This window comes from Prionailurus bengalensis, chromosome B1 (assembly GCF_016509475.1).
Source record: "Prionailurus bengalensis isolate Pbe53 chromosome B1, Fcat_Pben_1.1_paternal_pri, whole genome shotgun sequence".
Taxonomy (NCBI): domain Eukaryota; kingdom Metazoa; phylum Chordata; class Mammalia; order Carnivora; family Felidae; genus Prionailurus; species Prionailurus bengalensis.
This window is the reverse complement of record NC_057344.1, coordinates 100,887-239,614: the sequence shown is the minus strand read 5'-3', so window position 1 is coordinate 239,614 and position 138,728 is coordinate 100,887. Positions and strand designations below refer to the sequence as shown.

Below are 138,728 nucleotides of genomic sequence, written 5' to 3'. Positions count from 1 at the left end.
GCTCAGTATTCTCCAGGTCAAGTTGAATGCCATATGTCATGAACACAGCCAGATAGATGGCCCCTCCACATGTCCAGATCACACATAATGTCCTACAAGGGGCCGTGAGTGAATGTTTGTGGCTGAGTGCATTAAAGCCTGCACTCAGATCCCTGGACTGCTTCCCAAGACCTCTGTCCCTTCTTGTTCTTCCTCTTGGTAGCTCTGGCTCTGCCTGTGAGACAAGGGACTTTGCCGATGTTTGTTGCCCTCTGAGGTGGGATGTCCCTGGCTAAGTTGTTGAGCCGGTAGATGTTTTGTTCAGGATGATCCTTTTCCATCTCCTCTCTGTATTTGGACTGGTGAATTAGGACTGCATGGGCGGGAAGAACAAATTCTGTTTTCCTGAGGTTGAATTCAGACTTGGGATGGTGGCTTTCTTGGAAGACTCTCCACTGGTCTAACGTGATTGGTTGCACTGGTGTCTCTTCCACGTGGTCTTCCAAGTCTGGAACTTTGATGCTGGGGTCCGTGTGAGCCCCCCCTCACCCCCCCCCCCTTGGGCCACAGCCACGTCTGCATGGTCAGCCTGGAGTGATGTGGTCTCCCCACTGGCTGGTTCACTCCCATGGTCTCTTTCCAATTCACTCGTCTGGGTGTCAAAGAAGACATAGGCATGTTCGCTCAGGGCAGAAGTCACATCACTGGTGTCATCCATTTTGTACCACTGGCCATTCCCAGCTTTGATGTAACAGAAGTGATGTCCGCTGTGACATTTCCTCCCCGGATGCACCCGCGCGGCATAGAGCAGGTAAATTATCAATCCCGCCTTCTGCTCAGACACGCACTGTCGCAGGTCAAGGCGCTCAGGATATTGCACTTGCTTAGCCAGTTTGCTGCCTGTGGAACCTGAGAATTATTTCAATACCAGCATTAGGTCCTTGGGGCAAGTGTACAAAGTTAACGTCTTGGAAGCAGATACCTTGTCTAGGCAAGTACTACAATGATAGGCATTTTCACCATCCAACTCTTCAGGCTTCACCAACTGGAGCAAAGCTTGGCTCACACTGTGAGCTGCCCTGCCATCCAGGTCAGGGTCCAAAGTGCTGGAAACACCAGGGCAGTGGAGACACTGGACCAGTGCCCTCCAAAGATTTGCCAGATGAGGGTGAGGTCCTCAGACAGAGAGGCTCTTGAAGTCCTGTCCTCACGCAAACGCGCTTGCTGCGTTGGATCCAGAGTGAATATCAGACACTCATGGGTATCTTCCTACTTATGTGTGTGTGTGTGAAGGCAGCCAGCAGTTCTGGCGGGGTCGGATCACATCTCCAGGGCGGCAGAGGGCCCGGGTCACGTGAGCCTGCAGAGCACACAGCACGCAGAATGGCTGCCTCCCACAGCTTGGGGAGTGCTCCTGGGACAGCATGTAGCTGGCGAGGGGTGGTGTGTACGTCAGACACTGCAGCGCCGCATTCGCATAGCACGTGTTCGTTCCCCAGGTTCTGCAGTCCAGCCCCAACCACAGAAGGTCTCCTCCAACTCACAGGTTTCTTTGCGGGGGGGGGGGAGACCTATTGACATGGGAGCCCAACCGTTAGGCAGGTTGCAGAGTGTCTGCGATGATGGTGATGGCTTCTGAGGTAGAGTGGGTCCCCTGTGGACTTCAGCACCACCTATATTTGACCAGCAAGATTTGAGTTTGGGAAAGACATTGAACTGAAACTCTTCTTGGCAGTAGGACAAAACAGCCCTCATGTCTCCAGAAAGAGCTTTCATAGGGTCTCCCATGTGGAGCCTCACGTTGCAGAGCGATGCTTGTCTCAGGAGACCTGTCTCAGAATGATAGCTGTGGCCCTCTCCCCAGCCCTTTTATTGCTCGCCCCACCCACACGACTAGGAACACGTCATCCAATCAGCCACAGGCTCGAGGTGGGACTAAGGGTTTTAGGGTGTGGTCCCTCTTCTGCAGAGAGACCACTCAGCCCAGCCTGTCACCTTCCCCTGCCTCCCTCAATGGATAGACACACATTTCAGCACTTTCTCCACCTCCCTCATTTCCACTGCTCCCTTTCTGGACAGACTGACTTGAGAGTTTCCAACTTCCCCGTGGAAATCCTTTTTGAGTGTCCACTTTGCTTTCAGAGTGAGTCAAGTGAGTCAAGCACTGATGGATATTATTTTTCCCAGGATGTGGACGATCATTTTGCAAATTGAGCTCGGATGTCATGTAGGAGGACTTCTTCCCCACCAGCCAGAATGCATGTGGCACCAGCAAATTATTTGGGGATGATTACTCTCCATGACTGTGCTTCTAAACTTCCTGAACTCTCTCCATATGGTCCGTATATGCAACTATCATGAAGGTTTTTGTAAACATATTTGTCTATCAAGGTGTGGCCTAGAAATGCTAACAAGAGACATTCTGTGGCTGGTTTCATGCTTTGTAAAATCTTTTTTTTTTTTTTTTAGCTCCCTTCCCAATATGAGTACATATCCTATATCCATCGTTTATTTGCCAAATTTTAACTGGTGCTACTGGGACATTACACTGCAAGGTAGTTTTAGGTTCACTTGTTTCAGGACACGTTTGTTGTGGATTTGTGACATCGATACACAGTTGGAGGTTGGAATTTGGAAATGCAGGGAACAGTGCACCCTCATTTAAGATGTGGCTTTAATGTGTCAGTTTCTCTCACTCAACCAGGTGTCAGAACGGCAGGGTCCACCGAAATTGTGTTTTCCCCCCTCTATTGTTTGTTTGTTTTTATTTTTGTACTGTTTATTGAGAGAGAGAGAGAGAGAGAGAGCCCACGTGGGCAAGCCGAGGAGGGGCAGAGAAGAAAGAGAGAGAATCCCAAGCAAGCTCCATGCTGTTAGTGCAGAGCCCAACGTGGGGTTCAAACTGATAAACTGTGAAAACATGACCTAAGCTGAAATCAAAAGAGTTGGATGCTTAATTGACTGGGCCCTCCAGGCTCCCCTTGTTTGTTGCTTTTTGACTTCAAGCTTTTATTTAAATTCTAGTTACTTAACGTGTAGGGTGAGATTGGTCTCAGGATTAGAATTTAGTGATTCATCACTTACATACAACAACCAGTGCTCATCACAAGCGCCCTCCATAATTTCCATCACCCATCTAGCCCACCGCCCCCCCCCCCCCCCGCTCACCTGCCCTCCATCAGTTAAGTTTGTTCCCTGTAGTTAAGAGCCTCTTAAGGTTTGCTTCTCTCTGTGTGTGTGTCTCTCTCTCTGTGTCTCTCTGTGTCTGTCTCTCTCTCTCTCTCTCATCCCTTCCCCTGTGTTCTTCTGTTTGGTTTATTAAATTCGATATATTTTTGAGTGGACAAGAGAATTCTTTCACACATGTTACGATGATCAGGTCCTTTTAGAAAATGAGTAATGCAGGGGCGCCTGGGTGGCACAGTTGGTTAAGCGTCCGACTTCAGCCAGGTCATGATCTCGCGGTCTGTGAGTTCGAGCCCGGCGTCAGGCTCTGGGCTGATGGGTCGGAGCCTGGAGCCTGTTTCCCATTCTGTGTCTCCCTCTCTCTCTGCCCCTCCCCTGTTCATGCTCTGTCTCTCTCTGTCCCCAAAATAAATAAACGTTGAGAAAAAAAAAAAAAAAAAGAAAAGAAAATGAGTAATGCTAGTGCACCATGTAATTTGCAATGACCAAAAAACAAAAAAAAATCATATCTGGAAGTCATAACACTTGGGAAGAGGAGCTACAGCTTAAGAAGAGAAGACACCAAAGTCTGTTTCTCCTCTTTGGTAAATAGAGGCCAAGAAATATAGGAGGACTTTGCCTGGCCCTTGTCACTGACTTGGCTTCAGAGGGAATGTGGCCTGAATAGCATCTTGATTTTGACTTCTCATCTCCAGACTGTGAGAGAATAATGTTCTCTCCTTTGAAGCCACCAAGTTTTTGGTAATTGCTTATACAACCTCTGGAGATCAATAAGATGTCTTAACCGGAATACCCTTCATGATATTTCATTTTTGTAATTGAAAGAGTTCAAATTGACTAAATGGATTTTGGATCTTGAAGACTTAATCAAAAGAAATTAGTTTTGCTTTTTATTTTATCTAAATTGAGGAGAATCTTAGGGAAAATGCCCACAGAGCAGTGCACATTAGCCATAAAGGAAATAGCTTCAGAAATATCCACAAATATAAGTCAACCTGTAGAAATATTGGTATCCAACCTTCTCTTCCTGAGTTGACATCGGCATCACACACACACACACACACACACACACACACACTTAAGTGAACTAAACCTCATGTTCCCAGATGGCGGAACAGCATGGAAGTTCTCGGCTTCTCTCATCCCTGAAATGCAGCTAGGTCAGCACCAAACCATTTTGGGCACATAGGTAATTGATCTGAGGATTAACACAATAATCTGCACAACTTGAGCCACACAACTTGGCGGGCACATGGTGTGAGAGGTGAACTGGGGGAGACAGAAGCCACGGAGGGTAGGGAGCTGTTTTTGTGGAGAGAGGACAGAGAAGGGGCGGGGGATGGGGGGAATGTAGAGGGAAAGCACTCCACCCAAAAGTAGCTAGAGAGAAAGAGTAGAAACACCCACCAGTGACTGAACAAGAAAAGGAGAAAGGAGAGGGTTTTAATACCATTACGACTCTATAAACAGGGGTGTGCAGAGTCTGAGGTTTCAGAGGTCAGTGCCTGGCCATGCTCTGGTGGGGAGGAGGGGCGAATCCCCAGGAACAGGCAGTTGGCTCCAAGGAGTCTGTGGGCCACAAGGGGAGAAGTAGTTCCCCTGCTTGGAGGGCATGTGGTAGAGGCCATATGGCTTCCCCACAGGCAAAGATCCCAGTGAGCCCCGGAGAACAGCCACGTTTGCTGGTATGAGAACAAAAATGCCAGAGTTCAGTAAAACCTGGTGCGTGCTGTGTGTTGTGAATTGCCATAATCTCTGAACCTCTGCTGCTGTGCAATTGCACGAACTTTTTCTGGGGCAAGCAGGCACCTGGCCACAGTCTCTGAACCTCTGCTGCAGCGGAATCACACGAATGTTGTCTGTGGCAAGGTGGCACCTGACCATTGCTCAGCAAGACCCTGCCCCAGAGAGTCAGAGTGGGTCCAAGCTGCAGCGGCCTCAGGAGTTAAGGGTTTGGAAACACAGCCTCATCTGAGGTAAAACTCAGGAGGGAGGTCCTGCCTGGCAGGCTGACAGCTTGGACACGGGCAGTATAGAAGCAGGGAGAGGACGGAAGCTGGAGACAGAGAAGGGGTGCTTGACTGAGGGTCGGTAAAAACGTAGAGTTCCTGTGCCAGAAACTAGGAGGCTGGGTGAAGCCATTTACACCTCTCCTGTGCATGTGCATACATGCGCACACGCACCACACGGATCCGCAGCAGTAAGCTAAGCAGCGCCTCCTAGTGGAGAACGGAGCAGTTGCACCGAGCCCCGCCAAACTGCACCAACCAAGCCCTGGAAGACCACCAGAAGTCACTCCTGCTGCTTAGTGTACGGACTATAGAGTGCTTCGTAGTTTGAGTGAGGAAACTAGGGGAAACGTGAGGTAACTTCATTCGGGTTTCATTCTGTTTACTGGTCCGTCTATTTGTGGGGTTTTTTTTCCTGCTTTTTTTTTAAAAAAATTTTTTTTCAACGTTTTTTATTTATTTTTGGGACAGAGAGAGACAGAGCATGAACGGGGGAGGGGCAGAGAGAGAGGGAGACACAGAATCGGAAACAGGCTCCAGGCTCTGAGCTGTCAGCCCAGAGCCCGAACGGGGCTCGAACTCACGGACCGCGAGATCGTGACCTGGCTGAAGTCGGACGCTCAACCGACTGTGCCACCCAGGCGCCCCTTCCTGCTTTTGTTTACTTGCTATTTTTTTTCTCCCTTTTCTTTTTCTTGGATAAAGCAAGAGAAAAGCTTCTTTTCATTTTTCTTTAAATTTTTCTTGAAATTCTTTTTACTATGCTTTTTCATTTTTTGGTAATTTTTTCTCTTTCTTCATTTCATTTTATTCTATTTTATATCCTTTTTGTAGTTTTTAAACTTTTTCTTACTTTTTTTTTCTTTCCCTTTTATCTCTATTTTGTCAAGCTTCTTTCAGCAACCAGACCAAACACACCTAGGGTCTAGATTCCTTTACTTGATTTTTTGTGTTGTTTTTAATTTTTAACTTTTCTTTTTATTAATTCTTTTTCTTCCTGCAAAATGACAAACGAAGGAATTCACCCCAAAAGAAAGAGGAAGAAATGACAGCCAGAGGCTTAATCAATACAGACATAAGCAAAATGTCTGAACTAGAATATAGAACCACGATAATAAGAATACTAGCTGGGCTGAAAAAAAGCATAGAATCCTTTTCTGCAGGGGTAAAAGAAGTAAAAGCTAGTAAGGACGATATTAAAAATGCTATAACCGTGGGGCACCTGGGTTGCTCAGTGGGCAGCTCAGGTCATGATCCCACGGTTCATGAGTTGGAGCCCCGCGTTGGGCTCTGTGCTGACAGCTCACAGCCTGGAGCATGCTTTGGATTCTCTATGTCCCTCTCTCTCTACCCGCCCCCACCCCTGCTCATGCTCTGTCTCTCTGTGTCTCTCAATAATAAATAAATTGTTTAAAAAATTTTTTTACAGGAGTAACACCCAAATCATAGGAGTCCCCGATGATGAAGAGAGAGAATAAGGGGTAGTAGGTTTTTGTGAGCAAATTATAGCAGAAAACATTCCTAATCTGGGGAAAGACCTATCAAAATCCAAGAAGCACAGAAACTCCCATTAGATTCAACAAAAACCGACCATGACCAAGGTGTATCATAGTCAAATTCACATAATATACAGACAAGGAAAGAGTGATGAAAGCAGCAAGGGGAAAAAAGTCCTTAACTGTGGGGAATAAGCTTAGGAATTCCCTGAGCTTACACCAGTGGGTTAACAAGGCATAAAGAAATAGAAAGCCACAGGATGAACGCCTCTGAGATTAGGTAAACAAGATTAGGTAAACAGGGCAAAGGCCCCCAGTATAGGACAAAGGTGTAGGAATAGGAAATCTCAAGATGAAAACATCCAAGATTAGGTAAATAAGATTAGGTATTCAGGGTGGAAGCGCCCCCTGATCTAGTACAATAGCAGAAAGCTGCTTTCACATGAAGGAAGGAAGGAAGGAGGGAAGGAGGAAGGAAGGAAGGAAGGAAGGAGGGAAGGAAGGAAGGAGGGAGGGAAGGAGGGAAGGAAAGCAAGGACAAAAAGAGGAAAACAGGACTTTAGACCACAGAAGGGCAAAATTGCCCAGAGCTGAGCTAATTAGCAAAAGAAAGACGCCTTGTTGACCCTGAGGTAGCATGCTCTGTCTTTCTTATCCCCTAGGCCAGTTTAGGTAAACAGAGGTGGTGCCTCACGTCTGCTGTAAACAACCTTCTGGCCAGTGCCAGGATTTTGTTTTGTATTGACCCAAACCCCTAACAGCACATATCTTCAAAATCCCCTTTCCCTCACACCCATGAGTTAATGTTCACGATTGCATTGTCCCTTTGTGCACATCCATCATGCTTGTAAGCCTCTGATCCTGACAACAATGGAGCAAGGACCCTTACTCGGGGCTCTTGTCTCCTCCCAGACATTAGCCTCTCTCTCATTGTAATCCTGCATCTGCTCTCTTTCTGGACAAGAGAGAACTCCAGACCCAGAGTCTATGACACTTAACCTCTATGGGAAGACAGATCAGGTTCTCAACAGACCTATTCACAGAAACTTGGCAGGCCAGAAAGGGGTGGCAGGACATATTCAACGTGCGGAATCAGAAAAATATGGAGCCAAGAATCCTTTATCCAGCAAGGCTGTCATCCAAAATAGAAGGGAGATAGAATTTCCTAAACAAAAAATAAAAGAGTTCATGACCACTAAACCAGCCCCGCAAGAAATTTTAAGGGGAACTTTCTGAGGGGAGAAAAGATGAAGCAAAACAAAATAGACCAAACGTAACAAAGACTGGAAAGGACCAGAGAACATCACCAGAAACTCCAAACTCTACAGGCAACACAATGGCAATAGATTCATATCTTTCAGTAGTCACTAAATGTCAATGAACTGAACGCTCCAATCAAAAGAAATAGGGTATCAGAATGGATAAGAAAACAAGATCCATCTATAGGCTGCTTACAAGAGATCCATTTTATTTTTTTTCAATTTTTTAAATGTTTATTTATTTTTGCCAGAGAGAGAGACAGAGAGACAGAGAGACAGGGCATGAGCGGGGGAGGGGCAGAGAGAGCGAGGGAGACACAGAATCCGAAGCAGGCTCCAAGCTCTGAGCTGTCAGCACACAGCCCGACACGGGGCTCGAACTCACAGACCGCGAGATCATGATCTGAGCCGAAGTCGGACGCTGACCTGACTGAGCCACCCAGGTGCCGCACAAGAGATCCATTTTAGACCTAAAGCCACCTTCAGATGGAAAGTAAGGGGATCGAGAATCATCTATCATGCTAATGGTCACCAAAGGAACCCAGAGTAGCCGTACTTATAGCAGACAAACTAGATTTTAAAATAAAGACTGTAACAAGACATGAAGAAGGGCATTATATCAAGGTGAAGGTGCCTATCCACCGAGAAGATCTCACAATTGTAAACATTTATACCACCAGTTTGGGAGCACCCAAGTATATAAATCAAATAATCACAAGCACGATGAAACTCACTGATAATAACGCCATAATAGTAGGGGACTTCAACACCCCACTTACAACAATGGACAGATCATCTAAGCAGAAAATCAACAAGGAAACAATATCTTTGAATGACACATGGGACCAGATGTACTTAACAGATATATGCAGAACATTTCATCCTAAAGCAGCAGAATATACGTTCTTCTCCAGTGCACATGGAACATTCTCCAGAAGACATCACATACTGGGACACAAATCAGCCCTCAACAAGTACAAAGAGATCGGGATCATATGGTACGTATTTTCAGACCACAATGATATGAAACTTGAAATCAACCACAAGAAAACATTTGGAAAGGCCACAAATACTCAGAGATTAATGAACATCCTACTGAAGAATGAATGGGTTAACCAAGAAATTAAAGAGGAGATTAAAAAGTACATGGAAGCCAGGGTGTCTGGGTGGCTCAGTCCATTATGTGACCGTCTCAGGTCCGTGAGTTTGAGCCCTGTGTCGGGCTTGGTGCTGATAGCTCAGAGCCTGGACCCTGCTTGGGATTCTGTCTCCCCCTCTGCCTCTGCCCCTCTCCCACTCGCACTCTCTCTCTCTCAAAAATAAGCAAACATTTTTAAAAAGTACATGGAAGCCAATGAAAATTATAACACGACAGCCCAAAACCTCTGGGATGCAGCAAAGGCAGTCATAAGAGGTAAGTATACAGCAATCCAGGCCTTCCTAAAGAAGGAAGAAAGGTCTCAGCTACACAATCTAATCTGCCACCTTAAAGAGCTGGAAAAAGAACAGCAAACAAAGCCCCAAACCAGCAGAAGATGGGAAAGAATACAGATTAGAGCAGAAATCAATGATATCGAGGAAAAAAAAAAAAACAAACGAAAACAAATAAAATAAAACCCAGCAGAACGGATCGATGAAACCAGGAGCTGGTTTTTTGAAAGAATTAACAAATTGACAAACCCGTAGCCAGATCGATCAAAAAGAATAAGGACCCAAATAAATAAAATCTCGAGTGAAAGAGGAGAGATCACAACCAACACTGCAGAAATACAAACAAAAGTAAGAGAATATCATGAGCAGTTATATGCCAGTAAATTGGGCAATCCAGAAGAAGTGGACAAATTCCTAGGAATATCTAAGTGACCAACACTGAAACAGAAAGAAATAGAAAGTTTGAACAGACCCATAACCAGTAATGAAATTGAATTAGTAATCAAAAATCTCCCAGAAATCGAGTCCAGGGCCAGATGGCTTTCCAAGGGAATTCTACCAAACATTTAAAGAAGAGTTAACCCTTATTCTTTTGAAGCTGTTCCAACAAATAGAAATGGAAGGAAAACTTCCAATCTCATTCTACAACACCAGCATTACCTTGTTTCCAAAACCAGACAAAGACCCCACTAAAAAGGAGAACTACAGCCCAATATCCATGATGGACATGGATACAAAAGTTCTCAACAAGATACTAGCCAACAGGATCCAACAGGCATGCAAAGAATTATTCACCAGGATCAAGTGGGATTTATACCTGGGATGAAGGGCTGGTTCAATGTCCACAAATCAATCAATGTGATACATCACATTAATAAAAGAAATAATAAGAACCACATGATCCTCTCAATAGATGCAGAGAAAGCATTTGACAAAGTACAGCATCCTTTCTTGACACACACAAAAAAAAAAACCCTCAAGAAAGTAGGGATAGAAGGATCATACCTCAAGATCATAAAAGCCATATACGAAAGGCCCACCACTAATATTACCCTCATGGGGGAAAAACTGACAGCTTTCCCCCTAAGGTCAGGAAGGCGACAGAAACGCTTTCTCCCTAAGGTCTCACCACTGTTATTCAACATAGAGTTGGAAGTCCTAGCCTCAGCAATCAGACAACACAAAGAAATAAAAGGCATCCAAATCAGCAAGGAGGAAGTCAAATTTTCACTCTTCACCGACAACAGGATACTCTATGTGGAAAACCCAAAAGACTGCACCAAAAACCTGCTACAACGGATCCATGAATTCAGCAAAGTCGCAGGATTTAAAATCTTGGGGAAACAGGTTCTATTTACGTAATGGGTTAGAAAAATGCTTAGGGAGGAAAGCCACCACCACGGGGCGAAAACGCCCGAGGTTAGCTAGTGAGATACTGTAATGGGATCATGAAGGAAACTTGTTATATCACCTGAAGGAAATTACTTTCCATCTGGTGCCAATGTACCTTGATCACAAACTCCACATGCCCCTAGACCCTTTGCTTCTTACTCACACAAGTTAATGATTACTATGTGACTGTTTGCTCTATGTTCACGTGTGTAAGATCTTGTTTTCTTCACGTTCATTACACGGGTAATATCTCGTGAGCTCAATAAATATGGAGACGAAACCCCTGTTTGGGGCTCTTGTCTCCTCCTGGACATTAGCCTCTCTTGTATTCACTTCTGTGTCCACTCTTCTGCTGCACAAGAGAGAACTCCAGACTCATAGTCTGTGACAAAAATCAATGCACAGAAATGGGTTGCACTTCTAGACACTAATAATGAAGCAGCAGAAAGAGAAACCAAGGAATCAATCCCATTTACAACTGCACCAAAACCCATAAAATACCTAGGAATAAACCTAACCAAACAGGTGAAAAATGTATACACAGAAAACTATAGAAAGCTTATGAAAGAAATAGAAGACACACACACACACACACGCACACACACACACACAGGAAGAACATTCCATGGACATGGATTGGAAGAACAAACATTGTTAAAATGTCGATACTACCCAAGGCAATCTACACATTCAGTGCAATCCCCATCAAAATAACACCAGCATTCTTCACAGAGCTAGAACAAGCAATTTGTATGGAAGCAGAAAAGACCTAATAGTCAAAAACAATCCTGAAAAAGAAAACCAAACCTGGAGGCATCATAATTCCAGACTTGAAGATGTATTGCAAAGCTGTAATCCTCAAGAAAATATGGTACTGGCACAAAAATAGACACTCAGATCAATGGAACAGAATAGAGGACCCTGAAATGGACCCGCAAACGTATGGCCAACTAATCTTTGACAAAGCAGGAAAGAACATCCAATGGAATAAAGACAGTCTCTTCAGCAAATGGTGTTGGGAAAACTGGACAGCGACATGCAGAAGAATGAACCTGGGCCACTTTCTTAACACCATACACAAAAATAAACTCAAAGTGGACACAAGATCTAAACGTAAGACAGGAAGTCATCAAAACCCTAGAGGAGAAAACAGTCAACAGCCTCTTTGACCTTGGCCGCACCGACTTCTTACTCAACTTGACTCCGGAGGCAAAGGAACCAAAAGCAAAAATGAGCTATTGGACCCTCATCAAGATCAAAAGCTTCTGCAAGGCAAAGGAAACAATCCGCAAAACTAGAAGACCACTGACGGAATGAGAGAAGATATTTGCAAATGACATTTCAGATAAAGGGTTCGTATCCAAAATCTATAAAGAACTTATCAAACTCAAGACCCAGAAAACAACTAATCCACTGAAGAGATGGGCAGAGGACATGAATAGGCACTTTTCCAAAGAAGACATCCACATGGGTAACAGACACACGAAAAAATGCTCAACGTCACTCATCATCAAGGAAATACAAATCAAAACCACAAGGAGATGCAACCTCACACCTGTCAGAATGGCTGAAATTAACAACTCACGAAACAACAGGTGCAGGTGCAGGTGCTGGCAGAGAGGTGGAGAAACGGGAACCCTTTTGCATCATTGGAAGGAATGCCAACTGTCAGCTACTGTGGAAAACCCTATGGAGGCTCCTCAAAAAAGTTAAAAAATAGAGCCACCCTACAACCCAGCAGTTGCACTACTAGGTATTTAAACACTACAAAAGTGCTGATTCTAAGGGGAACATGCACCCCAATGTTTATAGCCGCACTGTCAAGAATAGCCAAATTATGGAAAGAGCTCAAAGGTCCATCGACTGATGAGTGGAGAAAAGAGAAGTTGGTGTGTACACACACACACACACACACACACACACACACGTGCGCGCGCGCGCGCTGGAATACTACTCGGCAATCAAAAGGAATGAAATCTTGCCATTTGGAACAACGTGGATGGAACTAGAGTGTATTCTGCTAAGCGAAATAAGTCATCAGAGAAACACAAACATCATATAATTTCACTCATATGTGGAATTTATGAAGCCAAACAGGTATGCCTAGGGACAGGAAATAAAAGATAAAAACAGAGCGGGAAGCAAACCATAAGAGAATCTTTTTAAAGTTTATTTATTTTTGACAGGGAGAGAGAGATGGAGCATGGGTGGGGGGAGGGGCAGAGAGAGGGAGACACAGAATCTGAAGCAGGCTCCAGGCTCTGCTGACAGCACAGAGCCCGATGCGGGGCTCGAACTGACGGACCGTGAGATCATGACCTGAGCCGAAGTCAGACGCTCAACTGACTGAGCCACCCAGGCGCCCCTAGAGAATCTTAAATAAAGAGAACAAATTGAGGATGAATGGAGGGACGTGGGTGGGGGGTTGGGCTAGATGGGTGACAGGCATTCAGGAGGGCACTTGTGTTGAGCACTGGGTGTTCTATGTAAGTGATGAATCACTAAATTCTGTTCCTGAAACCTGTACTGCACTATACGTTAACTAACTTGAATCTAAATAATCATGTAAAAAAATCATCATCTCTTCTAGTGACAGGCTGTATACTGTTTGGCAAAACTCGTAGCGCAGAAAGAAGCTATGAAAATCTGATTTTTCTCAACAGCCATGAATCCCCAAATCACTAAATGGGAATGAGTCCCATATTAGTCCCTCCCATAAATACAAGTAGAAGTCTGAGATGAGAGAGAGAGAGAGGGCTTCTCCTCTTTCAGGAGGACAAGGCAGTAACTGGCTCCTACTGTTCATTTAGAAATGACTAATATCCCTCTTTCATATGTGGGAACACTGAGAATCTAATTATCCTGTGCTTTTTGAAGGGTATTACAATGCCTTTCTCAGTTCCCCCACTTTATCTCTTGGGGTTTTGTGTGAATATTTCATAGAAACATCCACGAGTTCACTAATTTGGTTTTCTATTTATGTTTTTTTAACTTTTTAAAAGTTATTTTGAGGGAGAGAGAGAGAGCATAAGCAGAGGAGGGGCAGAGAAAGGCAGAGAGACAGAGAAAGAGACAGACAGACAGAATCCCGAGCAGGTTCTGCGCCATCAGCCCGAACTGTGAGTCATGACCTGAGCCAAAACCGAGTTGGGCACTTAACTGACTGAGCCACCATGCGCCCCACTGATTTGGTTTTCTATGTAAAGTCTGTTAACCTCCTCCATTAATTTCACTTATAGACCAGAGTTTGCTAAAACCAGAGCCATTGCACTTGTCTCTATTCAAATATATTTTTATTACTTTACTCTATTTAACATAATTATTGTAAATTCCTTTCTTCATGACTCCAATCTAAAAATATGCATGGGGTTTTTGGTCTTGTCTATATTTGTCCTTTACCCCCACCCCCCATCACGTTTCCTTACTTTTTTTCTCATATACCTGAGATTTTCTTCTTCCTCTTCTTCTCCTCCTCCTCCTGCTCCTTTTTCTCCTTCTTTTTGAAGATTTTACTTTTCAGTAATCTTGATTTCCAACATGGGGCTTGAACTCACAACCCCGAGATCAAGAGTTGCATGCTCCACCGAGTGAGCCGGCAGGGCGCTGCTCTGAGATCTTCTAAAAGGGAGACGCTGGCACTGATGTTGTTTTACATAGAGATGGTGACTATCCCCTTCCTTAGGCAGATAGAATTGGGACACATCACATTTTCCCCATTCGGTAATCGGAATGCACTCTGCCTGTGTTGCCACTTTGATTGGAGTGAATCTGACCTTCATGCCTTCACGTTCATTCTTCTAAAATCACTGCAGATGTCTTCCTGCTGTTGGAAGTAATCTCCCAAAACCATGCGATTGTATTACACCACCTTTCTTGCCAGTCCCGACCTAATAGCCTGTAAAGAAAAGCAGCCCCGTTTGGGGGGACTCTTGCTGATTTCAAGCTGCCACGACAGTCTATGTGCCTATCAGCTTGTTTTTATTCCCTGGTGATGTCTTTCTCCCTGAGACTGTCAGTGTCCACACTAAGCAATTTCTTCAGGTGTGGAAATGTCTGGTGATCTCACCTCCACTAACGAAGGCTTTTTACCCGGGTGGAATCTCAGTTCAGGTAATCCTTTCTGGTTCCACAACGTTTTAGACTTTAACAAATACACCTTTTAAGTGAATATTTAATTTCTACTGTCATTCCACCTCTACTCACACCTTATCTGGAAGCAAAAGCCCCACTATTTTGCATGCACAAAATTCAAACTTATTTCGACCAAGCCCAGAAAGGCTCCATCTTTTTTCCTGGAATTTCATTCTCCCACCCCGCTAATTTTCAATTGCCTCAGCAGAAAATCCAGTGTGGATGTGCCAATCATCTCATTGGATTTCCCTAGTCTCATGGATTGTACCTCAAAAGCTCCTGTTTAAACAGGTAACATGACAAATCTTCAAAGATCTGTATATTTTAATCAGGTTTTGATGTTGCTTTTTATGGGTAAGACCAATAAAATCTACTCAGTCATGGCAGAAACTGAACTTCTTTTACTCCAAATATTTTTTATTTCTATTTAATTTTTTTTAACGTTTATTCATTTGTGAGAGACAGAGCACAAGCGGGGGTGGGGCAGAGAGAGAGGGAGACACAGAATTCAAAGCAGGCTGCAGGCTTCAGGCTCTGAGTTGTCAGTGGGGCTCGAACTCATGAACCCTGAGATCATGACCTGAGCCGAAGTCGGACGCTTAACCGACTTAGTCACCCAGGCACGCCAAGTATTTTATTTTTTTTAATTTATTTTTGGGAGAGAGAGCGAGCGAGCGAGCCTGCACAAGCAGGTGCGGGGTAGAGAGAGGGAGACACAGAATCCGAAGCAGATTCCAGGCTCCAAACTGCCAGTGCAGAGCCCAATGTGAGGCTCGAACCCACTGTGAGATCATGACCTGAGCCAAAGTTGGACACTTAACCGACTGAGCCATCCAGGTTACCCCTACTTGAAATATTTTAACGCAAAGAATGCTTCAGTATTTATATGTATACAACATTTATATGCAAGTTTTAAGAGCAATATGAATCTTCTGAGGAAAAATCCTCAGCTGACAGTTTGGACTCATACTGAATCCTTCATGCATTCTCACGGGACCCTGGCTAAATTTTCTGCATTTTTTTCACCAAAAAAATTTTTTTTGGCTGATATGTTTGTATCAAACACTTAGTATGCAGATCCTTAGGCTCCACCTGCCTCTTACACAATATACCAAGAACGAGCACTGCCAGGCTCTGATGGGCATCAGCACACATTCTGTGCCTTGAGCCTCTCCCCTCTAAGCCCTGGGTTGTCATGTTGATGGCAACATGTGAAACGCCTCAACACCAAAACACACATGCACAGCCAGATTCCCTTTATATGATGACTATATGTGTGTCACCAATTCTGTGTGGTCAGAAAGTATATAGTCATATGATCTGCATACAGTTGTGTGTCCCTGCGTTGTCTGACTGTGGGGGTGTTGGCCATTATTGTGTCTGTTGAGAGTGTGGTCAGGGTGGAAGGTCTACATGTGATTGTCAGAACATGTTATCAGATTGTGTGTGTGTGTCGAGGGCGTTTTGTTCACCGTGGGATCAGTGCATGCCGGAGGTGAAAAGCAAGGTCTGCCTGGCAACAGTTCAAACCCTGGAGCACCAGCGAGTCCACTACAGGCCCACAGGCCACTGGGGAGCCTGGGAGAAGGGAAAGTAGCATCGTGGCATCAGGCCTGTGAGACTTGTTAGGGCCGTGGTGAAGGAAAGGCCAGATCCTGACCAGTGTGAAACTGGAATCCAGGGTCTGAATGGTTCAGAGATGGGGAAATCTGTGTGCACCAGTGATGGGGGCTGTGAGTGGCAGAGTTGTTGAGTTCGAACACACCGTTGCGGGGCAGTCATCAAAACATGTAATGGAGGGGCGCCTGGGTGGCTCAGTCGAGTGAGCATCTGACTCTTGATTTTGGCTTAGGTCATGATCTCAGTTCGTGAGTTTGAGCCTCACATCGGGCTCTGCACTGACAGCGCAGAGCCTGCTTGGATTTTCTCTCTCCCCCTCTTGTCCCTCCCCTGCTCATGCTCTCTCTCCTTCTCCCTCTCCAAAATAAATAAATATTAACAATTTTTTTTAAACTATTATTTTTCTTCAATCGTTTGGTGGCCTATGATGGCACCTTTTGAGGCAGTGGCAGAGTGATCACACTCATTCTGGAGCTGCGGGTTGGATCCTGAAAACTGGGAGAGCCAGAATAGAGAGTTCCTTCCAAAGTCAGCTCTCCCAGGTCACGCTCTGTAGCGCCTGGCCAAGAAAGGAAAAGAAACATTACTTGTCCCCATTGCCACCTGAAAACAAGAGCTGCAACCAGAGGCAGATGAGTGTTTACTTGGGATTAAAGATTTGCAGTTTGGGGAGCACCGATTCCAGCAGTAACCAGAAAAGTGTCCTATCTGTGGGGTGAAAGCAAGGGCTTTATAGGAGAAAGAGGAAGAGGGGCAATTACATGGCTTGGGTAAAAGAGAAAAAAAATTACTCATTGCTACTAACAGGCAGTAACTATGACCAATTCTGGAGAATGTCTCATGGAAACTTGCCAAGAGTATGTTGTTCTGCTGCTTTGGGATGAAGTCTGCGGTGTACCTCTGTGAAGTCCATCTCATCTAACGTGTCACTTACGGTAGATGTTATCTGGTTTTTGTCCGAATGATTCGTTCGTTGATCAAAGTGTGTATTAACATCCCCCTTCTACTGCATAACTGTCTCTCCCTTGACTTCTGCTCGTATTTGTTTTATATATGTAGGTGCTCCTATGTTGAGCACATAAATATTTACAGATGTTATATCCTGTTGTTGAATGGACCCCCTTATTGTTAGGTAATACCCTTCTTTGTTTCAATAATGGCATTTTAAAATGAAAATTTATACAGGGTTCGGTCACAAACTATCTATATAAGAATCTTTAATTCATCATTACGACCTACATACGTGGTTAACAATATGTAGTAATGACGCATCATCTTGTGTTCTATGTTTTTCAGTTAATATTCAAAGACACTTTCTAGTTGAATCCAATCATCATAATTACTATTGCTGCATGAAAAATAGGACCCTAACCAACATAATGGCTTTTTCAGCAAAACTTTGCTTCATATGCAGTTCCAAGAACCAAAAAAAAAAAGTTACAAAATTCTGAATTTAGAATTCCCAGATGATGTCACAATGCTACCCTTCTTACATTTTTATAATAATAGGCTGTTAGGCAGAATTATAAATAAATGTCTAAATTGTGTGTTAAGACTTTCTTGATAAATGTTTTTCCTAGTCAGGGATTTCTAATGCAAAGTCTAACCTTTCATCTGATTTTAGTAATGCCACATATACAGTGTGAGAAACTACATGTTGACTAAGGAATTAAAAATCACTTAGGCTGCCATTCGTTTACTATAATACAGAGTGTGAAGCTTCACTTGCCTACAATAGATTTTCTACTAGTCAAGTTTTTTTCCATGCATGTAACAATGAATAACTTCTCCAGCATTAATTTTTCGGTTATTCTCCTACAGTGACTCCATCTAGAAAGATTTTCCTGTGTAAATTCCCACTTAAAGGAGATTAGATTAGTATTCATACTGGATTTTCTTGTGCACCCTATGACCAGAGACCAGCTAATGTGTCTTCCTCCTTGATTATAAATATAGGGTTCTTCCAAATGTAATTTACTCATGTTGTGTAAGGAGGAGTTAAAAATGAAGACATTTCTGTAATGAATATGACCATGGAACTTCCCCCACCTGAGTCCTCTGGCTGTTTTCACATTAGTAATGTGGCTGAAGGCACTTCCATGTTAATTCACTAGAATTAGAGTGAATTCCATTATGGTCTCTAAGATCAGAGCTTATATCAAAGACTTTTCCACATAGATGACATGTTTATGGTTTCTCTCTAGTGTGTTTTCTCATGTGTTCTAAACCAAGAGCTTTGAACAAAGGCTTTTTCACACAGATGACAATGATGTCTTCTCACCAGTGTGTTCTCTCATGTTTTCGAAGATTAGAGCCTTGAACAAAGGCTTTTCCACATAGATGACATGTATATGGTTTCTCGCCACTGTGAGTTTTCTCGTGTCTTCTAAGACAAGAGGTATGATCAAAGGCTTTTCCACATAGACGACATGTATATGGTTTCTGTCCAGTGTGAGTTTTCTTGTGTTTACTAAGATCAGAGTTTGTAACAAAGGCTTTTCCACACAGATGACATGTATATGGTTCCTCTCCAATGTGAATTCTCTCATGTCTTCTAAGACAAGAGCTTCGAACAAAGGCTTTCCCACATAGATGACATTGATATGGTTTCTCTCCAGTGTGAGTTCTCTCATGTTCTCGAAGATAAGAGTTTTGAACAAAGGATTTTCCACAAAGATGACATGTATATGGTTTCTCACCAGTGTGAGTTTTCTCATGTTTTCTAAGACAAGAGCTTTGAACAAAGGCTTTTCCACACAGATGACATTTATATGGTTTCTCGCCAGTGTGAGTCCTCTCGTGGTCTCGAAGATTAGAGCTTGTAACAAAGGCTTTTCCACATAGATGACATTTATATGGTTTCTCTCCACTGTGAGTTCTCTCATGTTTTCTAAGACAAGAGCTTTGAACAAAGGCTTTTCCACAATGATGACATGTATATGGTTTCTCTCCACTGTGAGTTCTCTCATGTTCTCGAAGATTAGACCTTGTAACGAAGCCTTTTCCACATAGAGGACATGTATATGGTTTCTCTCCAGTGTGTGTTCTCTGATGTTGTTTAAGGGAACTACGAACAAAGGCTTTCCCACATAGATGACATTCATAAGGCTTCTCTCCAGTATGAATTCGCTTATGTCTAGTTAAAGATGAAAAATACCTGAAGCGCCTCCCACACTGATTACAAACAAATGGATTCTCTCCTGTGTGACTTATTTTGTGAGTATGAAGGTTGGCGTTTCGGGTGAAGTGTTTTCCACATTCATTACACTTATAGGGTTTGTGTCCAGTGTCAGTTAAGATATGTTGCGTAAGTGTGTAGGTGTGAATGAAAACTTCATACCCACTATATACAGAGAGGTCTTCTCCTGCATGACGTTTCGGCTGTTGGGAAAGAGATGAGAGACTGTTATAGGACTTCTCCCAAACATGCATACACCCAGTTCTCTACCTATGAATTCCAGGCTGGCCATTCAGTGGTAATCTCCAACTAAAACCTTCCCCAGATCACTTACATGCACATGGGGTGTTCATCGCTGACATGCACAAACATTTTTACCCTTGGTAGCATCTTTATTGGAGGGCTGAGTGTTTTTGAAGATATCATTATGTGTCATCCCAATAAACCATGGTTATGCAATTATCCATTTCTCAGAACAATTATAGCTTAAATCCAGGCTAATTTCTTCCCCAGATTTATGTTGTCAATCACATTCTGTAAGAAGGTACTTATACTAATTGTTATGTGATTCTACAACTGATGACTTAGGCTCCACCCAGGTCTTTGAACATGAATAGGCAAGGTTCCTCCTCATGACACTTACTATTTTCAAGCAGTTAGGTGGGTCCTTCATGTAGATATCTTGCATAGATATTATTTCTTGCTTGTTATGGCTTTTTTTCATGCCTAAAATAATTGAGGAAAAAAAGAAATAAACCTGAGAAACACCATGAGTAGACCAGGGGAATTAAAGTGTTGACAAGCTCATAAGACCAGGCAAGCACACATGACCAAATAATGTGAAATTGAGGAAAATACTGGTGAATAGACATACATTTTAGAATAGTATCAATTAGAACAAAACTCAATGTTTAAGTTAAAGAAAAATAAAATAATGATGGGCTGTTGCAGAGAATATCAGAGTGGAAATCCTAAAAGAAAGACTAGAAATCATGACACAGACCACAGTGTGAAATTTTACCTCCAACGAGGACAGGAACATTTGCTTGCCTGAGGTGAAATGTAAGTACAGGTACATGAAGAGAAACTCATATGGAAGAAATAATGACACAGTCTGAGGAATGTTGTCTCATTGGCCACTCACAGTTTCTGAAGCTGTCGTTCACTCAAGGAAATCTGCACTGACATCAATAAGACCCTGCTTACTCACTAGCCTTCTCACACTGAGCGCATGTCTGCAGCTCACCTGGACTCCAGCCTTGGGGAGGTCCTCTTTCTTCCCTCCACAGCTCCCCTCTTTGCTCCCACGGGGAGATCACATCTGATCTGAAGAAATGACACCCTATATCAATGGAGAATGGTATGTGAATTTTCAGTTCTGTGCCAAGAACAGCGCCTGATATTCTACTGTACAGGCAACCAAGGAAGAACATGAGCGTGGAAGAACAGCCCAGAGAATAACACCTTGAACACTAAAAACATTGATAAAGGCTCTCAGCCTGACACTGCACCCAAAGACAGTATGATCTCTGGTTGCTGATGCTCCTGCCCAAGCTGAGAGAGAGCAGAAGGCTTAGTGTTTGCATCCAGAAGGAATTAAATGTTCTCACAAGGGGATTAACACTATTTTCAAAGGAATACAATACACATAAGCTCCACCAGAATATTCTGTGGAGTTTTATGTGGAAAGTGATACAAGATGTTATATTTTCTACCGTGCTCACCATTCCCACACTGCTTAGGACAGAAAAATATTTAGGATGTTTATTTATTCATTCAAAAAATATGCACTGTATTCCCAGCATTGTTCTGGGTCTTGGAGAAACTGCAGTAGATACACACTTGTGGCCAAGAAGTCTGTATTCAAATTATCATGTAACACACATGATGAAAGTAACGAAAGTTAAAAATTCCATCTAGTATTCAGAAATGCTACAAAAAAATATCAGTTAGAGCAGACAGCTATATTAGAATATGTGGAAGCTCTCCTGGATACAAGGTTAATAAACAAAAAGATGGATAGATATATGGAAGGATGGATGAATGAACAGATGTGACCGACTCACCCACAGAGACCAGATGACTAATGTTTTCCAGTGTCACATCTCTGTACAGCATTCTCTGGGATGTGTCCATCAGGGCCCACTCTTCCTGGGTAAAGTCTACAGCTACATCTTTGTAGGTCACAGATTCCTAAAATATCAGATATTGTTTCAGTAGGGCCAGGCTGAACAATCCCTAGGGGGCAGCTGTCACATGATAGTGATAGCAGATGGGGGAGCTGTATGTATAGAAAACTGACTCCATTTGTGGTTCAAATCAAATGTTCTACTGTGCCGATCTGCCTCCTGCCCTTCAGACACATTCAAACAGAAATACACACACAATTACTTTATCATAAAGGAATGTCAATAGGAAATAACCTGGAAATTTTCCAGTAAGCTGGCAATTTTGATGTCCTGGGTGGCGATTATAACCTAGGTTAAATAGTAAATAGTGATAAGCACATGGCTGGCTCAGTTGGAAGAGCATGTGACTCTTGGCCTCAGGGTTATGAGTTTGCGTCCCATGCTCACTGTAGAGATTACTAAAAAAAGAAAAAATATATTTGTATGTGTGTATATACATATATACACACATGCAGATATACATACACACACACCCACCTATATATATATATATGTACTGGGAGTTCCAATGAGGTAATGTGCAGATGCTTCTTTTACAGCAAACACTTCATACGTACAAATGTAGGTAAATAAACAATAAAGGTAGACACCTATGAAGCAATGCCCAGCATTCTGCAGGATGAACAACTCTCATGCAGAACTTGAGGTCAGCAAGTCGCACCTCTCATGTTACAAACTCACTTGTTCTTTATAAGGTATCAGGGCAGACAGGTCCTGCGGTCCGGTTAGGGGCTCCTGAGATGGCTCGTCCAAAGGATGGCCCCACAGTGATCTCTCCTGCAGTGAGCTCTCCATTCTTAACAACAATGATGACTGCATCAATAGTCCGTATGGTAATCCTGTTTTTTCTGTTGAAAGGCAATAGAATCCTCTCGATTACTTGTAGCCTCTCCAATCCTTCTAAAATTGCAACAGGATTCTAAATTTGACTCTAGTTTTACCCACATTCTGCCAAATACAGAGTTAATTTTTTGAAAAATACTCCCTAGGCACTGTTTTCAGATTTCCAATTTTAAAAAGTTTAATTATAACGAGGGAAAATGGGTGAAAAGGGATAAGGGTAGTAAAGAGGATTTAGTCATCTTTGGAAGTTTCCAGATTAGTCAAGTGTATGTTACCAAACCTTTAGTAAGCTTAAAACTGAGGGGAAAAGAAATGATGGCTGATTTCCTCTCTCACACAAAAGTTTCCTGTACTCTCTGGAAAACTGCAGAGCTGACCTGCTCAAAGGCCCGCCTCCTCAGTGGAGCGTAAACTGCTGGTCTTGCTCATCTCTAGCACCAGTCACCACGTGCCGAGGTCACTGCAGCCACTACCATGGCCCACGGGTAAATCACCCCCCAACCGAGCCCATACACTGCATGAGGAAGGAAAACTCTGCATATTTCTTTTCTGCAAGGACATCCTTAAGGAGCGGGAGATGCACTGGTGTAAATGCTGGAAAGGAGACTTCTTCCTGATCCATCCCTGACCAACAAAAAGTATCCGCGCGTCCTGGCAACAATGAACTAGAACCCAGACCCTTGAAAACTGCCTGGATGCACTTAGAAGACTTGGGCCAAGAGAAGCCTTCCCAGCCACAGGCAACAGAGGCATCATTCAGGAGAAGGATCGCATATCCACCCACCTGCAGTTGCATCATCAAGGGTTCGGCCACCACGTCTCTTCCTCCGGATTTCCACTCACAGAGAGTGCAAACCGTATGCAGGAAAAGCTGGGCAAGGGGAGAGAAGCCAAGAGACTCCAGTCTTACCCACAATTCCCAGACCCCCTGGTCATGAATCCCTGATGTGCCTGCATGCGACCCCCCAGCTCCCCCTACAAGAACTCGCCACATGCCCTGAGACAATTGCGGGAGCTCTCACTTCTGCTTGGATCAGAAGTGACAAGGCTTTGGCTACCGCTGCTCGTCAATAAGATAGGAATATTCTTTTTTATTTTCATACGAGGGAATGAAAATCATTATTTCTAAGTTAACTGCCAACTTTTTCATAGGGATATTTAATTCCCTCCCTGAACCCCAAACCTAAAAGTGCCCGACTTAGAAAATGTACAAGGCAGAGGTTTTGTTTTATGAGGGAATATATTTGTTCAATCTGACATTGTAGTAAAGTTGTAACTGGAATATTGTCGTATATTAGTCATCACCACAAATGACACCCCAGCATTTCATAAATCGTATATTTAAACATATTGGTAAAGACTGAATTCTTACCAAAATTTTGTTTGTACTTAAATGTATTTCACGGAAAAATGATATTGTATCACAAACAAAAGTAGACATAACTCACCTCCTTACACCTGGAGTCCAAAAAATAAGGAAGACAAATTCAAAGTTTAATAATAGGACTCTCTGCTTGGAAACTTAAGAACATTCACTTAACTAATCCTCAGAATAGATCCTGCTGTTTTCAGTACAGTCACTGTTATGGACCGGATGGCAGTGTCCCCTCCAGCCTCACCCAAGTCCGTATGTCAAAGCCCTAATTCCCCATGTGATGGTACCTGGAGGTGGGGCGTTTTGAGAGGTAATTAGGTTTAGATGAGGTCTTGAGAGGAGGTCCCCGATGAAGGGACTGGAGTAATTCTTAGAGGAACACACCACAGCTCTCTCTCTCTACCAAGTTAGGACCCAGTGAGAAGGCAGGCACATCAAGGATACTGAATCTGCTGACACCTTGGTCTTGGGAGTTCCCAGGCTCCAGAACTGTGAAAAACAAATGTCGGTTGTTTAAGCCACCGATGTGTGGTATTTTATTATTGCAGCCCAGAATGACATGGACACATGACACAGTTTCAGGAAACTTTAGCAAGATGAGGAAAGTACATGGCGAAGGAATGATACAGCTAGGATTTCAGTTGCGTTCTGTTTCCCAAACTCAGATTTCTAAACATGGTCCTCTTAAGTGGTATAGCCCCCTGCCAGGTCTTACCAGGAATGCCCTGTCAGATGAAGAACCGGAGATCCCTCCAGCAATCAGAGCCTCTCCCTTTCCAGCTCATCCACTGACACCACTTAAAGTCTATCAGCCCCTAATTCCATCCCTTTTACTGCCCACCTCAATCCCCATGCACTCTTTTCTGCATGCATGCAGGACCAAAAAAAAAAAAAAAAAAAAAAAGGAACTTTATTCCAACTGCATACACGGGACCTATCCCAATGCCTGGTTACATGGCTCATGCTCAATAACATCTGAGACCAAAAAAAAGCATATTTTGTTAGTTCTGCCTTCTTACCTCCCTTATACGTCCATTTCTTCCACCCACTTACCGACCAACACCCTGTGACAGACAACAGTCATGGATTTCTCAAAATCTAAAAATTCGTATAAATAGTTTTCTTCACCCCAACAACTAATGTTCTGACGTTGCCTGGGTGTCCAAGGATTCAGTTCATTCTGACACCATCTTCCTGGAGTCAGCATCAGATCCCACAAGTTCAAAGTCTTAGCCCCATGAGACTTCCTCTACTTCAGATAACCATAAATGTAGTGCCCAGAATGCCCACATTTTCTGCCGAGAGCATTGTGGATTCAAGGGTTCCCACAATCCCTCAAATTAGGCTTGGCATGTTCTAGAATGACTCCTAGAATTTAGGAAAACACTTTACTCAGTTTTACTGGTTTATTACAAGGATGAACAGTCAGATGAAGAGGTACACGGGGTGAGGTCCAGAAGGGTCCCCAGGGCAGGATCCATCAGTCCCCATGGAGGTGGGCAGGATTACCCTCCAGCAGATGGAAGCTCTCACCAGCCTAGAGATTGGTCTCCAGTGTTCAAGAGTGTTTCTAGAGCTCAACCTCCAGCAACCACTCCCCTCTCCAGAGGCTGCTGGGTGGGGCTAATACCACTTACAAGCACAAATGTCATTCCTAACACTCTCCAGCTTTAACTTCTTCCCTGCTTTCTCACTGGCCTTGCAAGTAGGACCTTTAGACCTGCCATCATCTTCAGAAATCCACTAGCCTGCCTCCCCGTCCAGTCCACCCAACTCACCTGACTGTAGTTTGCTCTCAGCCCCTGGGACACAAATGGTTTGGCTTCTCTCAGCAATTTTACACAAGTTCTGTTAGCAGGGGAGGGGGGGAAAGTCTCTAATAGTGCTCCTGCCTACCTCCATGGGGAGTCCTAAGGCTTTGCTCAAATAAGTTTTTAGGAACCTGACTAAAACATCTGTATTTTCTACAAGTTTTCCTAAAAGCTATATCCTTTGAGATTCTGTACACAAAGTTTTCTTGTTTTTTAAAAATTTCTTTAAATGGTCTCTTCTAAATGAGCCCTTAAATAACGCAGGATCTGACCACGTGTCCTTTTTACTCTCTAATAGAGCTCCACTCTCTGTGTGGCACAAGCCTGGTCCACAGTCTCCTACCGCAGACACTCCTTTCTGATGAGCAGAAGCCCTCACTGCCTCAAGGATGGTGCAGTGTGACGAGGCTGGCAAGACAGGAACGTGTCAGAGAACCAGGGAAACGAGAACCTGATTACCTTAAATTCCCGCTGTAAAAATTATGCTCCCTTTTGAGAGTTACTATAGGTTCACTTTTATATTTGATACAAACACATTAAGAAGAAAAAAGGGACAAACTGTTCTTTTGGGAACCAAATGCCTGTGCCTGACATGAAAATACATTGCCTGAGTTTTCTTCACAAGTAATTTATTCTTTTATATATGAAGACAGATCCTAAGACATATATACTTTTTTGTATTATTCAAAAATAGTTGAAACACATCGTATGTATGGGAAAACGAACATTGAAGGTATAATTTATTCATGGAACCTATCCTATTTTGTGCGTGTAGAGCATGGCAGTCGGTAGGATGTCAACTAAACCTGACTTGGAGAAGAGGAAGGGTCTGCTCTAGGATTTCATTTGCTTGCCTGGAGATGAAGAGGAGGGGGCTGCTGAAGGTGGTGGCCTGGGCCCAGAAGAATATAGAACCTCTTCTCCTCCAGGTCTTAACTACAGGCAGGCACACTTTGTTGTATTGTGCTTTACAGATACTGCTTTTTACGAAGGTGTGTGGCAACGCCATGTTGATCGGTGCCATTTTTCCAAGGGCAATTGCTCACATTATCTCTGTGTCACATTTTGGGAATTCTCACAATATTTAAAACATTTTCATTATCATATTTGTTACTGTGGTCTGTGCTCAGTGATCTTTGATGTTACTATTGCAATTGTTTTGGGGTGCCACGAGCTGTGCCCATAGGTGTGGGCTACCTTAATCAGTAAGTGTTGCGTGTATTGTGACTGCTCCACCCACCAGCTGTCCCCCTCCTCCTCTCCTTGGGCCTCTTTGCCATGAGACAGCCGTACACCGGCCTCCTAAGTGTTCAAGGTCTGTCACGTTAAATCAAGAGCTAGAAATGAATGAGCTTCGTGAGAAAGGCACGCTGAAAGCAGAGACAGGCTGAAAGCTAGGTGTCTTGTGCCAAAAGGTCAGCCGAGCTGTGAATGCAAAGGAAGAGTCCTTGAAGGAAATTAAAAGTGCAAGTCCAGTGGACACACGGGTGATAAGAATGTGAGGTGAGGGGAGCCTGGGTGGCTCAGTCGGTGAAGCGTCCGACTTCGGCTCAGGTCACGGTCTCACGGTTCATGGGATCCGGCCCCGTGTCGGGCTCTGTGCCGACAGCTCAGAGTCTGGAGCCTGCTTAGGATTTTGTGTGTGTGTCTCTCTCTCTGCCCCTCCTCTGCTCGTGCTCTGTCTCTATCTCAAAAATAAATACACATTAAAAAAAAGGAAGTGAACTGAAACAGACCTATTGTAGATATGGAGAAGGTTTGTGTGGTCTGTATAGAAGGTCACCATTCCCTTAAGCCAAAGCCCAATCCAGAGCAAGGCCCTGACTCTCTTCAGTTAATTCTCTGAAGGATGAGGGAGGTGAAGAAACTTCAGAAAAACATCTGATGCGAGCAGAGGATGGTTGGTGGGAGTAAGGAAAAGCAGTCGTCTCCATAACATAAAACTGCAAGGTGAGGCAGCGAGTGCTGATACAGAAGCTGCAGCCAGTTATCCAGAGGATCTGGCTGAGACAATTCATGCTGGGGGCTGCACCGACCAACAGCTTTTAAGTTGGAAAATCTACTGGAAGCCTTCTGTCGGAAGAAGATGCCATCCAGGACTTTCATAGCCAGAGAGAAGTCAGTGGCTGGCTTCAAACTGCAAAGGACAGACTGACTCTCTTGTTAGGAGCTAAGGCGGCTGGTGACTAAGTTGAAGCCAACGCCCATGTAACATCCTGAAAATCCTGGGGCCCTTAAGAATTATACTAAGTCTACCCTGGCTGAACTCCATCAACAGACAACAAAGGCTGGATGATAGTGCATCTTTTTAAAACGTAGTTTGCTGAGTATTTAAGCCCACTGTTGAGACCTACTGCTCAGAAAAAAAATCCTTTTCAAAATGTCACTGCTCGTTGACAATGCATTTGGTCACCCAAGAGCTCTGATGGAAATGGACACTAAGATTACTGTAGTTTTCATGCCTGCTAACACGACATCCATTCTGGCAGGGGCACTGGGGTCAGACATATGGATTCAAGACCCAGAATGTTGATAAATTATACAGGAATAAAAACTTACAAAGATCTCTATAAGAAAAAAAATCCAAAAACAGATAGAAGAGTTTCCCCTCTTTAACTTGTAGGCACACTTTTTTTTTTTAATGTGTATTTATTTGTGAAAGAGAGAGAAAGAGAGAGGGTGGGCAGGGAGAGAGGGAGACACAGAATTGGAAGAGGCTCCAGGCTCTGAGCGGTCAGCACACAGCCCAACATGGGGTTTGAACCCACAGATGTGAGATCATGACCTGAGCTGAAGTCAGACACTTAACTGACTTAGCCACCCAGGGGCCCCAAGGCACAGTTGTAAATATGGCATAGTTGAATAAATCCTGAAAATATTTGTTGTTAGAAAACAAAAGTTGTTTTAAAAACATGTGTTCAGAGAATGTGGTTCTGAGAAAGTAGAGAAATGATAGTGGCAATCATTCATGAGGAGATCAGAGGAAGAGTCATACAGAGAAAAACAGACAAGTGCAAATGCCCGAGGTGGGACAAGCCAAATAGGACTGTGAATTAGCAAGTGGGTGTTGGCACTGGGATAGAGAGTCATAGTAACACCCCTTGGGTGACAGGTAAAAGGTAAGTTTTAATATTTATTAAGTATCATTTGTTTTGTGCTGTTTTCATCACAGGCAAAAAGTATTAGAATCAGCTTGTTTAATTTTTAGGAAACAAAAGACAATATGGAAGCTTGTTTTGAAAGGAAAATGGATAGAAGCATTAATATACAATTACTGAGACAGAGCTCCTTATATGCCTGGTTGGCATTTATCCCAATACAATGATCCCTGAGGCAGAGTGGAGAAGGCAGGCACTAATCTTAAAGTTAAAAGACTGAGATACTTAAATTGGGTCTGATAGTTGGCTTCCTAGTGCTGGTTCCTTCTATCCCTTTTATTATCATTATTATTATTATTATTAATATTACTATTTAATGGTTTGTTTATTTTGAGAGAGAGAGAGTGGGACCAGGGTAAGGGCAGAGACAGAATCCAAAGCAGGCTCCAGGGTCCAAGCTGTCAGCACAGAGCCCAACATGGGGCTCATACTCACGAACCAGGAGATCTTGACCTGAGCTAAAGTGGCATGCTCAATTGACTGAGCCACCCAGGAGCCCGTGGTTCCTTCTGCCCTTTAACTTAGCAGTGCAAGATAATTAGTGTTTATCAGACAGAACATGAGGAGCGTTCAATCTGGAAAACAATAAGAGAATATCAAATACCTAGGCTCTGCCCTGTTGATATATAATTCCCAAAGATTCCCCAGGATATCCTAGTTCTTATGTTGCAATGTTTTATTCATCTTTGATACGTACAGGGCTTCTAATGGAAAAGGCAAGCTTCCTTGATGGAAGCTCAATATGACTGAGAGACAGCTGCTATGTCCAGGTGTCAGGAAGAGGCAGAGTGGCTCAAGGTTTCAATACAGGAGTGGTGGGTCATTTGAAGTTCTGATTTTTGTCTCAGTTATGCAGTCGAGTGTTAACATTCAGTCACAGGACAATAGTCATTCAGGTGAGAGAGGAGATGCTATCTTCAACCTATCAGGTTCAGTCATCCTTTTGAGTCTTTACAGATCACCAATGTGATTTGTCATGTGTTGAGTCAGCTGACATCACTCATCATTGTTCTCCATGCCATTAAAGCCTCAATAATCTCCAGGCCTGACCAGCTACTACATTTCAGCAAACGCTACCAGTGGTTTGTGTGTGTATGCTCTGTAGCCATGTGTTCAGAGCTCTTTCTTCAGAGAGTTTTGATAACATGCAGATTCACACATGAAAAAGCCAATGCAGAAGTCAAAATTCACATAGTTATGTGAAATAATTTTTTAAAAAGGTTGTAACATTTATTTTTGAGAGACAGAGTGAGAGTGGGGGAGGGGCAGAGAGAGAGGGAGACAGAATTGGAAGCAGGCTCCAGGCTCTGAGCTGTCAGCAGAGCCCGATGCCGGACTTGAACTTGTGAACCACGAGATCATGACCTGATCCAAAGTCACACACTCAACCAACTGAGCTACCCAGGTGCCCCGTGAAATAATTTGTAACCTTAATGAAAAGTGGTTTAAGAATATTTCCATTATAATAAACAATACTTATTCATGTAGGGTGGAATTTTCTCCTGGAAAAAAAAGGACACAAGATAACAGAGACTCAAAGACACTGTGTATACAGTTTGCTTTACTCAAGATACCTACCTTATGGGCTCAGCTTCTCATAGGGATATGTGTTCCACATAGACGCAAGAAAACTCACTCCATGTAATGTGGAGACTCTCAAGTACATATGTAAACACCTAAACATTGAAGATTTGACGGAGAAGGTGGTCTGCAGGCTGGATGGGTCACAGACAGAATTCTATCACTGGACTCCTAGGTAAGCAGAGAGGGATAAAGAAAAGCAAACAGAGAGTCCAACTGTGAAGGCCACTTAGCCACCAATGGTGTAAAGTCCTGGCTGCTTAATCAGAGTCCACTTCCCAGCAGGTCTGAGTGGAGTAAGCTGAGCTCAGGGGAATGGAGATTTGGAGACTTGGAGGAGCACTGGGTCCCCTTTTTTAAGGAACTCCATAGTGGTTACTGTTCTGTTACCTAAAAGAAATATATCTTCCAAATTCTGAATTGAGTTCAAATACTAATATTAAATCAACTTAAAATTGTTTTGAGGAAGAGGGCACCTGGGTGGCTCAGTTGGTTAAGCATCTGACTTCGGGTCAGGTCATGATCTCATGTTTCCTGAGGTTAAGCCCCACGTTGGGCTCTCTGATGTCAGCATGGAGCCTGCTTCGCATCCTGTCTGTCTTTCTCTCTGTCCCTCCCCTGTGGCTCACTCTCAAAAATAAACATTAAAACAATTTAAAAAAAAGTTTTAAGAAAGCCAGAAGAGTGTCTTCTCTTGTAAATAATCTTTGAGAAGTTATGCAGCATGAGTGGTTGGAATCAGGTATTGCCAAATTCCAACCAGGATCACATTTTCCAAAGGAAATATAAAAAAGAGATGTTAACGCTTTTATGTTAAGCTTTCATGTTAAAGTTTATGAAGTGTACATTGGGACATGTGGGGGGCTCAGTGGTTTGAGCATCCAAGTCCTGATTTCTTGGCTCAGATCATGATCTCACAGTTCATGATGAGTTCGAGACCCACATTGGGTTCTGTGCTGACATAGCAGAGCCTGCGTGGGATTCTGTTTCCCTCTCTCTGCTCATGCTCTCTCTCAAAATAAATAAATAAAAACTTTAAAAAGGTATAAATGAAGCTACTGAAATTTGAAAATGTAATTTCCTTACTGATTTTTAATGCTTATGGTGTGAAACCTAGTAATAGGAAACCTCCCTAAAATGGAGTGGCAGATGTGGCAGGGAAAACTTTCACACCCGAGAACACACAGTCAATTGCAGGCCCAACAGGAAGAGGGACTGGACCCTTTGGGGACTTGGCCTTGCACGTGGATACTACTCAACAAGTCCAGCAGGATGAAGAGACATTTTCCTCAGCCCCCAGAACAACAGTTCAGCCAGTGAGAAGCCACCACACTTCAAACTCTGTTTACTCCAATGGACTTTTTGTTCACAGCAACCTTCCCAAATTACCCTTTTTCTCCTTAAAAAAGCAAGCCTCCCCTTGGTTCCCATGCTTCCCTACAGTTTTTCTAAAGCCTGTTTGTCCAGGATTGCAATTCTCTTTTATTCATTCCCAAATAACCCCATCAGTTGCTGCTAAAATAACAGGCAGTTCTACTTTTTTTTTTTTTTAAGACAGAGGGAGAAAGAGAGCGACAGAGGGAGAAAGAGAGAAAGAGAGCGAGCATTCGCTCTCGCGCAGGGGAGGGTAGAGGGGCACAGGGAGAGAGAGAATCCAAGCAATCTCCACGCTCATCGTGGAGCCTGATCTGGGGCTAAATCCCATGACCCTAGTAGCATCAAGGCCTGAGCTGAAATCCAGGGGTCTGACACTCACTGACTGAGCCACCCAGGTGCCCCGTGGCAGTTTTGTTTTTAAGGTTAACAATGGCAAACAAGAAACATCCCTCAGATATCCAATGTCCTCACATACTGAAAAATTGCTTTTTCATTAATTGAAAGCAAAATACGCTTCCTAAATGGTACCAATTATACAAGCCTCATTCATTATCCCAACGACTTAAAACATTAAAATAAAAACCGTGATTAGAATATCTATACACCTCGGGGCGCCTGGGTGGTTCAGAGGCTTGAGCATCAGACTCTTGACTTTGACTTAGGTCATCATCCCAGGGTCTGGCATCCAGAGCTGCATAGTTGGGCGCTGGATGTGCAGCCTCCTTGGGATTCTGTCCCTCCCTCTGCCCCTCCCCCGCTTGCACTCTCTAAATACAACAAAAAGAAAAGAATATCGCATACTTCTCAAAAAAAAAAATCTTCAGATAATTCTGGAAGTCGCCCAAGAAAACGTGAAGCTGCAATACAACGAAGACTTAACGACCCAAGGCGATTCCCGGTGGCAACCACGCTTCTCCCCAAGTCCAGTACACTCAGCCTCCCGCTGAGCACCCTCTGCTCTGGGCCACGTCCAGCCTATCCCGCCGGATCTCCGCCACTAGCACAGACCCTGCCTGCCCTGCTCGGTCCATTATCCCGCGCCAAGTGAGGCCGCCGCGGCCGCCGAGGTCCCGCGAGACCCGCGCTCGCAGCCCGGTGTGTCCAGCCAACAGGGGATACACACACACTTGTCACCCTAACGGGGACACATCGGCGCGTTCAGTGCAAGAGGCTCCAGGGCTCGGAGTCTCACCTGGAACTGCTCGAAACAGTCATGGCAGTTAGGGAAATACCAGCCAGCTCCCTCGGACTGGAAACACCCCCAAACCGAGAGGAGCAACCCACCTACTGGCGCGTGGGATGGAAGGAGGGGCGGGTCCGGAGGGTTGGGCGGAGCGGGGGATGACCCCTCCCCAACAGCCCGGACGCTCCTCGCCTTCCAAGACCCCGCCCCAATGGGGCCACGTCCAGCACTGGCCTCACCCCTCAGATGACGTGCCTTTCCCGCTCTCGCACACCTTCCCTAAGCCCCGCCCCATGCTGGACACGTTTTATGCTGGCCCGGCCCCTTGGCAAACGCTTCTTCCCCGCTCTTTCTCCCTAGGCCCCGCCCCACGCTGGCTACGTCCTACACCCGCCGCCTAGTTCCCCTACGGTACCCTCCCTGCTTACCTTCCCTGCGACCCGCCCAACGCTGGCCACGTTGGTGGCCGGCGTCGCCCGGCTGCTGACGCCCCGTCCCCGCTCAACTTCACAAGGCCGCGCCCCACGCTGGACAGGTCCTAGACACGCCCCGCCCCTCCGCTGACGCCCGGGTTCCTCTAACCCTCCCTTAGGCCCCTCCTCGCTCTGCCCACCTCTTGCATTGGCTCCGCCCCTCCGCTTAGGTCCCCTTCTGGGCTCTGTTCAACCTCCTTAGTCCCCGCCTCACGCTGCTCACGTCCTCGCCGGCCCTACCCCTCGGCTTTTGTCCCGTTCCCGCTCACCCTCCCTATGCCCCGCCCCACGTTCGTCACGTCCTACAGCAGCCCCGCCCCTCAGTGGACGTCTCCGTCCCCTCCCTCTGCTCACCTCCTTAGGCCCTGTCCCGCGCTAGCCACGCCCCAAGATGGCCCCTTCCTTTAGCTGACGCCCATCCCTGTCTTTGCCCACCTTCCTAAGTCACGCCCCACGCTGGTTACGCCCTGACCGGCCCGCCCCTCCGCTGACGTCTCCTCCTGGTCTCTGCTCACCCTCCCTAGTCCCCGCCCACGCCATGTCCTCCCTCCGAACTGGGTTCTTGTTCTTCACGTTCCACCCACGCCCTGCTACCCCCGGGGCCGGCGCCTCCGCCCCTGGCCCTGATATTGGCCTGACCCCATTCCTCTCCCAGAACCACCTCCGAGCCATTCTCATCCTCCTGCAGTGAGGCCCTGCCGTCGCCAGGCCTTCCATTCGCGGTCACCTTGTGGGCGAGGCCCCTGGGCCCCGGGCTGGGGGAGGGGACCACCCCGTTGTGTGACACCTCGTGCTGTTCTGTCCCTAACCTGTTCCCCCGGCCGTACCTGCCAGAGTGTGCCTACATTCCCGATATCCCACTGGAAAGTGAGCTGCTAGGACGTAGACGGCATCCGTTCCGTCGCCGAGTGCCGAGTGGGCGGCGACTTGAGGGAAGAAAGCCCGGGAGGGAGACGCCGGGCGACCGCGAAGGGAGAGTGAGTAAAATGAGCAGCCTAGAGGATGCCACGTGGGGGGTCCTGTGCACTGGGGGAAACGGTCCTAGTGGACGGGAGTGCCCGGGCTCGACCCAGCGGGAACAGCGGAGGGCTGGCAGAGGGGCGGGGGGGGGGGGGGTGGGTAGCAGGGGGCACATCCCAAATGCATTCCCTTTTAACCGTATTGTGTGAGGGTCATGCTAGAGGTCTCCGTGCTTTCCCAGCCTTCGTGACATTTTGAAAATATTGTTGGGTCCTAAGCAATTTTACAGCAATTTCATGTGCACTCCGTGAGGATATTGATCATTTGTTATATTAACAGAACTAGTCTAGCAGCTCCCATCGTTCTTGTCATCTTTTGACTGAGCTGGCTGTGAGCTAAGGTTTCCAACTGTATTTTCAAGTTCCCTGTGTCCTTTTTGTACAAATGTTCAGGGATGGTACAAGTTGTTCCCGGCCCCTCCCCGCCCCCCAGGACTTATAAAATTTATTGTCGTTTTTCAGTGTGCGCATCACCTTCTCAGCGCCTTCTAGTCCTGCAGCAGCCTTTCCAGGCAGGCCTAGAAAGCTTCCCTTGAGATTCCCATTTGGGGCAGTGGCATTTCCCGTGCTCCTGAAGTAACCTGGCTCTTGGGTCCTCATGGCCACTTAGAATATTTCCAGAGTCAGGCAGAGCATAGGTGAAGTTCGCGGGGGTCCACGGTAACCACAGAGAGGGGTTCCTGGCATGACTTAGACTTTTTTCTTTTTTTTTTTTTTCCGGTGGCTCTGAAGGGTCAAAATGCCCTGGCTGCTGTTTTCCCTGTTCCCGTGGCCCACTGGAAAAAGAAGCTGAAATACAGGATGTAGGTTGTCTAATGGACCTGGAACGACGGAGTAAGTGAAAGGGAGTGAGTGAATATCCTATTTTGGTATTCAGTTTTTGCTATGGTACCATACATACAATATCCATTTTTTTCTTCAGATGTGTTTTTCATATGGTACGACTGCAGTGAGCTTGTTTCAGTATTTTTAGAATGGGAATATAAATACGAAATTTATGAGGCTTCTTTTCAAGAAGTAATATCTACTATGTGTGAGATATGATAGACCAATAGGCCAACAGTCAGGACAAAGTTTTTATGTTACACATAATGTGTCATGTGTCGTGGAAACCTTATTAGATAATATTTATACCTTATTTAGCATCATTCATTAGAAACAGTTACTTAGGGGCAGCAAGAACTCACTTTCATAGAGCTCGTGGTTTTTGTCATCACTAGGTCAAGTGATGCATGGAAACTATCAAACTTAATGTAAAAAAAATACTCATGGGTTTTATTTCCTTATGATGTGGTTTCCAAATGGCACATTATATGTTTACTACAAGTTTTGTTTATATCAAGAAGGATGTTTTAGAATGATGATCATACTTATTTCTTATGTAATCCAACTCATATCCTAGTGAGAGGGAAAGCCGGTAACAGCAGATAATAAAAAAAGGGCCAGCTCAATGTCTGAGCCTGGATAGTCCCCTTGTATGCTTTTGGCTTCTGCAGTCTTGCTTGTCTCTTGCATCAGCCAGCAGCCAGGAATCAGAAGCTTGACTATACTAGTCCCGTCCAGTCTGGAAGCAGATATGTCTAAAAGATCAGTAGGACCCAAGCCGGGTACTCAGCCTTTGGAGGTGGTACCACTGGGCCAGCACCGGTGTGAAATAAACAGTCTCCTCTGATTCCCTGAGTGCATGTCACTTGTCTCTTCCTGGGTGGCGAGTATTTGCTGTAACATTTTTGGTGCATTGGCCAGGAAGCCGACAGCCATACTGGCCCCTTCAGTCACCATTGTGGGAAGCCAGCGGAGAGGCCACTCATCGTGGACCCCTGTGATGGAAAGGAAGGCACACTGCTGGGGATTTCACTGGACCCCAACCCCTGCCGGGCCTGACAATAGTTGGCCATCACTTCGCTTGAATGGAATCCTGGAGGTATCAGAAAATTCTGCCAGGATGGGACATGGATTGGGTAAATGTCCCCAGGGACCCAGGACCACATTCAGCCCCACCCTAGAGGCAGAGGGGGAGCTTGATCACCTCCCAGGCCACACACTTGCCACATAGGACAGGGAAGTCCTGGGTGTAAGTCTGCGATCTGTCTGAATGTATGTGTGAGTGCCTGTGCTCCACGGTCTCAACTACGGAGCCTGAGTGGGTCCTACACTGCAATTCCATGATGACCTCATACGACTCAAGGCAGAATCAGGTCCGCAGAGGCCTGATCCGAGTCAGGGGTTTATATTGACCTGCCTGCCAATGCTAAGAAGTGTCTAAATCCCCGTGAGGGGAGCGGCCAGGTAGATGAAGCAACCTCTTCCCTCGTGTATGTCCTGTGACACCATACATTGGGAGTTACCCATCTAGGATACCAGGACAGATGGGGAGAAAATTTCAAAACCAACTGTTTTGGAGTGTATGATTAAGAATTTGTTTTCTTATCATTTTACTTGATTTATTTTTTAAATTTACATCCAAATTAGTATATAGTGCAACAATGATTTTAGGAGTAGATTCCTTAATGCCCCTTACCCATTTAGCTCATTCCCCTTCCCACAACCCCTCCAGTAACCCTCTGTTTGCTCTCTCTTTTTAAAAGTCTCTTATGTTTTGTGTCCCTCCCTGTTTTTATGTTATTTTTGCTTCCCTTTTCTTATGTTCATCTTGTTTTGTATCTTAAAGTTCTCATGAGTGAAGTCATATATATGTGTTTCTCTGACTAATTTCGCTTAGCATAACACCCTCTAGTTCCATCCATGTAGTAGCAAATGGCAAGATTTCATTCTTTTTGATTGCTGAGTAATACTTCACTGTATATATATACCACATCTTCTTTGTCCATTCATCCATCAATGGACATTTGGGCTCTTTCCATACTTTTGCTATTGTCGATAGTGCTGCTATAAACATTGGGGTGCATGTGCCCCTTCGAAACAACATACCTGTATCCCTTGGATAAATACCTAGTAGTGCAATTGCTAGGTCATAGGGTAGTTCTATTTTTAATTTTTTGAGGAACCTCCATACTGTTTTCCAGAGTGGCTGCACCAGTTTGCATTCCTACCAGCAGTGCAAAAGAGATCCTCTTTCTCCGCATCCTCACCAACATCTGTTGTTGCCTGAGTTGTTAATGTTAGTCATTCTGACAGGTGTAAGGTGGTATCTCCTTGTGGTTTTGATTTGTATTTCCCTGCTGATGAGTGATGTTGAGCATTTTTCATGTGTCAGTCGGCCATGTGGATGTCTTCTTTGGAGAAATGTCTATTCATGTCTTTTGCCCATTTCTTCCCGGATTATTTGTTTTTTTGGGTGTTGAGTTTGATAAGTTCTTTATAGATTTTGGATACTAACCCTTTATCTGATATGTCGTTTGCAAATATCTTCTCCCATTCCATTGGTTGCCTTTTAGTTTTGCTGATTGTTTCCTTCGCTGTGCAGAAGACTTTTATTTTGATGAGGTCCCAATAGTTCACTTTTCCTTTTGTTTCCCTTGCCTTTGGAGACATGTTGAGTAAGAAGTTGCTGCAGCCAAGGTCAAAGAGATTTTTTTGCCTGCTTTCTCCTTGAGGATTTTGATGGCTTCCTGTCTTACGTTTAGGTCTTTCATCCATTTTGAGTTTATTTTTGTGTATGGTGTAAGAAAGTGGTCCAGGTTCATTCTTCTGCATGTCGCTGTCCAGTTTTCCCTTCACCACTTGCTGAAGAGACTGTCTTTATTCCATTGGATATTCTTTCCTGCTTTGTCAAAGATTAGTTGGCTATATATTTATGGGTCCATTTCAGGGTTCTCTATTCTTTCCATTGACCTGAGTGTCTGTTTTTGTGCCAGTGGCTAAGAATTTTTAAAAGGTGGGGAACACCTGAGTGGCTCAGTCAGTTAAGCATCCGACTTCGGCTCAGGTCATGATGTCACGGTTCATGAATTCGAGCCCTGCATTGGGCTTTGTGCTGACAGCTCAGAGCCTGGAGCCTGCTTCAGATTCTGTCTCTTCCTTTCTCTTTGCTCCTCCCCTGCTTGTGCTCTCTTTCTCTCTCTCTCTCTCAAAAATGAACATGAAAAAAAAAAAGAATTTTTAAAAGGGATTTTCAGGGGACTATGGGGTCAGATTGACCCCTGGGAATTATGCACCTTCTCTGAATTAGAATGGCCTACGTTTGGTGTAGGCTGGCCTGCTGAGGACACCCTAGATGTCCCCACAGTCCGAGCTGTTTTTAAAGTAATTACTGGAGACCCCGGCCACCTGGATCAATTCTCATACATTGATCAGTGGTTGGAAATAGCCTAAGCCCAAGGAGGGTCCAGTTCTGCCTTAATAGTAATGGACAATGTAAAGTCTTGTGGCACAGCCTAAGAAGACCTCACAGCAGAAAAAACCACCCCCATCCTCCAAAAAAATTCAGAAGAAGTCCTTCCATTTCCACCACCAAATGCCCCAAGCGGCCCATCAATGGAGGGAGGGGACCCTTACCTGCCTGACAGTCCACCCCTGTCAGTCACACCTTCGCTAGCAGCCAGTCTGCCCTAACCAGGGACACTTGAACCAGTAGGAAGGTGCCTTAGATCTGCAGCTCAAGGTACAAGGCCCTCAAGGTCAGTGCAGATGCCATTGTGGGAGACTAGGGGTCTCCATAGAATAGGCCCCAGTGGGACCTTACAAGAGGGGGATTGGTTTTCTACTGCCAACTGTTCTCCACTACTGACCTCCTCAACTGGAAACACCACACCCGCCCTACTCTGCGCAGCTGCAGGCAATGATATATCTCTTAGAATCCATATTCCAGACTCACCGCCCTGCCTGGGTCGATTGTACGCAGCTTCTGTTCACCCTTTTCAATGCAGAAGAGCACTGATGAATTCTCACCAAAGTCAGAAAATGTATACAGACTCAGGCACCAGATGGGCAACTAGACATTGATGCTTGGACACGGGAGCCTATATGCCCAAAGAGGAGCCCCACTAGGACCCCAACACAGGAGCAGGAAGGGCCAGGTTAGAAAGATACCAACTCCCCTTCCTCCAAGGGGTAAAAAAAGCAGGGGCCAAAAAGCCACCGATATTGCAAAGGTATCTGAAGTCCTACAAAAGCCAGAAGAGAGCCCAGGTGACTTCTATGAAATATTATGTGAAGCCTTTAGAGTTTACACTCCATTCGACCCAGAAGCCCTGGAAAACCAGCACATGGGCAATGCTGCCTTCGTGGGACACACCCAAAGTGACATTAGACAGAAGCTCCAAAAATTGGAAGAATTCACTGGACAGAACGTGATGAAACTATTGGAAATCGCCAACAAGGTTTTTGTAAATTGGAATTGAGCTGCCAGAAAGGAGACAGACTGAAGAATGAAACAAAAGGCAGTTCTCCTGGCTGGGGCCTTGGAGCGACTGTCCCCTCCAGAAGGGCCCCCATGGAAACCACGTGGGATTCAAGAACAAAAAAGAAGGGTTCCAGGACAGGATCAGTGTTCCTACTGCAAAGAATTTAGACACTGGAAAAAATGAGTGCCCCAATCTCCAAATGAGAAAACCAAAAACTTCTGCTCCACCCAACTGCTACCAACCAGAACCACCTGAGGCTGACCTGATAGGACTGGCAGGTGTGGACTCTGATTAGGAAAGACTGGGCTCTATCCAACTGGGCCCTCATGAGCCCACGGTCAAAATGAAGGTAGGGGGCCAGGCAATAGACTTAATAGTCAACACTGGGGCCGAACACTCTGTGGTGACACACAAGGTGGCACCTCTATCAGGTCGAGAAGTCATCATTGCAGGAGCCACTGGGATGCAAACCCAAAGGCCATTTTGTGTTCCCAGACAATGCCAGCTGGTGGGGCTTACCAAGTAGTTAATGAATTCCTATATTTACCTGACTGCTCGGACTCACTGTTAGGTAGAGACCTCCTAGCCAAGCTGGGTGCAGAAATAGCCTTCACTTCGGATGGACAGATAAAATTGCGCCTAAATAAAAAGGCCCAACCCATGATTTTGTCCCTGACAATACCACGGGAAGAGGAATGGAGATTATATACTTCCCCTCCCGGTGAGCCAACTGTGGTCCCCAAGCTAGAAGCTGAATTCCCTTCAGCTTGGGCAGAAGGAAACCCCCCTGGTCTGGGAAAAAACCACCCCCCAATATTAATTGACCTAAAGCCTGGGGCTCAACCTGTTAAAATATGCCAATATATGATCCCATGAGAGGCATGCCTGGGGATCCAGATACACTTGGACAGACTACTCAAATGGGGACTTCTAAAACGATGCAAGTCCCCATGGAATACTCCTTGCTGCCTGTGAAAAACCCTGGGACAGATGATTACTGCCCTTACAGGACCTAAGAGCCATTAATGAAGCAGTCATCATGCAGCATTCAGCATTGCCTAACCTATACACTCTACTAGGACTCATACTCTCTGAAGCAAGATGGTTCACATGTCTGGATTTAAAGGATGCCTTCTTCTGTCTCCAGCTAGTGCCTAATAGCCAACCCTTATTTGCCTTTGAATGGGAAAACCCTACCACAGGGACCAGACTGCCGCAAGAACAATTCACTTGGACAATTCACTTGGACCAGACTGCCGCAAGAATTCAAAAATTCACCAACCTTATTCAATGAGGTGCTGGCATCTGACTTAGCCAGTTTTCTGGGACAGGACCTAAGATGTGTCCTTCTCCAATATGTGGATGATTTCCTGCTGGCCAGTCCCATGCAGACCCAATGCTGGGAGGGAACCAGAGCCCTACTCAGGCTACTAGCAGAGGTGGGATACTGGGTGTCAAAGAAAGAGGCACAGATTTGCCAAGGAAGTTAAATACTGGGCTTCAGAATTACCCAAGACAAACAGATGCTGGGAGCCAAAGGGAAACTGGCAGTTTGTGCCATTTCAGTTTCCACTACCCACCGGCAGATCTGAGAGTTTCTGGGAGTAGCAGGATTCTGACAGATATGGATCGCAGCGTTCTTGGAGTTGGCCACACCTCTTTATAAGGCACTAAAGGAGGAAGAAAGGGCACCCCTTTTCTGGGGTGCTAACCGAGAAAAGGCATTTGAAACCATAAAGACAAAACTCACAGAGGCACTGGCCTTGGGACTCCCAGATGTATCATGAGATTTCAACCTGTTCATACATGAGAGCAATGGGGTGGCCCTGGAGGTTCTTACCCAGGAATTTGGACCTTGGCAAAGACCAGTGGCATACCTTTTAAAGCAATTTGACTCAGTTGCGGGAGGATGGCCCCCTGAGGGCCCTGGCAATCACCACACTTTTAATCAAGGAAGCAGACAAACTCACGTTGGGGCAAAACCTAAACATTAGGGTTCCCCATTCTGTTATTACCTTGATGGATGCCAGAGGGCAACACTGGCTAACTCATGCTCAGATGACACAATATCAGGACTACTATGTGAAAACCCATGAATAAGATTGGAAGGCATAAAAACCCTAAATCCTACTGCTTTCTTGCCTGCAGGGGTGTGGCCCCCAGAGCATAATTGTGTAGGGGTACTTGATGAAGTCTGTTCTAGTCTGACCTATCAGACAAGCCCTTACAAAATCCAGACCTCATGCTGTACACTGATAGCAGCAGCTTCATGAATGATGGCAAGAGATGCTGGTTATGCAGTAGTCTCTGATTTTGATGTCATAGAAGCAAAGGTCCTTCCACATGCATGGTCAGCCCAAAGAGCAGAACTGTGGGCCCTAATGAGAGCGCTAGAACTCAGTAAAGACAAAAGAGCCAACATATACACTGACTCGCGCTTTGCCTTCACCACTGTACATATACATGGGGCTCTATATAAGGAGAGAGGACTTTTGACTGCAGGGGGAAAAGAAAAAATCGAGAAGAAATCCTAAAACTATTAAGGGCAGTCTGGGAACTGAGGGGGTAACAGTCATCCACTGCAAGGGGCACCAAAGAGGAAAAGACTCAGTGTTGGAAGGTAACCGATGGGCAGACACCGCAGCTAAACAAACAACAGAACAAACAACATCCTCAAAAATCATGCTGGCTCTGGAACTGCCAACTTCCCCAAGGTACACAACCCAAGAAACAAAATGGGCACAACAGGAAAAGGGAAGCAGACAAAAGAAGGATGGTGGGTACTTCCAGATCAAAGAGTCTATATACTGGAACAGCTAGCCCACCAGGTGATTCTCCCAACAGCATGAGCTCACCCACCTAGGAAAAACTGCCCTTGAAACCTTAGTAAGTTGTTACTATGTAATTGCTTGGTTCCCATCCCTCTGTGCCTTGATCTTTTAATGCTGCCTCCTCTGTGCTCAAAATAATGCCAAATAAGGCGCCCTTGGCCCATGGGGATCTAAATACTATGGTTAGGCACCTTTCGAAGATTTGGAGGTAGGCTTTACCAAAATAAGACCCAGTGGAGGATACAAATTTCTTCTGGTATTCATCTGCACGTTTTTTTGGCTAGGTTGAGGCCTACCCCACACGCACCAAAAAGGCAAGAGAAGTAACTAAGGCTCTGCCAAGGGATATCATCCCCAGACATGGAATGCCATTAACCATAGACTCAGACAGTGGCCTGGCTTTTGTGGCTGAGGTGGTGCAAAAAGTAGTCAAAACCGTAGGCATCCAATGGAACTTACACGCAGCCTACCAACCCCAGAGTTCAGGGAAGGTGGAACCTATGAACTGGACCCTTAAGTCAGCCATGGCAAAACTATGTCAGGAAACTAACTTGTCCTGGCCAGATATACTACCCCTACCTCTTCTCCAAGTATGCTGCACACCTCAGACAAAAATAGGATTATCCCCATTTGAGATCCTATATGGAAGGTCCCCTCCACTAGTCAAATTCAGGGGAGACCTGACACAGCTAGGGAATTTGGAAATACAAAAACAACTACAAGGATTAGGGAAAACTATATTTGAGATACATAGATGGGTGACAGGATACCCATTTCTCTAGGAATAATTGTACACCCCCACAAACCTGGGATCAGGTTCGGATAAAAGATTGGAAAAAGGAACCACTCAAACCTACCTGGAAGGGACCCTATTTAGTTGTGCTAACCACACCCAGCCCTCAAGGTTGCAGGACTAACCATCTGGATCCACCATTCTCAAGTAAAGGCAGGCCATCTGTCACCTGACAACCACCTGGAATGGAAAGTAACTGCTAACCAGAATAATCCTCTACAGATCACCCTTAAGAAAAGAGCAGATGATACGCAGCCTGCAGCCAACACGTAAGAACTCTGTAACCAGAAGCTTGAGGAAATCACCAAATGACTTAAATGAACTATAGCAAATTGTTCTCGAATTTCAATGTCATCCCCTACCTATTTCTCTTTCCATACTTGTTATACTCTTTGCTGTATGGCTTACCCAAGTTTCTTCTGCAGATTTGCATCTCAGTCACAAACTCTTGTTAGCCTCCTTCTACTTACTAATGTCAGGATCTCTTATGCTCCTTAGATTTATATGATCTGAGTTGTGATTGACGTCCTTCACTGCACGTTGTTCTCTGTCTTTATTACCTGTCTCCTACCCCAGGATGGAATTGCCCTATCTCCTGTCCTTGTTGCACATATTCCTGTTCCTAACCTGCTCAAAAGGAGTCTTCTCACTCACGCCATGCAAATGCATGATTTATCATTTCCCCCTTGTCCCTCAAGGCCTGAGGAGCCACTCTGTGCTCCCCACCGCTGGACCCCATCTACTGTCTTCATGAGGGACAAACTTATGTTACAGGTGCACAAGGTTGCACTGCCTGCTACCCCATTCAGCCTCCTAAAGAGACCATTCCTCCCCCTGTGCCCTTCCTGACTCTTGCTCCAACCCCTCCCCTGTACCAATTCCTTCCCTGCTCCTCTGGTCCACATAGGTAAAACAACACTACCACCATGCCCCTGTGCCACCGTGTACACCTGCATGCTGAAAAGATGTTTCGATACCAGGAGAGTCACTCCTTGTACCAGAAATGGGACAACTTATTGGACAGGAAAAATGAAAATAAAACGTTATTGGGGGACCTGCCCTGATGTTCCTCATGCCTGTTGTGTCACTTCTGACCTAACCCTTCAACCTCTGGCATAACATAAATCAGGTAGACCACCTGTCTTAGATCCCTGTCTGGACCAAGTGTTAAATGCAATCCATCACCTCCTCAATGATATCAATCTCAGCCTGGCCAGAGCCTGCTGGCTCTGCTTGTCCACAGGACACCCGCTATGCAGCTACTCTGATAACACAGGCAACTGTAAGTGTTACCCTGTTAACTGAAGATCCAGACCCCCACATGGTGAGACCTGTACTAACTGGAGTCTAACTGTCCCAAATGGCTCCCAGGTGCCTGGCAAACACAATGGGAACAGAGTCAGTTGGCAATCTGACCATTGGCCAGTGCAATCAAACTCTTGACAGTCAGGAACTCACTCATTTTCCCACAACCCATCCCTGGTGTCAACCCCTCCCAGGGCTTCTCTTTGTATGTGGGACAGATGCCTACCTATGTCTACTGGTCGACTGGGTGGGCATCTGTACATGGCCTTCCTCACTCCTCAGAAAAACATTTTTCCCAACAATCGGTCTCTTATAGTACCCTTGGCAGCATATACTCAATCAAAAAGAGCCATTCAAGTCATCCCCCTGCTGATTGCTTTAGGAATAACGGCAGGGATGGGCACTGGAATAGGAGAAATAGTCTCCTCAACCACTTATTGTCATAAATTATCTAAGGACCTAACAGATGACATAGAATGGATTATCAAATCTCGGGTGGTTTTACAAGACCAAATAAACTCTCTAGCAGCGGTAGTCTTGAAGAACAGAAGAGGGCTGGACCTGCTAACTGCCGAAAGGGGAGGATTATGTCTCTTCCTAAATGAAGAATGTTGCTTCTGTGTCAACCAATCAGGGGTAGTTGGAGATACGGTCCAGCAGCTACGGGAGTGAATCAACAAACGGAGGCAGGAATTAGCAGACTCATGGAACTCTTGGAGCAACATATGGAATTAGGCATCCTGGCTCCTCACTTTAGCTGGTCTTCTCCTAATGCTTTTCATAGCCCTCCTGTTTGATCCTTGTATTCTTAATATGCTAACCAGGTTTGTTTCCTCTCTCCTAGAAGCTGTCAAACTCCAGATGATGGTTTAGTTGGACCATTCTAGCTGTCACTACTCTCCTTCGGATGGCAAAGAATCCTAGCTGTCACATTCCTCTCTTCGACATCCCTGCCCAGCAGGAAGAAGCCAGAATGGTCTTCGCTCCTCCTCCTGTGGCAGCAAAGGGTTTCCTGCCCCCACAAAATGATTTTCTCTAAGTCTGCTACAGCAGCTTGAGAATCAAGAGGCGGGAATGAGAAGGAAAGCTGGTAAGAGCATATTCAAAAAAAAAAAAAAAATGGCCAGCTAGATGTCTTGCATGCTTTTGTCTTCCAGGAACCAGAATCTTCACTATCCTAGTCCCGCCCAACCCGGAAGCACATATCTATAAAGGATCAGTAAAACATGAGCTGGGTGCTCAGCTTTTGAAGGTGACTCGGTGGGGCCAGCACTGGTGCAAAAGTCTTTTCTGATTCCCCGAGTGCACGCTGCTTGTCTCTTCCTGGGTGCCGAGTGTTTGCTGTAACACTAGGAGCGAAATTCATTTTACTTCTCTCTTATAAAAATATTAGATTACTATTTGTATGTGTTGATTTTTCCAAAATGCTGAAAATAGAAATTCACTAAATAGGATAGGGCATGAAAATTCATCTGAAAACAATCTGTCATTCAGAGACAATTCTTATTTTGGTTCATATAAATGTGTTCATGCATGTGTTTTCCAGGGAAGCTGGACTTAGGATCCATTTCTGCCTGTCTCCAAAGCCCTGCCTATACCAAACATCAGGCCACAGCCCTGTCTCCATGCTGACTGCCTTTCTGCACTTCCTGCCAGCCACCCTCATGTCTGGACTTCTGGGTTTGTGTTCTTTATCTGGGGCTGTTGATGGACCACGAGGAGGTCCTTGGGTATCCTCTCTGTTTCCCAGCTACTAGAGGATGACTTGCGACAGCATCCCAGATTCTGGCACATACTTAGAAAATTCTGCACAGGCACCAGCAGGTAGACACCAATGTGGAAATGAATTCTTTCCAACCCAATGGCCAAGAACGATTTTTTTTTTAATTTTTAATGTTCATTTTTGAGCGTGAGAGACAGAGCATGAGTGTGGAAGGGGCACAGAGAGAGAGAGAGACAGAATCCGAAGCAGGTCCAGGCTCTGAGCTGTCAGCACAGAGCCTGATGTGGGGCTTGAACCCACAAACCACAAGATCATGACCTGAGCCAAAGTCAGATGCTTAATGGACTGAGCCACCCAGGTGCCCCAAATAAAGAATTCTTAAGACATTTTTGGTACAAAAAAAAAGTGGTTTTATTAAAGCACAGGAACAGGACCCATGGGCAGAAAGCATTGCACTGAGATTATGAAGACTGACTACTAGAAGGTTTTCCATTCTATAGAGGGGAGGGTGACCTTAGGGCTCCAGGAAATTGAGTCTATAGGTTCCTTGAGGTCTATTATTATTTTTTTAAAGATAAAAACTTTTTTTAACGTTTATTTATTTTTGAGACAGAGCATGAATGGGGAAGGGCAGAGAGAGAGGGAGACACAGAATCGGAAGCAGGCTCCAGGCTCTGAGCCATCAGCCCAGAGCCCGACATGGGGCTCGAACTCACGGACTGCGAGATCGTGACCTGAGCTGAAGTCGGACGCTTAACCGACTGAGCCACCCAGGCGCCCCTTGAGGTCTATTATTAACATGGTGTTTTTCTTGTAAATCATTAAGACAGTTACAATCTGGCTGCCTGGGTGGCTCAGTTGGTTGAGCGTCTGGCTCTTGATTTTGGCTCACGTCATGGTGCCAGGGTCATGAGATGGAGCCATGTGTCAGGATCCTGGCTGAGTGTAGAGCCTGCTTAAGATTCTGTCTCTCTCTGCCCCTCTGCCTTGCTCACACTGTCTCTTAAAAAAAAAAAAAAAAGGACAGTTACAAACTCTAGTGGTTTCATGTCCAGCATGACTGTAATTTATGTGACTTGATCTGGGGTCTGGGAAGGAATTCTTGAGATGTTTTTGGTGCAAGAAAAAGGTGTTTTTATTAAAGCACAAGGACGACTCTTGGGCAGAAAGAGCTGCACTGGGGTTGTGATTGGTTATATGCTTTTAAGTGGAGGAATGTACAAATCAGTTTCCAAAGGGATATTCACACGTTAAAGATGACATAGGATCCAGGAGCCCTGGCTATTATTGTCAAGATAAGGTGTTTTTTTTGCCTCTAGCAAAGCATTAAGATTGGAAGTTCCTGGAGGAATGTCATACTCTGCAGATCTCAAGTATTTGTCAATGGGCTGCAAGTTATAAGGAGATTTAATGTTATCTGCATTTCCTTTTGCCTTTGTTTTCCACATCAGCCAACCGTTTCTTTTCTCCCTGCCTATGTTCTCAGGCAGTCACCAGTACCTGAGGAATGTTTTACCCATCCCACCTTAACTGGGGGATGTTTGGAGGGTATCTGCTCAGTGTAACTCACACATTCTGTACAATGTAGTCTCCCAAGTCTCCCAGAGTCTAGATTAGAAAAATGAATGCAGGGTGCAACAGAAATTCATGTTCAATTTAGACACCCCATTTTTTTCCCTTCAGCTGTACAGTTTCTTGCAAGGTAAGAAATGCAAAGCCATGTGAAGATATGGATTGTCATGTGTTTTTGTTTTGAGCAATGTAAACTTACTTTCCTAAAATATTTTACATGAGGGAAAGTTAAACGGAAAATATCAGCCATCATGTTGAATAAAATATGAGATGGGACTAAATAACATTTTACAGAGACCTGGTTTACTCTTTACTAGAAAAACACACTTCTACAATGTAGAGGATGATGACATGCAGGGGGTTTTCCTTGTTCACCTTTTACCTGGTAGTAAACCTGTATTACATCATTTTGCTTTAAAAAAATGGATATGGTCTAGGTTAGGTAATTATCAATTGGCAACATGATATTTATATAAAATATCTGCTCTTGGCCAGATACAATAATGGACAATTATGACAACCATAGATAAAGGGAGAAGTTATGTCCCCTTCCCAAAATCACTGTGCCAAATCTGTGTTCAGCTCACAATTTCAAGTATTTAAAACTTCCATTTCTATAAATATAAATAGAATAACCTTTAAAAGTAGGGTACACGGTATACATTTTTTTCTAACTCAGCAAACACATGGAATATTCTCATTTCTGTTCTATAGACTACCTATAAACACATAGATACATATGTTACAGCAAATGCTCAGCGCCCAGGAAGAGACAAGTGGCACACCCTCGGGGAATCAAAAACTGTATTTATCACCGGTGCTGGCCCAGCAGAGTCACCTCCAAAGGCTGAGCATCTGGCTTAGTATGGGTTTTACAGATCTTTCATGCCTATGTGCTTCCGGGTTGAATGGGACTACTAGTCAAGCTTCTGGTTCCTGGTTTCTGGCTGATGGAAGAGGCAAGCAAGATTACAGAAGCCAAAAGCATTCAAGGGGAGTATCCAACCTTGGACATCGGGCTGGCCCTTTTTACTTGTGTTTACCAGCTTTCCTTCTCACACAGGGCACCGAGATTGAATGCTATTAGAACAATTTCCTCATAAATTACCATTTTACCAAGTACTAATATACATAATCTCAGAAGAGGAAGTACAGTGCTGAAATCAAAACCGTTTTTTAAATGCAAATTATCAGTGTGATACATTATTTTGAACAAAGGAGAAACTGGCAATATATGAAGTTGTGTGCTGTTAGAAGGCCTGTCCCCCTGCTTAAAACAAATGAGAGAAAGTGACTTTGGAAGCCTGTTAGATGTATGTGAAACTTTAAAAGAACTTAGAAATACACTTTCTGAATTTGGAAAAAAAGGTAAGGTACTGGAATACTTCTGTTTGGGGTGTAAATAAAATTTTGGAATTTCAAATGTTAGTACATCTGTTTTTTCAGCTACTTTATATAGAGTTATAAGGAAATGAAACATTAAAAGCCAGTAGAAGCATGTACATAGGGGCCCCATTTCCCCTTGGTGTGCTAAAAAACCTGCATTCAACCCTGTCAATTTGAAGGTCTAATTGGCTTTGTTAAACGGCTTGTGGGTGGGGGGACATTGCATCCGGCAAGGAGAGGCTCCTCTGAGTGAAATAGGACAAGGTTTTTAAAGGCCAAAGGAGGGGATTAAAAAGAAAAAGTGTACTAGCAAGGAATGCGTGTTCATGCAAAGTTGCCTCTGGGTGGAGGCTGGGGTCCATCTGACCTGCTCAGACTGCCCCGGAAGTTCCACTTTGGCCTCGCAGACTCCCGCGGTGGCTGTCCTTTGAGCGCCCGCGCCGAGTGCCCCTAAACTGCGAAGGCGGAGAGTGGCCCACGCGGGGACACTCAGGAGCGAGGCTCTGCGTTCCCTGCCTGAGAGGAGCCTCCAGGAGGCGGGGCGCAGCCCCTCCCCAGCCCATAGCCGTCAGTGCGCGTGTCTCTCCCCCGTCCTCCCCACCCCCCCCAACCATGGTGGAAAGCTCACGCGCCCCTCTCCCCCCAGAAAGGGCAGGTTTGCGCGCCACCTGCTGGCCGCCGGGAGCAGCGCAGGGGCTCAGAGCCTCCCGTTTAGTGTTGTCTGGCACCCCAGCTGGGGTGGGACGTCAAAGCCAAGAACCTAGAAGGGTTAAAGGAAAATTATTTTTCTTCGGGGCACCTGGGTGGGCACAGTCCATTGAGCATCTGAATTCGCCTCAGGTCCTGATCTCATGGTTAATGGGTACAGGCCCCAAAATGGGCTTTGTGAGGACATGGCAGAGCCGGCTAGGATTCTCTCCCTCCCTCAAAAATAAATATTAAAAGATTTTAACAATTATTTTCCTTCAATAGTTTGGTGGTCTATGGTGGCACCTTTTGAGGCAGTGGCAGAGTGAGCACACTCACTCTGGAGCTGCGGGTGGGATCCTGAAAACTGGGAGAGCCAGAATAGAGTAAGACTTCCTTCCAAAGTCATCTCTCCCAGATAGTGCCTGGCCAAGAAAGGAAAAGAAACATTACTTGTCCCCTCTGCCAACCTGAAAACGAGCTACAATGAAAGGCAGGTAAGTGTTTACTTGGGATTAAAGAATTGCAGTTTGGGGAGCACCAATTCCAGCAGTAACCAGAAAAGTGTCCCATCTGTGGGGTGAAAGCAAGGGGTTTTCAGGAGAGGAAGAGGGGCAATTACATGGCTTGGATAAAATAGGAAGAAAATACGCACTGGTACTAACAGGCAGTAACTATGACCAATTCTGGAGAATATCTCATGGGCACTTGCAAAGAATGTTTTTTTGCTGCTTTTGGATGAAGTATGTGTGTGCAGTGTACCTCTCTGAAGTCCATCTCATCTAACATCATACGGTTGATGTTTTCTGATTTTGTCTGAATGTTTCATTCATTGTTGGAAGGGTGTATTAACGCCCCCCTTCTATTACATAACTCTCTCTCCCTTAACATCTGTTCATATTTGTTTTATACATGTAGGTGCTCCTATGTTGAGTGAATAAATATTTACACACTATATCCTATTGTTGAATGGACCCCTTATTGTAAGGTAATACCCTTCTTTGTCTCAATAATGGCATTTTATTCTTTTTAATCTTTACATTTATTTATTTTTGAGAGACAGTGGGGGAGGGGCAGAGAAAGAATGAGACAGAATCTCAAGTAGGCTCCAGGCTCTGAGCTGTCAACACAGAGCCCAAACGTGGGGCTCGAATTCATCTGTGAGATCATGACCTGAATCAAAGTCGAATGCTTAACCGACTGAGCCACCCAGATGTCCCTCAATAATGGCATTTTAAAATGAAAATTTATACAGAATTCAGTCACAAGTTATCTATGTAACAATCTTTAGTTCATCACTACGACCCACATACATGGTTAACAATATGTAGTCATGACGCATCATCTTGTGTTGTTTTTCAGTTAATATTCAAAGACACTTTCTAGTTGAATCCAATCATCATAACTACTATTGATGCATGAAAAATAGGCCCTGACCAACACAATGGATTTTTCAGCAACAACTTTGCTTCATATGCAGTTCCAAGAACTATTCTAAAAAAAAAAGTTACAAAATTCTGAATTTAGAATTCCCAGATGATGTCACAATCCTACCTTTCTTATATTTTTATAATAGGCCATTAGGCAAAATTATAAATTAATATCTAAATTGTGTGTTAAGACTTTCTTGATAAAGGTTTTTCCTAGTCAGGGATTTCTAATGCAAAGTCTAACCTTTTATCTGATTTTAGCAATGCTATATGTACAGTGTGAGAAACTACATGTTGACTAAGGAATTAAAAATCACTTTAGACTGCCATTCGTTCACTATCATACAGAGTGTGAAACTTCACATGCCTACAATGGTTTTTCTACTAGTCAAGTTTTTTTCCATGCATGTAACAATGAATAACTTCTCCAGCATTAATTTTTGTTATTCTCCTACAGTGACCTCTTCCTGTAAAGATTTTCTTGTGTCATTTCCCATTTAAGGAGATTAGACTGTTATTCACTGGATTTTCCTGTGCACCCTATGACCAGAGGCCAGCTAATGTCTCTTCCCCTTTGATTGTAAATATAGGGTTCCTCCAAATGCAGTTCACTCATGTTGTGTAAGGAGAAGTTAAAAATGAAGGCATTTCCATAATGAATATGACCATGGAACTTCCCCCACCTGAGTCCTCTGGTTGGTTTCACATTAGCGCTGTGGCTGAAGGCACTTCCATGTTCATTCACTAGAATTAGAGTGAGTTCCCTCATGGTCTCTAAGATCAGAGTTTGTAACAAAGGCTTTTCCACATAGAAGACATGTATATGGTTTCTCTGCAGTGTGAGTTCCCTCATGGTCTCTCAGATCAGAGCTTGTAACAAATGCTTTTCCACATAGATGACATGCATATGGTTTCTCTCCAATGTGAATTCTTTCATGTTCTAGAAGATCGGACCTTGTCACAAAGCCTTTTCCACATAGATGACATATATATGGTTTCTTGCCAGTGTGAGTTTTCTCGTGTTTTCTAAGATGAGAGCTTGTAACAAAGGCTTTTCCACACTGATGACATGTATATGGTTTCTCTCCAGTGTGAGTTTTCTCGTGTCTTTTAAGACAAGACCGTCGAACAAAGGCTTTTCCACATAGAAGACATTTATATGGTTTCTCGCCGGTGTGAGTTCTCTCATGTTCTCGAAGGTAAGAGTTTTGAAGAAAGGCTTTTCCACATAGATGACAGGCATATGGTTTCTCCCCAGTGTGTATTCTTTCATGTTCTCGAAGACTGGACCTTATAACGAAGCCTTTTCCACATAGACGACATGTAAATGGTTTCTCACCAGTGTGAGTTTTCTCATGTTTTCTAAGATTAGAGCTTGTAACAAATGCTTTTCCACATAGATGACATGTATATGGTTCCTCACCAGTGTGCGTTCTCTCATGTTCTCGAAGATAAGAGCTTTGAACAAAGTCTTTTCCACATAGATGACATGTATATGGTTTTTCTCCACTGTGAGTTCTCTCATGTTCTCGAAGATTACAGCTTTGAAGAAAGGCTTTCCCACACAGGTGACATTTATACGGTTTCTCTCCAGTGTGAATTCTCTCGTGTTGTCGAAGATTCGATCTTGTAACAAAGCCTTTTCCACATAGGTGACATGTATATGGTTTCTCCCCAGTGTGAGTTTTCTCATGTTTTCTAAGACAAGAGCTTTGAACAAAGGCTTTTCCACATAGATGACATATATATGGTTTCTCACCGGTGTGAGTTCTCTCATGTTCCCGAAGATTAGAGCTTTGAGTAAAGGCTTTTCCACAAAGATGACATGTATATGGTTTCTCTCCAGTGTGAGTTTTCTCATGTTTTCTAAGATTAGAGCTTGTAACAAATGCTTTTCCACACTGATGACATGTATATGGTTTCTCATCAGGGAGCGTTTTCTCGTGTTTTCTAAGACAAGAGCATTCAACACAGGCTTTTCCACATAGATGACATGTATAGGATTCCCCTCCAGTGTGAGTTTTCTCATGTTTTCTGAGATCAGAGCTCGTAACAAAGGCTTCTCCACACTGATGACACGTACATGGTTTCTCACCAGGCTGAGTTTCCTCGTGTTTTCTAACACAAGAGCTTTGAACAAAAGATTTTCCAAACAGATAACCTGTATATGATTCCCCTCCAGTGTGAGTTTTCTCGTGTTTTCCAAGATCAGAGCTTGTAACAAAGGCTTTTCCACACTGATGACATTTATATGGTTTCTCTCCAGTGTGAGTTTTCTCGTGTTTTCTAAGACAAGAACTTTGAACAAAGGATTTTCCACAGAGATGACATTTATATGGTTTCTCTCCAGTATGAGTTCTCTCATGTTTTCTAAGACAAGAGCTTTGAACAAAAGCTTTTCCACATAGATGACATTTGTATGGTTTCTCTCCACTGTGAGTTCTCTCATGTTCTCGAAGATTAGACCTTGTAACGAAGCCTTTTCCGCATAGAGGACATGTGTATGGTTTCTCTCCAGTGTGAATTCTCTGATGTTGTTTAAGGGAACTACGAACAAAGGCTTTTCCACATAGATGACATTCATAAGGCTTCTCTCCAGTATGAATTCGCTTATGTCTAGTTAAAGATGAAAAATACCTGAAGCGCCTCCCACACTGATTACAAGCAAATGGATTCTCTCCTGTGTGACTTATTTTGTGAGTATGAAGGTTGGCGTTTCGGGTGAAGTGTTTTCCACATTCATTGCATCTATAGAGTTTCTGTCTAGTGTGAGTTAAGACATGTTGCGTCAATGTGTAGGTGTGAATGAAAACTTCATACCCACTATATACAGAGAGGTCTTCTCCTGCATGACGTTTCGGCTGTTGGGAAAGAGATGAGAGACTGTTATAGGACTTCTCCCAAACATGCATACACCCAGTTCTCTACCTATGAATTCCAGGCTGGCCATTCAGTGGTAATCTCCAACTAAAACCTTCCCCAGATCACTTACATGCACATGGGGTGTTCATCACTGACATGCACAAACATTTTTACCCTTGGTAGCATCTTTATTGGAGGGCTGAGTGTTTTTGAAGATATCATTATGTGTCATCCCAATAAACCATGGTTATGCAATTATCCATTTCTCAGAACAATTATAGCTTAAATCCAGGCTAATTTCTTCCCCAGATTTAAATTGTCAATCACATTCTGTGAGAAGGTACTTATACTAATTGTTATGTGATTCTACAACTGATGACATAGGCTCCACCCAGGCCTTGAACATGAATAGGCAAGGTTCCTCCTCATGACACTTACTATTGTCCAGCAGTTAGGTGGGTCCTTCATGTAGATATCTTGCATAGATATTATTTCTTGCTTGTTATGGCTTTTTTTCATGCCTAAAATAATTGAGGAAAAAAAGAAATAAACCTGAGAAACACCTTGAGTAGACTAGGGGAATTAAAGTGTTGACAAGCTCACAAGACCAGGCAAGCACACATGACCAAATAATGTGAAATTGAGGAAAATACTGGTGAATAGACATACATTTTAGAATAATATCAATTAGAACAAAACTCAATGTTTAAGTTAAAGAAAAATAAAATAATGATGGGCTGTTGCAGAGAATATCAGAGTGGAAATCCTAAAAGAAAGACTAGAAATCATGACACAGACCACAGTGTGAAATTTCACCTCCAACAAGGACAGGAACATTGCTTGCCTGAGGTGAAATGTAAGTACAGGTACATGAAGAGAAACTCATATGGAAGAAATAATGACACAGTCTGAGGAATGTTGTCTCATTGGCCACTCACAGTTTCTGAAGCTGTCGTTCACTCAAGGAAATCTGCACTGACATCAATAAGACCCTGCTTACTCACTAGCCTTCTCACACTGAGCGCATGTTTGCAGCTCACCTGGACTCCAGCCTTGGGGAGGTCCTCTTTCTTCCCTCCACAGCTCCCCTCTTTGCTCCCACGGGGAGATCACATCTGATCTGAAGAAATGACACCCTATATCAATGGAGAATGGTATGTGAATTTTCAGTTCTGTGCCAAGAACAGCGCCTGATGTTCTACTGTACAGGCAACCAAGGAAGAACATGAGCGTGGAAGAACAGCCCAGAGAATAACACCTTGAACACTAAAAACATTGATAAATGTTCTGAGCCTGACACTGCACCCAAGGACAGTAAGATCTCTGATTGCTGATGGTCCTGCCCAAGCTGAGAGAGAGCAGAAGTCTTAGTGTTTGCATCCAGAAGGAATTAAATGTTCTCACAAGGGGATTAACACTATTTTCAAAGGAATACAATACACATAAGCTCCACCAGAATATTCTGTGGAGTTTTATGTGGAAAGTGATACAAGATATTACATTTTCTACCGTGCTCACCCTTCATCATAGTGCCCAGGACAGAAAATATTCAGGATATTTATTTATTCATTCAAAAAATATTCATTGTATTCCCAGCATTGTTCTGGGTCTTGGAGAAACTGCAGTAGATACACACTTGTGGCCAAGAAGACTGTATTCAAATTATCATGTAACATACATGATGAAAGTAAAGACAGTTACAAATTCCATCTAGTATTCAGAAATGCTACAAAAGAATATGAATTAGGGCAGACAGCTATATTAGAATATGTGGAAGCTCTCCTGGATACAAGGTTAATAAACAAAAAGATGGATGGATGGAAGAATGAATAGATGGCGACAGACTCACCCACAGAGACCAGATGACTAATGTTCTCCAGCATCACATCTCTGTACAGCGTTCTCTGGGATGTGTCCATCAGGGCCCACTCTTCCTGGGTAAAGTCTACAGCTATATCTTTGAGGGTCACAGATTCCTAAAATATCAGATATTGTTTCAGTAGGGCCAGGCTGAACAATCCCTAGGGGACAGCTGTCAACATGATAGTGATAGCAGAGTGAGGAACTGTATGTATAGAAACCTCAAACTCCATTTGTGATTCATATCAAATATTCTCCCATGCTGATCTGCTTTCTGCCTTTCAGACACATTAAAAAAACACACAATTACTTCATTATAAAGGAATCTCAATAGGAAATAACCTGGCAACATTCTAATAAGCTGGCAATTTTGACTTTCTGGGTGGTAATTATAACCTAGGTTAAATAGTACTATTGAGAAGTGCCTGGCTGGCTCAGTTGGAAGAGCATGTGACTCTTGGCCTCAGGGTCATGAGTTTAAGCCCCATGCTCGCTGTAGAAATTACTAAAAAAAGAAATATATATATATATATATATATATATATATATATATATATGAATAGTGGTACTGAGAGTTCCAATGAGCTAATGTGCAGATGCTTCTTTTACAGCAAACACTTCATACGTACAAGTGTAGGTATATAAACATTAAAGGTAGACACCTATGAAGCAATGCCCAGCATTCTGCAGGATGAACAACTCTCATGCAGAACTTGAGGTCAGCAAGTCGCACCTCTCATGTTACAAACTCACTTGTTCTTTATAAGGTATCAGGGCAGACAGGTCCTGCGGTCCGGTTAGGGGCTCCTGAGATGGCTCGTCCAAAGGATGGCCCCACAGTGATCTCTCCTGCAGTGAGCTCTCCATTCTTAACAACAATGATGACTGCATCAATAGTCCGTATGGTAATCCTGTTTTTTCTGTTGAAAGGCAATAGAATCCTCTCGATTACTTGTAGCCTCTCCAATCCTTCTAAAATTGCAACAGGATTCTAAATTTGACTCTAGTTTTACCCACATTCTGCCAAATACAGAGTTAATTTTTTGAAAAATACTCCCTAGGCACTGTTTTCAGATTTCCAATTTTAAAAAGTTTAATTATAACGAGGGAAAATGGGTGAAAAGGGATAAGGGTAGTAAAGAGGATTTAGTCATCTTTGGAAGTTTCCAGATTAGTCAAGTGTATGTTACCAAACCTTTAGTAAGCTTAAAACTGAGGGGAAAAGAAATGATGGCTGATTTCCTCTCTCACACAAAAGTTTCCTGTACTCTCTGGAAAACTGCAGAGCTGACCTGCTCAAAGGCCCGCCTCCTCAGTGGAGCGTAAACTGCTGGTCTTGCTCATCTCTAGCACCAGTCACCACGTGCCGAGGTCACTGCAGCCACTACCATGGCCCACGGGTAAATCACCCCCCAACCGAGCCCATACACTGCATGAGGAAGGAAAACTCTGCATATTTCTTTTCTGCAAGGACATCCTTAAGGAGCGGGAGATGCACTGGTGTAAATGCTGGAAAGGAGACTTCTTCCTGATCCATCCCTGACCAACAAAAAGTATCCGCGCGTCCTGGCAACAATGAACTAGAACCCAGACCCTTGAAAACTGCCTGGATGCACTTAGAAGACTTGGGCCAAGAGAAGCCTTCCCAGCCACAGGCAACAGAGGCATCATTCAGGAGAAGGATCGCATATCCACCCACCTGCAGTTGCATCATCAAGGGTTCGGCCACCACATCTCTTCCTCCGGATTTCCACTCACAGAGAGTGCAAACCGTATGCAGGAAAAGCTGGGCAAGGGGAGAGAAGCCAAGAGACTCCAGTCTTACCCACAATTCCCAGACCCCCTGGTCATGAATCCCTGATGTGCCTGCATGCGACCCCCCAGCTCCCCCTACAAGAACTCGCCACATGCCCTGAGACAATTGCGGGAGCTCTCACTTCTGCTTGGATCAGAAGTGACAAGGCTTTGGCTACCGCTGCTCGTCAATAAGATAGGAATATTCTTTTTTATTTTCATACGAGGGAATGAAAATCATTATTTCTAAGTTAACTGCCAACTTTTTGATAGGGATATTTAATTCCCTCCCTGAACCCCAAACCTAAAAGTGCCCGACTTAGAAAATGTACAAGGCAGAGGTTTTGTTTTATGAGGGAATATATTTGTTCAATCTGACATTGTAGTAAAGTTGTAACTGGAATATTGTCGTATATTAGTCATCACCACAAATGACACCCCAGCATTTCATAAATCGTATATTTAAACATATTGGTAAAGACTGAATTCTTACCAAAATTTTGTTTGTACTTAAATGTATTTCACGGAAAAATGATATTGTATCACAAACAAAAGTAGACATAACTCACCTCCTTACACCTGGAGTCCAAAAAATAAGGAAGACAAATTCAAAGTTTAATAATAGGACTCTCTGCTTGGAAACTTAAGAACATTCACTTAACTAATCCTCAGAATAGATCCTGCTGTTTTCAGTACAGTCACTGTTATGGACCGGATGGCAGTGTCCCCTCCAGCCTCACCCAAGTCCGTATGTCAAAGCCCTAATTCCCCATGTGATGGTACCTGGAGGTGGGGCGTTTTGAGAGGTAATTAGGTTTAGATGAGGTCTTGAGAGGAGGTCCCCGATGAAGGGACTGGAGTAATTCTTAGAGGAACACACCACAGCTCTCTCTCTCTACCAAGTTAGGACCCAGTGAGAAGGCAGGCACATCAAGGATACTGAATCTGCTGACACCTTGGTCTTGGGAGTTCCCAGGCTCCAGAACTGTGAAAAACAAATGTCGGTTGTTTAAGCCACCGATGTGTGGTATTTTATTATTGCAGCCCAGAATGACATGGACACATGACACAGTTTCAGGAAACTTTAGCAAGATGAGGAAAGTACATGGCGAAGGAATGATACAGCTAGGATTTCAGTTGCGTTCTGTTTCCCAAACTCAGATTTCTAAACATGGTCCTCTTAAGTGGTATAGCCCCCTGCCAGGTCTTACCAGGAATGCCCTGTCAGATGAAGAACCGGAGATCCCTCCAGCAATCAGAGCCTCTCCCTTTCCAGCTCATCCACTGACACCACTTAAAGTCTATCAGCCCCTAATTCCATCCCTTTTACTGCCCACCTCAATCCCCATGCACTCTTTTCTGCATGCATGCAGGACCAAAAAAAAAAAAAAAAAAAAAAGGAACTTTATTCCAACTGCATACACGGGACCTATCCCAATGCCTGGTTACATGGCTCATGCTCAATAACATCTGAGACCAAAAAAAAGCATATTTTGTTAGTTCTGCCTTCTTACCTCCCTTATACGTCCATTTCTTCCACCCACTTACCGACCAACACCCTGTGACAGACAACAGTCATGGATTTCTCAAAATCTAAAAATTCGTATAAATAGTTTTCTTCACCCCAACAACTAATGTTCTGACGTTGCCTGGGTGTCCAAGGATTCAGTTCATTCTGACACCATCTTCCTGGAGTCAGCATCAGATCCCACAAGTTCAAAGTCTTAGCCCCATGAGACTTCCTCTACTTCAGATGCCAACCATAAATGTAGTGCCCAGACTGCCCACATTTTCTGCCGAGAGCATTGTGGATTCAAGGGTTCCCACAATCCCTCAAATTAGGCTTGGCATGTTCTAGAATGACTCCTAGAATTTAGGAAAACACTTTACTCAGTTTTACTGGTTTATTACAAGGATGAACAGTCAGATGAAGAGGTACACGGGGTGAGGTCCAGAAGGGTCCCCAGGGCAGGATCCATCAGTCCCCATGGAGGTGGGCAGGATTACCCTCCAGCAGATGGAAGCTCTCACCAGCCTGGAGATTGGTCTCCAGTGTTCAAGAGTGTTTCTAGAGCTCAACCTCCAGCAACCACTCCCCTCTCCAGAGGCTGCTGGGTGGGGCTAATACCACTTACAAGCACAAATGTCATTCCTAACACTCTCCAGCTTTAACTTCTTCCCTGCTTTCTCACTGGCCTTGCAAGTAGGACCTTTAGACCTGCCATCATCTTCAGAAATCCACTAGCCTGCCTCCCCGTCCAGTCCACCCAACTCACCTGACTGTAGTTTGCTCTCAGCCCCTGGGACACAAATGGTTTGGCTTCTCTCAGCAATTTTACACAAGTTCTGTTAGCAGGGGAGGGGGGAAAGTCTCTAATAGTGCTCCTGCCTACCTCCATGGGGAGTCCTAAGGCTTTGCTCAAATAAGTTTTTAGGAACCTGACTAAAACATCTGTATTTTCTACAAGTTTTCCTAAAAGCTATATCCTTTGAGATTCTGTACACAAAGTTTTCTTGTTTTTTAAAAATTTCTTTAAATGGTCTCTTCTAAATGAGCCCTTAAATAACGCAGGATCTGACCACGTGTCCTTTTTACTCTCTAATAGAGCTCCACTCTCTGTGTGGCACAAGCCTGGTCCACAGTCTCCTACCGCAGACACTCCTTTCTGATGAGCAGAAGCCCTCACTGCCTCAAGGATGGTGCAGTGTGACGAGGCTGGCAAGACAGGAACGTGTCAGAGAACCAGGGAAACGAGAACCTGATTACCTTAAATTCCCGCTGTAAAAATTATGCTCCCTTTTGAGAGTTACTATAGGTTCACTTTTATATTTGATACAAACACATTAAGAAGAAAAAAGGGACAAACTGTTCTTTTGGGAACCAAATGCCTGTGCCTGACATGAAAATACATTGCCTGAGTTTTCTTCACAAGTAATTTATTCTTTTATATATGAAGACAGATCCTAAGACATATATACTTTTTTGTATTATTCAAAAATAGTTGAAACACATCGTATGTATGGGAAAATGAACATTGAAGGTATAATTTATTCATGGAACCTATCCTATTTTGTGCGTGTAGAGCATGGCAGTCGGTAGGATGTCAACTAAACCTGACTTGGAGAAGAGGAAGGGTCTGCTCTAGGATTTCATTTGCTTGCCTGGAGATGAAGAGGAGGGGGCTGCTGAAGGTGGTGGCCTGGGCCCAGAAGAATATAGAACCTCTTCTCCTCCAGGTCTTAACTACAGGCAGGCACACTTTGTTGTATTGTGCTTTACAGATACTGCTTTTTACGAAGGTGTGTGGCAACGCCATGTTGATCGGTGCCATTTTTCCAAGGGCAATTGCTCACATTATCTCTGTGTCACATTTTGGGAATTCTCACAATATTTAAAACATTTTCATTATCATATTTGTTACTGTGGTCTGTGCTCAGTGATCTTTGATGTTACTATTGCAATTGTTTTGGGGTGCCACGAGCTGTGCCCATAGGTGTGGGCTACCTTAATCAGTAAGTGTTGCGTGTATTGTGACTGCTCCACCCACCAGCTGTCCCCCTCCTCCTCTCCTTGGGCCTCTTTGCCATGAGACAGCCGTACACCGGCCTCCTAAGTGTTCAAGGTCTGTCACGTTAAATCAAGAGCTAGAAATGAATGAGCTTCGTGAGAAAGGCACGCTGAAAGCAGAGACAGGCCGAAAGCTAGGTGTCTTGTGCCAAAAGGTCAGCCGAGCTGTGAATGCAAAGGAAGAGTCCTTGAAGGAAATTAAAAGTGCAAGTCCAGTGGACACACGGGTGATAAGAATGTGAGGTGAGGGGAGCCTGGGTGGCTCAGTCGGTGAAGCGTCCGACTTCGGCTCAGGTCACGGTCTCACGGTTCACGGGATCCGGCCCCGTGTCGGGCTCTGTGCCGACAGCTCAGAGTCTGGAGCCTGCTTAGGATTTTGTGTGTGTGTCTCTCTCTCTGCCCCTCCTCTGCTCGTGCTCTGTCTCTATCTCAAAAATAAATACACATTAAAAAAAAGGAAGTGAACTGAAACAGACCTATTGTAGATATGGAGAAGGTTTGTGTGGTCTGTATAGAAGGTCACCATTCCCTTAAGCCAAAGCCCAATCCAGAGCAAGGCCCTGACTCTCTTCAGTTAATTCTCTGAAGGATGAGGGAGGTGAAGAAACTTCAGAAAAACATCTGATGCGAGCAGAGGATGGTTGGTGGGAGTAAGGAAAAGCAGTCGTCTCCATAACATAAAACTGCAAGGTGAGGCAGTGAGTGCTGATACAGAAGCTGCAGCCAGTTATCCAGAGGATCTGGTTGAGACAATTCATGCTGCGGGCTGCACCAACCAACAGCTTTTAAGTTGGAAAATCTACTGGAAGCCTTCTGTCGGAAGAAGATGCCATCCAGGACTTTCATAGCCAGAGAGAAGTCAGTGGCTGGCTTCAAACCGCAAAGGACAGACTGACTCTCTTGTTAGGAGCTAAGGCGGCTGGTGACTAAGTTGAAGCCAACGCCCATGTACCATCCTGAAAATCCTGGGGCCCTTAAGAATTATACTAAATCTACCCTGGCTGAACTCCATCAACAGACAACAAAGGCTGGATGATAGCGCATCTCATTACAATGTGGTTTGCTGAGTATTTTAAGCCCACTGTTGAGACCTACTGCTCAGAAAAAAATCCTTTTCAAAATATCACTGCTCATTGACAATGCATTTGGTCACCCAAGAGCTCTGATGGAAATGGACACTAAGATTACTGTAGTTTTCATGCCTGCTAACACGACATCCATTCTGCAGAATGGCAGGGGCACTGGGGTCAGACATATGGATTCAAGACCCAGAATGTTGATAAATTATACAGGAATAAAAACTTACAAAGATCTCTATAAGAAAAAAATCCAAAAACAGATAGAAGAGTTTCCCCTCTTTAACTTGTAGGCACACTTTTTTTTTTTTTTATGTGTATTTATTTGTGAAAGAGAGAGAAAGAGAGAGGGTGGGCAGGGAGAGAGGGAGACACAGAATTGGAAGAGGCTCCAGGCTCTGAGCGGTCAGCATACAGCTCAACATGGGGTTTGAACTCACAGACTGTGAGATCATGATCTGAGCTGAAGTCAGACACTTAACTGACTTAGCCACCCAGCCAACTGGGCCCTGAGGCACAGTTGTAAATATGGCATAGTTGAATAAATCCTGAAAATATTTGTTGTTAGAAAACAAAAGTTGTTTTAAAAACATGTGTTCAGAGAATGTGGTTCTGAGAAAGTAGAGAAATGATAGTGGCAATCATTCATGAGGAGATCAGAGGAAGAGTCATACAGAGAAAAACAGACAAGTGCAAATGCCCGAGGTGGGACAAGCCAAATAGGACTGTGAATTAGCAAGTGGGTGTAGGCACTGGGATAGAGAGTCATAGTAACAACCCTTGGGTGACTGCTAAAGGCTAAATTTTAATATTTATTAAATATCATTTGTTTTGTGCTGTTTTCATCGCCAGCAAAAAGTATTAGAATCAGTTTGTAATTTTTAGGAAACAAAAGACAATATGGAAGCTTTTTTGAAAGGAAAATGGATAGAAGCAGTAATATACAATTACTGAGACAGAGCTCCTTATATTTATCCCAGTACAATGATATCTGATGCAGAGTGGAGAAGGCAGACACAGACCTCAAAGGAATAAGATAGAGATACTTAATTTGGGTCTGAAATAGTTGGCTTCCTAGTGCTGGTTCCTTCTATCCTTTTTAGTATTATTATTATTTAATCTTTCATGTATGTACTTATTTTGAGAGAGAGAGTGGGACTGGGGCACGGGCAGAGAGAGAGAGAGGGGATATACAGAACCTGAAACAGGCTCCAGGGTCCAAGCTGTCAGCACAGAGACTGACGTGGGGTTTGAACCCATGAACGGTGAGATCATGACCGGAGCCAAAGTTAGATGCTCAATCGACTGAGCCGCCTAGGAGCTCCTGGTTCCTACTACCCTTTAACTTAGGAGCACAAGAAATTTAGTTTATCAGACAGAACATAAGCAGTCTTTATTCCAGAAAATAAGAGAATATCAAATCCCTAGGCTCTGCCCTGTTGATACATAATTCCCAAAGGTTTCCCAGGGTATCCTAGTCCTTATGTTGTAAATTTTTATGCATCTCTGATTTCTAACAAGCTTAGAAAATGCAAGATTCCTTGATGGAAGCTCAAGATGATTGAGAGACAGCTGTTATGTCTAGGTGCTAGGAAGGTCTTTGCGGAGTAAGGTGAGCTCAGGGGAATGGAGATTCAGAGACTTGGAGTACTGGGACCTCTTCTTTATAGGAACTCCATAGTGGTTACTGCTCTGTTGCCTAACAGAAACATATCTCCCAATTTCTGAGGTGATTTGAGTTCAAATATTAAATCAACTCAAAGTTTTGAGAAAGAGGGTACCTGGCTAACTCACTTGGTTAAGCATGCTTTGGGTCAGGTCATGATCTCAGGTTTCATGAGTTTGAGCCCCATTTTGGCCTCTCTGCTGTCAGCATGGAGCCCACTTTGGACCTGTGTCTCCCTCTCTCTGTTCCTCCCCTGTGGCTCACTCTCTCTCAAAAATAAATAAACATTAAAAAGAAAAACCATTAAAAAAAAAGTTGTAAGAAAGCCAGAAGCATGTCTTCTCTTGTAAATAATCCTTGAGAAGTTATGCAGCATGAGTGGCTGGAATCAGGTAGTGCCAAATTCCAACCGGGATTAGATTTTCCAAAGGAAATATAAAAAAGAGATGTTAACTTACGTTTTCATGTTAAAGTTTATTAAGGGTATATTGGGGCACCTGGGGGTTCAGTGGGTTGAGTGTCTGACTCCTGATTTTGGTTCAGGTCATGATCTCACAGTTCAGGAGTTCGAGCACCATATCTGGGCCTGTGCTGACAGTGAGGAGCCTGCCTGGGATTTTCTGTCTCCCTCTCTCTTCCTCCCTTCCCTGTTCATGCTCTCAAAATAAATAAATAAAACTTTAAAAAAGGTATAAATGAAGCCACTGAAATTTGACAGCTAATTTTTAATGTTTATGGTGTGAAACCTAGTAATAGGAAACCTCCCTAAAATGGAGTGGGGAGATGTGGCAGGGAAAACTTTCACACCCTAGAACACACAGTCAATTGCAGGCCCAACAGGAAGAGGGACTGGACCCTTTGGGGACTTGGCCTTGCACGTGGATACTACTCAACAACTTCAGCAGGAGGAAGAGACCTTTCCTCAGCCCCCAGAACAACAGTTCAGCCAGTGAGAAGCCACCACACTTCAAACTCTCAGTTCACTCCAGTGGACTTTTAGCTCACAGCAACCTTCCCAAATTACCCCTTTTTCTCCTTAAAAAAGCAAGCCTTCCCTTGGTTCCCATGCTTCCCTACAGTTTTTCTAAAGCTTGTTGTCCCGGATTGCTATTCTCTTTTACACATTCCCAAATAACCCCATCGTCTGTTGTTGCTAAAATAACAGGCAGTTCTACTTTTTTTTTTTTTTTTTTTTAAAGAGAGAGAGAGAATGTGCTTTCACACAGGGGAGGGAGGAGGGGCACAGGGAGAGACAGCAACCAAGCAGTCTCCATGCTCAGCTTGGTGTCCAGTTTGGGCCCCCCTGGCAGTTTTGTTTTTAAGGTTAACAATGGTAAACAAGAAACATCCCTATCAAATGTTCCCAGATATTGAAAAATTAATTTTTCATCAATTAAAAGCAAAATCCACATATTCCCAAATGGTATCCATTTTACAAACTTCATTCATTATCCCAACTTGACATAAAACATTAAGAAATAGAAAACAAAAGCAGTAATCATAATATCCCACACTTGGGGCACCTGGGTGGTTCAGTCGGTTGAGTCCGACTTCGCTCAGGTCTTGATCTCACGATCTGTGGGTTCGAGCTGCAAGGGGCTTTCGGGGCCAGGGGCTTGCTTCTAATTCTGTGTCTTCTCTCTGCCCCTCCCCCGCTAGCACTCTTTCTCCGTCTCTCAAAAATGAATAAGCATAAAAAAAATTAAGGGCAAAAAAAACCCCCACAAAAAACAATATCCCACACTTAGCGGGGGCGTGGGTGGCTCAGACGGTTGAGCATCAGACTCTCGATTTTCACTCAGATCGTCCCAGGGTCTGGGATCCAGCGCTGTATTGGCTTGGCTCAGGGTTGCAGCCTGCATTGGATTCTGTCCCTCCCTCTGCCCCTCCGCCGCTAGCACTCTCTCTAAATACAATAAAAGAAAAGAAATAAAAGAATATCCCATGCTTCTCAAAAAAAAAAAAAATCTTCAGATAGCTCTGGGAGTCGCCCCAGGAAAACGTAAAGCTGCAACACCGAGGACCTAACGACACAAAGCGATTTTCGGTGGCACCCACGCTTCTCCCCCAAGTCCCAGACACTCAGCCTCCCTCTGAACACCCCCTGCTCTGGGCCACGTCCCGCCGATCCCTCCGGCTCTCCGCCACCAGCACAGATCCCGCCTGCCCTGCCCAGTCAACTAACCAGCGCGCAAAGGGCAGCCGCTGCGGTCCCGCGAGATCCTCAACCCCAGCCCGGCGTGTCCAGCCAAAGGGGCTGTGCACACACCTGTCACCCTAACCGGGGCACATCGGCGCGTTCAGTGCAAAAGGCCCAGGGCTCTGAGTCTCACCTGGAATTCCCTGAAACAGTCAGGGCAGCTAGGGAAGAAGCAGCCAGCTCCCCAGACACCAAGCACCCCCAAACCCACTAGAGCGGCCAGTCCGCTGGCGCGTGGGACGCAAGGAGGAGCGGGACCGGAAAGGCGGGGGCGGAAGGGGGAGTGGCCCGCGCCGCAAACCGCCCGCCCCCGCTCGTCCTCCTAGGCCCCACCCACCGTGGCGACGTCCAGTCTGGCTCCCCCACTCAGGTGACAAGTCGTTCCCGGTCTACACTCACCTTCCCTCGACCCACCGGTCGTTGATTCCACGTCTGGGCGCTCTGCTCACCTTCCTTAGGCTCCGCCTCACGGTGACCACGTATTACGCCCGTCCCGCCCCTCGCCTGACACTCACTCCCCGCTCATCCTCCCTGGGCCGCGCCACATGGCTGGCCACGTCCTACACCGGCCCTGCCCCTCGGCTTTTGTGCCGTTCCCGCTCACCCTCCCTAGGCCCCTCCCCACGTTCGCGACGTCCTATACCAACCCCGCTTCTCAGCGGACGTCCCCAGCCCCAAAATCCGCTCACCCTCCCTAGGCCCAGTCTCGCGCTAGCCACGCCCCAAGCCGGCCCTGTCCTTCAGCTGACGTTCCGTCCTCGTCTCGGCTCACCTTCCCTAAGCCGCGCCCCACACTGGTTACACCTCCCACGGCTCCGCCCCTCCGCTGACGCCCCATTCCCCCTAAACCTCCCTTAGGCCCCTCCTCGCTCTGCCCACCTCTTGCATTGGCTCCGCCCCTCCGCTTAGGTCCCTTTCTGGGCTCTGTTCAACCTCCTTAGTCCCCGCCTCACGCTGCTCACGTCCTCACCGGCCCTACCCCTCGGCTTTTGTCCCGTTCCCGCTCACCCTCCCTATGCCCCGCCCCACGTTCGTCACGTCCTACAGCAGCCCCGCCCCTCAGTGGACGTCTCCGTCCCCTCCCTCTGCTCACCTCCTTAGGCCCTGTCCCCCGCTAGCCACGCCCCAAGATGGCCCCTTCCTTTAGCTGACGCCCATCCTTGTCTTTGCCCACCTTCCTAAGTCACGCCCCACGCTGGTTACGCCCTGACCGGCCCGCCCCTCCGCTGACGTCTCCTCCTGGTCTCTGCTCACCCTCCCTAGTCCCCGCCCACGCCATGTCCTCCCTCCGACCAGGGTTCTTGCTCTTCACGTTCCACCCACGCCCTGCTACCCCCGGGGCCGCCGCCTCCGCCCCTGGCCCTGATATTGGCCTGACCCCATTCCTCTCCCAGAACCACCTCCGAGCCATTCTCATCCTCCTGCAGTGAGGCCCTGCCGTCGCCAGGCCTTCCATTCGCGGTCACCTTGTGGGCGAGGCCCCTGGGCCCCGGGCTGGGGGAGGGGACCACCCCGTTGTGTGACACCTCGTGCTGTTCTGTCCCCAAACCTGTTCCCCCGGCCGTACCTGCCAGAGTGTGCCTACATTCCCGATATCCCACTGGAAAGTGAGCTGCTAGGACGTAGACGGCATCCGTTCCGTCGCCGAGTGCCGAGTGGGCGGCGACTTGAGGGAAGAAAGCCCGGGAGGGAGACGCCGGGCGACCGCGAAGGGAGAGTGAGTAAAATGAGCAGCCTAGAGGATGCCACGTGGGGGGTCCTGTGCACTGGGGGAAACGGTCCTAGTGGACGGGAGTGCCCGGGCTCGACCCAGCGGGAACAGCGGAGGGCTGGCAGAGGGGCGGGGGGGGGGGGGGGTGGGTAGCAGGGGGCACATCCCAAATGCATTCCCTTTTAACCGTATTGTGTGAGGGTCATGCTAGAGGTCTCCGTGCTTTCCCAGCCTTCGTGACATTTTGAAAATATTGTTGGGTCCTAAGCAATTTTACAGCAATTTCATGTGCACTCCGTGAGGATATTGATCATTTGTTATATTAACAGAACTAGTCTAGCAGCTCCCATCGTTCTTGTCATCTTTTGACTGAGCTGGCTGTGAGCTAAGGTTTCCAACTGTATTTTCAAGTTCCCTGTGTCCTTTTTGTACAAATGTTCAGGGATGGTACAAGTTGTTCCCGGCCCCTCCCCGCCCCCCAGGACTTATAAAATTTATTGTCGTTTTTCAGTGTGCGCATCACCTTCTCAGCGCCTTCTAGTCCTGCAGCAGCCTTTCCAGGCAGGCCTAGAAAGCTTCCCTTGAGATTCCCATTTGGGGCAGTGGCATTTCCCGTGCTCCTGAAGTAACCTAGGAAGTTCTGGATAGGAATTCAGTAGCATAGACACCGTCTCCAACCTTTCCAGGCAGACACTAGTGGCTCTTGGGTCCTCATGGCCACTTAGAATATTTCCAGAGTCAGGCAGAGCATAGGTGAAGTTCGCGGGGGTCCACGGTAACCACAGAAAGGGGTTCCTGGCATGACTTAGACTTTTTTCTTTTTTTTTTTTTCCGGTGGCTCTGAAGGGTCAAAATGCCCTGGCTGCTGTTTTCCCTGTTCCTGTGGCCCACTGGAAAAAGAAGCTGAAATACAGGATGTAGGTTGTCTAATGGACCTGGAAGGACGGAGTAAGTGAAAGGGAGTGAGTGAATATCCTATTTGGGTATTCAGTTTTTGCTATGGTACCATACATACAATATCCATTTTTTTCTTCAGATGTGTTTTTCATATGGTACGACTGCAGTGAGCTTGTTTCAGTATTTTTAGAATGGGAATATAAATACGAAATTTATGAGGCTTCTTTTCAAGAAGTAATATCTACTATGTGTGAGATATGATAGACCAATAGGCCAACAGTCAGGACAAAGTTTTTATGTTACGCATAATGTGTCATGTGTCGTGGAAACCTTATTAGATAATATTTATACCTTATTTAGCATCATTCATTAGAAACAGTTACTTAGGGGCAGCAAGAACTCACTTTCATAGAGCTCGTGGTTTTTGTCATCACTAGGTCAAGTGATGCATGGAAACTATCAAACTTAATGTAAAAAAAGTACTCATGGGTTTTATTTCCTTATGATGTGGTTTCCACATGGCACATTATATGTTTAGCATAAGGTCCTAGAATAGATTGTCATCCTTATTTCTTATATAATCCAATTCATATCCTAGGAGCAATATTCATTTTTCTTCTCTCTTCTAAAAATACCAGATTACTATTTATATGTGTTCATTTTTCCAAAATGCTGATATTGGAAATTCACAGAATAGGATAGGGCATGAAAATTCGTCTGAAAACAATCTGTCATTCAGAGACAATTGTTATTTTGGTTTGTGCATGTGTTTTCCAGGGAAGCTGGACTTAGGATCCATTTCTGCCTGTCTCCAAAGCCCTGCCTATACCAAACATCAGGCCACAGCCCTGTCTCCGTGCTGACTGCCTTTCTGCACTTCCTGCCAGCCACCCTCATGTCTGGGCTTCTGGGTTTGTGTTCTTTGTCTGGGGCTGTTGATGGACCACCAGGAGGTCCCTGGGTATCCTGTCAGTGTTTCCCAGCCACTAGAGGATGACTTGGGATAGCATCCCAGGTTCTGACACGTACTTAGAAAATTCTGCACAGGCAGCAGCAGGTAGACACCGATGTTGAAATGAATTGTTTCTAAGCTGACGGCCAAGAAGGAATTCTTGAAAAGGTTTTGGTGCAAAAAAAAAAAAAAAAGGTGGTTTTGTTAAAGCATGGGAACAGGACCTGTAGGCAGAAAGCACTGCACTGAGATTATGAAGCCTGACTACTAGAAGGTTTTCCATCCTGTAGAGGGGAGGGTGACCTTAAGGCTCCAGGAAATTGAGCCTATAGGTTCCTGGAGGTCCATTGTTAAACATGGTGTTTTTCTTGTAAATCATTAAGACAGTTAGAAACTGGGCGCCTTGGTGGCTCAGTTGTTTGAGTGCCTGGCTCTTGATTTTGGCTCAGGTCATGATGCCAGGGTCATGGGATTGATCCCTGCCTTGGGGTGCTGGCTGAGCATGGAGCCTGCTTAAGATTCTCTCTCCCTCTGACCCTGTCCCCTGCTCACTCTCTCTTTCTTAAAAAACAAACAAACAAAAACGACAGTTACAAACTCTAGTGGAAGTTTCATACCCAACATGACTGTAAATGATGTTATCTGCATTTCCTTTTGCTTTTGTTTTCCACATCAACTAACTTTCTTTTCTCCCTGCCTCTGTTCTCAGGCAGTCACCAGTACCTGAGGAATAGTCTACACATCTCACCCTAACTGGGGGATGTTTGTAGCGTGTCTGCTCAAGTGTAACTCCTCTCGCATTCTGTGCAACGCAGTTTCCCAGAGTCTAGATTAGAAAAGTGAATACAGTGGGGCGCCTGGGTGGCTCAGTTGATTAAGTGTCTAACTTCAGCCTAGGTCATGATCTTGCTGTTCCCGAGTTTGAGCCCCATGTCCAGCTCTGTGCTGACAGCTCAGAGTCTGGAGCCTATTTCAGATTCTGTGTCTTCCTCTCTCTCTGCCCCTCCCCAACTCATGTTCAGTTTCTCTCTCTCAAAAGTAAATAAACATTAAAAAAATGAATGCAGGTGCAACAGAAATTAGCATTAAGCTTTTTACCCCCCTCCTTTTTTTTTTTTTGTTTTTTTTTTTTTTTTGTTTTTTTGTTTTTTTGTTTTTTGTTTTTTGCTTCAGCTATACAGTTTCTTGCAAGGTAAGAAAGAAATGCAAAGCATAGGTTGTCATGTGTTTTTGTCTTGAGCAATGTAAAGTTAAATTGCTTACCTAAAATATTTTACATGAGGGAAAGTTACACACAGAATATCAGCCATCATGTTAAATAAAATATGAGATAGGACTAAATAACATTTTACAGAGACCTGGTTTACTCTTTAGAAGAAAAACACACTTCTACAATGTAGAGAATAATGACATGCAGGAGGTTTTCCTAGCTGTTCACCTTTTACCTTGCACTGAACCTGTATTACATCATTTTGCTTTAAAAAAATGGAAATGGACTAGGTTAGGTAATTATTAATTGGCAACATGATACTGATATAAAACTGCTTTTGGCCAGAGATACGATAATGGTCAATTTTGGCAACCTAGATAAAGGGAGAAGTTATGATGTCCCCTTCCCAAAATCATTGTGCCAATCTGTGTTCAGCTCACGATCTCAAGTATTTAAAACTTCCGTTTCTATAAATATAAATAGAATAACCTTTTAAAATAGGGTACAAAGTATAAATCCATTTTTTTCTAATTCAGCAAGCACATGGGATATTCTCACTTCTTTTCAGAAAACTACCTGTAGACACACAGATAGACACGGGGCACCAAGTTTGAATGCTACTGGAACAATTTCCTCACAAATTAACATTTTACCAAGTACTAATATACATAATGTCAAAAGAGGAAGTGCACACTGCTGAAATCAAAACCGTTTTTAAAACGCAAATTATCAGTGTGATACATTATTTTGAACAAAGGAGAAACTGGCAATATATGAAGTTGTGTGCTGTTAGAAGGCCTGTCCCCCTGCTTAAAACAAATGAGAGAAAGTGACTTTGGAAGCCGGTTAGATGTATGTGAAACTTTAAAAGAACTTAGAAATACACTTTCTGAATTTGGAAAAAAAGGTAAGGTACTGGAATACTTCCGTTTGGGGTATAAATAAAATTTTGGAATTTCAAATATGTTAGTACATCTGTTTTTTTCAGCTACTTTATAGAGGTATAAGGAAATAAAACATTAAAAGCCAGTGGAAGCATGTACGTAGGGGCCCCATTTCCCCTTGGTGTGCTAAAAAACCTGCATTCAACCCTGTCAATTTGAAGGTCTAATTGGCTTTGTTAAACGGCTTGTGGGTGGGGGGACATCGCATCAGGCAAGGAGAGGGGGCTTCTCTGAGCGAACCAGGAAAAGGTTTTTAAAGGCCAAAGGAGGGGCGCCTGGGTGGCGCAGTCGGTTAAGCGTCCGACTTCAGCCAGGTCACGATCTGGCGGTCCGTGAGTTCGAGCCCCGCGTGGGGCTCTGGGCTGATGGCTCAGAGCCTGGAGCCTGTTTCTGATTCTGTGTCTCCCTCTCTCTCTGCCCCTCCCCCGTTCATGCTCTGTCTCTCTCTGTCCCAAAAATAAATAAACGTTGAAAAAAAAAAAATTTAAAGGCCAAAGGAGGGGATTAAAAAGATAAAAGTGTGCTAGCAAGGAATGCGTGTTCAGGCAAAGTTGCCTCTGGGTGGAGGCTGGGGTCCATCTGGACCTGCTCAGACTGCCCCGGAAGTTCCACTTTGGCCTCGCAGACTCCCGCGGTGGCTGTCCTTTGAGGGCCCGCGCCGAGTCCCCCTAAAGCGGCACTGCGAAGGTGGAGAGTGGCCCATGCGGGGACACCCTGGAGCGAGGCTCTGCGTTCCCTGCCTGAGAGGAGCCTCCAGGAGGCGGGGGCGCAGCCCCTCCCCAGCCCATAGCCGTCAGTGCGCCTGTCCCCAGTGGTCGCTCTCCAGGGTCCCCCAGCTGGCGCAAAGTGCACGCGCCCCCTGCTGGCCTCAGGGAGCAGCGCAGGGGCTCAGAGCTTCCCGTTTAGTGTTTCCTGGCACCCCTCCTGGTCTTCCTGGGTGTGGATGTTAATGAAATGCACCCGCCGCTCCTGGCTTTGACTGCAATGCACTCAGAGACCAGGAATCAAAGCATAAAGTCAGCTTATTAAGGCCAACTGCTTTCCCACCCACTAATAATTAACGGTTGGAATTTGAACATTTAAAAATGCCATTTTTAATAGCCATTTGGCAACCTTCAAATTGAAGTTCCTTTGGCATGAACCTAACAACATACGTAAAAATCTGCATTCAGAAACATCATAACCCTGCTGCAAGGTCGCAAATAAAACGGAAATGCGGAGATGTTAGTTTTTCATGATCCACAGACTCAATATTCTTAAAATGACAATTCTTCCTAATTTGATGTACAGATTCAGCTAAGTCCCAATCAAAATGTGAGCAAAGCGATGTGCTAGAATACACAACATAGGACTGAGGAACAAAGCTAAAGAACTCACACACCCACATTCCAAGACTTACATAAGTATAAATAATGAAGTGAGTGATCTTGGCGAGGAACTAGATGCAGATGATGAAGTTTTGGGGTGATGGTGGGGTGGTCCAGAGCCGATGGTCAAGAAAGAATTCCTGAAGATGTCTTTGGTGCAAAAAGGCGATTTTGTTAAAGCATGGGGACAGGACCCATGGGCAGGAAGAGCTGTTTGGGGTCGTGAGGAGTAACTCATTCTATACCCTCAGGTTGGGAGGGGGGCAGGGATAGAGTAAGTCTCTAAGGTATATTGGAAGCAAGGTTTCCAGGGCCTTGAGGGGCTAGCTGTTGCTAGGGAAATGCCATTTGTTACCGTTTAATAAAACCCCAGTCATGGACCCTTCAGATGTATATGGGGGGGCCATACGCTTGGAGTATGATTGCCAGCATATATCTTGGGGGACTTGAGATAAAGAAAATAGACTTACAGGAGCCTCGAGGTTGGGATAATGTTAAGCTAAGGTTCTCTTTTGCCCCCAGCAAAGTGTCGTCATGGAGGCAGCTGAGCCCCTAGAGGGAGGTCACTCTGCCAGTTCCAAGGACTTGTCAATGGGCTGTAGGCAGTTAGGGAATTTAATTTTTCATTTGCCTTAGTTTCCCATATCACTATGGCAAGCTCCTAAACCGTTTTCCTTTGTTCTTGGGTAGGCAGGAGCGTCCTTGGAATACCACGTATTCCGTGTGTGTGTGTGTGTGTGTGTGCCCCAGCATGTATTTTGCCCACAGCTTGCCCCAAGCTCCCTCATCACAGAGCAAACAGGAACAATGGGAGCCCCCCCAAAAGACCCATATGGGAAAAAGTGAACATTTTATACCAGCCTTACAAACTACACAAAAATGTATTCAAAGTTGTCAATAGACTTAAATTTAAAATGCAAAACTGAAAATTCTGGAGGAAACCACAGAAGGAAAGCTACATGACCTTGGGTTTGGTGATATTTTTATTTACAACAGCAAAAACCAAGCCATGTAAGAAAAAAATTGATTACACGGATTTTAATAAAATAAAAAATGTCTACTCTGTACATGTCAGTCTAAATTTGTCAAAACTCATACAGTATACAATGCCAAGAGTGAATTCTAATGTAAACCGTGAACTGTGGGTGATAATGATGTGTCACTGTTCATGGACCCAACAGATGTACCATCTGGTTGATAACAGGGGAGGCTGTGCATGAGTGAGGCAGGGGGTGTATGGGAAATCTCTGTACCTTTCTCAAGGCGGGGGTCCTGGAAGGGGCTGGGAGTGGGCTGCAGGGCGACCCAGAAAGGGGCTGAAGGGACTGGAAGCAGTATGTGGAGACCAAGAGTGGCACGTGGCGGGTCAGGGTCTGGAGAGGGGCATTGGGGACCAGTACCTGGACTGGGCTTAGGGTGAGGGTTTAGGGTGAGGGTGAGGGTTTATGGTGAGAGTGAGGGTTTAGTGTTTGGGTTAGGAATTAGGGCTCAAGTTAGGCCGGGTTCGGATTCAGGGTGTGGGTTAGTGTTAAAGTTAGGGGCTAGGGTTAGGGGTTAGGGTTAGTGTTAGGGGCTAGGTGTTAGGGTTAGTGTCAGGGTTAGGGTTAGTGTTAGGGTTAGTGTCAGGTTTAGGGTTTGGGATTAGTGTAGGCTTAGGGTTAGGATCAGCGTCAGGGTCAGGGTCAGGATCAGGGTTAGGGTTAGGGTTAAGACCCAGCAGGCCCCAGGGGCTGGACCCACAGCAGTGAAGTTGTCTCTCTGACGGGCTTAGTGGGTGCACAAAGCAGGGTACTGGTCAAGATAATTGTGTGGGTTCCAAGGTCAGACAGTTGTATGTGTCACTTTTTGGGTAGCCCTTAGGAATCCTCTCTTGCAACTGCAGCCAGGCTTAGGAAATGATGTGGTGATGTTCCAAGTTCTATGCGGAATGATCCTGCACTGCTTCTGGACCCCAGGCATGTGGTGTTGTCTGACTTTGGTATTGGATCCCAATGGAGAGAGAGCCTTAGCTAGGGTTAGGATTCAGTCCAGGGACTTCGCCGTGCCCGACGCGACTCCAGTCTTGATCTTCCTCGAGGGCTGAAGTGAGGGCCCATATGACGGTGCGGGTCAAGTTAGAGTTAGGGTTAGAGATAGGGTTAGGGTTCGGTTGAGGGTTATGGTCAGGGTTTCGTTTCGGGTTAACGTCAGGTCCCAGTAGGCTCCAGGCACTGAATCCACAATAGTGCAGTTGTCTCCCCAAAAAGCTGAGTGGAGTGCACAAGGGAGTGTGCCAGTCAGGATTAGTCTTTGGGTTCCAAGGCCAGACAATTGTATGGACGCTCTTCGGTTAGGCCTCAGAAATCCTCCTTTGTAGCTGCAGTCGCGATTTGGAAATGACGTGGTGATGTTCCATGTTCAATGCAGAGTATTTCTGCACCGATTCTCAAACCCGTGTGCGTGCTGTTGTCGGTCTTTGGAATTGTGTCGTCATGGGGAGAGAGCCTTAGCTAGGGGTAGGGTAATCCGGGGACATTGCCAGGGCTGACGCAATCCACTCTCCTGATCTCCCTCGAGGACTGAATTTAGGGACCATTGGAGGGTGCAGGTCAAGGTAGGGTTATGGTTAGAGATAGGGTTAGTTTTAGTTTGAGGGTTATGTTTAGGTTTGTGGTTAGGGTTAGCGTTAGGGTTAGGTCCCAGCAATCTCCAGGCACTGGCCCACAGCAGAGCAGTTGTCTCCCTGAAGGGCTGAGTGGAGTCCACAAGGGAGGGTGCTGGTCAGGATTAGTCTTTGAATTTCAATGTCAAAGAACTGTATGGGCCACTCTTTGGGTAGGCTTCCGGAATCCTCTCTTGCAACTGTAACCAGGCCTTGGAAATTACATGGTGATGTTCCACATTCTATGCCGAGTGATCCTGCACTGCTTCTGGACCCCAGGCGCGTGGTGTTGTCAGACTTTGGAATGGGTCCCCATGGGGAGAGAGCCTTAGCTAATGTTAGGGTTCGTTCCAGGGACGTCACCAAGGCTGAAGCAACGACAGTCTTGTGATATCCCTTGAGGGCTGAAGTGAGGTCCCATGTGAGGGTGTGGGTCCAGTGGAGGGTTTGGTTTAGAGATAGGATTAGGTTTCATTTGAGGGTTATTTTTAGAGTTATGGTTATGGTTAGGGTTAGGTCCTAGGAGGCTCCAGGTGCTGAACCCACAGCAATGCAGTTGTCTCCCCAGAGGGCTGATTGGAGTGCACTAGGGAGGGTGCCGGTCAGGCTTAGTGTTTGGGGTCTAAGGTGAGACAACTCTATGGGCCACTCTTCGGGTGGGCCTCAGGAAAGCTCTCCTGCAGCTACATCCTGGACTTGGAAATATCATGCTGATGTTCCACGTTCTATGTTGAGTGATCTGCACCGCTTCTGGACCCCAGGCACGTGGTGTTGTCAGACTTGGTATTGGGTCTCTATGGGGAGAGAGCCTTAGCTCGGGTTAGGGTTCGGTCCAGGGACGTCACCAGGGCCGAAGTGACTCCAGTCTCGTGATCTCCCTCAAGGGCTGAAGTGAGGGCCCATGCTACGGTGTGGGTCAAGTGTAGGGTTAGGGTTGGAGATAGGGTTAGGTTTCGGTTGAGGGTTCTAGTTAGGGGTAGGGTTAGGGTTAGGTCCAAGGAGGCTCCAGGCGCTGAACCCACAGCAGTGCAGTGGTCTCCCCAAAGGACTGTGTTGAGGGCATAATGGAGGGTGCCGGCCAGGATTAGTCTTTGGCTTCCATGGGCACACAATTCAATGGGTCACTGGTCAGGTAGCCTCAGGAATCCTCTTGGGCATCTGTAGCTGGGCCTGGGAAACGACATGGTGAGGTTGCATGTTGTATGCCAAGTGATCCTGCATTGCTTCTGGACCCCAGGGCCGTGGTGTTGTCAGACTTTGGTATTGGTTCCCCATAGGGAGAGAGCCTTAGCTAGGGTTAGGGTTCGGTCCAGGGATGTCTCCAGGGGCGTAGCAACTCCAGTCTTGTGATCTCCCTCGAAGGCTGAAGTGAGGGCCCATGCGATGGTGTGGGTCAAGTGTAGGGTTAGGGTTCAAGATAGGGTTAGGTTTAGGTTGAGGGTTCTTTTTAGAGGTAGGGTTAGGGTTAGGGTTTTGGTTAGGTAGGTCGCAGGAAGTTCAAGGCACTGAAGCAACAATAGTGCAGGTGTCTCCATGAAGTGCTGAGTGGAGTGTACATGGAGGGTGCTTGTCAGGATTAGTGTTTGGGTACAAGGCCTGAAAACTGTATGGGCAACTCATTGGGAAGATCTCAGGAATCCTTTTCTGGAGCTGCAGCTAGGCTTTCCAAATGACATGTCCAGCATTCCAGGCCAAGTGATCCTGCTCAGCTAATCGACCCCATGTGTGTGGTTTTGTCAGACTTTGGAATTGGGTCTCCATTGGGAGAGATCGTTAGCTTGGTTTAGGGTTAGTGTCCAGTGCGTCACCAGGGGTGAAGCGACCTCAGTCTCGTGATCTCCTTTAAGGGCTGAATTCAGGGCGCATGAGAGGCTGTGGTCATCTGTAGGGTTAGGCTTATAGATCGGGTTAGGGTTGGTTGAAGGTTATGTTTAGTGTTAGGGTTAGATTCAAGGGGGCTCCAGGCGCTGAACACACAGCAGTGCAGTTGTCTCCCCAATGGGTGTGGAGTGCTCATGGGGGGTGCCGGTCAGAATTGTTCTTTCTCTTCCAAAGGAAGAAAAGAGTATGGGCCACTAGTAGGGTAGGCCTCAGGAATCCTCTTGTGCAGCTGCAGCGGACTTTGGAAGTGACATGGTTATTTTCCAGGTTCTATGCTGAGTGATCCTGCACCGCTTCTGGACCTCATGTGTGTTTTGTTGGCCAATTTTGGAATTGGGTCCCTATGGGAAAAGAGCCTTAGCTCGGGTTAGTGTTCGGTCCAGGGACGTCGCCAGGGCCAAAGTGACTCCAGTCTCCTTATCTCTCTCAAGGGCTGAAGTGAGGGCCCAGGAAAGGGTGCGGCTCAAGTGTAGGGTTAGGGTTAGAGATAGGGTTAGGTTTTGGGTGAGGGCTATGGTTAGGTTTATAGTTAGTTTTAGTTCCCAGGAGGTTCCAGCGCTGAACCCACAGGAGTGCAATTGTCTCCCCGAAGGGCTGAGTGGAGTGGACAAGTGAGGGTGCTGGTCAGGATTAGTCTTTGTGTTTCAAGGCAGACAAGTGCATGGGCCACTCATTCGATAGGCCTCAGGAATCTCTCGTGCAGCTACAGCCAGGCCTTGGAAATGACATGGTGATGTTCCATGTTCTATCCCGAGTGATCCTGCACCGCTTCTTGACCCCATGTGAGTGCTGTTGTCAGACTTTGGAACTGGGCCCCAATGGGGAGAGAGGCTTAGCTAGGGGAGGGTTCGGTCCAAGGATGTGACGGGGCCGAAGCGACACCATTCTCATGAATTCCATGGAGGGCTCAAATGTGGGCACATGCACGGGTGTGGGTCTGGTGTAGAGTTAGTGTGAGTTATAGGGTTAGGTTTAGGTTTAGTGTTAGGGTTAGGGTTCTGGTTAGGGTTAGGATTAGGTCCCAGGACGTTCTAGGCACTGAACCTACAGCAGTGCAGTTGTCTCCCTCCCAATGCTGACTGGAGTACAAAAGGGAGTTTCCTGGTCAGGATTAGTCTTTGCATTCCAAGGCCAGACATCTATAGCTGGCACTCTTCGGTAGGCTGCAGGAATCCTCTTGTGCATCGGGAGCCGTGATTTGGAAATGATATGGTGATGTTCCATGTTCCATGTTTCATGCTGAATATTTCTGCACCTATTCTCGAACCCTTGTGCATGCTGTTGTCAGACATTGGAATTGGGTCCCATGCAGAGACAACCTTAGCTACAGTTAGGATTTGGGTCAGGGAATCTCCAGAGCTGAAGTGACACCAGTCCTGTGATCTCCCAGGATTGATGAAGTGAGGGCTCATGCGCGGTATGTGTCAGGTGTAGGGTGAGGGTTAAAGATGAGGTGAGGTTTAGGTTCATGTCTATACTCTGGGTCACCGTTAAGATTAGGGTTTGGTCACAGGAGGCTCCTGGCGCTATACCTCCGGTAGGGCAGTGGTCTCCCTGCAGGGCTGAGTTGAGGGGTCTAGGGAGAGTCCCAGTCAGGCTGAGTTTTGGGTGCCAGGGCCACTCCTCGGTTAGTCCTCAAGAAGTCCCCTGTGAATCTCCTTCTGGTCTTTGGAAATGACATGGTGATGTTCCAGGTTCCATGGCGAGTAATCCTCCTCCGCTTCTGGGCCCCATGTCCATTGTGTCCTCAGACTTCAGAATTGGGTCCCCATTGGGAGAGAGCTTTAGCCAAGGTTATGGTTTGGTCCAAGGACGTTGCCAGGGCTGAAGCGACACCAGTGCCGTGATCACCCTGGAGGTCTGAATGAGGGTCCATGCCCGAGTGCGGGTCAGGTGTAGGGTTAGGTTTAGAGTTGGGGTGAGGTTTAGGTTGAGCGGTATGTTGAGTGTCACAGTTAAGGTTAGGGTTAGGTCCCAGGAAGCTCCAAGTGCTGAAACTTCGGCACGGTAGTGGTCTCCCCAGAGGATTGAGTGTAGGCCTCATCGGAGCGGGCTGTTCAGGCTTAGCCTTTTCATGCCAGGGCCAGCCTCATGTGTGTGCCATCTTCATTTGGGACTCATCAACCACCTTGTGAAGCTCCATGCAGACCTTGGAAATGTCATGATGATGTTCCCCGCTCCGTGCCAAGTAATCCTGCACTGCTTTGGGTCCTTTGTGGTGTTCTCAGAGATAGGAATTGGGTCCCCATCCAGAGAGAGCATTAACTAGGGTTAATGCTCTGTCCTGGGACTTCACCAGTGCCAAAGTGACACCATTCCTGTGTGTCGTGGGCATTGGGTTAGGGTTTGGGATTGGGTTTAGTGTTAAGGATTAGAGTTATGGTTAGGGTTGGTGTTAGGGGTTATCCCATAAATATCCTATTTATGGTTACGATTAGGTGTTAGGTTTAGGTGTTGTGATTTTGGTTAGTGATAGGGTTAGGGATAGGGCAAGGAGTAGGTCATGCTTGCACCCCCACTTGGAGTGGGACGGTGTTCATGCGTGGACACTGCCTTCTATCTGCGAGGGAGTGCATTCTTGCTATTGTCCCAGTCTCTCTGCACCGGAGGTCGTTCTCACCTCTCCCAATCCCAGCTTTGTTCTGGAGTGTTTCACACCGTCACCCCGCCCTCTCTTGGTATGGTAGGATTTCATGTACTGCCCCATCCCTTTTTGGTGCATGGGGTGGGTTCACACATGCCACCCTCCAAGCCTTCTGCATGTGATGGCATCACCCATGTCCTCGCCAATCCTTAGATTGGGATTAGTGATGCCAGTATTAAAACCGATGTTTCTCGGGGCGCCTGGGTGGCGCAGTCGGTTAAGCGTCCGACTTCAGCCAGGTCACGATCTCGCGGTCCGTGAGTTCGAGCCCCGCGTCAGGCTCTGGGCTGATGGCTCAGAGCCTGGAGCCTGTTTCCGATTCTGTGTCTCCCTCTCTCTCTGCCCCTCCCCCGTTCATGCTCTGTCTCTCTCTGTCCCAAAAATAAATAAACGTTGAAAAAAAAAATTAAAAAAAAATTAAAAAAACAAACAAAAAAAAAACCTGATGTTTCTCGAATGGTTCTTTTCACTTTCACAGCTGAAGAAGCAAGCATCTATTAAGGTAAGGGTTATGGTTAAGATTAATAATAGGTGTCAGTGTAAGGTTTAGGTCATGATCGCAATCCCCCCTTAGTGTGCAAGCGCTTCATGAATGTGCCCCATCTGCTCCACTTTATCTGCGATGTAGCAGTGATATTCCTTTTAATTCAGATGTTTTCTTTGACACCTGGGTGGCTCATTGAGTTAAGCGTCCCATTTCGTCTCAGGTCGTGGTCTTTAGGTTGCTGGTTTTGAGCCCTGGGTGGCCTCTGTACTGATGGCTCTGAATCTGGAGCCTGCTTCAGATACTGTTTGTCTGTCTCTCTCTCTCTGCCCATGCCCCACTTGTGTTCTTTATCTCTTTCAAAAATTAATGTACCTAAAAGCATTTTCTTTTTTTTTTTTTTAAATTTTTAATGTTTATTTTATTATTTTTGAGACAGAGAGAGACAGAGCATGAACAGGGGAGGGGCAGAGAGAGAGGGAGACACAGAATCGGAAGCAGGCTCCAGGCTCTGAGCCATCAGCCCAGAGCCCGACGCGGGGCTCGAACTCACGGACCGCGAGATCGTGACCTGAGCCGAAGTCAGACGCTTAACCGACTGAGCCACCCAGGCACCCCCCATAAAAGCATTTTCAATCAGATATTTCCTGGATGCCTCTTTTCACTTTCATTCCTGAAGAAGCAGGCGTCTGTCTCGTCCATTGTTCTTTTGTTATCTTTGGCATAGCTGAAGGCATATACATTTCCCCAGCCAGCATCGGGGATGCGCAGCATTTCTTCTTCACCCTCACCACACAACTCCCGCTCCGGAGGCAGTGCCTTTCTACATGCACACAAACCCCCTCAGCGAGGGAGCGCATTCATGCATGCTTCCTGCCCCCAACTGCAGGAGGCTGTACACGCATGCACACAGCCCCCCTCAATGAGGAAGGCATTTGCACATGCGCCCCCTCCCCTGGGTGTGGCAGGAGGTTCACGCATGTGCAGAACGCCCACCTCCGTAAGGGAGGTCCTTTGCACATGCGCCCTGCCCCGCTTAGCACAGGAGGTGGTTCAGGCTTCCACCTGGCCCCCTGTCAGCATGTGAGTCAGTCACCCATGCACAGTGCCAGCCCTCAGGGGGGAAGTAGTGATGTCACTATTAAATGTGATGTTTCATGAATGGTTCTTTTCACTTTCATAGCTGAAGAAACAGGAGTCTCTTAAGGTAATGTTTAGAGTTACCATTACCATCAGGGGTAGGGTTAGGGTTTGATCAAGCTTCCTCTCCCCCTGGGCAAGGATTTCCAAGCATTAGCATGTCCCCCTTTGGCATGGGAGCGTATTCACCCATGCACTGGACCCCACTTTGGTACAGGAGGGTGTTGACCTATGCGCCCTGCCCCCATATCGCGGGAGGCTATTCACACATGGGCACTGCAGTCCCTAGGGACAGAAGGGTGTTCATACGTGTGCACAAACCCTCTCATTGTGCGATGGTGTTTGTGCATGCACCCAGCCCTCTCTGCAAGGGAGATGGTTCTCATATGCACCCTGCTCCTGCGTCAAAACATGGTGTTCACACATGCGAACAAGCCCGGCTCTATGAGGGGTGTGCTTTCACGCACGCGCCCCACAACTTTGTGGCGAGGGAGGGCATTGACGTATACTCCTCGCTCCCCTCGCTAGGATGGTGTTCACGCATGTGCAAAGCCTCCCCTCCTGGCGGAAGTGTGGTCAGGCATGCCTACAACCCCTGCTCTGTGAGGTAGACCATTTGTACAGGCGCACAACCTTCCCTCAGTGAGGGAGAGTTCGCGCTTGGCCCCACTCACCTTGGCGGGAAAGGGTGTTCACGCATGCACAGAATCCCCATTGGCAATGGAGGGCATTCAAACATGCACCCCACCCCACCTGACACCAGGGGTCTGACGCTTGCAGCCTTTCTGTGCCCCTTCAACGGCCATGTAGATATGTCACGCCTGTGCCCCTTCCTGGGCCATGTAGGGGTGAGCCACCTGTGCCCTTCATGGGCTATGTAGGCATGAGCCACCTGCAACCTTTCATGGGCCCTGTAGGAGTGTGCCGCCAGCACCCCTTCATGGCCAGTATAATATTTGTACTGTCTGTGGTTTCAGGGACCCACCTGGGGTCTCCAGACATATCCCCATGGAAAATGGGGAGCTTCTGTAGTTGTGTTCCTCTGCATTACATCTCTCCACAAGACCCTTGTCTCCAGATAAATGTTACAGGATCAGGAACCACTTTCCTTTGCACTTTCTTCTCAGTGGAGACATCTTACCTTTTCTTAGCACGGCTGCTTTGCCCTCTCCACCATCCCCTGGAAGTTCCCTTACCCTTGCAGTGCTCTTCACTCACTGCTTTTGGGTGTGCTATCTGCCTCCTGTCGCAGTCCTGAACCAATGGTAATTTGTACCATGAGTGGCTGCAGAAAACCGCCTGGAACAGGGACTCTGGGACTGGACTGCTTTTCCAGTAGAAGACATACAAGTAGCTTCCTTGATGGCAGGAGTGGATACTGGTCATTGGTGGTAAGAGGTGATTTCACATTTGCTCACATTACCACTAAAGCTGGTGCGGGGTGATGGAGGACAGCACGCTGGAGGATCGCGGGTGGAGTTGTCACTGTGGCCATGGGGGACAGCTACAGAGCCTGCCCGGGGTCAGTTTTGGGTGTCTGGGGTATATGCAGGAAATAAGATAAGTTGAAAGCAAGGGAAAAACATCAGAAAACGTATGGCCTCATGAGGTGAGTATCTTGTGTTTGTTGCCAGGAGAAGCAGCTCCCCCTGTCTGAGGACAATAGTCTTACCCCACCCCCAGGACCCCTAGAGAAAAGGTTTCAATGGCTTCACCTAAGACAATACTGTCATCACCGAGAGCAGTGATCTTCAGGCTCCATGTCTACCATCCGTGTTTACTTCCTGGAAATAGCGGGATTCCAGTGTACTCCAAACGAAGGGGTGGGATCAGGTCCATGCATGGTCAGGTGCCAATGCAGGGAAATTTCAGGGTATTACCACTTTGCACTGGTAGGAGATGGGGGAACAAGTATGGGAGTGGGTTCAAAGAGTATTACACAAAAGAGGGTGACATACGATAGGCCAGACATGGATACACGGTTCTTCCTGCAGGAAATGTAATTTAATGTGTTGCCTGGAGAACTGGGAATGGTCATAATAATGACTCAATGGCTGCCTGCAGTCAACTAGGTTGAAATGCCAGAGATTCCCTGACTTTCTCAGGGAAAGAAGACTCCAAAGTCCGAGGGAGATGGGAATGGGGACCTATTGTGTGCACACCTGCTCTGTTACCACAAACATGGTGGCTTATGAGACCAAAATCATGTTCTCTCACAGCTCTGGAGGCCAGGAACCCAAAATTCCTTCACTGAGACTAAGGTGTCAGCAGGGCTGTACTCCCTCCGGAGACCCCAGGGCTCCAGGGGACAGTGTATCCCTTCAATCTGGTAGTTCCCGGTGGCCACCAACCTCCCTTGGCTTGGGACCACATCACCCCAGTCTGTCTTCATGGACACAGTGCCTCCTCTATTGTCAAGTCTCCCTTTGCCTCTCTAAGAATGCTCATGATTCCATCTAGGGCTCACTCAGACAACCCAGGACTCAAGATCCTTAACTAGGTCCCATCGATGGGAGTTAGATTCCAGCTATTAGGATTTGCTTTATTTGAGGGCCATTGCCCAGCCTAGTACAACGTGTCCTTCCATAGGGAGACAGCCAAACCCTGTTATCCCCATGTGGTGGGGTGCTCACAGATGATCAGTGCCAGGGCACACACTGCTGACAAACACTGCAGCAGGACTGAGTCTCCAGAGAATTATGCCCAGAGGGGAAAAGCGAATCCTAAAAAGGTCACATGCTTTTTTATTCCATTTGTATAATATTCTTGACGTGACAAAAATCATAAAAATGGAGAGCAGATCAGGGATTGCCAGGCATCACAGAGGTGATGGGTGCAGAAAGGAGGTGGGAATGTCTGCTGTAAGAAGACAACTTGGTACAGCCTTTAATTTAAAGTCTAGTTTGTCTGATATAAGTATGGCTACTCCAGCTTTTTTTGGCTTCCAGTAGCATGATAAATAGTTCTCCATCCCCTCACTCTCAATCTGAAGGTGTCCTCAGGTCTAAAATGAGTCTCTTGTAGACAGCAAATAGATGGATCTTTTTTTTTTTTATCCATTCTGATACCCTATGGCTTTTGGTTGGTGCATTTAGTCCATTTACGTTCAGTGTTATTATAGAAAGATACAGGTTTAGAGTCATTGTGATATCTGTAGGTTTCATGCTTGTAGCGATGTCTCTGGTACTTTGTCTCACAGGATCCCCCTTAGGATCTCTTGTAGGGCTGGTTTAGTGGTGACGAATTCCTTCAATTTTTGTTTGTTTGGGAAGACCTTTATCTCTCCTATCCAATGACAGACTTGCTGGATAAAGGATTCTCGGCTGCATATTTTTTCTGTTCATCACATTGAAGATCTCCTGCCAATCCTTTCTGACATGCCAAGTTTCAGAACAGAGATCAGTCACGAGTCTTATAGGTCTCCCTTTATATGTTACGGCACATTTATCCCTTGCTGCTTTCAGAATTTTCTTTTATCCTTGTATTTTGCCAGTTTCACTATGATATGTCATGCAGAAGATCGATTCAAGTTACGTCTGAAGAGAGTTCTCTGTGCCTCTTGGATTTCAATGCCTTTTTCCTTCCCCAGTTCAGGGAAGTTCTCAGCTATTATTTCTTCAAGTACCCCTTCAGCACCTTTCCCTCTCTCTTCCTCCTCTGGGATACCAATTATGCATATATTATTTCTTTTTTAGTGCATCACTTAGTTCTCTAATTTTCCCCTCATACTCCTGGATTTTTTTTATCTCTCTTTTTCTCAGCTTCCTCTTTTTCCATAACTTTATCTTCTAGTTCACCTATTCTCTGCCTCTTCAATCTGAGCCATGGTAGTTTCCATTTTATTCTGCATATCATTTATAGCATTTTTCAGCTCCTCCTGACTATTCCTTGGTCCCTTGATCTCTGTAGCAATAGATTCTCTGCTGTCCTCTATACTGTTTTCAAGCCCAATGATTAATTTTATGACTATTATTCTAAATTCACTTTCTGTTATATTATTTAAATCCTTTTTGATCAGTTCATTAGCTGTTGTTATTTCCTGGAGATTCTTTTGAGGGGAATTCTTCCGTTTGGTCATTTTGGATAGTCCCTGGAGTGGTGCGGACCTCCAGGGCACTTCCCCTGTGCTGTGGTGTATAACTGGAGTTGGTGGGCGGGGCCACAGTCAGACCTGATGTCTGCCCCCAGCCCACCGCTGGGGCCACAGTCAGACTGGTGTGTGCCTTCTCTTCCCCTCTCCCAGGGGCGGGATTCACTGTGGGGTGGCATGGCCCGTCTGGGCTACTTGCACGCTGCCAGGCTTGTAGTGCTGGGGATCTGGCATATTAGCTGGGGTGGGTAGGCAAGGTGCACGGGGGAAGGAGGGGCAGGCTTAGCTCGCTTCTCCTTCCATGATCCACTTCAGGAGGGGCCCTGTGGCAGTGGGAGGGAGTCAGACCCGCTGCCGGAGGGGTGGCTCTGCAGAAGCACAGCGTTGGGTGTTTGCACAGAGTGAGCAAGTTCCCTGGCAGGAACTGGTTCCATTTGGGATTTTGGCTGGGGGGTGGGCGAGGGAGATGGCGCTGGTGAGCGCCTTTGTTCCCCGCCAAACTGAGCTCTGTGGTCCCAGGACTCAGCAACTCTCCCTCCCGTTGTTCTCCAGCCTTCCCGCTTTCGGAGCACAGCTGATAACTTATGACCTCCCAGATGCTAAGTCCCGCTTGCTGTCGGAACACACTCCGTCTGGCCCCTCCGCTTTTGCAAGCCAGACTCGGGGGCTCTGCTTGGCCGGCAGGCTGCCCCACCACCCCGGCTCCCTCCCGCCAGTCCGTGCAGCGCACCGCCTCTCCGCCCTTCCTACCCTGTTCCGTGGGCCTCTCATCTGCCCTTGGCTCTGGAGACTCCATTCTGCTAGTCTTCTAGCAGTTTTCTGGGTTATTTAGGCAGGTGTAGATGGAATCTAAGTGATCAGCAGAATGCGCGGTGAGCCCAGCGTCCTCCTACGCCACCATCTTCCCTAGACTCCTGTAAGAAGACAACTTGGGAGTCCCTATGGAGGGCTTGATGCTCTGTTTCTCATGTGCATCAGTATTGAAACACTGGCCATGATCCCGTTCTACAGGCAGAGAGAACATAGGGCATCTTTATTGTGTTTCCCAATCACACACAGTCCCAACAATCTCACAGCCGCCCACTTTGCTGCATCTATCCCCACGGCTCTGGCTGGGACCCGTTGTCACAGTTGTCCCGCTGTCCCGTTGTCACAGTTGAGTCGTGTTCCTAAGGGAGGAAGCCATCTCTTGCTAACACACCTCCCACACTGCTTCCCTCTCTCCTGCACACCGGGGGTTTCCTCGGGACCCGGCCATCCTGTGCACCTGCAGCTGTTTCTCCCAGCCCTCAGGGAGCAATAACTTCCTATCCAGCACCACCTGTTTTGTCTTCCTATGCCTAGCATTGCATGTGCTGGCGCCTGCAGACCTTCCCTTGTTGTCTCTGTCAGCTGAGTCTGAGTGGGCTTCCTCTACCACTCATCCCTAATTCTCATCTCATTAATGAACGACACTCACATCGCTGAAGCTCACAGTGAAGTCTCAACCCCCCAGTGTGTCGACTACGTGGCAACATTTTACAGACACATTTGATTACTCCCTTTATTTGAACATTACTTCCTTCCTCCTCCCACCGTCTGGGCCGCTGCTCACCAGTGTCTGTGTTGGCTGGTTCTCATCTTCTTCCCGCTCCCCATCTGCTTTCCGCCCGTCCTTACTCCGGGGTGATCTCAGCCAGCCTCAGGCTCCTATATACCTGCAGCTGGGGCCTCCAAGCCTTTATGCCCTGCTTCCAGCTCTTCATGTCTCCAGACGCCTGACTCCAACCATTCTACCACACAGGTGCTATCCTCCCCAGACTCTGCTACCTCCCTGAAGGCATCTCCTCTTTCCCTCCCATTGTTTACTGGGCTGCAGTCACACTGACCCCTCACTGCTCCCTGAGCATGTCAGGCACATATTCCTGCTTCAGGTCTTTGCACTCACTTTTCCTCTCTCTGTCCGGAATGTTCTCCCACATGCCAACATGACATACTCCCTCATTTCCATCATATCTTTGCTCTGACATCACCTGCTCAGTGGAGTCTCTGCTAGCTCTCTATCTAAAGCTGAAAACTGCTCCTTCTCCGACCTGAAGACCCGATATCCCTTCCCTGCATTCTTTTTCTTCCCGGCCCTTGGCATCATCTGTTTTTCTTACTTGCTTGCTGTCTGTCACCTGCTTCGGTCCCTGCCAGAATGTTGGCTCCATGGGGTCCAAAGACCAAACTAGCTTTGTTTAGGGCTGTTTCCTTAGGGCCCTAGAACAGTGCCTAACTCCTACAAAGGCTGAAACACCATTCGCTGAGTAAATGTTGGGATTTCGTATTAATTTGCTGGGTCCGCCATCACAAATTACCACAGACTGGGTGGCTTAAGCAACAGAAATTGATTTATTTATTTTCTCACACTTTAGATCAAGGTGTGGCAGGGTGGGTCTCCTCTCCCCGTGACTGGTGGATGACCTCATTCCCACTGTCTTTATGTGGTCTTCCTTCTGTGTGTGTAGGTGCCCACTCTCTTTTTATAGGACACCAGTTATCAGAGTAGGGTTCCACCCCCCAAATCAGCTCATTCGACCTCCACTTTATCTTTCAAGATCTGGTATCCACTTATGGTCACATGGGTAGTTAGGACTTCAACGTATGGATTTTGGGGGTAAATCCATTCCATAACAGGTTTCTGTCTGTTGTACCTAGTCACTACCTACATGGGTTTTTTTTTTTCCTGTATGCCCTTGTCCCCATTATTTGCTCACACAGGGCTAATTCCAGTTTGCCCTTAGCCCAAGTTATAAATCTGTTTATTTATTTGTATAGGCTTGCATCTTCCCTCTACCTCTATACTCCAAGTTCCTGGCTGGCACTGGAATTACATCCTTAGAAGGCGCATCATAACCACCAGGTGAGGTGAATATGATTACTCTCATTTCTAAAATCAACAATCTGAAGCTCCAAAGAGAGTAGGTCATATTTCTGAGATCATAGTACTAGTAAGTGCTGTGTTTTTGATAATTCATTCTAATGGGCTCCAAAGCCCACTTTCTTTCATCTACCACACTGTCCCCAAGATGAACAGGGAAAAGCCATACTTCAGCCTGATATATTGTAGGCAATGGTACATGTAAAGCTGGTGTCACATTTCAGAAAATGGGGTTAAGTTTAGAATCTGAGTAATTATACCCACAGTTTGAATTTGAATCTCACATCCTTTTATTTTTTACTGCTGCAATTTCTGTTATCTTTAATGATTATCTAAATGTATTCTTCCCTTGGTAAAATTTAGCCACTAAGAGTACTAAGAGAGTTTGTTTCCTTTGTAAGAGGTCAGAATTATACAATGAATTTATAATGTCAAGGCAATAGCTTTTATTTTATCCTAAAATACAGAGGAAAAGGTCATTGCCCTCGTTGTAAGAGTTTACCATGTGTTACTGATAACATGCCTGAGCTCTATTGGTGAAAAACCGTTGTGGACTTTGAAAGTCAGTTATTTATAATTAAGAGAGTATTGTTCTCTCTTTGGGTGCAGCTGATTGTTTAAAATAGAACTTAGGATTTTTCTGCATAGATTTTATATTTCAGAATGAGCTTTGTTTTAAAAGGTATGTTATATTTGCATTCATGCAAGTTGTGCAATCATTAAATTGACAGGAAAGCAGCTGTTAATATTTGTCCTTTGGACATGTAGATGGAAATACTATAGGTCATGGTGTGACTCCTTACACGTGTTGAGCTCTGGTTTCATTTGGCATTTCCAAACCATTGCCCTGAGCTTATTGATGTTGACCAAGTGGCCATGTAATGGTTGTTTTCAATTCATATCAGGGGTATAGGGATGATTCTTATGTTGTGTATGACGAAGTTGCTGGTTTTCTGCTTCTATGTCTGTGTAGCTCCTACAAAATAGAAGACTAGGGCATCTTATCGAAATTAATTTTGTTCAAAGTAAATGCACCTTGTGAATGAGCTGAAGGTTTAGATAATAGTCACTACTTTTGGAGTCTGATATTAATTTGCGAATTCCAAATTTGCATTTTTACACAATAGGGGCATCTGTGTGGCAGTTGGTTAAGCGTCTGACTTCGGCTCAGGTCATGATCTCACTGCTCATGACTTGGAGCTCTGTGTTGGGCTCTGTGCTGGCGGCTGGGAGCCTGGAGCCTGAAGCCTGATTCAGATCTGTGTCTCCCTCTCTCTTCCCCTCCCTGGCTCATGCTCTTTCTTTCTCTCTCTCTCTCTCTTAAATAAAAATTGAAACATGGAAAATGGGTGTAGAATAAATCTGTAGACAGTAACATCCTTATAATGACTGCTGATTAAAACAAAGAAGTAGCCTGAAACTCCAAGCATAAATTACTTTTGTTTCCCTAGGAAACCATCATATATCAGGTTGACCATTAAGCTTAATAAAATCATTAATCTTTTAGTAACTTGGAAAAGATAAGCATACTATCTTACCTAGTAAGTTTTGGCATATATCATTGTGGTAGACCTATTTTCTTTAATGATCAAAAAATTAATTTGAGGTCTCTTTTATTTGGGTATTCAGGATTAAGATAAGTAACCCGAGGCAAATGAATTAAGGCCATTTTAGAACTGAGCTGGAGTTAAAAATCCAGAAACTGGAGTCATGATAAAGATAGTTTGAACATTCCATTTCGTCAATAAAAAAAAATTACAGCTCCCGGATGACAATCATCATGTTGGAGGAGAGTTTCTGGGGTTTCCTCCACAAATGGTACATGATTTTGAGTCAAGGATACAGCCTCACTGACTGTACTTTTACTGACATAATGGTTCAGATACCAACAACGTTGTCTGTTGGAATTGTCTTTTGCAAAACTGATATCCTTTCAGTTTTGAACATGATTAATTTACTAAAAAGAAAAAAAATGTTTCCCTCTTTCTGAACCATAATCCCATTTGTATTTAGAGTTATCATTAAAAATAGTATTTGTAAAAATGATTAATAAATTGGAAGTCAACATAAATTTGCTTGTGCAGTTATCAAATGGAAAACTGTTCCCAAAGCAGTTATTTTATGTTTTATAGGAAAACTAATCTTTCATGTCCTTATTGCATTTATGTTATATCCTCTTCACTTTTGTTTCATGCTATTTGTGTGTGTGTGTGTGTGTGTGTGTGTGTGTGTTTGTGTGCGTATGCGTGTGACTAAGTGAAACGTGCAATATTTGGTCATTTAAAAAGTTTCACTAGTTTAGGCAAAGCCAGCCAGAAACAAATGCAATACATTATGTCCAAAGTAATCATGCAGATTTTCCATCATGAGAAATAGTTGATTTATCTCCAATGAATCTTCTTTCCTCTTTTCTTTTCTTTTTAACAAGCCAAGTCATAGGAGAATATTTACCTTCTGCTAACTTTGAGGCAGGGCAAGAGCAGATTTGTGTCAGAGCACATTGTCCATATTTATGAGAAACTAGGGAAATTAAGAAAGCTACTTAGTTACAAGGTTAGTGGGGACGCATGACTGACTCAGAGTTTTCAAAAAATATTCTGTTGGGAAGTCTTTTATTTACTGGGTTAGTTTTTTTTTAATTTTTCCTTTATTTATTTTTTAAATTTGCATCCAATTTAGTTAGCATAATGTGCAAGAATGATCTCAGGAGTAGATTCCTTAATGTCCCTTATCCATTTAGCACATTACCCCTTCCACAATCCCTCCAGTAACCCTCTTTTTATTCTCCACATTTAAGAGTTTCTTATGTTTTTCCCCTCCCTGTGTTCATATTATTTTTGCTTCCCTTCTCTTATGTTCATCTGTTTTGTATCTTAAAGTCCTGATATGAGTGAAGTCCTATGATATTTGTCTTTCTCTGACTAATTTTGCTTAGCATAATACCCTCTAGTTCAATCCACGTAATTTCAAATGGCAAGATTTTATTTTTTTGGATTGCTGAGTAATACTCCATTGTGTATGCATATATACATAAATATATATGTACACACACACATATATACGTACATATATACATACACTTATATATACCATGTATATATGCATGTATACATACATATATACATATACCATGTATATATGCATATATATATGTATATATGTATATATATGTATGTATGTATATATACCACATCTTCTTTGTCCATTCATCCATTGATGGACATTTGGGCTTTTTCCATACTTGAGCTATTGTTGATAGTGCTGCTATAAACTTTGGGGTTCACGTGTCCCTTCAAAATAGCATATCTGTATCCCTTGGATAAATACCTAGTAGTGCAACTTCTGGGTTGTAGGGTAGTCCTCTTTAATTTTTTGAGGAACCTACCTACTGTTTTTGAGTGGCTGCACCAGTTTGTGTTCCCACCAGCAGTGCAAGAGTTCCTCTTTCTCCGCCTCCTCGCCAACATTTGTTGTTGCCTGAGTTGTTAATGTTAGTCATTCTCACAGGGGTGAGGGGGTATCTCATTGTGGTTTTGATTTGTATTTCTCTGATGATGAGTGATGTTGAGCATTTTTTGATATGTCGGTTGGCCATCTGGATGTTTTCCTTGGAGAACTGCTCGTGTCGTTGTCCATTTCTTCACTGGATTACTTGTTTTTTGTGTGTTTAGTTGGATAAGTTCTTTATAGATTTTGGGTACTAATCCTTTATCTGATGTGTCGTTTGCAAATTTCTTCTCCAATTCTGTTGGTTGTCTTTTAGTTTTGCTGATTGTTTCCTTTGCTGTGCAGAAGCTTTTTATTTTGACGAGGTCCTAATAGTTCATTTTTGCTTTTGTTTCCCTTGCCTCTGGAGACGTGTTGAGTAAGAAGTTGTAGAGGCCAACATCAAAAAGGTTTTTGCCTGCTTTCTCCTCGAGGATTTTGATGACTTCCTTATTACATTTAGGTGTTTCATTCATTTTGAGTTTATTTTTGTGTGAGAAAATGGTCCAGGCTCATTCTTCTGCATATCACTGTCCAGTTTTCCCAGCACACGTGCTGAGGAGACTGTCTTTATTCCATTGGATATTCTCTCCTTCTTTGTCAAAGGTTAGTTGGTGATACATCTGTGGATCCATTTCTGTGTTCCTATTCTGTTCCATTGATCTGAGTGTCTGTTCTTGTGCCAGTACCATACTGTTTTGATGATTACAGCTTTGTAATATAGCTTGAAGTCCGGGATTGTGATGCCTCCTACTTTGGTTTTCTTTTTCAAGATTGCTTTGGCTATTTGGGGGCTTTTCTGGTTCCATACAAATTGTAGGATTGTTTGTTGTAGCTCTGTGATGAATGCTGGTGTTATTTGATAGGTATTGCATTCAATATGTAGATTGCTTTGAACTATTGACATTTTAACAATATTTGTTCTTTGTATTCAGGAGCATGGAATATTTTTCTTTTTTGTGTGTTTGTCATCTTCAATTTCTTTCATAAGCTTTCTTTAGATTTCAGTGTATAGATTTTTCACCTCTTTGGTTAGATTTATTCCTAGGTATTTTATGGTTTTTGATGCAATTGTAAATGGGATCGATTCCGTGATTTTTCTTTCTGTTGCTTCATTGTTGGTGTATAGGAATGCAACTGATTTCTGTTCATTGATTTTATATCCTGCCACTTTGCTGAATTCATGGTTCATTTCTAGCAGTTTTTTTGTGGACTATTTTGGTTTTCCACATAGAGTTTTCATGCCATCTACAAAGAGTGAAAGTTTGGGCTCCTTCTGGCTGATTTGGATCCCTTTTATATCTTTGTGTTGTCTGATTGCTGAGGCTAAGACTTCCAATATTATGTTGAATACCAGTGGCGAGAGTGGACATCCTTGTCTTGTTCCTGACCTTAGGAGGAAAGCTCTCAGTTTTGCCCCATTGAGGATGATATTAGCATCAGGTCTTTCATATATGGCTTTTTTGATCTCGAGGTATGATCCTTCTATCCCTACTTTCTTGAGGGATTTTATCAAGAAAGGATGCTGTATTTTGTCAAATGCTTTCTCTGCATCTATTGAGAGGATCATGTGGTTCTTGTCCATTCTTTTATTGATGTGATGAATCACATTGATTTTTTTTTTTTGTGGATATTGAACCAGCCTTGCATTCCAGGTATAAATTCCACTTGGTCATGGTAAATAAAGTTTAAATGTATTGTTGGATCTTGTTGGGTAATATCTTGTGGAAGATTTTTGCATCCATGTTCATCATGAAAATTGGTCTATACTTCTCCTTTTTAGTGGGATATTTGTCTGGTTTTGGAATCAAGGTAATGCTTGCTTCATAGGAAGAGTTTGGAAGTTTTCCTCCATTTCTATTTTTGGGACAGCTTCAAGAGCATAGGTGTTAACTCTTCCTTAAATGTTTGGTAGAATTCCCCTGGAAAGCTATCTGGCCCTGGGCTCGTGTTTTTTGGGAGATTTTTGATTACTAATTCAATTTCTTTACTGGTTATGGGTCTGTTCAAATTTTCTATTTCTTCCTCTTTCAGTTTTGGTAGTTTATATGTTTCTAGAAATTTGTCCATTTCTTCCAGATTGCCCATTTTATTGGCATGTATTTGCTGATAATATTCTCTTATTATTGTTTGTATTTCTGCTGTGTTGGTTGTGATCTCTCCTCTTTCATTCTTGATTTTATTTATTTGGGTCCTTTCCTTTTTATTTTGATCCAACTTGCTAGTGGTTTATCAATTTTATTAATTATTTCAAAGAACCAGCTTCTGGTTTCATCGATCTGTTCTACTGGTTTTTTTTTTTTGTTGTTGTTGTTTAATATGTGTTTTTTTTGTTGTTTGTTTGTTTGTTTTTGTTTCAGTTTTGATAGAATTGTTTTTTGCTCTAATCTTTATCATTTCTTGTCTTCTTCTGGTTTGGGTTTTTATTTGTCATTCTTTTCCCATCTCTTTAAGGTATAAGTTTAGGTTGTGTATCTGAAACCTTTCTTCCCTCTTTAGGAAGGCCTGGATTGCTATACACTTCCTCCTATGACTACCTTTGCTGCATCCCAGAGATTTTAGGCCATGGCGTTATCATTTTCATTGGCTTCCATGTACTTTTTAATTTACTCTTTAACTTCTTGGTTCACCCATTCATTCTTTTTTTTAAAAATTTTTAAAAATTGTTTACAATTTATATCCAAATTAGTTATCATATAGTGCAACAATGATTTCAGGAGTAGATTCCTTAGTACCCCTTACCCATTTAGCCCATCCCCCCTCCCACAACCCTTCCAGTAACCCTCTGTTTGTTTTCCATAGTTTTGAGTCTCTCCTGTTTTGTCCCCCTCCCTGTTTTTATATTATTTTTGTTTCTCTTCCCTTATGTTTATCTGTTTTGTCTCTTAAAGTTCTCATATGAGTGAAGTCACATGATTTTTGTCTGGCACTGACTGACTAATTTCACTTAGCATAATACCCTCCAGTTCCATCCACGTAGTTGCAAGTGGCAAGATTTCATTCTTTTTGATTGCTGGGTAATATTTCATTATATATATATATATATATGTATATATGTATATACACCACTTCTTCTTTATCCATTCATCCATCGATGGTCATTTGGGCCTTTCCATACTTTGGCTATTGTTGATAATACTTCTATAAACATGGGGGTGTATGTGTCCCTTTGAAACAGCACACCTGTATCCCTTGGATAAATGCCTAGTAGTGCAATTGCTGGGTCATAGGGTAGTTCTCTTTGTAGTTTTTTGAGGAACCTCCACACTTTTCCTGAGAGGCTGCACCAGCTTGCTTTCCACCGTTCATTCTTTAGTAGGATGTTCTTTTTTCTCCAAGTATTTATCTTTCCAAATTTTTTCTTGTGGTTGATTTCAAGTTTCATAGCGTTGTGGTCTGAAAATATTCATAGTATGATCTCGACCTTTTTGTACTTGGTGAAGGCTGATCTGTGTCCCATTATGTGATCTATTCTGTAGATCTGTAGATCTCTGTTAAGTCCAGAGTCTCCCTCAAAGCCATTGTTTGTTTGTTGATTTTCTGTTTAGATGATCTTTCCATTGTTGTAAGTGGGGTGTTGGAGTCCCATACTATTATGGTATTATTATCAATGAGCTTCTTTATATTTGTGATTAGTTCATTTATATATTTGGGTGTTTTCACATTTGGAGCATTAATGTTTACAAATGTTAAGTATTTTGGTGGATAGACTCCCTTAATTATGATACAACACCATTCTTCATCTCTTGTTGCAGTCTTTATTTTAAAGTCTAGATTGTCTGATATGAATAAGGCTACTCTGACTTTCTTTGGCGACCATTAGTATGATAGATGGTTCTCCATCCCCTTACTTTCAATCTGAAGGTGTCTTTAGGTCTAATGTGGGTCTCTTGTAAACAGCATATAGATGGATCTTGTTTTTTTTTTTTTCCCACTCTGTTACCTGTGTCTTTTGATTGGAGCATTTAGTTCATTGACATTTAATGTGAGTACTCAAAGATATGAGCTTATTGCCATTATGTTTCTTATAGAGTCGGAGTTTGTGGTGGTGTTTTCTTGTGCTTTCCAGTCTTTGGTGCTATTAGTCTTTTTTTTTTCTTTTTTTCATTTTTTCATCCCTCAGAGAGTCCCCCCGAAATTTCTTGAGGGCTTGTTTAGTGGTCACGAACTCCTTTAAGTTTTGTTTGTCTGGGAAACTTTTAATCTCTCCTTTTATTTTGAATGACAGCCTTGCTGGATAAGGAATTCTTGGCTGCATATTTTTCTGATTCAGCACATTGAATATATCTTGCCACTCCTTTCTAGCCTGCCAAGTTTCTGTGGATAAGTCCACTGCAAACCTGGTCTGTCTTTCCTTGTAGGTTAAGGACTTTTTTCCCTTGCTTCCTTCCTGATTCTTTCCTTGCCTGAGTATTTTGTGAATTTGAATATGATATGCCTTTTCATGGTCAGTTTTTGTTGAATCTTACAGGAGTCCTCTGTGCTTCCTGGATTTTGATGTCTGTGCCTTCCCCCAGGTAAGGAAAGTTATCCACTATGATTTGCTGATGTAACCCTTCTACCCCTTTTTCTCTCCCTTCATCTTCTGGGACCCCTATGATTCTTATGTTGTTCCTTTTCAGTAGTCACTGATTTCTCTAATTCTTAAATCATGCTCTTTTGCCTTAGTGTCCCTCTTTTTTTCTGCTTCAGTATTCTCCATAAGTTTGTCCTCTCTAACACTGATTTCCTGATCTGCCTTATCCATCCTTGCCGCCGTGGCATCCATTCGAGATTGCAGCTCAGTTATAGCATTTTTTATTTCATCCTAACTAGATTTTACTTCTTTTATCTCCACAGAGAGGGATTCTAACCTATTTTCGACCCCAGCTAGTATTCTTATTATCATGCTGCTAAATTCTGGGTCAAACATCTTGCTTGTTTCTATGTTGATTATGTCCCTGGCTGTCGTTTGTTCCTGCTGTTTCTTTTGGGGTGAATTCTTTTTTGTCATTTTGAAAGAAGAAAAGGAATTAATAAGGTAAAAAAATTAAAATTAAAAAATTAAAAACACCACACACACACACACACACACACACACGCACACAAATCAAATAAATGATGATAATAGATCCTAGGTGTGTTTTTTGTCTGGCTATTAAAAGTAACTTGGTAGATTAGATTAAACAGGGGGGGAAAAAGGAAAACCTTTGGAAATTCGAGAAAATGAATACATTGAAATAAAATAAGATGAAATGAGGGATGTAAAATAGAATTTGAAAAAAACTACAAAAAATTAAAAAATATAGCAGAAAAAATACAGAAAAATATTTTTAATAAAAAGTGACAATAAAAATAAAATTTTCTCTTTCTGTATTCAAGAAAAAGAAAAGAAATTAAAAAAAAGAAAATTGAATAGATGGACCAGAGAACAGACTGAAATACGATTGAATTTACATTGCTTTCCCATAGAAGTCAAACGATGAAGCACTTTGTAGTCCATAAACTAAGCAGGTGGAGAGATTTGTTCAGGTGTTCCTGAAGAGTGAGTTTGGCCCAGTCCAGCAGGGCTTAGTGTAATGGATCTATTCTCCACTAGATGGTGCTGCTTAGCTTACTGGGGTGGAATGTTGTGGCTCTGGTTGGTGTGTATGCACATGAACGGGAATGGTGAAAATGGCGTCACCCAGCTACCCAGTTTCTAGTATCGGAACTCTTTGCTCTCCCCGACCAGCAATTGCACACCCATCCTTTGTCTCTGGTTTCTCTCTACTCCCCACTTTAACACTGTCCATGATGAAGACTAAGTTTCCAGGCACCACCTCCTCCTGAATTTCATCAGTTGCGGCTGTGTTTCCTGACCCCTCACTTCTGAGGCACTGTGGGTTTTATCTGCTCAGATCCTCTGGGGGAGGGTCTCACTGAGCAATGGCTGGGTTCCAGGTGCACCCAGGACCTTGCTGCTGCCAATGCCCAGATCTGGGCCCGCCCCAGAAAATGTTCACCCGATCCTGTAGCAGTGGCATTTCAGGGATTATGGCAAATCACAACACACATCTGGCACCAGACTTCACCCTCAATGACCTTGTTCCAGCACCAGCGAATGTGGTTGTTCGCTGGGGTCTGCTGGGACCAAGTGGCCACACAGCCTCTACTAAATATCCTTCCAGCAGTGGAACCGCTTCTCCATGGATGGCCTGAGGACCTCCCAGACCCCACTCTGCTCCTGGGGATTCACCCTTCCTTCCTGAACACTGCCAGCTATTGAGCTGTGGAGTTTCAGACTCTGCACTCCCCCTGTTTATAGAGTCTTAATGGAATTTAAGCCCCCTCCTTTCTCCCTTTATAGTTCAGTCCCTGTGACGGTTGACACTTTTCAACTTTCTCTCTGGCTGCTTTGAAAGGGCAGCTTTTCCCATAATCTTCCCCCCCACCCCCGCCCCATCTCTGTCCTCTCTTCACAAGCAAAAACAGCTCCCAGCCCTCTTTGGCTTCTCTCTCCCCGTTCACCTATCTGCTCTGTGTACCTGCAGAGTTCTATTGTTTAGGTTATACAGATCATTGTGTTAATCTTCAAAGAAGTTTTCTAGGTGTTAAGGATGGTTCAGTGTTGATCTGGCTGTATTTCATGGATGCGAGACACGAAAAGAACTTCCATGCTGTTCCACCAGCTTGGCTCCTCCCCTACTTGGTTAGGTTTATAGAGCAAACTATATATTTTTTGGTCATAAGCATGAGTTTTAGATACCACAAAGCCCATATCTCCACTAAAAAATTTTAGCCCATCATGTTCTTACCGACCAGAGTTTTCTTTCTTGCAAGCCCAATTAAATTATGCCATTGCCCTGCTTGACAAGCAGGATTAGCTTCCCTTTATCTTGTAGGTTGGAGGATAAATCCTTAATAGGGGTTTTATACTGTTAACAAATCTTCCAACTCTTCACTCTTGCCTCTTCTGTCCCTATCTTTTCCAGCTGCTTGGTCTCATTGAAATTCCTAAGTGCTAATATTAAACCGGTGGTGGGGCTGCCCTGCTATCCTACTGCATTTCTTTGGTCCACTCACCTACATGACTGTTCCATAGCCTTCCTTCCCTCCTCCAATCTCTAATACATCAGTCTTTTTTAAACATTTTAAATGTTTATTGATTATTTTTGAGAGAGAGTGAGAGAGAGAGCAAGCAGAAGAGGGGCAAAGACAGAGGAAGACACAGAATTTGAAGCAGGCTCCATGCTCTGGGCTATCAGCATAGAGCCCAACACAGGGCTTGATCCCACAGACCGTGAGATCATGACTTGAGCCAAAGTGGGTCGCTTAACAAACTGAGCCACCCAGGTGTCCCTCTAATACATCAGTCTTGATCATTCGTCTCAGCTGATTCCTTTGTTCTCTATTCCACTGAAAAAGCAGAATTAGTTAGTAGGTATATCTTGCTGCTCCTAGAGAGGAAGTGTCCATGCTCCTGCCCAAGGCCAGCCCCTCCAGCCTTACATTAGATCCCATTATATTCACGACCTTCAATTCCTTCCTCCTTCCTTAGGATGTTGGCAACTCTCACCTCGTTGGCATGGTCAATTTTCCCCTATTGACTGCATCATCCCCCAAAACATATAAACATGTTATTGCTTTTTCCCTAAGAAAAATATTCCTCTCCTGATCCCATTGGTCATTCTTAGATCCCATTCCATGTTTCTGTCCCCTTTCTCTGCCTAAACCAGAGATACATTCATTTTTTCCAGTTTCTCTCCTCCATGACCTCTAGAAGCTACTCAAATTAGGCTTCTTTTTTTCAATGTCACCAAAGACCTCCATATTGCTAAGTCCCTTGAGCAATACTAGGCTTCTTTCTTTATTCTTAGTCTTCATCTTACTTGACCTATCAATATTTTGATCAATGCAAATGTTCACTGTTAGGGACTGAATGTTTATGTCCTACCCTAAATTTATATGTTAAAACTCTACTCCCCAATATGATGGTATTAGGAGGTGGGACATTCAGGAAGTAATTAGGATTAGATGCCCTCATGAGGATGATGTCGTTAGGGATGGGATTAGTGCCCCTGTAATGAGTCATGAGAGAGCCTGCCTCCTTTCTCTGCTTCCTCACATGAGGAATACATGTCGATTCCTCGCATGAGATTACAAAGAGAAATCTGTACCCCAGAAAAGAGCTCTCACCAGAACCTGACCAAGATGCTCCTTGATCTTGGTCCTCTAGACTCCAGAACTTTGAGAATAAGTTTGTATTGTTTATAAGCCACCCATGTGTGGTATTCTGTTATATTAATCAGAACTGACTAAGACACTTTCCTTGAATCAGCTTCATCACTTGGTTTGCAATATACCACATCGATCAAGTCTCTTCTACCTCAGGGTTTTCTTTGCTGGCTCCTGTTTCTCCCCAAACCCTAAATATTGGAGGCTCCCCATCTCAATCCTCACATCTCTTCTTTTCGCTGTTATCACTCTCCTAAATACCTTTTCCCCTGATGATCCTCAAGTTTAAATCACCAGCCCAGACCTCCCCGTGAACTTCCATCTCTTATTTATCCACTTGATGCCCTTGCTTGTATGTCTAACAAACGTCTCAAACACATTATATTGAAAATCAAAATCATGATCCTCTTACAACCTTCTCATTCCACAGTCTTCTTCCCATAGTAAATATAAATTCTGGGGCACCTGGGTGGCTCAGTCGGTTAGGCGTCTGACTTCAGCTCAGGTCATGATCTCATGGTCGTGAGTTCAAGCCCCACATTGGGCTCTGTGCTGACAGCTCAGAGCCTGGAACCTGCTTTGGAGTCTCTGTCTCCATCTCTCTGCATCTCCCCCACTCGAACTCTGTCTCTCTTTCTGTTTATTTCTCAAAAATAACCATTAAAAATTAAAAAAATATATGAATTCTACTTTTCCAGGTGTTGAGTTTTAATATCTTGGGTTTTTTTTTGACTCCCCACTTTGTTTTATACCCTATCCTCATATCCAGTCTGTTATCAGGTACTGTTTACCATACCTTTGTAATATATCTAAATCACACTCCTTTTCATCCTCTCTGAAATGACCACCCTGGTCCAAGCTACCATCATTATTCATTGAGAGCATTGTAGCTGCTTTCTCATTGTTATCCTGCTTTATCCCTCTTTGACTCATAATTTTATCATTATAATTTTAACCTGGAAGCCAAAATGGTCCTTTAAAAACTGAAGTATGACTATGTGACTCTTCAACTCACAATTCTGCATTGTCTTCCAGCTCTCTCGGGGTAAAACCCAAAGTCATTACCCTGTGGCTTACGAGATCTTATATTATCTGCCCCCATCCTTGCTAGTCTTTGACCTTAGATGCTTGACCTGAGTTTTTTCTTGCTTTATTGAGATATAATTGACAAATAACATTATGTAAGTTCAAGATGTACAATGTGATGATTTGGTACACATATATATTGTGAAATATATATTACCAAGTAAGGTTGGTCAACACATCCAACACCTTACATTGTTGCGTATTTGTGTATGTGGGGTTGGGGGTGGTAAAAATACTTACTCTATTAGAAACTCTCATGTACACAGTACAGTATTGTTAACCATTGTCTCCATGTGACACAATCCACAGAACTTACTCATCTTATACTTGAAGGTTTGTGCACTTTGACCAACATCTTTCCATCCCTAGCCCTTGGCAATCACCAATTTGTTCTCGGTTTCTATGAGTGAATATGACTTTTTGAGATTCATAAATAAGTTGTACTATACAAGACTTGTCTTTCTCTGTCTGACTTATTTCACTTAACATTATGCTCTCAAGATCCATCCAGGTTGTCACATATGGGAGGATTTCCTTCTGTTATGGCTGAAGAATATTTCATTATATATATGATACTCATATTACATATCATATATCCATATGATATATGATATGTCATATGATATCATATGACATATCATATAAATATATATAAATATATATAAATCACACACAGACACACACATATATACACACACACATATATATGAGTGTGTGTGTATGTGTGTGCGCGCACACATACATACACATATACACATACGTCTTCTTTATCCATTCATGTCTTGGCTATTTTGAGTAATACTGCAGTGTACATGTAAGGGTGGATATCTCTTTGGGGTAGTGATTTTGTTTCCTAAGAGAAAAACAGTTTCGGTTGTATATCCAGAGTGGGTTTGCTGGATCATATGGTAGTTCTATTTTTTTAAGTTTGTTTGTTTGTTTCTTTTTTTGTTTGTTTATCCTATCTCTACACCCAGCGTGGGACTCAAACTCATGACCCTGAGATCAAGAGTTGGGTGCTCCACTGACTCAGTCAGCCAAGTGCCCTGGTAGTTCTATTTTCAATATTTGGAGGATCCTCCATACTGTTTGCCATAGTGGACATACTAATTTATATTCTTACCAGCAGTGGACAAAGGTTCTCTTTTCTGTACATTCTCACCAACATTTGTTATTGCTTGTCTTTTTTAATAATAAGAATCCTAACAGGTGTGAGACAATATCTCATTATGATTTTGATTTGCCCTTTCCTGATGTTAGTGATGTGGAGCACCTTTCATGTGCCTATAGGCCATTGTGTATCATTGGAAACATCTTTGGGAAAATGTCTATTTAAGTTCTTTGCCCATTTTTAAATTGGATTATTTGTGGGTTCTGCTATTGAGTGATAGAAGTTCTTTATATATTTTGGATATAACCCGTAATTGGACATATGATTTGCAAATATTTCTTCTTGTTCTGTAGGTTTACATTTGATTTTGTTGACAATTTCCTTTGCTGTAAGATGCTTCTTAGTTTCATGTAGTTCCACTTGTTTATTTAATTTTTATTGCTTGTGCTTTTGGTGTCACATCCAAAAAATGTTGTCAAGACCAATATTAAGTGGATTTTCCTGTTGGTTTTCTTCTAGGAGTTCAATTTCATCCTTCTGCATGTAGCTAGTCAGTTTTTCCAGCACCATTTATGGGAGAGACTGTCCTTTGCCCATTGTATATTCTTGCCTTCTTTGTTATAAATTAATTGACCACATATGCATGGGTTTATTTTTGGGCTCTTTATTCTGTTGCCCTATGTGTCTTTTTTTATGCCAGGACCATAATGTTTTGATTGCTATAACTTTGCGATACAATTTCAACCAGGAAGCATGATGCCTCTAGCTTTATATACTTCCTCAAATTGATTTGGCTATTTGGAATCTTTTGTGGTTCCATACTGTTACAGAACCAGGCTGGAAGGCTGGAGGAAAAACCAAGTGGCACTCAGAGATCTTGGTGGATTGGAGATTTATTTAACACTGGCGGGCTCAGAGGAGACCGTTTCTCCAAAAATCTGAGTGCTGAATGCCAGTGGGGAGGGTAATTTATAGTCATCAGCTTCCACATCTGTGGGGGCTTTCCCATGAGCAGCAAAGGAAGAAGAACATAGAGGAGGGGTCTCCAAGCCAGAGACCAGAGTCTGTTTTAGCCCCATTGGCCATCTTTGGCATACTTTATTCACTTCTGCAACAATACAAATTTTAGAGCTGTTTTTTTTCTACTATGTGAAAATGCCATTGGAACCTTGATAGAGATTGCATTCACCTACAGATGGCTTTAGGTACTATGGACATTTCAATGATATTAATTCTTCTGATCGTGAACATAGGATATCTTTTCATTTGTTTCTGTCTTCATTAATTTTTCATCAAAGTTTTATAAGTTTCCATGTGCAGCCCACTGTCTCCAGAAATGTGGGTGCTACTGGGTCCTATAAAATATGTAGATCCTTCAAATGTCCCCACTCTTATTTGTGTTGTGGCCCCTGTGGCCTATAGAGGAAACGGGGGAAATATCCTCTGAAGCCTAATATACAGACAGGTATAGTTGGGGAAACCTGCACAAAGGAACTCAAGTTGCTATTCAACCCAATACTGACATCATCTAGATGGAAACAGGAACAAGCTAAGCAGTCACTGGGTTGAACTCAGAGGGGTTTCACTAGTGGTCACTCATGAGCTCTAGTAATTAACCCTTTGCACTGACAAGTAGACTGTTCTAAAGAGATTAACCTAGAATTTAGACACTGGGAAGCCAAAGGGCGGATTATCATAACTAAGCCCTTTGGTATCAGGATATGGTATAAGGACATTTGGGCTCACCTGGAAGAGCCTGAGGTGACCCCAGCCACTCTTCATGGAATTCCCTAGGCCCCCTTATAGTCAGGGACTCTCTCCCATTCACTTTTGGGTCAGTCAGACTCCACCCCTTCTGTAGCTGGCTTCTCCTTGTATAACCAGGAGAGCCCAACACTGGGCCTCTTTAGGCAGGCAGCAGGATCTAAAGGGAATGCAACACTATTGGTTTTTCACTCATGTTTTGTGTTGGTTTTGGTTTTCGTTGTTTTGTATGCTTTCTTTATACTTAGGTTGGAGACCTTGCTTTGCTATTTTAGCAGTGCCAGAGTGCTTCCTGTTACAACTAATTTACATAAAAATAAAAGTGAAGGGATTTAGAACAATGATTTTCAGATGGATAATCATTGAGTCAATCATGTAGAGAAAATATTTAGGAACCTCAGCTCAGAACAGAGCCAAGGAGAGATGATCACGGTAGGTTTGTCTAGTCACCTGGTCCCCGGCCCCTGCCCACGTGCTTGGCCCTCCCCGCCCAGCACACCTGGCGCTGCCAACAATCTGGGTGTTGTCGCGGGTCCCCCAGGAGAGAAGCTGATGAACTATTTCTCTTAAAATGCTGTCATTCCTGGAGATCGCAGGAGATCCCTATTGAGTCAGCTGGATTTCTTCTCTGACGACCCCCCCCCCCCGTAAGTTCATAATGTACAGCCCATGCCAATAGGTAGGAGGGTCACACAGATAAGTGACGGATCTACCACTATTTGTGGTGCTAAAATGTCTAGGTCAATTAGAGATGATTTGGGGACCAGACAATCTTCTCCCACCAATATTCCAGGATATTGCAGGCCAGGAGACATTTTGGATTACAATTTTATCATGCTTCTATCATTCAGGTCAAATATAGCTCTGTTTCTTTTGGATTTCTTGACTCATATTCTACTTCTAGAGGAATTTCTCAATTTCTAAACATATGGGAATTTCTAGTTACATCTTTATTAGTGATTTCTAGCACATTCTAATACCAAACCATGCTTTGTGTGATTTCCTTCCTCTCAAATCATTTCATTCCTTTGAAATTTCCCTTATGGCCATAATAAATAGGGTGAATGTTTGTAACTGTATCCTCTGTGCCTAAGGTGAATGTGTCCTCTGCAGTGTTATGGCCATGTGTACACATATATGGATATAGCTGTGGGATTCAGATGGTTTGCTATCAAGATCTCTGTCTTATGGATGTTCCATCTGTTTTGACTTACTGAGAGAGGGTTAAACCTTCCTGTCTGTTTGCATATTTGATTGTTCTCGCAGTTCTGTCCTCCTTTACTTCCTCGGATGTTCAGCTATTGCCCATGGGAGATGGGAGTTCAGAAAGGAAGTAGAGAGCACTCAGAAGAGGTCACAGGTAGCTGGGTTAGGAGGTCCCAGAAACCAGAAGGTCAGCCAAGTTTCCAGAGAGGAACTGTCGTTGGGATGGCATGTGGTGGTGCACCAGGTGGGAAGCGGCTTTTTAAAAATGAGGTCACATGGGGTGTCTATATTGCTCTACCAGGTTGGTCGAGAGAGAGTATAAAGGTTCCAGGTTGCTAAGGCAACACCCAGACAGGTGAGGGCTTGGAAGAAGAAGGATCTTCCTCTGCTCCACCTGCTGCTGAGAGTCCACTTCACCTGCTGTTTGTGTCCTGCTCACCTAGTGATTTACTGACCTGCTAACCTACTAACCTGTCTGAACCCTCCTCCCTCCCCTCCTGTACTTGATCTGATCCTGGTACTGTCTCTGACCCCCTTCTTCTCCTGACACTCCCCTTCCCTAACCCCACCCTGTTTTTATACTCCTCCCACATCCCAAATTACCACCCTCCCCCATTTCCCACCCCTCCCCACTCCTCCCTTGCCCACCTACACCCCATCCCCCATGTCCACCTCCTGCCTGGAACCCCAGAGTCCCCTTAAAGGACAGGGACACGAAGGTGCAGAGGCTGTGTTTCTAGCTCCTTGTGCTTGGGTGTCCCGGTTCCCCAAACACAAATGTGAGTAAACATGGGACATTGGTGGATTCTTCCTTCCTATTGGGTTCTTTCACACTGGTTAAACAACAGCTTTTCTATGGGGCTTTTGATGGGAACTTAAGAAGAACTTAATTTCTTCCTGAAGACTGAGGACCACAGGGCAGGTTTCTCCACCAGCCTGGTGTGGTTGCGGCCACATCTGTCCACATCAAATTCTGGGTCCTGTCTGTGCTGCTTGGTCCAAAAAGAGCAGTGTTGACAGGATGTAAACCCGAATATAGTAGTTTTATAGTGTCAAGAAAGAAGGATTTGTGAAGATACTAAAAGCTATTGAGCTGATTGACTGAAATAGGTGTTTCTATGATGTGTGAATTATTTCATTAAAGTGTTTTTTAAAAATGTCAACAACTCTTATTTAATAGGAACTATGGGTATGGGACTGGCTCCTGGAAGCCCTGTCAAAATTCTGCTTCAAGCTTTGCAAGCTTAGGGTCCATCTTATATGTAGTTCATTTTCCTATCAGCGCATTGTTCATATTTGTGATGTTTGGTAGGCCTGGGAACAGTGATCACTGGATTGGGGTTAATACTAGAGTGTTAAAAAGTGAAATGTCTTTGGGCTCTGTACTTCCTGGTTTGTTGACTTTTAGCAACTTCTGTGTCACCCCTTTGCCTCTGGTCTTGGAAGCTGCCCCCAGGGACTCTGTGTCCAACTGTGTTGTTGGGAGCCAAGTAAACACAGCAGAAACTAAGTGACTGCATCTTGCTTGGACATTTATGATAAGAAAATCACTAGGAGCAACATGATCAGGAAGTGAATATATTGTTGTCCTTTCTTTAGCTAAGTATGTGCAGAGTGTTGATTTACTCAAAACAAGAAGGGTTTTGAATGTCCTTGGGATTGTCCAAATAAAATGAAATACCTGGTTTCCATTGTGACTAATCAAAACTCATACCCCTTGGAGAGTGAGAGAGGCAGACAGACAGGAACACCATAGAGATAAGTAGATTTATTTAGATTGGCATGAACCAGATCCTTAGAGCGGGACCTGAAAAGTCCCAGTAGTCAGGAACAACCTTAGCACTGAGGCAGAATCATTCCACATGAATGCCTCCAATGTAAATAGAATCAATTCTCTTTCTTTTGAGACTGTGAAGGAGGAAAATTCTTGATTGTCTTTATTAGAATTTCCCCCCTGTACCTAGGCTGCCTCTCACAGATTGGTTCAACTCTCTCTCCCCACATCATCTCTGAATTCTTCCACCAACTAACTTGTCTTGCATTTCCCACCTCCACCTACTCATGGTCATTGTGAGAACCTAGTGTTACTGGCCCCATTGGATATAATCTAGTTCAGCGTCAATTACCGATATCAGCAGCCAGGCAGCTGCCAGATGCACCAAAAGTGCCCACAACTGAAAATGTTTTACCTTCATGACAAGGTGGCCTGTGTCTTTGGTGCATTTGAGCCCCATAACCAACCATTGTGCTGATAGCTACTGCTTTCTTTCAGACAGTGCCTGGACAAAGACAGTGTATATTTCCCACCATTACACATTTTTGTGACCTCATCTGTGAGAGCTGAAGATGAAAATGTTACAGATTTCAGAGGCTACTTTCTAGACATGTTCATTTGCACAAAATTAAGCTTGGTATGTGGATTAGTGTGAATTGCATTGTGAGTGTTTTGCTCCTAAAGTGCTTCTAAGTCCAGTTTTTGTAGAATGATATGTGTTCTGTTGTTTTGGTGACCATATCCCTGAATTTTGTATTCTTTATTTTTTATTAAAAAATTTTTTAATGTTTATTTATTTTTGAGAGACAGAGACAGAGTGTGAGCAGGGGAGGGACAGAGAGAGAAGGAGACACAGAATGTGAAGCAGGCTCCAGGCTGTGAGTGGTCAATACAATGCCCAATGTGGGGTTTGAACTCACAGACTGCGAGATCATGACTGAGCCAAAGTCAGTTGCTGAACTAACTGAGCCACCCAGGCACCCCTGTGTTCTTTTAGAGATCAATTTTCAGAGTTGCTACTGATTGATTTTGGCACAATGCCATGAAATAGAAACATGAATTCCTTTCACTGGCTATTTGGAGATGTGTGTTCAGGTAACTTAAAATCCCACAGATATTATCAAAATATACAAAATCACCTGATTATGCAAATCTTTTTGTACCTCAGAAATCTGACATTTTGAGCTGTGATTCAGAATCAAAGTGAACATTGAAAGAAAACATCAAAAAGTGAACGCTAATGTGTAATTCCTTTTCTTGGAAAAATAATCCCGTATTATTATAATAGCAGTTGCCCGTTTCTCTCAGATATATCTGTATCTGTAAACATCTTTCTCTAGAAGAATCTCATTTGTATCTCTAGTACATTTTGTGTTTTTACTTTCTTCCATTCTTCCATGAATTTTGGGCATAGTTTGGAGAAATTCCAAAGGATTTTATCCAGGTACTTCGTGAATGTACAATAGAAGTCATTGACTTCTTATCTACTATAAATTTGAATTTTCTTAATTATTCTATTTTACATTGGCTTACAAATTCTTACTATTAAAACACAGTTGCAATATGTTTGTCATCAAAATAAAACTTCTCAGTGTTGCCTATTACATCTTTCCTACAGGTTCAGTGTCGTATATTCCCAAACAAAAACTGAAGGAATTCGTCACCACTAAACCAGCCCTACAAGAGATCCTAAGGGGGATCCTGTGAGACAAAGTACCAGAGACATTTCTACAAGCACAAAACATACAGACATCACAATGACTCTAAACCCGTATCTTTCTATAATAACACTGAATGTAAATGGATTAATACCCAAAGATCAGATCAGAAATAAACAATATAGAATCTAGAATAACAATACCTTTTTAAAGAATACAATTCATTGATATTTGACAAATGTAAGCAGCAATGAAACCATGACCACAGTAACATAGCAAACACAGTCATCACCCCCATAAGTTTGTTCCTGCTCCTTTGAAAGCCATCTTTCCTTTGCTCTTCCATGAGGAAACATTTGAGAGGTGTGCTTATTAACCTCCTGGAGGCTGGTAGAGGGTTTATAAAGATGATCCTTTATGACAGATATGTTGTATTCTTTGACCTATATGGACTTTTTTTTAATTCAACTATAATTTACATACAGTGCAATATCAGTTTCAGGTGTTCTATATGATTCAGTGATTTCATGCATTCCTTGTGCTCATCACAAGTGTACTCTTGATCTACTTCACCTCTTTCAGCCATCCCTCCACCGAACTCCCCTCAAATCCATGTTTTTTTGAGAAGGTTGTTGTTTAATCTCATTTTTTTTGTCATTGTCCAACTAAAAACTTTTTGTTCTTGATGTCTAGTTTGAGTCATTTTTGGTCTGAGATCATACTTCCTATGATTTCGTTTACTTTGTTCAGATCTCTCTGTGATGTCTCAAGTACCTGCTATAATTTTATAATGTCTTCAGGGAATGACTCTAGTCAAGGAAGCACTTTTTGCACTTTCTGGAAACGTTTGTTTTCATTTTTGTTGTTGCTTGTGTGTTTTCTCTAGCCATCTCCAAGTTCCTTTCTGATTTGAAAACCTTTGTTGTTGGTGATGTGGGAAAAATCACAGGACCTGATTTGACAGAATTGTTTGTCAGTTCAGGAAATAGCCAAATGCAGGAGACATTTCTCCGGTGTTTCTGGTGCGTCAGAGGCATCTTTTAGTCCAAAGATTTTACCTTTACTTTTGTTTTGTCTGAATCTCTGAAATATTTGTGGTTCTGGACTTTATTATGGCTATTGGACTTGACAAAAAAGAATTGTAAATTCTACAATTGTAAGTTGTAAATGTAAATGGTGCATTGGTTATTAAATTAAAATAAGTCTGCCATTTCCATTATTGAAGGTTAGTAGTTTGGTATCTGTTTCATAGAATGGAAACAGAGCTTTTGGTCAAAAATAAGATATCTACCTTAATTCTCTTCCGTAGAAATGGTGGTTGAAATATCAGCAAGTAGAAAGGAAATTCTTTCTATAGGTTATTCTACTTCTAAAGTTTTGATAAGCTAGGGCATGGGCACACTTTTCTAGAGTGTTTCCTGAGGCAGAGGAAATAAAAACAAAATTAAACTATTGGGGCTACATCAAAATAAATCGCTCCTGCTCAGCGACGGAAACAATCAGCAAAACTGAAAGGCAACTTACTAAATTGGAGAATATATTTGCAAATGACATAGCTGATAAAGGGTTAGTACCCAAAATATATGAAGAAATTATACAAATCAACAGCCTGAAAACAAATACAATTTACAAATGGGCCAATGTCACAAACAGACATTTCCTCAAAGAAGACATTCAGAAGGCCAACAGACACATGAAAAGATGCTCAACAGCATTCATAGTTAGGGAAATGCAAATCAAAACTACCACGTGATATCACCTTACACCTGTCAGGCTAAAATCAATAAGATAAGAAAAAAACTAATGTTCGCGAAGATGTGGAGAAAAGGAACTCTCATGCGCTTCTGCTGGGAATCAAAATTGCTGTTGCCATTTTGAAAAACAGTATGGAATTTCCTCAGATAATTGACAATAGAACTAATTTGTGATGCAGTAATTGCACTACTGGGTATTTACCCAAAGAATAAAAAGAAAAAAAAATACTTCTAAAGGATATAAGTACCCCTGTGCGGGATAAGCTTAGGAATCGCCTGGGCTTACACCAATGGGTTAACAAGGCACAAAGAAATGCAAAGTCAATATATACTCACACCCGAGTTTGGGTAAACCAGATTGGCACTCCAAAAATAGGGGGGTGCAAAGACACCCTAAGAATATGGAGGAACAAAGGTGCTGGGACTAGGGAGGTGCAAAAGTACCCCAAAATAGGGAGGGGGTGCTGAGCCCCCCAAATATATATAGAGAGGCAAAAGACTGAAATAGAAATGGCACAAAGGTGGCCAATACACAGAAATAATAAGATATTCAGGGTGAAAGCACCCCAAATTTAGTACTATAGTTGAAAGCTGCTTTCATAAGAGAATAGGGCCCTGATAGGTACATTGGTGAATTGGACTTTGGACCACTGTGATGCAGGCAAAGCAGCCCGGAGTGAAGGTGGTTAACAAAAGAAAAGGTGGCTTATTAACCCTGAGGCTATTCCCCCTATCTGTATCATCCCCTAGGCTGGCAAAGATAAATAGGCACAGCACCTCCTGTCTGCTGTTAACAACCATCTACCCATCTGCCCGGTGCCTGGGTTTTGTTTTATGTTGACCCAAACCCCAAACACTGTATATCTTCAAAATCCCCTTTTCCCCCTCACATCCACAAGTTAATGTTCCTAGTTTCTTTGTGTCTTTGTACACACCCATCACGTTTGCAAGACTTCTGATCTGAATAGATATGGGGCAAGGACCCTTATTTGGGGTTCTTGTCCTTTTCCTGGACATTAGCCATCTCTAGTTTAAATCCCGGATCTGCTCTTTTGCTGGCCAAAATTGAACTTTAGACTTAGAGTCTACGACACACCCCTATGTTTCCTGCAGCGTTATTTACAATAGCCAAATTGTGGAAGCAGCCCAAGTGTCCATCCATAGATAAGTGGATGAAGAAGAGGTGATATATACATTAACACACACACACACACACACACACACAAGAATATTACTCAGCCAAAAAAGGAATGAATGCTTGCCGTGTGCAAAAACACGGATTGATAGGATATAATGCTAAGGGAAGATAAATACCATATGATTTTTCTCATATGTGGAATCTAAGAAACAGAACAAATGAGCAAAGGGGGAGAAAAGAGAGAGACAAACCAAGAAACAGATTCCTAACTTTAGAGAACAAAGTGATGGTTACCAGAGCGGAGGTGGGTGGGGGGATGGGAGAAATAGGTGATGGGGATAAACAGTACACTTACCAGGATGAACCCTGAGTAACCTACAGCATTGATGAATCCTGATATGTGCACCCGAATCAAATATAACACTGTATGTTAACTATACTAGAATTGCAACACTTACAAAAATAATTTATTTTGCTGAATCACCCTTTATTATAATACTATATTGGACTATGATTTTGACATTGTTGTCATGAGCTATACTTTTATAAAAAATATTGTTTCTACATCAAATTTAATTTTCTTTATCCCTCTTCTAGGTAGAGTCGAGTATATGAAGGTAAGATTTCAGGCTTCTATTTTCCTTGTAATCTATTGTTTTAAAATCTCTTTTTAAAAGATTCAAAAGCCTGAAGCGGGGCTCGATCTCACAAATCATGAGATCATGACCTGAGCCACAATCAAGAGTTGGATGCTCAACCGACTGAGTCACCCAGGTGCCCTTTAATCATTTCTTAATACAGCTGTTCACTGTGGTTTCTAATTCAGCTAGAAGTAAAGACATTGACTTATCAGGTCTAGTTTGCCCCTCAACTCTTTACAGTGACTTTTCCCTGTTTGCATCCTAAGTGACAACACAGAATGAGTTGCCACCAACTGAGACAGGTGACCAAGCAGAGGAAAAAAATCAGACAATTAGAGAGAAGTGCATGAATTTAACTCTGGTCAGAAATGTTTAAGAATCCAGTGGCAGGAGTATTTTGACATGACCTGCCTACTGGGGGAAATGTACAGATTAAGGCATTATCTGAGCCTGTCAAGAGGCTCAAGGCTTAGAGAAGAGGTCAGATATTGCCAGGCCATGTGTGTGTCACTAGAGAGGCTTAAACATGTGTTATGAGTCCTGGGTGGAGAGAGCCTCTAATGCCAGTGGAGAGTGAGTGGAAGTGAACAAGATGCAAAATGGGGCTAATGGATGTGTATGGGCTTAATGGACTGTGCTGATTAAGTGACCCGGCACATAGTGGGTCCTCAACTGCTGGTGTTGCTATGGGGAATACAGCACTGCTGGTATAGAGAAGGGTGACCTCAGGTAAGTAGAGCTCTCACATTGTACAAATAGAAGGTAAGCTTGTAGTTTGGGACCCAAAAATAGAATTCAATGCCTGTCAGAAGATTCTGGAATCTTGGGCCCCATTCTAGGTGCTTTCCATGTGCTATCCACGTGTAATGTGAGTGTTTCATGCATGCATGGTGTTTACCAGTAATGCAGGTGGTAAGGTTTGCATCTTGGGCTTTCACCATCTTGTGATTTGGGGAGATGAGGAGTTATCCAGGGTTCTAGCTACTAAGTAGTAAAGCTGAGATTTTTACCCAAGTGTATTTGATTCCAAGGCCATATGCACCTGAGCATCCCACCCTGGTTCCCATGGATGGAACCCTGTGGAACATCAGAAAGACACTGGAGGCCTCTTGTGCCAAAAAAGTGACACTTAGAATAATTTGTCTCTCAGTATTTGTTTAAATGTTTATTTTCTTATTTTGAGAGAGAGTGTGTGTGCACAAGTGGTGGAGGGGCAGAGAGAGAAGGAGAGAGAGAGAATCTGAAGCAGCCTCCAACCTTTCAGTATAGAGCCTCACATGGGGCTCAATCTCACCAACCGTGAGATCATGACCTGAGCCCAAATCCACTGATCATGCGCCCAGGAGCCTGACTCTCTTGTTTATAGTTATAGTTATAGTTATAGTTATAGTTATAGTTATAGTTTTATAGTTATAGTTATAGTTTTATAGTTATAGTTATAGTTATTATAGTTATAGTTATAGTTGTTATAGTTGTTATAGTTATAGTTACAGTTATTATAGTTATATTTATTTATTTATGTATCCATTTATTTAAAAGATTTATTTATTTATGAGAGGGAGTGAGGGGGCAAGTGAGTAGGGGGCAGTGGGAGAGGAGGACAGAAGATCTGAAGCAGGCTATGTGTTGACAGCAGCGAGCCTAATATGGGCTGAAACTTGTGAGCGGTAAGATGATGACCTGTACTGAAGTTGGATCTCAACTGACGGAGCCACCCAGGAGTCCCTTTCTTTATTTTCAAAGTGTGAGTGAAAGTGGGGGAAAGCCTAAATGAAATTAGGTAGGTTATTTTTTCTGTTTGACTTTTGTTTTTAAAGTAATTGCACTGATTTGTTTATTTGATCATGAAATACAGGATATAAGTATGTAGGATACTTGATTTTCTCCATTTCTCCTCCAGTGAAGTCAGGGAAATTTGAACTGTTCATATATTCTAAGAATAATCTTGCTTAATGATGGCATATTAGGGGACACCTGTGTGGCTCAGTTGGTTGTGTATCTGACTTTCGATTTTGGCTCAGGAAATAATCGCAGATTCATGGGACTGAGCCCTGACTTGGACTCCTGCTGAGTCTGGAATATGCTTAAGAATCTCTCTGTCTCCCTACCCTTCTCCCACTCATGTGTTCTCTCTCTCTGAAAGAAAAAAAGAGGAGAAAGAGAGAGAGAGAGAGAGAGAGAGAGAGAGAGAGAGAGAAAGGAGAGAAAGGAGAGAAAGGAGAGAAAGAGAGAAAGAAAAATAAAATGTCAGTAACTAAAACTTGCTTTCTTCAGGGACCACAGTCATGCCAAAATGTTATATGTGACCAAAGTACCAGATCATGTGCCTTTCTGTTGATACAATGGGTAATTTGATTTTACTGGTTTGGGTACTAATCTTAAGATATTGCTTTTTTAAATCTTTTTGGTTAATTTAGATCAAATTTCTGAGATTAAGTACTACATGAAGGAGAATGCAAAACGTGAAGAAAAAAAATATCCACATGTGAACAGCAGATATAACCATCTCCCCCGCTTTTTTCATTTTCATGATTTCACCTGGAATTGTGTTCACTTATGGTTCACTGATTTTGCTATCTCCTCTTTTATCCTGATGTCCCATTTCATCCCATTCTCTACCAGGCTAAATTCAAAGCAATCATCACATATGTAAAATACCACATCCTTTATTTCTGTAATGACTTACCCACAAGAGATAGGTTTTTATGTTAGCTTAATTAATATTTTTGAATTCTGAATCCTTTATTGCATATTTGTGTAGATCAATGGAGCAAAGAAATGTGCTCAAGAAACCATGTGGTAAAATAACCTTCCCTGTTATGAAGCACATAGATGTAAGATAAAAATCCCTTCTTTGTCCTGGGGCACCTGGGTGGCTCAGTTGGTTAAACATCCAACTCTTGGTTTCAGCTTGGGTCATGATCTCATGGTTCATGAGTTTGAGCCCTGCATCAGGCTCCATGCTGATGGTGGGGAACCTGCTTGGGATTCTCTCCCTCTGTCTCTGTCTGCCCTTCCTCTGCTCGCTCGTTCTGTCTCTCTCTCAAAAAATAAATTTAAAAAAGTATTAAAATCCCTTCTTTGTCCTTTAAAAATGGAAGTAAAAGTAAGGACTAAGTATTCCTGATGACTATGTGTTTTGTTGAAGAATAACCGTGAGACACTTGAGCGCACTAATGAATTTTTTAATGACATCATTCCAAGTGCACACCTTTTGTTGCAATCTGAGAGAAATCAGAATGTCAGTAATCGGGGCTTCCTGAGTTACTATAATTTGATGTTTGAGCCCTTTTGGTCATTGTGTGAATTGAGCCCCTCAACCTTCCATGGTGTTCACTGCTGTTTCAACAGTAGTGAACATTACCTTTTTAGGTAGGAGTGAGGCAGAATTTGTTTTCATAACCCTGGCTTAATTTTTATATCATTCAGTGTTGCCAGGAGAGAGCACTAGAGGTTTCTCGCCATGTTGAACAGTTGTGTTCCTCTTAATTCAGAGAATTTTGAAAGTGAATCTGGTGACAATATTTCCCTTCCATAAAGAAAAGTCATTCATTGGAGCTGTTTGGCTTGAAAGATTTTACACTTTCTTCACTTTTTCATTGTCATACAGTCACAGTTCCATTGTCTCGAAACCAAGATAGTTGCTCTGAAACATTTACACCTTTCACCATTCTCTTCGTCCTTCATTTCTTTATGTGTCTGGTTTTTCCCTTTGGCCCAAACTGGATTGACTGTTTTTAATGATACAGTTATTGACTGTGGGGTACGTTCTATTGATAATGCTTCTTCATGACACATTGTCCAGTGTTTGTTTGGAAAGCCTAGTACAGGTTTTGTTTCTATCTTACTTGCAAATCAGGGAGAGGAAAAATCTACAAAGAATATAAAGGTGCTAATTTAGTAAACACTTCAGAGGTTTCAGAAGTAAATTCCCTCTATTTCCTGAAGGATTTCCATTGTACATTTTAGTGTTGAAGAAAAACAAATCTTCATGTCTTAGACTATTCGATTTATATGTTATCTACTGAGTGATCTTCTTGGGAGGAAGTCACTAGAAGGAATGTTTTGCTCAGGTTCACCTCTCCCTTAATGAAGTTGATACCAGCAAAGTGAAATCGAAGTCTGAAAAACAGCCTCTGCAGAAAGAAAATGCTCAGCTTAAGATCCAAACGAATCAGGTAACATAATTTACTATCAAATGTTATATAAATCAGAGAACTGAACATCATTACTTTCTTTTTAAGCTTCTCTTCTTTAACTGTGGTAAAATACATGCATTAGAAAGATCCCCATCATAAACATTTAAGTGTACATTTTAGTATTGGTAAGGACATTCACTATACTGTACATTCTTCTATAGTCATTCCACTTTTCTCAAATCTGTCTTAAAGTCAGGAGATACTACTGCACGCATCAAGGATTCGATGCAGGGAGTCTTGACGTCTAATAATGTAACCTGGAATAGGTGTTGCTTTGGTGGGGAGAAAGCCGCACTTGGTAGAATGAGTTTGCTCTGGAAGGTAAAAAGTGGCTTCCTGTCCTGGAAATCTTGTCCTTTCTCCTCTCCCCCCCTCATGGCCACACTCGTGGGAAAAGGTGTGCACACTCAAGTAAACTGTTTTATGCTTGACAGGCAGAAAAAGGGAGCTGGGGGACAACTGTGATGCACTTAGGTGTGTGAAAGGGGCAAAGGATGCCAAATGGGACATGCTGAAGAAGAATGTAGATGTTGGTGATGGAATGTGTGGACAAAGACCAAAGCTCACAGAAGAGTAGGATTTTCAGGAGTTAATTGTTACAAACACTGTTGTAAGAACGAATGTGTCAGACAGTGGGGATAATTTTCTTTCTTTGAGCACATTTAACACCAACCATACTTTTACCATAGTAATCAGTAAAGAATTGTGTTCCTCCCTTCTGCCTTGATTTCTGTGATCTGCACCTTCCTTCACTTTGTGGAAACCTCAGGGTTCATTTTCATTGCCCTTTACATTTCAGCCCCATCATCATAGTGACACAACTGCCATATGTATATGTATTTTTGTTTAAACTCTAGACATTAGGTAGGAAATATTGGGAGGAGAATTCAGGTGTACTGTGATGGTATCTTGCTGCAGATGATATGGGAGTTTATGTCTGGTAGGAGATCAGGAGTGCCAGCATTACTGAAACCTGTGAACTCAGTATTCCTTCCTTTCCCTCTTTCCCTTCCCTTCCCTTCCCTTCCCTTCCCCGCATTCCTTTTCCAGGAGACAACATTATAAAGGGGGGCAATTCACATCATTTTCTTTTCATCAGTGTATTTTACATTCTTCTCAACTGGTGTCTTTGGGGCAGGTGGCAGGAGTTCCCTCGTGAACTGTAGAAATATCCAGGAGGTCATTGTACAGTGTTAATGACACCATGTCTAAGAAAGATGTCTCTATGGCAATGTCATGGCCTGAGCCTTGATTGAAAGTTCAGGGCTCTTGGGAGAAATCAGTCAAGTCAGAAACCCCTGCATCATCCTTATGTGTTTAGTTGTGATGAGTTGGCCAGACTTAGTTTTGTACATTGAAAAGAAATACACTTTTGCCGTCCCAACCATAAGAGCCTGACTGGGAGGGCACTTAGTGCATCTCATGTGGGCTTTTTATATTTATGTGATGTATTGATGAGTATGAATAGAGAGCTGTGAAGAGAAGCTCAGGGTTGCTAAAGACTTGCCAGCATGCTGGAGTTTGTGTTTGTTTAGTCCCTTAATGGGGAGTGTCAATGCTTCCCCCTGTTGTGTTTGTGGATCCGTGCATTTACGGGGAAGGGGAGAGGGGACATTTGAGTCCTGCCTTCAGATTTCAGGGAGGGAAGAAAGGCAGAATTTTACATGGATTACCAGGTAATGTATGTTTCTTTTCCCTCAAAGGAAGCTGGATTGAAAGAATGGGAGCAGGTGGAAGGGGAGAAGCAGCTGTCAGCCACAGAGGAGAAAGTGAAATTAGCTGCAGAAGAGCTTTGGAACTACAAGTGAGTTCAGCTCCTACCAGCAGCTCACATGACAGCCAGTGTATTACTTTGAAACTTTGTACAGTGTTTAGAGCCAAGTAGCACACAAATATACACAAACATTCAGGAGACATTCATTTATATAGAGACTTCAAGAGAGATGTGGCATTTTCCAGATGTTAAGTTAAAAATATTAATCTAAACAAGTTAAGTAACTACATATTTCCTGATACCCAATGCTGGCCAGACTATGTGGAAATGTGGTTCCTGAACATGTTCTGGAGGTGCTGGAAATGATTACACACCTCAGGAAGCAGTTTGGACGAGGACGAATCACATCGACAAGTATGACCATCCCATTTTAGAGACCTAGTTGTAACCATGAGAAATATGATAAGAATACAAGGAAAAGAAAGTTTGAACTTTACCATGAAAGATCCTCATTGCAGAATTAGGGAGCTGTCACCACAAGTAAGGAGACCATGTCAACGTGGAGCCCCACAGGCATTAAATAATAAATCCAAGATGATGTAGCGATGGCTTTGAGCTTTCTGTACTCTCCTCCTCATGTGAAATGTGCCTTATATGATTGGGTCGTGTGTATGAGAATTCAGTTTTTATAATGGGAACCTGGGCCAATTACAATCACCCTCAACACGGTGCTTCATCTGATGAAAGCCATTGTACGCCCAGGAGAAGAGTAGAAGAAACTCAAGAACAGCTGCAGCAGTCAGAGCTCACCTTCGGAAACCAGGTAGCCTGCATTCTGCCTAGTCGTTCCTGAGTGCTTCAACACCTAACGCAGATGATCATAATGGGCACTGAATCTCTCCACATGGGTTTTATTGATGTGCTGACTCTTTTAAATTGCTCTTTGTGAGAAGGCGCTTCAGGATAACTGGATAAGAATGTTTTTTTCTCCTCCTCTTGTGCACACCCTGCCACAGCTGAATGTGGATGTGTTTCTCTCTCGAGCTTGGGGCTCATGATCTTGGAGAGAGCCGTGGCGGAGCAGAGCAGGGAGGTCGCCTACTTGAAATGCAGGTACAGGATTTTGACATATTTCTTTTAAGGGCGCTGTGACGTTTTCAAAAAGGCTAAACCGTTTGGTGTCCAGTGGAGGCCTGGGTGTGGTAACTCTTAGTGAAACTGATTCATCTCGACCTTCAAGACTGGAAGTCATCCAAAGACAGAGGCTTCCAGAGGAATTCAGGAGGCACAAACCAATGGCAAGAGGACCTGATAGGGAGATCCCTTCATGGAGAGGTACGGAGCACATTGTGAAATGCAGTAGCTTAACTTCTGTGGCAACATCTGCACAATCGGCTTCTTGTTCCAGTGGGTGTCATTGTTTGGTCTCATGCCAACAGTCCCAGGTGGTTACTAGAGGGCACAGGTTGTGTCACAGTGGTGACAGGACACTGGTTCCCTCAGATGCCCCAGCCAGCAGGGCTTTTTGGGTCTGTCCCTTGTGTGTGGTGGAGCTCACGCCCCTCCACTGACTGTGGGCCCCCCTGCAACCTCCCGGTTACACTTAACTGGAGAATGGGTGCTAGAATGATCATGGGTCAGCGCCCCTTCCACCTTGAGACAATGTTGAAGGCTGTTTCTTTTGTTTCACATGAATAACGTGAACAACAGCATGAATTGGAGGCTGTATGTCCTGATGAGCTTTCTTGATTTGCTTTTGGATAAATGCCCCATAGAAAATATGCTTTGTATAAAGAATACAGACATTCCTTCCTCTGTTTAGAGGTCCCTTTATTCTTTAATTTTTTTTTTTTTGTATTGTGAACTATAGTACTCCATTAGTAAAGTAAATCCTTGTGAAATTTCACTCCTCTAATGTTATTTTATTAGTGTAACCCTGAAACTTTGCAGGTCATTCCACATAGCATTAACCTTTTCCTTCTTCATTACTATAGTATTAGTCCCTTCAAGGGCAATTCTTTTCATGAATACTTATATAATCCCTTGTCAGATATGTAAGGCAGATGATATATACAGTACACCACTTGAAAAATCTCACACATGCCCTGTAGAAAAGGACAGTGTGCTGTTCATGCTGACATTTACTGACATTATCCTAACTAAGCCATTCATATTTTAATTTTTAATCTGTGATAAATTGTCATTTCCCATGATGTGTATTAGGAAACCCTTCTTTTAGTGTTGATTTCCAATGAATTGAGCCCTGACCTGTCTGCAGTTGGTTGATTACCAAATATCCAAACAAAGCCTTCTGGTGCCTTCCTCAAGGCTCCCTTGAGTCCCAAGGGGTCACCTTTGCCATGTGGAAAACCCTCTGTTTCTGGTAAGGGACCTGATTGTAGGAAGCAATGCAAGATGGTGGAGGAAGGCACAGAGATTTTTTTTCTCCTTTTTCCACCCAGTCTATGCAAATCGGAATAAACCTCCATCCATTCTTTGGCCTCTATCAAACGCAGAACCTGGTGCAACTTCTGTGAGGAACAAGAATTCTGTCCCTACTATGGACACAGAGAAGGTCAAGGGAGATGAGGTGACCATTTTCAGTTGTAACTCTCTCTCTGGAACCTGTTGTCTCTTTATACAGCACTCTCTCCTGATCTTGTCTTTAGGTTGTGTGTTCTGAGATATATCTATGGTGTTATCTACTTTACAAAGAGTAAAAATCTTTCCCAAGAGCCTACAGGCCTCTCTGTTGTTAGCTTGTTTGTCAACTTTGGTGGTGCCTCCATTAGCCAAAAGTGTTTAGAGGCTGAGGACCACAGGGCAGTCACTGTGTGTTTGTGGAAATAACATGAGGAGGATGGCATCTCACTCCACACTTACATCTCCTGGCCTGGCTCACTTTTTCCAGACCTCCTTTCATGGGAATATTCCTGAAAACTGAAACAGTATTATTGTTGTTATTTTACTCTTTTTTTTGTACAGAGTTAGTAATTAACCTGTTTAGAACATTGGTTGTGAAACTCACTAACTGAAAAACACGAAAAGTCGTACTTTCTGAGATGTGTTTAGCAATTTTGAATGCTCTTATTCAAAAGTTATTTTTTTTCCAAATTTCATAATTCATCAGTTTTCCCATCTCTTGGAAATGTGCTTTTGCAGAGTCACTGCAGCTGTTCATGTAGTAAAAATATTATGAATTCTCAGGGAAGACATATTTGCAGTAGAACACTGCAATGTTTGCAGTGAGGAAACCATGCATTAATCCAGATGTTGTGGACTTTTCCCAACTACCAGCTACCTCGCAGTAGCACCAATCCAGGTGGGAGCTGAAGTAGACTTATGGTAGTAGTCTTTGGGGTGAGACTTATGAGGTCTCATATTCCTCCCAGTGTTTTCTTTATTTTTTCTTTTATGTTTTTGCAATGGTTATTTTTTGAGCAGAAGAGAGACAGAACACAAGCGAGAGAGGGGCAGAAGGAGAGAGGGAGACACAGAATCCAAGGCAGTCTCTAGGCTCTGAGCTGTAGCCCAGAACCTGATGAGAGGTTCAAACTCACAACTCATGAGATCTTGAACTGAGCCAAAGTCAGACACTTACCCGACTGAGCCACCCAGGTGCCCCTCCTCCCACTGTTTTCTTAGTGATGGATGGGCAGGGCAGAGGTCGAAGACATGATACCTTTTCCTCCCTCACTACCAAGGCGGGGTTTGTTGTAAGCATCGGGCTGTGTCCAGGTCTTCAAAGCCCATGCATTCTGCCCTTGAGCCCCTGATGCCTACAGGGCCCTCCTTCCTCCCAGGTTGTGGAGGCAACCAGTCCTCCAGCAACTTTGCAGTCATGGCTGGGCCACCAAGGCGTCAAGGTCTGGCTGTCCAGACGCTTCACAGGAGTGGCTTGGAATAGCAATGCTGCAGTACAGGTCAGCGTGAGCAGCTTCTGTAAACAGGATTCGCATACACTGCGATCAGGGCCTGAGCTAAAACATGACAGGAGACAGGTAGACACAGGACATGTGGTGCCATGCTTCATGGACAGGGCTGCATAAAGCAGAAGGATGAGGGCCTGGGGAGAGGCAGAGAAAGAGACAGGCAGGGAGAGAGACACTGAGTCAGTGAAGGGGGAATTGGGCATGTCTGAGAGAGTGAGAGGAATAAAGAGGGAGGCAGGAGTAGAGAGAAGCAGAGACAAAGAGGAGACAAGGAGGAAAGGATGGAGCTGGTCACAGTGTGTGGAGGGGGTGATGAGCCACACAGGAGGGGCTCTGTGATGATGCTCTTAGTGTTGGAGGCAGAAAGTGTAGGAACCCTGGGCATGACAGTTCCCTGAGTGCAAGGATCCAACCTCACTGGGGTAACCTCAGTACAGGCCATTGCCCTTGGGAAGATGGGTCCCCCTCATTTTGCCTGGCATGTTGGGGCACAGTCTCAGTATCGGTCATGGAGAGAAATGGCTTGAGGCAGAGTGTGCAGCTCCTTAGTAGGTAAGGTTCAGAGTGTGCCCCCATGGGGAGATAATCATCATCTGTCTCCCCCACTGCCCCCAGTCCCTGCTCCATTCCCCCGTGCTTGATCACAACCTTACTTATATTCCAAAACTAGGCATCAGGCATTGTGCTTCCCCCAAAGCCTGCAGCCTGGAACTTGCAAAGATGTATTATTGATCTTAACCAAAAGTATTTGCGAATAAGGTCTGTATTCTTCTTCTGTAACTGTGATGGAACCAGGCTGGAACGCTGGTAGAAAAACCAAGTGGCACTCAGAGATCTTGGTGGATTGGAGATTAATTTAACACCGGAGGGCTCAGAGGAGACCATTTCTCCAAAGATCTGAGCCCCGAATGCGAGCTGGATGGGTAATTTATCGTTATCAGCCTCCATATTTGTGTGTGGGAGGGCGGTATTCACGTGTGCAGCAAACAAGAAAGAAGACCCTGGAGGAGGGGTCTCTAAGCTAGAGACCAGAGTTTGTTTTAGTCCAATCAGCCATCTTTGGTGTACTTTATCCACTTCTTCAACATTCCCCCCATTGATGCCTTAAAAAAAACCCAAACTTTTAGTAGGCATCACCTTTCAGTTTTATAGGTTTGTACTCTCAGAAGTCTAAGATATGTGCAGTAGTTTGGTGAGCAACAGTGTTTTCAATAAAATGTACCAGAACATTCAGTATACAGGAGCCAATAGATACAAGTAAAATTATGGAGAGGAAGGGCCCCACTAGGGCAGGAAGCCAGGATGCCCAATCTGTGAGATCCCATCCTTTCCATTGATTGATATTCTCCTGTTATCTATGTTGAATTCTTTCCTTGAGTTCCTTTACGTTAGTTGTAACTATTCCTGACTGGTTTATGAAATAGCGACCTTCCTCCTCCCAAAAGATGCAAGTCTCTCTTTTTCTGAAGTGAGGAGGTCGAGGGCTCACCTAGTTTGGAGGGTCACTGCCACCAGAGAGTTTATTTGGCTTGGTAAGGTTACCAGAGAATCTGCCACCTGTTCCATGTCTTCATTTAGCTCTTGAGATAGTCTATGGTATAGTCCTATGGATGAACCTATGCCCCCTCTTCCAGTTCCTATTCCCATTTTAATTCCTGCACCTATCAGAACGGGTAGCGGGATTGCCAGTTTAGCCCAGGACTTGGGGCTAAAGGCTGTTAGGATCTGATCTTCAGTGTACACGGATATCTCTGGGGTTAGGAAGACGGAATAACATATCAAAGTCCAGTTGGTCTCTAAGCATCGGTAGGCCGAATTAGAACATATATAGAACACCCCAGGGGTTGAACATAGGGTTGTATTCCTCTTTAAGGTTATATTTCTTCCGTATAGAGAGGTACAATTCATACCTTCAGGGACCATAAAAATTAGATTGTCGGCATTTGTGAGATGGATTCCAGTGGCCAGGGGTCCAATTAAGACAGAGGTGTTGGTTTTGAGATTTTCAGGAGCTTCCCAGGTCAAAGGGAGAGGAGTAGTTAAATAAGCCCTCTGGCTGAGGGGCAAGCACATCCAGCAGGTTTGGGTGTGATTATGTATTTTATGGAGGACTTCTAGAGTAGTGTTAGTCCAACGCTGGAGTGGGGAATTGGTAAGCATCTGATTGAAGGTTGAAAGTCTCAAGCCCTGGTAGGCTGCTGGAGGAGTGGTCGCCTTTATGGCTTATATTAACCTGTCCCGAGTGTCATTTATAACCATTTGAAGGGCCCTGTCTTGCATCCCTTCCCCGTCTGAGATCCTCCATTGAGGAAGATAAGTGTAGCAAGCTTGCTTCCCTCTCTGGAGGCCCTTGTTGTGACATGGGCTCCTGACATTTTGCGTTATCTCTAAAGTCCAATACTTAGTCCTTGGGGCACTGGGTGACTGACAGAGAGTGGGTGTTCTTCCCTTGTAGCAATCTTTGTGGAGGGAGGTAATGGCGCTGAATGCCCTTGACCCCCTTATTGTCATATAACAATTCTGGGGGCAAAGTGGGTAAGCAGCAGTTGTTAGGGTGACAGGGGTTATCATAATATACAGGGAATACTTAATAATCCTCCCATCCAGAGGAGGTATGTGAGATCCAGCATGCATCTTTTGTCCCATGTCCAGCTTGTTGGTGCAGTCTCTATCAGCCCAATAGTAAGAAGTAAGATCAGGACTATGACACCAGTGAGGGGCAAAAGCTGGCAGAGTTGCATCCAAACCCCTGGCTCAGTCTACATGTTGATTCCTCACGTTTTTGCCATGCGCAGGTCAGCCAGTTTCTGGGGTGTGGCTGGAGCAGGGCTGGAGGTCTCAGGGGCCAGTGTCTTTTTGAGGGTCTTTTTAAGCCGGTTGACTGGATCTGGATCACTTCACCAGGTTGAGCGTTCCTCTGAATTGGCCTTCTTAGCTCTGGAGTGATGGACCCATGGGGTGATACCTGAAACTGAATCCTCTATTTGGTTGTATGCCTGTAAAGTCCACCTCCAAGTCTTCAAAAGGGGCGGGTTTCTGGTAACTGTCAGATCAGGTTTAGGGAAGATATGGTTTGCATATTTAGAGATCCATCCTGTTCTCCAGTTGTTTAAATAATCATATATCCATGGGGTTTTATTATTATACCCATAGTATAACAAGCACAGAAGATTGCCTATATATGAAATACTGTGACAATTTTCTGAAGTTTACCTCAAGTTGTCTAGTTTAGGCAAACAACAAACTTTTAAAGTCAATCATAACTAGAACTTAACATCCATAGTGGTGCATTGTTGAAACACAGTTTTTCACTCTACCCACCCCCCTTTCCCGTGATAGCCAAATTGAGACCAATATATTTGTAGAACAAATCCAGTCTTAACAAATCTGGCCTAATTATTTACATTAGCTCAGCAAGAATAGGAAGTGATCATGAGGATCTTTTAAAGTTTGCTTTGTTGGAACCTTTTATAAGGAATCTCTGGGTTGAACTTTCAGTAGCCTCTCCAGGCCAGAAGCCAAGCCAAATACTTGCCATCAGAGAGGCCTGCAATACCTGTAGAATTGGGCGAATTCCTCTTCATGAGTTCCCCAAGATATCCTGAGGTTCCTGCACTGGCCAGGAAGTGATCTTCTTTACTTACCTGGTGAGGCTTCTGGGAACTCTGTAAGCAAGGCACGAAGCCAACATTTCCAAGGGACTTTATGGCTCCATGTTTTATAAAGCCAACCCTAATTCCTTAAAGCTGTCTGGTCATATCTGAGTCTATGAATGTCATCCTCAAATATGACATTCCAGTCAAAGCCTTGGTAAAATAACCAGTATTTCCAAATGGTGACCTGTTATAAGATGAACAGATTCTTATTGAACTTATACAAACAATTGTAATTGCCATGAAAGAAAGAATACTCATTCAGAGTTTTGAATTTCAGGGGAATCATGTAGAGAGAAAAGATAAATGCTTCAGTTTACAAATGCATATTTTATGACATTTTTGTATATCCTAGATATCTTAAGAGAAAGTTTCATCAATCTGGAAGAGGAAACATTAGGGAACAAGCAATATTTTCAACAAGAATCACAAAACTATAATCTTCCTCAGTTCATTTAATCCCATGTTCCTAATTCTTGTTCAATTTGAATACAGCCTTTTAGTTCTGGAAATTTTTACCCATTTTGGTATTAATCTGAAAGATGTCGAATACCTGTATTTACCCTTTATAAATACCTTGTATTTATAAAAAGTCCTTTTTATAAATCTCCTTGAAGAAGAAACACGTTTTGTGAGAGAATAAGAACAATTATAAATGGCAAAATCTCAGAAATAGACATCGTTAAAGATATGATGAGAGTTCATTATGATGCAATTGACAAAGAAATTCGGTTATTTCTGTGACACGTAACATCTCAAGTAATCAGAATATTAAGTGATCACCTTATATCAAAACATTAAAATTTTAGGAATTGCATATATTCAGGCAGTTACAGCATTTACCTCTGCAATACAACCTAAGGTTTACCATCGTATGACCGAGCTTTTCCAAGTAACTTCCCATCCCAAATAAAAGGGCCTAATTGGTCAAGAAGACTTCATTGACCATTTAAATCCTGAGAAGTTTGTTAAAACCCCAGAAGTCATAAGTGTATCCTAAATAGGATTACAGATCATTACAAATTTTACAATTTTACATATTCAACCAAAGTGGCAATAAAATATCCCAAAGGTAAATGTATAGCATTATATAGTTTTTATCAAAACCTAGCTCCTTTAACATTCAGAAGTTTTAACTATGTAATCACAGACCTGATACAGTTGAGACCTAAAAATTTGATTTTCCCAGGGGATAAACCTTTGTTTGCATTGTCTTATCAAGGGCAGATCAACAGTTCAAGAAAACTTTGTCATTTGAGCAGAGAGAAAAGCAGGATTTCAACCTCATATTAGTGTATTTTAAAATTCCATTCATCTCAACCTTTTATAACATTCTTTTCCTTGTAAATTTTGTCCCAAAGCCATTTCTTTCCAAATAACCAGTCTCATTTAGGACAAAATTACTTTCTTCTACCCTCAATGAAACTGTATTTCCATTCCTTATATCTTTCTTATATACCTCCTATTTTCCTACATACAGAGTTGCTTTCTTTATTTTCATCAGTCTTAAGTACATTTAGCAGAATTTTAACTCTTAGGAAACCTTACTCTCCAACTGAGGACATAGTAACCAATTGAGAGGTGTTTACATCAGAATTTTGTTAGATGGTAAATTCATGAACCAATTAAGTACAAAGCATATTTTCCAATAGGTCCGAATAGCCTTAATTTCTCAGCAATAGGAAGTTAAAAACACAAACCTATGTTCAATAAGCAAAGCTTTAGCATTCCATCTTATTTGGAAAGTTCAGGTTACCAAGGACCTTGAAAGTTATCTTAACAATTACCCATGAAAACTTTGAGAAAGACAAAATTAACTATCATTAACAAATTGCAACAGAGATAACATGAGCTTATTTGACCTTTGCTGATAATTTTAAAGACAGGTCCAATAAACTTAAATTAGTTTAAACATTGAATATGTTTCACCACCTAAAATCAATCAATTCTTCCCCATTGTCAATTTTCATTTGGAGCATCAGTGAAGTTATCTGAAATGGGTGGTCCAAGGAGGGTGCACTTTGCTCCTTGACTTGAATGGTGGGAGGATGAACCGATGGTGCCTGAGACACTGAGGATGGTATAGGACCATACCCAAGTTGGTGCAGAAACATGAGGGGGAGGGGAAGGCAGAAGCAACAACTTCTTGGGAATATTCCTTAAAGTCCCTGTCCCAAGGTAGACTAACCACAGTTGGCTCCAATTATAGCTGTTAACCTGGGAAACGAGGGAGAATCCCTCACATCTATTAAGCAGAGGAACAGGGAGAGAGAGTTAGTGTTCCCTTTTAGTCAGGTTCTATCTCGGCTAGACCAATAAGGTCCTCTTCTGGAGGTTCCTCCTGATATCCGCTGGGTTTTTGGGACTTTCCCTGGTAGGCACACTTATTCTTTCTAATTCCTTTCCCCTTGCAGTAGGATCATTGACCCCTTGCTAAGGAGGTTCTGGGCCTCCCCCCTTGCTGCTAGGCATATTTATGGCCTTATAAGCCCCCTGTTGTGATCTCCCTGAGACCCTCTTGATATCAGCAGATGTGGACCGGCATCTGGAGAGCACCTGCACCTGGCCGAGGGCGCAATCTGGCCACAGGGCCTTGTGGGGGAGGGTCATCTGGCATGGAGGGGAGGAAAATGGGTGGCTGCAGTGGCAGCGCCCTGGCTGGGGAGGCTGCAGCAGTGGCAGCAGTGGCAGCAGCCAGCCCGCTGGGGGAGGAGTTTCAAGCTCAGGGGAGGGGAGGGGAGGGGAGCCTAAAGTGTCATGAAGAGGGGAACATTAGGGGAGCAGTCTGTCGCTTCTTTGGCTCCCTGGGTGAGTCTCCGGATAAAGCAGCTAAAACCTTTGCCTGGCTCTCCTTGCTCCATCCCGACTCCACAATTCTCCCGTGAGGCAGAGTCACAAAGACAGAGAGACAGGGGAGCCCCCTCCAAAGAGGAGACCAGCCACATGCCTGCCTGGCCATGTCCCAAAGGAACCCAGGTGACATTCAGCCCCACAGGTCCCAGCCCTGTGACACACGGTCAGAAACCATTCTGATATCACCACAGACCTAGCGCCATTCATTATGGAATCACAGACAGGCCCACTCAGACTCCATGGGCCCCTGGGGACCTCAAGGGTGCCTGTCCATGGAGCCACAGAATCGAACTCAGCAGGCAAGCTAGACTGAATCGCACATTCACATACACATCAGAGGTTATTATATTCCCTACCATAGATTCCCTACCTGTGAGACTTCTGAAGTCTTGGGGAGTGATCAGGTCCCCCTTCCACTCTTGCCAGTGGGTCTGACTAGATTGGGCCCCAGCCTTACCAGTTCCAACTTTTGGGTCCAGGACTTTACCTGCCAAGTCTCCTCAAGTCCAGTGGGAACAGTGGAGAGGTGCTGGCCTGAATGGGACACAGAAGGAGACTGCCAATATTTAGGCAGGTTGCTCACTCTACCTTGTGATCCCTCATTCCGTCACTGCCTCGCTGTTCTCCCAAACTGGTGGCAACAATGAGCCAGCGTGGTTGGGTTTCCTGCTCAGGGAACCAAATTTGTTATGGAACCAGGCTGGAACGCTGGCGGAAAACCAAGTGACACCCAGAGATCTTGGTGGATTGGAGATTTATTTAACACCAGCGGGCTCAGAGGAGACCATATGTTTCCAAAGATCTGAGCCCCAAATGCGAGCAGGAAGGGTAATTTATAGTTATCAGCCTCCATATTTGTGTGTGTGTGTGAGGGGTGGTTTTCAAATGTGCAGCAAAAAAAGGAAGAAGAACCCAGAGGAGGGGGTCTCTAAGCTAGAGACCAGAGTTTGTTTTAGTCCAATCAGCCATCTTTAGTGTACTTTCTCCACTTCTCCAACAGAACTAGTTATGTGCAACATGATAGTGCGTTGCTATTCTTACATCTACTGGTGATCTCTGGATTCTGGGTTGTAAGTGAGCAGTTTAAAACACCACCACCTTCTCTTACATGAAAAGAGAAACCTATGTCTTCACCCAGACTTCCTCTGATTGTGAAGACATGGCAATTATTATTTGAAGGCACAATTATCTACCTATGAGTCTGATAGAAATTATTTCATCCATCTTCATCCCTAAAGCACTTTTCATTGAAAATATTACCCATATAGAGGCAGGAAATTCATAACAGATGTGTAGATCCCTCTAGGTACGCATTCTGACCTTGTCACATTTGTGTCATCAAACACATTACTGACAACGTGAAAAATAAGCTCTCAACAATATGATGATATTAGAGAATATGGTATAAAAGGAATTTCATATGTTCTCAATTAGAAATAAATTTTAATGGTGAAGGAGAAAGTTAAAGTATTGTCATATTTTATTGACATATAGTAGACAAACCATGTTGTATTAGTTTCAGGCATATATCACAGTGATTCCGTGTGTATACATTATGCTCTCCATATACCTAGACAAGCGTAGCTATCATGTGAAAGCATGAAGCACGTTCTTACAAGATTGACTATATTCCATAATCTGTACCTTGTATCCCAATGACGTATTCATTCCATAGCTGGAAGCCTGTATCTCTTTCTTAAGGGTGTCAATTTTTTATTCAACCCAAGTATTTTCATGGTAAACACCACTGCCTGTGGTTCATTCAGCATGTGCCAATTTGCAGTCTGTATTTCTGGGAATGCTCCTTAAGGCATTACAAATTATATCATTATATCAATAAATTCGGTTTCATTCTTCATTCAGTAAAAAGGAGAAAGAAGATTTCTTTGTGTCCCAGGCCCTGTCACTAAGACCCTTCCCAATCTGGAGGACAGGCTTAACTGGACAAGCTACACCCTCAGTACCTCCAGCTGAGCGGCCATGGCCTTGAGCATTGCAGGAATTCCCACGGTGGCCAGCAGAGGGAGCGCACACAGCATGCCCATGGAGCGGCCGGTCCTCTGCAGGCTCCTGGATGGCCAGAGAAGGCACCCATTAGGCTTTTCTGATCCAGGGTGCCTCAGAGCTGGAAATGCTCCCTTGCTCCTGAGGACCCAGTGCCTCTGAGTGTGGGCAAAGAACCAGAGCTGGGTTTCCAGCAGGCTCCGCGCCCAGGCCTGGGGGAGACTCAGGAGGCTTCCCAGCCGCTTGATGTCTCCTCAGTGGTGGGGCTGAGTACTGGGGAGGGGTGCTGGGCAACTTCCAGGAAACACTGGATGGTCAGTGAGCAGCACAGTCCCTTGCATTTTCAGGGCTGTTCCGTGGTTTGTTCCTCATTTCCCATGCCGGCATGTGAACAAGATGTATTTCACTCAAGGATCTGTGGATTCAGGAGGTCCTGCGATGCCACGTCAGAGAGACTGAGGTTGGTTTGTTCCAGATTCAGGATTGTTTTGGGGGAGAAATCCTGTCACAAATTCGGAGGAACAGGAGTCGCATTCAGTTTGGAAGTAAAGACACCCAAATGTTGACTCTTGGGAACTTCTAGAAGAATCAGCTGGGACCCACTCTCCCAGTCCTGCTGGAACCAGAGCCAGAGGTGAAAACACAATGTGCCCTCCACATCATATACACTTTTATTAATTTTCAGTGGGTATTTTTTCCCCAACAGTGTTGTAGTCGCTGAAAACAACTGAAAACCTGACTGGTACCTTGTGTCAGGCACCTTCTGTTATTTGAATGTTCCATATTATTCCTGTGACAGAATTTGTTACAGTTATCCTTTCTTGTCTTTGTTGGAAGGAATCTCATCAATAATATCTTAAAAACATACTAGTTACCTTATCTCCTTTCCAGTTGAGATTTGGCATGTTTTCTAATTTCTCATGAACTTGTGAAAAACTGAAATACTTTTAAATTGATTGCAGTTTTTATTAAAAGCTGATGCACAGCATCCCTCTGAGACTGCTGCTGGACAAAGAACTTACCAAGGCACTTCTCAGTGTGGGCAAGATTGTACGAAGCAAGCATTGTGAATCAATTTTATAAGAAAAAGCCTGATGATAGTTTGTCTTTATGAAAATTGATGCTTAGATCCCCTGTCTGATACATTTCCACTTTTTAAAAAAATTTCTTTTTTCCCATTTTCTCATTCAGAGATTCGTAGACCTGCCTCAGTTTTACATTCACCACCCTCTTTATGCTGGTGGACTATTTTTTGAATACGTTGTTAGATTCTGTTTGCCAAATCTTGGTTGAGGACATTTGCATCTGTATGGTGAACGGTATGGACCTGTAGTTTTGTTTTTTCGTGGTGTCTTTATCTGGTTTTGGTATCAGGGTAATGCTGAATTAATTTGGATATTTTCCTTCCTGTTCTATTTTCTGGAATATTTTGACAAGTATAGGCATCAACTTTTCTTCAGATGTTTGATAGAATGTGCTTGTGAAGTCATCCGGTCCTGGTCTGTTAGGTGATTTTTGATTATTGAGTCTGTCTCCTTGCTAATAAACCATCTGTTCAAATTTTCAATTTCATTCTGCTTCAGTTTTGGTAGGTTCCATGTTTCTAGGAATTGATGATATAATCCAGTTTGTCCAGCTTGTTGGCATATAGTTTCTCATAATATTCTCTTACAATTGTTTGTATTTCTGTGGTGTTGTTCTCTGTCATTGTTACTTATATATGTCATTTCTGTTTTCTGATTAGTCTGGCTAGGGCTTATCAATTTTATTGTCCTTTTCATGGAAGCAGCTCCTAATTTCACTTACCTTGTTCTACTGTAGTTTTAATTTCTATATCATTTATTTATCCTCTGCTTTTAATTATTTTCTTCATTCTGCTGTTTGGGGGTTTTGTTTGTTGTCCTTTGTCTGGCTTTTATAGTTATAAGGTTATGGAGTTTAATTCGTTTTTTTTTTTTTTTCCTGAGGCAGACCTGTATTGCCATAAACTTCTCTGTTAGAACCAGTTTCCTGCTTTACAGAAGTTTGGATTGTTGTGTTTTCATATTCATTTGTTTCCATGTCATTTTGGATTTTCTTTGATTTCTTGGTTGACCCATTGATTGTTTAGGAGCATGTTATTTAACTTCCATGTTTTTGTGCCTTTTCCAGATTTTTTTTCCTTGTTGTAGACTTCTACTTTTATAGCATTGTGGTCTGAAAAGACACATGGTATGACGTCGATCGGTCTGATTTTGTTCTGGCTTGTTTTATGACCTAATATCTTATCAAGTGTGGGGAATGTTCCATGTGCACGTGAAAAGAATGTGTATTGTGCTGTTTTAGGATGGAATGTTCTAAGTATATAGGTTAAGTCTATCTGGTCTACTCTATCATTCAAAGTCACTAATTCGTTGTTGATTTTCTGATGGAATGATCTCTCCATTGATTTCATTGGGGGTTTTAAAGTGCCCTACTATGATTGTATGACTATCAGTTCTTTAGTTTTGGACTGTTTTGTGTATTTGGATCCTCTCCGGTTGAGCGCATATATTATTACAATTGTTCTCTCTTTTTGTTGGATTGTACCTTTTGTTATTATAGTGTCCTCTTTGTCTCTTGTTACAGTTTTATTTTTAAATCTATTTTGTCTGATATAGGTATGGCTACTACAGTTTTCTTTTGATACTTTAGTTCTATAATTAGTCTCTTGTAGGTAGAAGATAGATGGGTCCTATATTTTATTCATTCTTTCACCCAGTGCCTTTTATTATGAAGAGAAAGAGCACAGGCATGGGAGGGCAGGGTGGGGAGAATGGGGGGAGAGAGAGAGAGAGAGAGAGAGAGAGAGAGAGAGAGAGAGAGATTGAATGAGAATGTATCTTAAACAAGTTCCATGCTCAGTGCAGAGTCCAATTGGGGCTCAATCCGATGATCCTGGCATCATAGCCTGAGCTGAAATCAAGAGTGGAAATCTCAAGCGATTGAGCCATCCAGGTGCTCCTACTGTCACCCAGTGCCTTTTATTTGAGTATTTATTCTGTTTCCATTCAAAGTAGTTGATAGACATGTACTTGTCCTTTTATTACTTGATGTTGGTTGTTTCTGAATCTTTCTGATCCTTTATTCTCTTTCTTTTTTTTATGGTTTGCTGGGTTTCTTTAGTAGCAGTTGAAATTGCTTGTCTTTATACTCTGCATATGTATTAGTGGTGTTAGATTTGTGGTTATTATTAGGTTTGTACCTAACCACTTGTGCATATAGAAGTCTATATTAAGTTGATAGTTGTTTAAGTTTGAACCAGTTCTTTACTCCTCTCCTCCCCGTGTTGTAGCTATGTAGTGTCATATTTCAAAACCTTTCATATCGTGAATACCTTGGCTGATGTTTTACAGGTATACTCATTTTTATTGCTTTTGTAGTTTGCAGTTTAATACTGTCACTTTAGGTGTTTCTTTACCACTTAAAGAGTCCCCTTCAACATTTCTTGCAGGTGTGGTTTGTTGGTTGTGAACTCGCTTAGTATTTATTTGGGAACCTCTTGATCTCTCCTTCCATCTGAGTGATAGTGTTCTGGATAAACTCTCTTTGGCTGCAGATGTTTTCCATTCAGCACCTTTGCCATACCATACTGTTCACGTAGGGTTTCAAAGTTTCTTCTGAAAACATCCAGTGATAACCTTATGGGGTTTACCTTGTAGGCAACTGTCATCCTTTGTTTTCCTGCTGTTAAAATTTTTCTTTATTATGACATTTTGCGTTTTAATTACTATATGACTTGGTGTGGATCTGCTTCTGTTGAATATATTGGGGGTTCTTTGTGCCTCCTGCTCTGGATCTGTTTCCTTCCCCACATTAGGGAAGTCTTCATCTATTGTGTCTTCAAATAAATTTTCTGGTTCTATTTCTCAGAGTTCTGAGAATGAGAAATAGGACAGGAAAGACCTATTGAAGCTTCTCTGATGAGTCACTGGATTTGCATGCGTGGAGGATAGATTTGGGACTCAAATGAACAACCTACCTTTAACTTCAAAGAACTAGAAAAAAAAACAACAATCTACCAATGTCCAATGTTCTCAAAAGGGAGAAAGTAATACATACAAGCGTGGAAACCAATGAAACTGAGACCATGAAATCAATAGAAAATATGAAGAAGACCAAAAGTGGGTTTTCTGAAGAGTGAAACAAAATTGTCAAGACTATACATAGACTATGCTAAGACAGAGAGAGGACCCAATTCAAAAGAATTATAAATAAAAGAGAAGACATTACATCTGATACCACAGAAACATAAAGGAGACAGAGAGGCGACTATGGCCAATTTAGGTGCCAGCAAGCCGCCTACCTAGAAGAAATGGATAGGTTCTTAGAAACACACAACCTACCAAGACTGTATCAGGAATATATAGAACGTTTGCACAGACCCATTAAAGGAAGACTGTATGAATACAAGAAGATAACCAATGCAAGTAAATTGAATCAGTAATTGAAATTCTCTCAGGGAAGAAAAACCCAGGACCAGGTGGATTCACTGGTGAATTTGACCAAACGTTTGTAGAAGAAACTAACAGCAGTCCTCTCACTGATTCAAAAGGAATGAACACCACCAAACTCATTTCATGAGACTGGAATTACCCTGGTAGCAAGCCAGAAAAGGAGACTACCTGAACAGAAATCTATAGGCCAGTATCTCCGTGATGAATATAGATGAATAATTCCCAGTAATATACAGGCAAACTAAATTCAGCATCACATTAAAAGGATCATTGACTGTGATGAAGGTTTTTTTTCCCTGTAAAGGAAGGATGTTTCAGAAATACAAATCAATAAATGTGACCCCTCACATAATTGAATGAAAGAAAAATCAACCAGAAACCAGACTCTTAACTATAAATGGCAAAGGGAGGGTTACTAGAAGGGAGGTGGGCAGGGGGATGGGTTAAATGGGTGATGGGCTAAGGAGGGCGCTAGTAGTGAGGAATACTGGGTGTTGTATGTAAGTGATGGATGACTACATTCTATACCTGAAACTAATATAACACTGTATGTTAACCAATTGGAATTTAAATAAAAACTTGAAAAAATAAATACTAAAGAAATACATAAATAAATTTAACCTAAAATAAATAAATACATTTTAAAAAATAAAAAGGAAACTCATGTGATGATGTCAATAGACACAGAAAAAGAATTATGAGAAATTTTGGTGTCCATTTGTGCTAAAAAACTTTTTAAAATTCAATGTAGAAGGAATATATCTCAACATAAGAAAGACCATGTATGTGAAGCCCACAGCTAATATCATACTCAATAGTGAAATTGTGAAAGATTATCCACTACAATCAGGCACAAGACAAGGATGCCCTAGATATGTGAAAGGGATTGGGTGATGCAGGCTTCTGGTTATGCAATGAATAAGTCACAGATAGAAGATATAGCATAGGGAACATAGAGAGTGGTACTGGAATAGCGATGCATGGTGACAGATGATAGCTACACCTGTGTTAGCATAGCAGAATGTATACACTTGTCCAGTCACTATGTTGTTCATCTGCAACTAATGTAACATAGTGTGTCAGCTATTCCCAAATAACATGACTTAAAAAAAAATAAGGTAAATGAATGAAATAAAAAGTTTAATGTAAAAGAACCTGTTAATATCTAATCAAGAAACGCAGTAAAGTTGCAAAATAGAAAGTCACCATATTGAATTCTATAGCATTCCTATTCACTAACCAAATTATCTAAGAAGAAGTAAAGAAAACAATCCCATTTACAATAGCATCAAAAACAATAAACTTTATAGGAATAAATTTAGCCAAGGAAGTGAAAGATCTCTTTACAGAAAACTATAAAACCTGTGTGGAGAAATGGAAGAAATTCAATTTGGATGAAAGAAACAGGAGAACACACAAGTCAGTGAAAGGCCATCCCATGTCCATCTGTCAGAGGAATTAATATAGATACAATGTCCATACTATCCAAAACCGTCTAGAGATTCAGTGCAATCTCTATCAAGGCTCTGATGCAACTTTTATGCAATTAGAAAATCATATCCTAAAATGTATTTGGAATTACAAAAAGACCCCAAGTAGCCAATGCAAGAAAGAACAAAACAGGAGGTATCACACTTCTTGATTTCAAGCTGCATTCTAACACAAAGAAATCAGTTATGTTACTGGCATAAGCACACACACACAAGACAATGGAACAGAAATTGAGAGCCCAAACTAAACCTATGCATGCACAGTCAACTAGTATTTGACAAGGGAGTCAAGAATACACAGTGGAGAAGAATAATCTCTTGAATAACTAGTGCTGGGAAAATTGGATATTCACATGTATAAGAATAAAGCTTAGCACCTTATGTTATACCACTCCAAGAATTAACTTGAAATGGATTAAAGATGTAAATGAGTGATACAGAAACAAAATTCATCCTCATCATTTCAGCTCTTATTATGCCAAGACGGAGCTGTTGAGGTGGTGAAGGGCTGGGTGGAGAGTAGTCCTGGAAATAGAAGCCTGTGTGTATGAAACAGACTTTCTTTAGTAGTCTGGAATTATCCCCTGATCCTTTAAGACTAGCCACTTCCTTCCCTACATTTGCAGGCACAACTACTACCGTGCTTGCTGCCATCAATGCACTGCTTTGTCTCCTCAAACCCCTAGAAGCTCTAGGTGGGACCCAGTAGGAAGAGTGGAGCTTTGTGGCACTGATGCTGCCCTGTTGAAACCAGGTGGAGGGGAAGGAGACAGGTACCATTCCGGCTTCATTGGGGTTCAGCTATGTTAGTGTTGGTTTTGGATTTTTCACCTTTTACCCTAATACATCTCAAAAGTTTAATTTCTGTCCTGCATGTCAAAGTGGCTTCCAGAACATTTCCTCCTTTCCCAGAAGTGCCCTCCATGTCAAACCCCATGGGCTGCCCTTTATCACCATCCATGGGCTTTGGGCCACCCCCACC

General features: G+C 43.8%; 2 protein-coding genes, 5 long non-coding RNA genes and 1 pseudogene across 21 annotated transcripts; 4 read left to right on the top strand and 4 right to left on the bottom strand.

Annotated features, from left to right (window-relative positions):
- Positions 1-2,817, bottom strand: part of LOC122469632 — a 2,907-nt pseudogene extending 90 nt beyond the window's left edge.
- Positions 2,818-17,127: 14,310 nt separating this feature from the next.
- Positions 17,128-34,606, bottom strand: LOC122469668 (zinc finger protein 501-like). Of its 6 annotated transcripts, none has more exons than XM_043557153.1 (10): positions 34,499-34,604; positions 30,636-30,809; positions 24,376-24,577; positions 24,162-24,171; positions 23,498-23,584; positions 22,552-22,718; positions 21,748-21,874; positions 20,928-21,023; positions 20,325-20,407; positions 17,128-19,884 (listed from the first exon to the last, which is right to left on the bottom strand). In XM_043557153.1, exons 6-10 carry the CDS (start codon positions 22,687-22,689, stop codon positions 18,781-18,783), a joined length of 1,548 nt encoding a protein of 515 aa, XP_043413088.1. In that variant the 5' UTR covers positions 22,690-22,718; positions 23,498-23,584; positions 24,162-24,171; positions 24,376-24,577; positions 30,636-30,809; positions 34,499-34,604; the 3' UTR covers positions 17,128-18,780. The 6 variants fall into 6 exon arrangements, with proteins under 6 accessions (XP_043413088.1, XP_043413091.1, XP_043413086.1 ...); XM_043557156.1 differs by lacking the exon at positions 24,162-24,171 and having other exon boundaries at positions 17,128-19,405; positions 19,490-19,884; XM_043557151.1 differs by lacking the exon at positions 24,162-24,171.
- LOC122469734 lies at positions 34,532-46,585 on the top strand. The gene is made up of 3 exons (XR_006293622.1): positions 34,532-34,648; positions 35,423-35,524; positions 46,472-46,585. It is a non-coding gene; the product is annotated as an uncharacterized LOC122469734 (long non-coding RNA).
- LOC122469783 lies at positions 46,451-46,829 on the bottom strand. Its single transcript, XR_006293673.1, has 2 exons — positions 46,691-46,829; positions 46,451-46,660 (listed from the first exon to the last, which is right to left on the bottom strand). It is a non-coding gene; the product is annotated as an uncharacterized LOC122469783 (long non-coding RNA).
- Positions 46,830-48,501: 1,672 nt separating this feature from the next.
- LOC122469587 (zinc finger protein 14-like) lies at positions 48,502-68,485 on the bottom strand. 9 transcript variants are annotated; one of them, XM_043557146.1, is made up of 8 exons: positions 67,149-67,685; positions 58,145-59,224; positions 57,199-57,365; positions 56,435-56,561; positions 55,626-55,721; positions 55,024-55,106; positions 53,363-54,584; positions 48,502-53,194 (listed from the first exon to the last, which is right to left on the bottom strand). In XM_043557146.1, the coding sequence occupies exons 3-8, from the start codon at positions 57,334-57,336 to the stop codon at positions 52,461-52,463; spliced, it is 2,400 nt and encodes a 799-aa protein (XP_043413081.1). In that variant the 5' UTR covers positions 57,337-57,365; positions 58,145-59,224; positions 67,149-67,685; the 3' UTR covers positions 48,502-52,460. The 9 variants fall into 9 exon arrangements, with proteins under 9 accessions (XP_043413081.1, XP_043413079.1, XP_043413047.1 ...); XM_043557144.1 differs by having other exon boundaries at positions 48,502-53,632; positions 53,801-54,584; XM_043557112.1 differs by having other exon boundaries at positions 48,502-54,584; positions 58,145-58,231; positions 58,809-59,224.
- On the top strand, positions 52,813-61,651 carry LOC122469794. The gene is made up of 2 exons (XR_006293683.1): positions 52,813-52,922; positions 60,846-61,651. It is a non-coding gene; the product is annotated as an uncharacterized LOC122469794 (long non-coding RNA).
- Positions 68,350-70,462, top strand: LOC122469772. The gene is made up of 3 exons (XR_006293662.1): positions 68,350-68,466; positions 69,307-69,408; positions 70,135-70,462. It is a non-coding gene; the product is annotated as an uncharacterized LOC122469772 (long non-coding RNA).
- Positions 70,463-113,057: 42,595 nt separating this feature from the next.
- Positions 113,058-118,342, top strand: LOC122469582. 2 transcript variants are annotated; one of them, XR_006293542.1, is made up of 3 exons: positions 113,058-113,402; positions 117,500-117,604; positions 118,060-118,342. It is a non-coding gene; the product is annotated as an uncharacterized LOC122469582 (long non-coding RNA). The 2 variants fall into 2 exon arrangements; XR_006293543.1 differs by lacking the exon at positions 113,058-113,402 and having other exon boundaries at positions 117,429-117,604.
- Positions 118,343-138,728: the final 20,386 nt, after the last annotated feature.

Coding starts and splice junctions, on each gene's coding strand:
- LOC122469668 (XM_043557154.1), bottom strand. CDS start 22,689: ATGCAGTCATCATTGTTGTTAAGAATGGAGAGCTCACTGCAGGAGAGA. Junction 21,024..21,747: donor TAGTCATCTGGTCTCTGTGG/GTGAGTCGGTCA, acceptor CCATTGATATAG/GGTGTCATTTCTTCAGATCA. Junction 19,885..20,324: donor CACCTAACTGCTTGAAAATA/GTAAGTGTCATG, acceptor CTTTCCCAACAG/CCGAAACGTCATGCAGGAGA.
- LOC122469587 (XM_043557096.1), bottom strand. CDS start 57,336: ATGCAGTCATCATTGTTGTTAAGAATGGAGAGCTCACTGCAGGAGAGA. Junction 56,562..57,198: donor TGATACCTTATAAAGAACAA/GTGAGTTTGTAA, acceptor CTGATATTTTAG/GAATCTGTGACCCTCAAAGA. Junction 54,585..55,023: donor CACCTAACTGCTGGACAATA/GTAAGTGTCATG, acceptor CTTTCCCAACAG/CCGAAACGTCATGCAGGAGA.